The sequence below is a fragment of the Ruditapes philippinarum genome, unplaced genomic scaffold (assembly GCF_026571515.1).
Source record: "Ruditapes philippinarum isolate M1 unplaced genomic scaffold, ASM2657151v2 ctg3116_1_1_1_1, whole genome shotgun sequence".
Lineage (NCBI taxonomy): Eukaryota > Metazoa > Mollusca > Bivalvia > Venerida > Veneridae > Ruditapes > Ruditapes philippinarum.
In genome coordinates this window covers 122,506-254,000 of record NW_026866865.1, presented here as the reverse complement: position 1 = coordinate 254,000, position 131,495 = coordinate 122,506, and the positions used below count along the sequence as shown (strand labels likewise).

The 131,495-nt window shown below is 32.1% G+C and overlaps 1 protein-coding gene and 1 pseudogene across 1 annotated transcript; one reads left to right on the top strand and one right to left on the bottom strand.

Moving 5' to 3' along the window:
- Positions 1–13,309: 13,309 nt before the first annotated feature.
- LOC132734039 (cyclin-dependent kinase 14-like) lies at positions 13,310–100,726 on the bottom strand (annotated as a pseudogene).
- A 6,680-nt stretch (positions 100,727–107,406) lies between these two features.
- LOC132734040 (thyrotropin-releasing hormone receptor-like) lies at positions 107,407–109,193 on the top strand. Its single transcript, XM_060720737.1, has one exon. It carries the CDS (start codon positions 107,673–107,675, stop codon positions 108,879–108,881), a length of 1,209 nt encoding a protein of 402 aa, XP_060576720.1. The 5' UTR covers positions 107,407–107,672; the 3' UTR covers positions 108,882–109,193.
- Positions 109,194–131,495: the final 22,302 nt, after the last annotated feature.

Sequence of the window (131,495 nt, the reverse complement as noted above, 5' to 3'; positions counted from 1 at the left end):
TTTTTTTGTTTTGTTTTATTCTGATTATAAACTATTACAAATAACTGTCTTGCTCTAACTCTTGCTTTAAATTGTACATTGTACTTCTTTTTTTATCCCTGGTATCTCCTAGTAAACTTAGTAATTTGAACTAAAGTTCATATTTATAAATGTAAAACTTTTTGAAGATAACACATGTTAGGAATGTTAATTGCTTTTTCACTTAAAGGAACTCCACTGAGGTTTTAAAGGCCTAAAAACATAAAATTGTAATTTCTTACTTAGATCAGTTGTGGCACTTAAAACAGAAAGATATACAAAAGAATATTGAGAAATATTCTCAGAAATAAATTGAAAATCGTATTTTTGGTGCTATTCCAGCCAAAATTGAATTAAAAATGTTCCAGTCCTGTCATGTCAAAAAACCTCAGTGGAGTCTCTTTAATATTGTATTTTTATCAGGATATCAGTTTTGCATATTTTCATATACTTTTCAAAACAATCTATTCTCACCATAGTACAAAAATTATACTGTAAAATTCCTAATAAACACCCCTCCCCTAAAAAGGCCCCCAAGATATTTTGATATAGGAAAACAAATCTGGATTTAGAAAACACTATGTTTAAATAAAAGCCCGTCTTTTGGTACATGTTTAGCCCATTGGGTGTTTAATAGGAATTTTACGGTACTTTACAGATAAGAAGCATGAGAAAATAAATTATCTTCATTTCAAAATATCACATAATTATTATCTTTTTATTTGAAATAAAAAAAATGGTTTGATAATACATTAAAAGAGCTCCACTGCTGAGGTAAAAGCCTAAAACATAAATTTGAAATCCTCACATATATCAAATGAAGCAATTCAAATGGAAAACTTTGCAAAGGTAAATAAAGATATATACTAAGAATTAAATATTTGAAAATAGATTTATTTGAGCGGTTCTTAGCCAAATTAGATTGAAAAAATTGCTTTTCATTATTGATTCATTTTGGACAAATGAGCATTCTGGGGAAAAAAAACAGGTTAAGGGAATGATCTGAACAACTTCACACAAGTAATTGGTTCAGATATACATCAAAGGTACATAAATCTTGGAAAATTATTTCCAGTTCCGTTTTGTGAAAAAAACTCAGTGAAGTCCCTTTAATAAGCCACTAAGCTCTGTTACTTTTCAAGCCCTTAAATCAATTGCTGGATATTTGGAAAAAAAAATTAAAAATTTCCCCAACAGTGTGCATTAATAATTTTCTTCAACATGAAGAATTAAATAAAGAACATGACAGAAAAATCAGACAAATATTTTAACTCAGATCCTTGTTAAAATAGATGCTTCAGAGTAGAGCACTTTTTATTGCATATAACCTAAACCCCTATTATCCTCTTATTTGTTGAACTTTAAAAATCTCTCCTTTGAAGCATTTACCTCTATAATTTGACTTTCACAAACAAGAAAAAAGTTTTGTGAAGTCCATTTTAAAGCTGCATGCCACAAGATGAGCTGAAGTATTTAAAAAAATCAAACTTGAGAAAAATGTACGGAGATTTTAAGAAAAATTGAAAATTGAAACAATTCATAAAAAAGAAATAATTTCCATATCATTTGAGATTAATGAGCGAATTTGCAGTATTTTTCATCATAATTGTACCGTGTGTTACTAACACAGTAAGGGCTAATTTACATATTTTGAACTCCTTTTGGTAATTTTATGTGGTTGTTAGTGCTGTTTGCAATTGTGTAATTTATTTTCTTTGTTCACTTCGCAATATTTTACTTTTTTAATACATTTTTTAAAGTTTTCATGAAAATTTGAAAGAATCTGGAGGCATGCTGCTTTATAGACAATTAAATACAGGTACATACATACATTACAGACAGACAGACAGACAGACAGACAGAAAATAACTCTGTATCATAGTCAATACAATAAAGTGAATAAACCTTTAGAATAAGAAGAAAAAGACACATAAATTTATAAATGAAGCAAGAAATGTAGAAAAATGTTAAAATAAATGCACATATTATGTATATAATATAATGTATATATAACTCACTTGAGTTTTGAGTGAAATATAAAAAAATTAAAATCATGGTTTTATTTCATTAAAATGAAAAATCACAGATCTCTGACAGCAGTTAAAAGAAAGACAGATGATAAAACATTTCTTGTATTCTAACCTATAACTAAATGTATCTCAGAATGTTACATATCATCCAATATACATATTAAAGGCCCAAACATTCAGAAAGCCATTTTAACTCATAGCATAGCTATCCATTTAGCATATTTTGATGTTAAAGGCCCATTTCATGCAACTTTTTATTAATTTAATATAAATATTTATGTTTTTCTTATCTCTTTCATATAAAATTAGTGTTTTATTGAAGAATAAACTCAACTAGGTTCCATTGCAGTTAAACAATCAAGTTTTCCATCAGTGTTTTTTTTCTTTGTTTAATGTTAAGTTTTGTTTCTTTACTGTTAAAATAATGGGGCAACTGCATATTTTGAGAAAAAAATAAAAACAACACATAATTCAAAGCTGTAGTACCACAGTAGAATTATGATGAAGGTAAAAAATGTGTTACATTTTTCAAAATCTTAGCAGACCGAGAAAAATATTATATTCTTAATTTTTTTATTTTAAAAAAAATAAATAAATAACAGAATACAAATGTAATCTTCAATCTTTCTATTCTGCTGCTGTTTTGACTAAGAAGAAACAAATAGTTGAACATGGAAATTCTTTGCATAAAACATATATTAGGTTTGAACATAAACACAGAAAAATGTACATCAATAAAATCATGAATCTCAAAATATAGAAAATAAAACACATTTTAAAAAGTGATTTAAAAGAATAGTTGATTCTTTGTTCCTTTGGGTAATATCTTGAATATATTTGAGCTGCGTCACGACAAAACCAACATAGTACGTTTGCGACCAGCATGGATCCAGACCAGCCTGTGCATCCACACAGTCTGATCAGGATCCATGCAGTTGGCTAACCAACTCTATTACAAGTAGAGAAACTGATAGCGAACAGCATGGATCCTGATCAGACTGCGGGGATGTGCAGGGTAGTCTGGATCCATGCTGGTCACAAACCCATTATGTTGGTTTTGTCGTGACGCGGCTCATTTGTTACTTTAAAAAAGCTTTAAAGGAGCTCCACTGAGGTCAAAAAGCCTAAAAACATAAAATTTGAAATTCTTACATAGATAAAGTAAAGCTCTTAAAGTGAAAACAATTTAGCAAAAGTAAATAAAGAGATATAGTTTGAATTAAATTGAACATCAATTTTTGGTGTGATTTTTTCCCTGATGTTGCATAAGAAGAATGTTCATTTTGGAAAAATGGGACGAAAGAATGATCTGAAAATTTACACATAAGTTAATGGTCCAGACCAACATCAAATGGTGCACAAATATCAGAAAAACATTTCCAGTCCTGTCATGACAAAAAAAAAAATCTCAGTGGAGCCCCTTTAAGACATAAAAGTTCATATATGTATGTAAATTAACAGCAGCTGTGTCCAAGATTGTGATCCTGATTTAGTATTTAGAAAACTGACCAATCAGAGATATAGATATGTCTCTGGGCCAGTGTAGGTTCTTAAGTTTAAAAACTGTACCAGTCTGGCATCCTGATTCTAACATTATTTAAAAGCTGTGACTAAAGCCAATAAAAGCCTTATTTCTATGGGATAATTTCAAATTCAATCCCAGTATTAATCAATCAGATTTACTGAGATTTTGAAACAAGGAATAGCAGTGAAATTTACAAGGGAATAATTTCATTGGTTAGATTAAAATCTTTGTCACAGAATAAACCAATCAAATCATCGAGGATTAGTGTAACTGGTCTTTAACAGCTAATTTACATAATAATTAATTTGCAAATCATGTAACAAATCATTGGCAAGTGTTTGTTTGTTTAATTGGGTTTTAAGTCACACTGACACATTAAAAGTCTTATGGCAACCTTCCAGCTTTTCTTGTGGAGGAAGACCTCAGGTGCCCTTCTGTGCATTATTTCAGGCACGAACAGGTACCTAAGTAGAACCACCGACGTTCCGTAAGCTAGCTGAAAAGCTTCCTCACATGAAACAAGAGGGCCATGATGGCCCTGAAGTCGCTCACCTGTATATAGCCCCCCCCCCACCCCCGGGCCAATTTTTACCCAAGGGCTTTTATTTGTTTATTTGAAACACATAAGAAGATGTTTCATGCTAAACATCTAAGTTCTAGCTCATTGGGTTTTTTAAAAGAAGATTTTTAAAGTTTTTACCATACACATATAGTTAAAAAACAATGACACCCCTGGGGCAGGGCCAGTTTTGACCACCGGGCTTTTATTTGAACAAACTTTGTAGATATTTACTTAAAGATGTTTCATGCTTAATATCTAAACTCTAGCTATTTGGGTTTTTTCAAAGAAGATTTTTAAGTTTTGCTATACACATATAAGGAAAATCAATGACCCCCCCCCCCCCCCCCGGGCGGGGCCAGTTTTGACCCCAGGGCTTTTATTTGAACATATTTGTAGACACCCATTAGAACATGTTTCATGCTAAATATCTTAGCTCTAGCTCTTTTGAGTTCTTTAAAAGAAGAATTTTTAAGTTTTTACTATATGCATATAGGGAAAATCAATGACCCCCTGGGGCGGGGCCAATTTTGACCCCAGGGCTTTTATTTGAACAAACTTGGTAGACACTCATTAGAAGATAATTCATGCTAAATATCTTAGCTCTAGCTCTTTGGGTTCTTTAAAAGAAGATTTTTTAAGTTTTTACTATATGCATATTGGGAAAATCTATGACCCCCTGGGCGGGGTCAATTTTGACCCCAGGGCTTTTATTTGAACAAACTTGGTAGACACTCACTAGAAGATGTTTCATGCCAAATATCTAAGCTCTAGCTCTTTTGGTTCTTTAAAAGAAGATTTTTTAAGATTTTAGTATATGCATATAGGGAAAATCAATGACCCCCCGGGGTGGGGCCAATTTTGACCACAGGGCTTTAATTTGAACAAACTTGGTAGACACTCACTAGAAGATGTGTCATGCTTAATATCTTAGCTCTAGCTCTTTGGGTTCTTTAAAAGAAGATTTTTTAAGTTTTTACTATATGCATATAGGGAAAATCAATGACCCCCTGGGGCGGGGCCAATTTTGACCCCAGGGCTTTTATTTGAACAAACTTGGTAGACTTTCACTAGAAGATGTTTCATGCTTAATATCTAAGCTCTAGCTCTTACGGTTCTTTAAAAGAAGACTTTTAAGTTTTTACTATATGCATATAGGGAAAATCAATGACCCCCCGGGCGGGGCCAATTTTGACCCCAGGGCTTTTATTTGAACAAACTTGGTAGACACTCACTAGAAGATGGTTCATGCCAAATATCTTAGCTCTAGCTCTTTGGGTTCTTTAAAAGAAGATTTTTTAAGTTTTTACTATATGCATATAGGGAAAATCAATGACCCCCTGGGGCGGGGCCATTTTTGACCCCAGGGCTTTTATTTGAACAAACTTGGTAGACACTCACTAGAAGATGTTTCATGCCAAATATCTAAGCTCTAGCTCTTAGGGTTGTTTAAAAGAAGATATTTAAAGATTTTTCTTTTGGTTGCCATGGCAACCAGAGTTCTCCATGGAATTAAATTCTTTGAACAATTTTTAAAGGTGACCACCAAAGGAACATTCCTGTGAAGTTTGGATGAAATTGGCTCAGTGGTTTATGAGGAGATGTCATTTAAAGCAAAAGTTTACGGACGGACGGACGACGGACGGACGGACGGACGGACGCCGGACGAAAAGCGATCACAAAAGCTCACCCTGTCACTTTGTGACAGGTGAGCTAAAAATCCAAAGTCCCTGTCGAGATTTGAACCCACAGCGGTGAGGGGCAAGTGGTTTAAAGTAAACGACCTTAACCACTCGGCCACGGATGCTCCACATTGGCAAGTGTACTAAATTCCTATTAAATCAGTTATAAATAAATATTAACATTTTCATTTTGTAATAAACTTGCAGTAAAATTTGATCATAACATTAATATACAGTTTAACATAAAAACAGAGAGAGTGAAATCAAATATGGAAGCATTAACATCATATAAGTCTAAAATGAACATCTGACCATGTTCTTCACTATTCTCAGTGTCTGATAGTGAAAACAAATCAGAATTATTTTTTACTTCACACAAGGTAATAATTCAGTACAAATTCATGCTAGAGTTATAGGTATTAGTTGATACAGATACTCAGCCATGCCACCACAATTATAGTTAAAGGTCTTGGTCAGTGACTTACAGGTACAACCTTAAAGACATCAGTGAAGTTACAAATGCATATCTTCAGTGTGGTTCTGGAGACAGATTTTTTAGGCAAAATCTTTTTTTTTCCAGGAAATTTAAAGTTTACGAAGAGATATAGTTCTGTCATAAATCATACTAGTGGAGAGATCCACAATTAAGACAATATAGTTATTTTTGATGTATCAAGTATAAAACCATACCCAACATCACGGCCTAAAGAAAAAGTAAGATAGCCCAATTTTTCTTTGAATATTTAAGCTATCAAAATGCATCTCAAATAAGTTTGTAGAGAATATTTATTCCTATAATTAACTAAAACAATTATTGACTTACTTATACAGTTTCAACTGTCTTATGCCACAACAACAACAACTGGATAACGTAAGAGTAAAAGAAGTAACATAAAAATAATGAAAGCCCAAAATTCTGGTTAAAAGTCATGGCAAAAAATAGCATAGGTGATGGACAGAAAAAATAACGCAATAAAATTAAAACAAACATACATGCATAATGTCTAAATCATCCAGGTATGCCCGGAAAATTCTGATATCTCTTGTCTCAGATGTCCAAGAAATTGAAGTGAAATGGTCCTTAATGAAAGGTCTATCATACTATAAATAATCATGTTGACAGTATTTAGTATCATACATTACAATAAACCATGAAAGAATTATACATTGAAGTTGTTGGTTAAGTGTGGGATACATAATCCGATATGAAATATCTACATGATCCAATATGACATATCTACATGATCCGATATGACATATTTACATGATCCGATATGACATATCTACATTATCTGATATGACATATCTACATTATTCGATATGACATCTACATGATCTGATATGACATATCTACTTGATCCAATATGACATATCTACATGATCCAATATGACATATCTACATGATCTGATATGACATATCTACATGATCCGATATGACATATTCAAGATCCGATATGACATATCTATATATAGCAGATAATAAATTCTTAAAGATCAAATTATCATTTTTTTTAGCAATTTAAAATTAACTGTTCATACAGATTCAATTATAAATTTTTATAAACCTGTTTTTTTGTTAGGAAATTTTTATAAGAATATTGATATGATATATATCTATTGTTTTGAATCAATATTTGAAATACTTATGGAATATGAGTCAAATATGAGTAAAGTCTGAACAAATTCACTTAAAACTGAATGACTAGCATGTATGTGACAAACTGGAATATTTCGACGATAAAAACATTTAGTTACCAATGTCACATTTTGGTGCTTGAATAAACTGTCACCTAAAATATATATTTGGTGTTTGAACTGAAACATTATTGTTTGAACTGAAACATTATTACCATAAATAATTGCAAATGTCACATTTTGGTGCTTGAATAAATTGTTTTCTATAATATATATTTAATGTTTGAACTGAAACATTATTACAATAAATGATTGCCAATGTCACATTTTGATGCTGGAATATAACATTGTCTAAAATATACATTTGGTTTTTAGTGCATTATTCCCTGGTGATTAGGAAAATGGTTCAATTACACAGTAAATGCATAAAACTATAATATATATTCTTAAATAAGTAAAAACAACATTTACAACATTTTATTTATGTTGTTTTAGAGATAAAGCCCTACATTTTTTTTCAGACCAATAAGAAAAATGGTTTTGTGAAATACATAGGCAATAATAACAAGAGGGCCATGATGGCCCTGAGGTCGCTCACCTGTAGATAGGCCCCCCCCCCACCCCCGGGCCAATTTTTACCCAAGGGCTTTTATTTGTTTATTTGAACAGACTTGGTAGACACCCATAAAAAGATGTTTCATGCTAAACATCTAAGTTCTAGCTCATTGGGTTTTTTAAACGAAGATTTTTTAAGTTTTTACTATACACATATAGTTAAAAACAATGACACCCCTGGGGCAGGGCCAGTTTTGACCCCCGGGCTTTTATTTGAACAAACTTTGTAGATATTTACTTAAAAATGTTTCATGCTTAAAATATCTAAACTCTAGCTATTTGGGTTTTTTCAAAGAAGATTTTTAAGTTTTTGCTATACACATATAAGGAAAATCAATGACCCCCCCCCCCCGGGCGGGGCCAGTTTTGACCCCAGGGCTTTTATTTTGAACATACTTGGTAGACACTCATTAGAACATGTTTCATGCTAAATATCTTAGCTCTAGCTCTTTGAGTTCTTTAAAAGAAGATTTTTTAAGTTTTTACTATATGCATATAGGGAAAATCAATGACCCCTGGAGCGGGGCCAATTTTGACCCCAGGGCTTTTATTTGAACAAACTTGGTAGACACTCATTACAGGCCTCGACACTAACTTTTTTAGCAGGTGGTACGCCGGACCACTAGATTTGAAAGTTAGGTGGTCCTTCCAGAAGTCAGGTGGTCCTTCCAGAAGTCAGGTGGTCAGTAATCATTATTATGTCATTTTACTGCTAATGAAAAAAAAATGTTTAAACTTTATGACAAAGATGTATTATTAACCTTTAAAGAAAACAGATATTTTTATATATAAATTTTTCATCTAATCAGAAAAGGGAGAGCAAGTCGGTATGCATTTAATCGTAGAGTTATTTGTTTCAGTCAAAAAAATAAAACACAACAGAGCTCTTATTTATGTTAACTTTTATATTAAAAGTGATTTCTCCCTCAACGCAAGTTAGGAAATAGTGAAGCCATTTGTGTCTGTTATTTTCTTACTGTTATTCAAATATTCATTGCTGATACGTGGTACGTCTTATAATCATAATTAATAATAACATAGCATCTTTTATAGATCAACATTTTTAATGGAACTAATAAATTATCTTATCCTTGTTTTTGAAAACAAGGAAATATCTAAATTATTAAAATAATGACAGCGTACGTTATTATTTACTATAAGTTATCTTATTTTCCTCACAGATTTATAATACAGATTTTTACCTCCCTGTTCCTTGTGGGTTGATAAACATTTTTGACATTGGGTATTTTTAACCTTTTGAAATAATTTTACCTCGAGGGGAAAAAGATCTCTTATCTTTAAACAGTTACAATAAAGATAAATAGCATAGAATTACTAGATGTATGTTTTTTCAGTACCTTTAGTTTGCTGCCGTTATTCAAGCATCTGAAATTTAAGTTTATCCTATATCATATAATTACCATCATCCGATAATCACGGTTGATTAACATGTAACATAACAAAAATGTTAATGGTTCCGTGTGGTTATCAGACGATGCATAATTACTAGCACCAGTTGAATGGATTTTGTACCTAAATTCATATCACAAATTCTTAACTCTTTTAACTTGCATAAACAAAATTTTAGCGACTTAAAATGAAAGTTATTGATGACTTAGAACTTCTTGAACTAATCAGAGATTTAATGAACCATATACATCGGACATAGATTTTAAACAAAATTATATAACATGTTTTTGACCAAATCGCCATTCTCCCAAATGAGCCTTGCATCAACCAGAAAATTCAAGTGGTCCGACGGACCAGTGGGTTTTAAAATTAGGTGGTCCTTGCCAAAATCAAGTGGTCTCGGACCAACGGACCACCGCTAATGTCGAGGCCTGCATTAGAAGATGTATCATGCTAAATATCTTAGCTCTAGCTCTTTCGGTTCTTTAAAAGAAGATTTTTTAAGTTTTTACTATATGCATATAGGGAAAATCTATGACCCCCTGGGGCCGGGTCAATTTTGACCCCAGGGCTTTTATTTGAACGAACTTGGTAGACATTCACTAGAAGATGTTTCATGCCAAATATCTAAGCTCTAGCTCTAATGGTTCTTTAAAAGAAGATTTTTTAAGTTTTTACTATATGCATATAGGGAAAATCAATGACCCCCCGGGGTGGGGCCAATTTTGACCACAGGGCTTTAATTTGAACAAACTTGGTAGACACTTACTAGAAGATGTTTCATGCTTAATATCTTAGCTCTAGCTCTTTGGGTTCTTTAAAAGAAGATTTTTTAAGTTTTTACTATATGCATATAGGGAAAATCAATGACCCCCTGGGGCGGGGCCAATTTTGACCCCAGGGCTTTTATTTGAACAAACTTGGTAGACACTCACTAGAAGATGTTTCATGCCAAATATCTAAGCTCTAGCTTTTAGGGTTGTTTAAAAGAAGATATTTAAAGATTTTTCTTTCGGTTGCCATGGCAACCAGAGTTCTGCATGGAATTAAATTCTTTGAACAATAGTAAAGGTGACCACCAAAGGAACATTCCTGTGAAGTTTGGATGAAATTGGCTCAGTGGTTTATGAGGAGATGTCATTTAAAGCAAAAGTTTACGGACGGACGGACGACGGACGGACGACGGACGGACGACGGACGGACGGACGCCGGACGAAAAGCGATCACAAAAGCTCACCCTGTCACTTTGTGACAGGTGAGCTAAAAATGTGTATGCAGGTGATAAGCCAAGCTAAAACATATTCCAAACAGTGGTAGCAAAAGCAAACAAAATTCTGAACTAAATTGTTGGTTAAAACTATAATTCAAATACCTTAAACACCAGTGAATATCAAATGAAAAAAACAAAAAAAAACAAGATATTTCAATGAAAAAATAAATCCAATGGAATGGTCAGTACATATGTCTAAGTTTGACAAGAAATAGTCACATGCAATGCAAAAGTCATAACTGTGTATATAGGGGTAAAAATTATTGAAATTCTAAGACATACTGCAGAGAAAGAATATGTGATTATTAGATTCAGATTAATGAACCGCGTCATGACAAAACTAACATAGTGCGTTTCCAACCAGCATTGATCCAGATCAGCCTGCGCATCTGCGCAGTCTGATCAGGATCCATACTGTTAGCTTACAAACCCTATAACAAATAGAGAAACTGATAGCGAACAGCATGGATCCTGATCAGCCTGCGCGGATGCATTATGTTGGTTTTTTCATGACGTGGCTCATTTGTTTTTTAAAACGAACATTGTGCTTAATACTGTTTTGTATATATGACAACATATCCTGATACCATGATATGATTTGAAATCTTCAGCCATTATTATCATGATAGTAGCTACAAAAGTTAAAGGAACTCCACTGAGGTTATAAACCCTAAATAAAAAATTAAAACTTTGAAACTCTTTACATATGTGTAGTGAAGCATTTACGATGAAAAAATTCTGCACAGGATTAAAAAAGAAATATTCTTTAAATTGAATCGAACATCAATATTTGTGCAATTTTTAGACTGGTTTGTGTAAAAAGAATTGTTACGCTTTTCAATTTCGGGTCATTTTGTGCAATAAAAATAAATATTCTGAAAAACAAAAAACAGGGTGATGGCATGATCTGAACATCTGCACACCAGATATTGGTTCAGACTGACATCAAATGGTACACAAATCTCGGAAATATATTTCCAGAATAGTCACGTCAAAAAACCTCAGTGGAGTCCCTTTAAAGTTACATCAATATCTTCAGTGAAAACAATATTTTTTTAGTGTCTAAATATAAAATGAACATATGTTACACAACATACCAATGTAATGTGCTAAACTAACTAATTCAAAACAGTGCATTTCTTAAAACAGTGTTTTTTTTTCACTTGCAACTTAAAAAAACAAGTTGACCTTATTCTTTTAAATTTTCATTTTTCTCTAAAGAAAATCTTTATTAAAAAAAAGTGAAATTATGCAATTATTTAACTGCCCTATTAAATGAATACAATGTGTGATAATGTAGTAACATTTTGTAATAGTTCAGAAGCACACAACTTTTTTTTATCTACTGATAGATCCCTACTCTGACTTTTTATTTGAATTACAATAGATTTAACCACAAAAATTAACCTGTGCTCTTTTATTAACAAATATGTTGTGGTGAAATTTTAACTGTCTTAACTAATCTGATAACAAGAATTACTAAAGTTAGAATCTATGCATTCTGTTGGGTTCAAACACAAATAAACAAGTTGAATTTCTAAAAAAAATCTCTAAAGTTTCATAATGGAATGTATAAATTCCTGATCATTCCTGAATATATAAAGTGTTACATATGCTTTAACGTTTTTGGTTCATTATTTATTACAAACACGAATTCTGTTTTAACATAAAGCAACATGTAACATTTCAATATCACAATAGGAATTGAAAAAAAATCTTGACATTTTGTAAAATACAATGTTATAATGTAAAATTACAAATATATTTTAACAAGGAGATTTACAGCTTATTGGATTTGGATATATCACCTGGTTTAGATCATAGCCTTTTGATTGGTTAAAAATTTATTTTTGAATTGAAACCGACCAATGAGAATGGTTTTATTATACAAACCAAATACCATTTACTTTTGATTGGTTACATTTTTTTTTTAATTTAAACCAACCAATGAGAATGGTTTTTATATACAAACCAAATACCATTTAAACATAAAATCAGAACACACATTACATAAATTCAACACAAAATATTGAACTGATGGAGAATATTATATTTTGTAGGATTTATTTTTAAATGGATATGATCACTGAATACTTTAAGTACTCTTTAATCTTATTGATCAATCACAACTATAACATCTCCTTTACCATATTGTTTCCATTTAGCACCCCCCTCCTCTAATGAGCGCCCCCACCACATTTTGTAGAAGAAAAAAAATTTGCCGTATAGATTCATAATCCATAATGAAAGAGCAATCCAAAAAGTCCAAATATTTCATTTAAAAATAACAGTTCATAACACTCCAGTGATATAAAATCATTAAAAAAATTATTATTAGTATTACCAAATAGATCATAATAAGAATTATGAATTTAAATTGAATTTATTTTTAATACACTTTTTTTAAGAAACATTTTTAAAGTTCGATTTGCCCCGTTTTAAAAAAATGGCAACCCCGGGGATTAAAGGGAAACAATAGGTGGTTTGAACGGGAAAAAGTTAGTACAATTTTGGGACTCTCATCAAGATTTGAGACCTGATGGGACTATAAAGCAGATAACTGTATTTCATTTCAAACTGACAAAACCTTTCTTGACATAACAGAAGCCAAGAAGCCTCTCACATATGCCATATTGCTATTCTTTGCATAATCATTGATATTTATATATATAAAAACTTGGGAAAACATAAAATATTTCATTATGAAATTTGAACAACATAGCTTAATATGTCATTATTGATTTAAAATATTTTTTTTTAAATCCAGTTCCTCTTCTTTTGATTCCATCTTTGCATATATCATTTTAAAAACATACCGGTATTCCTGACAAAAAAGCAACAACATGTTTTAACATTTGTCCTCCAATTTTCAGGTGCGTTTCTCTTCACATTTAAATGGAATTCTAGCAAGAAATAATCCCCAATTGTAACAAAACTGAATTTAAAAATTTAAGATAACCAGTCTATAACTCCAATCGTTTGATTGGCTATCCCTGCCCTAATTTTGAATTTGACCAATGACATCACAGCATTCCTTGACTGGTCTTCAAATTATCAGTATGAATGGTTATATATCTTCTGAAATCTTAGGAAACTAATCTGCAGTACAATATTTCATTTTGAATCTACAAAATAACATCACAGATTTCCTTGACTGATCTTCCAGATATCGGTTTCAATCATTTCAATTTCAGTGATAATTCTATATCACTCAACATGATCAATGGTTTTTCTGTTTGGTCATATTTCTGATCTGCTGGCATAAAATTGTGCATTCATATTTTCCTCGTATTTAAACTGCTACATATATGAAACATTTGAACATTGTTGTTTATCCATTATTACACCATGGCAAGATAATTTCAAATTTCAATTCCTGTCGTAAAAAAAACTTGCTACACATGACTTCATTCAAGCACTTAAGAACACTACTATTGAATATTGTCTTTGATAAAGCCCATGTAAAATGCATCAATTATATATATATAAAACACAGTGCACTATAGTACATATATTACACTTTTAGTGTAGTTCTTATTCTGGAACGTCGTGTAGGCTTGGCAGGGGACATTGACTGGGTGATCATGTCATCCATTTCTGGGTACAAACTTAAACCAGGAATGTTAAATATAGAGGCGACTGAAATGTTAAAACAAAAAATATATATATTATAAAACTTATGTATATATGTATTTTTAAATAATAACTTTCAGTTTTTTCACCTTTTTTGTGGATTAACAAAGCCACAGTCAGTAGTATAATGACAACTTCATAAAAGTATTGGTTGATATGAACCTCAGATACTATTCTTAAGACATTATTATACATGTATTAGCAGTGACATCATTATAAATTATTGTCACTGATAATGATTGTCATTAACTTTAATTAAGGGGAGCGGTGGCCTAGTGGTTAAGGTGTCTGCCTCTCAACCAAGGGATCATGGGTTTGAGCCCTAATCGGATGACAACCATGAGATCAAAAATGATTTAAAATAGTTGCAAGAATTGTTTCCAATTTAACTTAAATAGTAGTTTAAACCAACAAATTAACACATCATAAAAAATGCCGGGACAAAAATTTGCCTATTCAATTTTTACATTAAAAAGTATGCGAAAACTATTTTAAAACAAAGAATTCTTTTTTAAAAAAAAAAGTGTCAACTGTTAAAAAATTTAAAAGCCGGAATAGAAAAAGATTAGAAATCAATCATTAAACAATCATACAGGCTTTTAACAAATCAAAAATTATTATAACAGATTTATAAATCATTAAAAGTAAGGTTATATAATATAACAGTCAATACCTTCAGGTAAATCATGAATTTTTGTCGGTAAATCACAAAAATAATCATGCCACATGGCGGCTTTAGCTGAGATTCTTTGTCTTGGATCCATCTGAAATACATTAAAACAATATTGATATTAATGATCTCACCAAAAAACATCATAGATTGGTTAAAAATAAAAGCATACTATAAGATGTTTATAATTAATTGTAATGTTTGCTAGTACTACTGCCCGACACAATATAAATGTTACACATGTCTGCCTTCAAATTTAGAATTGCAGGCTGTCCCAACTCAAGCAGTCCCAGTTGTTGTAGAACAGACTTTATCACAACCAAATCAAAAAGGTAAAGATTTAGATCTAGTATCAACTTCCGAGAGAACTTCATTTAAAAGCAGTAGTAAAAGATCAGTAGTCTCCCTTTTAAAAATTTCCAAAAAAATGTCACACTTCAAAAGAAGTTCCAAAATGTTTCATATAAATAATATATCCATATATAAATGTTGTTTAAAGTGAATGGCACAAGAACAAGGATACATGTAAAGAAGGGTCTTCCTGTAAGTAAAAACTAATGGCAGTGATCTTTCTCCTATATTTTACAGCTGAATAAAGGCCGTTTCCCCTAGCCCAAAAAGGTATATTTTCCACTTAACATGCTATATTTTCACAAAAATGCCCTGTGCACATTCTTCACCAGAACCATGACTTGACAGCAGCTGACTAATATCAACTACTTGATAAATTAAATTGACTGAAAGACAGAACACAGTCCCTATAGATAGCCTCTTGTTATGTACTATGCATATTAAATTGAACTGAAATTGGAAATTTTATAAAAAGTTTGAGTGTTGTTAAATTCCATTCTCAGTTGTCGGAATATGATTTCAGGTTTTCCCCCTTTTCTGATTTGTCGTGCTTTATTTCCCCCTAAAGAACGCCAAAGTTGGGTGGTGGTGGTGTTGGTAGTTTTCACTCTGTATCACGACAGTAGGCCACATTGAAATCACCAGAGCACAGTTCAGTCACTGCTTTGTTTCCTGGATATGCTGTCAAGTAGTTTTACCAGTACTAGTTGCCTTCACTTTTGCAAGGAACTGAAACTTCTGTGCATGCCAGAGCAGAGGTACAGTGCCAATGACCGTAGAAAGAATTTCATGATCAATCACAACCTAAGTGACCTGCGCCGTCCGGGAATCAAACCCGGGTTGCCTGATTTACAGACCAACGCTCTACCTATTGAACTAACCGGACGGCTTGCGCCAGTTTTGAAAACTGAAGATAAATAATCACTAAATGGTGATCATTCTTACCTGTAGGAAATCATTGACCAGATCTTCTGCATGTGGCAGATAGGCAAGTTTTGGAACTATTGTGGAAAGACTCTGTTTAGTATAATTGACAAATTTTCCTGAAAAAAAAAAACATATTAGCCACGCCATGACAAAACTAACATAATGGGTTTGCGACCAGCATGGATCCATACCAGCCTGCGCATCCGCACAGTCTGATCAGGATCCATGCTGTTCGCTTACAGACCCTTTAACAAGTAAAGAAACTGATAGACAACAGCATGGATCCTGATCAGACTGTGCTGATGTGCAGGCTGGTCTGGATCCATGATGGTTGCAAACCCATTATGTTGGTTTTGTCGTGACGCGGCTCATATTAGAAAATTTTTAAATGAAACACAAATAGATAACATAAATATCAAGAAAAATCATATATAAGAAAATTACTTAAACTAAGACCACTCCAGTAATAAACTAGAAATGTGTCCATAGGACACGGATGCCCCCACACACCACTGTTCTGTCAATCTTATGACTCTAGGTCAAATATTTTTTGGACTACATGTGCCACAAGTTGAAAACTTAAAATCAACAAAGGGCCATAATTCTGTTAAATTTGGTCGCAGCAAAAATTCCTTCCTTTACTGCCATCTACACATTAAGGTTGTTCATCCCTGGAAGTTTAAGCAAAATCTGCCATCCGGTTTAAGAGGAGTTGCGTTCACAAAATTTCTACATAGTATATAGTGAAAAAATCAACAAAGGGCCATAATTCTGTTAAATTTGGTCGCAGCAAAAATTCCTTCCTTTACTACCATCTACACATTAAGGTTGTTCATCCCTGGAAGTTTAAGCAAAATCTGCCATCCGGTTTAAGAGGAGTTGCGTTCACAAAATTTCTATATGTTATATAATGAAAAAATCAACAAAGGGCCATAATTCTGTTAAATTTGGTCGCAGCAAAAATTCCTTCCTTTACTGCCATTTACACATTAAGGTTGTTTATCCTTGTAAGTTTAAGCAAAATCGGCCATCCGGTTTAAGAGGAGTTTCGTTCACAAAATTTCTACATCGTATATAGTGAAAAAATCAACAAAGGGCCATAATTCTGTTAAATTTGGTTGCAGCAAAAATTCCTTCCTTTACTACCATCTACACATTAAGGTTGTTCATCCCTGTAAGTTTAAGCAAAATCTGCCATCTGGTTTAAGAGGAGTTGCGTTCACAAGATTTCGGGACGTACGGACGGACAGACGGACACTCGGACGGACGGACAAGTGCAACGCTATATGCTCCCACTTTGTGGGGGCATAAACATTAGTTAATTAGATGATAAAATTGGAATCCTATTAGCAAATTACATGTGTGATGGGGTGGCATTTAACTTATCATTTAATTGTAAGTTGTTGCCCTTTAATTAAATGCACTTTCGGCTTATTTCCCTTACTTTGTTTGTTATCTACAGTTATTTTGATTAATGCTTTCGGTTTAATTCAATCTAATATCATTGGTTGGCATGATTAAAATTCTTCAATTAGTTTAGAACTTGTTATGAGTCATTTTGACTGTAAATATTAATAAGACAAACCACTTACTGTCGTCATACTGTGGAAATTTAGAGACACCAGACCAGGTTTTCTCAGAAGGGGTTCCCAGTATCTGTAAAACAAAGTCACAAATTAAAGCAATAATCAGTACATCATCAATATATAATCTGACTGAAGTTTGTAATGTTACATACAATAAATAAGAACAAGAGCTGTCTGTAGGACTATTGTGTCCTTGCTAGTAAAAACATGAGCCTGGATAACTTAGTTTTTTTCTGAGTTCAAAAAATGCCATAATTTTGTCAAATATAGGTTAGAATTTTACCCTTTGGCCACTGAAGTAAAGTTTCAAAACATTCCCTTCAGTAGTTTTGGAGATACCAATTTGCACAAAAAAAAAACTTTATAAAAGTGTGACTCTTACATTTGGTGGAGTACAAAAGTCTGACCCCTTTTCTTTTTTATAGTCAAGCTAAGAACTCTGTTTTAAGCTCACTTACCTAACAAGACCTGTCCATAGGACAGAGTATTCATGTATTCTCAGTGCTTAATAGTAAAACAGTAAAACAAGAGCATAAGATTATGTAAGAATTCACAAAAGGGAAGATTCCTTCAGACAAGTTACTACATGTACCATTATGATCTCAAACATGTGTGAAGTTTCAGGCAAATAAATTTAGTGGTTGATGAAATACAAACACCCACATTAACATTTAGAAAAATTCTGTCATACAAAAAGTTTTCTTGTCTACTTTCAGTGCTTGATAGTAAAACATGAACAGTATTTCTATCAGCAACAATTTTTTATCATAAATTTACTACATAAACATTTTCTTCAAAATATCACCAAAGTCAGTAAACTGGACTTTCCCTAGACAGGAGAGAAGTGTATAATGACTAAATGCAAAACCTTTATCAAATCAAATAATATTAGTTAAGTAATATAAGTTTATAAAATAAAAAATATTACATATGATGACACCAAGAGTGGAGAATAGCTGTCTTTTTCATCAAATATTAAAGCGAATTCTTTCAATTTTCTATTCACAAAATCAAAATCAACTTTGGCCCAGCACAATATTCATCTTTGAACTTAAATACGACCTTTGACAGAACTGTGTTACCATACACATTGTAGAGAGTCAAAGTTATTTGACAAAAAATTCAACAGACAATCTGTTGAATTTCTTAAATAGACTCATCTACCTTCCATTTTTGAAACTATCCAATGATGTATTTAATTTGGGAAATGTCAGAATGGAAATTTTAAGTTGGTCAGTCAATAGTAAAAGAGCTTGGTTATATGTGCACAATGGCCTTAATTTATATCGGTAGCAAAGGCTAAAACTTCCAGTTCCAGTAGGATAAGAGCTAAAAAACTATACAATACAACTTTGCTACAATGTATTTTTCTACACATACTCTGAAAATCTGGTCCAGTTGATCATAGGCATCTTTCATGCCAGGGAATGTGGCCATACCCGCTAACATCTCTGTAAATATACAACCTACACCCCTGAAAATATACAAATATCTCAATAAATCATACAACATAAAAATATACAATTTTTGTGGCAAATACACAACCTACTCCCCTGAAAATATACAAATATGTGAATTAATCATACACCATAAAAATATACAAATGTTTAGGCAAATATACAACCTACATCCCTGAAAATATACAAATATCTGAATCAATCGTACACCATATAAATATACAAATATCTGAATCAATCGTACACCATATAAATATACAAATATCTGAATAAATCATACACCATATAAATATACAAATATCTGAATAAATCATAAACCATAATAGAAATATACAAATATTTTAATAAATCATAACACTACAAAAAATATACAAATGTTTGAACAAATCATACACTACAAAGAAAATAATAGGTTACTGTAAATATACAACATACTCCCTTGAAAAAATACAAATATTTGAATTATTCATACACTATAGAAAATATACATATATCTTGACAGCCGACATTGTAAAATGTTTATGATAAAACATAAATCTGCCTAAATAATAAAAAGAATGCCCTATTCTTTTCATAAATAGAATGTTACAAGTAAATTCCAATGGATATTAACAGAAATTTCCTTGAGCCATGTGAGTTATTTATCATTCATGTGAAGTAAGTTATAAAATTGAAAGGGATTTTCGAAAAATGTAAATATTATTTGACTTTCAAATGTTTACTTACTATATACCCTTGGATGAGCATAATGTCACTTATAATAAAACCTAAATAAGAGTCAAATTATGTTGAAATTTTTACAATTTCATTTTTTACATTTACTTTATATCTATGCTATTTATCACATACTCCATTAAAAACACACAGTAAAACACAATTTTAATTGTTTAGTTTGGTTGGAAACTTACCACATATCTAGGGATGTTGAATAGTTTGTAGAACCAAGGAGGACATCTGGTGGTCTATACCATAACGTGACTACTTCGTGGGAATATGTATGACTAGGAATTGATTTGGCTCGTGCTAAACCTGAAACCATGATATATCTATGAAAAGTAGTGCATGGCAAAAAGGGTAGACATGTTTTACTGGTTAAAACACAACTATCACTAAGCAGCTATTGACTTTTCATAGCAAATTGTTGTAAATTTCCATAGCAACCAGTGAATTCCATAGCAAACATTAACTTTTTACATAGCAACCAGTGAATTCCATAGCAAACATTTAATTTCCATAGTAACCAGTGACTTACAAAGCAAACATTGACTTTTTAAACTAAGCAATCAGTGAATTCCATAGCAAACATTAAATTTCCATAACAACGAGTGAATCTACCCTTGAATTTCATAGCATTCACTGATTTCCAAGGAAACCACTGATTTTGTATAGCAACCTAAATTTTTTAGTTTTCAAAGCAATATTTTTATTTGGTTGGTTGGGTTTTAAGCTGCACCAATATTTTTAAAGTCATATGGCGACTTTCAAGCTTTACTGGTGGAGGAAGACCTCAGGTGCCTCTTCATGTTATTTCTGGCTCAAACTTGCAACTGAGGTGAACAACAGACGTTCTTTAACATAGCTTGATAGCTTCCTCATAAGAAATAATTCAAAGTCTATGGCAAGATTGGAACCCATAGCAGTGAGGGGCAAGTGATTTTAAGGTCAAAGATCTTAACCACTCAGCCATGGATGCCCCTATTCACAGCAATATTTTGCATTATATTATTGCCTTATCTGTAAGAAATTTACTTAAATCTAAAATATTTGGGAAGTTTTTTATTCTTGTACTGAGTTACAAATACCCCAGGTTGAGGTTTTACAATATTTGATGTTTATTTGAAAACAAGAAAGTTTTAAACGCTACTTAATTGAACACACAGGGACGAACAAAACTGACACTTGAGATAACAAAATATGATTCTTGTTTTTTATGAAAGGTAACAAAATCTTACCAAAGTCAGCTAACTTCAGCTCGCCCGCTTCACTTATTAGAAGATTTTGGGGTTTGAGATCCCTGTAATTAAAATAATCATAAACTTTTCAAAATATTGTTTTCTTATTGAATGTTACAAGTTTTGCAAACCAATTTAAAATTCATAAGATAAATATCAAAGCAGTAGCATACAGGATTTTTTATTATTATCACAAATGGTATATATAAGTCAAACAAAACTACACTATGATACAAGTTCTCAAATCATATAAATCAATTATAAATGCCAGCAAAATCAATGTGACAAAACAGTAATTTGTAACCCACACCAATGAATGGAATTCAAACCAAAGATCTACAAGCTTATAATAACTACTTTGTCACAGTTTCTACAATAAATAAATAATCACATATATGTATATATGGCAATAAACAAGAGCTATATGTAGACCAGTGTGGTAGACAACTCCCAGTGCTTACCGTAAGAGTACAACAAAAGCCTGTATAATGTAGAAAAAGGGCCATAATTCTGTCAAAATCCAGGTGAAGAGTTATGGGCCTTGGTCAAGGAGCTCATATTATGCTCTCAAATAAGTGTGTGAAGTTTTAAACCATTCCCTTCAGTACTTTTGAAGATACCAACTTGCATGCAAAATGTTAACCAAAATGTGACACTGACGTCTGTGTGAGTACAACACCTCTCCCTATTCTTCAAACAGTCAAGCTATAATTATACTGTTACCACTGTTTATAATACAGCTGAATCACTTCATTTACATATTAAATGAACCTTATGTTATTCAAATACAAGAGTATGGTATGCAGACTTATTTACGACATAGTGAAATATGCATTGAATAATGGGAGATAACTCCAGTTGTCTGACACACTTAATAACATATTGAATCTCTTCTAAAGAGCAAAATTGACAAGTGGCAACTTATTAAGAAATGCAAAAAGTGGCAAATTACCTTTATATAGCAAAGAGTGGCAACTTTACTATGTAAAGCAAAAAGTGGCAACTTACCTATGTAAAGCAAAGTGACAACTTACCTTAGTAAAAGCAAAAATTGACAACGTACTTAAGAAATGCAAAAAGTGGCAACTTACCTATGTAAAGCAAAGTGACAACTTACCTTAGTAAAAGCAAAAAGTGGCAACTTACTTAAGAAATGCAAAAAGTGGCAACTTAAATATATAAAGCAAAAAGTGGCAACTTACCTATGTAAAGCAAAAAGTGGCAACTTACCTATGTAAAGCAAAATGTGGCAACTTACCTATGTAAAATCCTCCTGTGATGACAATATGCTAAACCTCTGAGAAGTTGAAACAAAAATAACTGAAATACAACAATAAAACATTTTTATAGAGGCTACTTCATAATTTCATACTTGGTAAATTACATATAATTTATTATCAACTTTGTTTTAAGCCCATATCTACACATGTTTTTGGCCATATCTTGACAGCAGATCCACCAAAACGATTTCCCTGTATGTGTAAGCAGTAATTACCAATTTCCCTGCAAGTGAACAAATACTAATCCTGCAATTTCTTTTAATTAGCAAAGACAGATAAATTGTCAAAGATGTAATTGCGACTTCCATAATTAATGATCATATGTAACTATATACTTTATAGTATAGAATCTTGGAATTCTAGCAGCAAAGCAGCCCAAATAGCTCAATCAGGTAGAGTGTTACACTATAATCTCCACATTGCAGGTTCAATTCCCAAAATTACTAACAGTCTTTCAGATGAGATTTCAAACCAAGGTTCCGTGTATGAGTGCTCAAACACTTGGCATGCTAAGGAACCAGGAGGAGCTTCTAGAATCGGGGCATCTTTCTGTAAATATTTTTGTTTGTTTTGATTGGGTTTAACGTCACGACGACACAGTATAGGTCATATTGCGACGTTCCAGCTTTACTGGTGGAGGAAGACCTCAGGTGCCCTTCCGTGCATTATTTCAGGCACGAACGGGCACCTGAGTAGAACCACTGACGTTCCGTAAGCTAGCTTCTGTAAATGTATCTTGGCACTACCCCAAAATCTAAAATGACGAATACTGTTCTGAAGGACTCGCCAATATAGTCAACCGGTGTTGAGTATAAATAAAATCAATAACATACATACAAAAATTTTATCAGTGATAGCCATTTGCCTATGCCTTGACCAGTATAAATCAGAATCAGTCACACAACCCTGAACAATCATGAAGAGTGATCAAACTTTATCTGCCATTTGCTCAATTTCAGATATTTGACACTGAAACCCCTTCAAATCATAATGGACTTCTCCAAATTCAAAGAAAAGCAAGTTCATAATAAAAATTTAGGGGTGAAAAGTTTAAACGAACATGCCACTAGCTGCAATTGATTAGAATTGATTTTATCATAGAACATCAACACTTGAAAATGTACCTAGGCTACAAGTTCATATTCACTGTGTCAGACAGTTTAAACAATATTCTTTCAAAACAATACCTTATGGGACTGAAACGTGTTTGAAAAGCTGATAAACTGTAAAGTATTAAGATTGCTTTCACACTAGCAGATAGCATTATGGTTAAATTGGGAAGCTGTATATGCTGTAAAAACAATGTAAATGTCTAAAATACATGCCACCTCAAAAAAAAAAAAAAAAAAAAATTCTTTATGCAAGTGCCACTTCTGCCAACAAATTAGACATTGCTTTTCTTTTGACAACATCTAAGAGACATTCCCCTTGCAAAAGCCGAGATGTATTTCCGGCAATATATATTATACATTTTCCTGACAATTTCTTAGAGACATTCTCCTGACAATATCTTAGAGACATTCTCCTGACAATATCTTAGAGACATTCCCCTGGCAAAAGCCGAGATGTATTTCAGACAATATATATTATACATTTTCCTGACAATTTCTTAGAGACATTCTCCTGACAATATCTTAGAGACATTCTCCAGACAATATCTTAGAGACATTCCCCTGACAATATCTTAGAGACATTCCCCTAGCAAAAGCCGAGATGTATTTCTGACAATATATATTATACATTTTCCTGACAATTTCTTAGAGACATTCTCCTGACAATATCTTAGAGACATTCTCCTGACAATTTCTTAGAGACATTCTCCTGACAATATCTGAGAGACATTCTCCTGAAAATATTTGAGAGACATTCTCCTAACAATATCTGAGAGACTATTTCCTGACAATATCTGAGAGACATTCTCCTGACAATATCTGAGAGACATTCTCCATACAATATCTGAGAGACATTCCGCTGACAATATCTGAGAGATATTCACCTGACAATACTTGAGAGAAATTCACCCGACAATATCAAAGAGACATTCTCCTAACAATATCTTAGAGACATTCTCCTGACAATATCTTTAAAAGATTCCACTGATAATAACTGAGAAACAATAGTACTTACTTTTACATTAAATGTATTCAAGCCTCCTGGATGTTTCTCCAAATACTGGCTTAAATCTGTATTCTGAAATAAAACAACAAACAAAAACAGTATTAATATATAATTATTCCTGTCTAGTAACAAAGCATTGTCCTTGGGATAACTGATGTAATAATTTTCATTCATACTCATACATATTGGTTTGAAATTATTCTGCTTACATCCAATAAATATATACAATTCCTAATCAGTACAAGCTTATTGTATTATATTAAAAAGCACCCTGTACTGGTTGGGGACCACCAAAACCAGACAACCACCATACCCGGACAGCCCCGAAAATGTTTAATTTAGTATTTTCTATGTTCAGTGGTTGTCAGTCACTTTTTTATCAACAATAAGTGCATGTTTCTTTTAAAATTAAGTAAATAAATTTATTTCAACCTCCGTAAATGGTAATATTTTAATGTCTTTTTAAAGAATGTTGACGTTGAAGAAAGCACTGCCTCACCTCAAATACCAGCTATAATCATTTGCAGAGTGAATAATAGAATATCCAAAACTTCAGCATTTGTTGCTGACATATTGTATATCATGTTACAAATCAAAAATCAAAACACCCAAGCTTTTATCTCAATTAAATCACATCATGTACATATCTGTTCGGACACATGGTACTGTAGTGTAGACAATTTAGGTAATTTTATACCCTCCTTGTCGTGCCTCAGATATAAGTGTCAATACAATCAGAAATAAACAAACTTGTTTGTTAGTTAGGAGAAGAACCTAGCTGAACTGTGTCAAATTTTTTGGTCTCTATGCTAAAAATTATGAAATCTGTACGGAAAAATGTTCCAAAAGTGTCCGGTTGATGGTCTCCGACCAGTACATGTTCATGCTATTATCGTAACTTCTACTTCCCTGCTTCTTTGAAAACTCTAATAGAGTACATAATGTATACTGTTATACTAGAATTGTCTACTTACTACAAATTCAAAGACAAATGTGAGGGTTTCTTTCGTGTGGATGATATCATGTAATGTTACAATGTTCGCATGTTTGAGACCTTTCAGTAGAGAGGCTGAAATACAAAAAATGTTCTATTCTAACATGTGCACAAAATTTTATAATAGGCATTTACAAATCATGCTAATCCAAAAAGATGTGGTACCAACAGTGTCTTTGCATGGGGCCAATATTCATCATCAAATCTAAAAGCATTAACCCCTGTGAAAGGACACTCATATTTAGCTTTCATAGCTTTCTGCCCAATCCCAAAATGTAAAGTGTACATATTGTTCACCATATATAATATAAATATTTACCGTATAAATATGTTTAAACCAACCCCTACCTGGTGCTGACTTTTCTTAAATGGACTTGTCCAAGAATCATTTTTGGAACTGACCAAAATGAATTTTTGGGATATCAAGATGAAAAGTTTTAAGTTGATAGGCTACAAGTAATAATAGAGCCTAGTCAGACTCCATGGATGTGCAGGCTGGCCTGGCTCTATTCTAGTGGCAAAGGCTAATCACTTACTTTTCAGCAAATTACTTAAGCTTATTGATTTTGATGATGTGTGTCACAAACTAATGTACTTCTTTGAACTTGTAATTGTCCATTGTTCATACAGTCATTTTTTTCTGTATAAAATTGCTGATATTAACTTAAAGGCCATGAATCAGTACTGTTGACACAGGCATGTCACTAGGAAAACAATGTTAAAAATTCATAGACCTTCACACAAGACCTCCAAAGCAGATGAATAAATTATGGGTCTTGCATTTTGAATTAACATGCATTGTATTGCTATAATTAATTTATGTTAAAAAGCTTAATATTAAATACAGTATCTTGTTAAAAGATTTATTATAATACTTGTATATATCTAAACAATTCTATTATTCTATAAATATTTCACAATCATAAACCATATTATCACCCCTTACTAGTTTTGTAATGTTAATTTCCCATAGGCCAATGGAAGTTATTCTTACTGTTAATTCAAGTGTACAAGGAGACTAAAAATTTGTACAGTTACATAGGTAACAATACTGCTTTACAGTGTAAATCTGAAAAATAAAAACCTATATAAACTGTGTCCCAATGAAGTATTTGTTTGGTGGAAATAAAATAATAATAACATACAGTTTTGTGTGTAACAACAAACATATCATCACTCGTCCAAACAATATTTTCCCAATGGAATGATATATCTACTGTTACTCACAAATCTATGTGTTATTTACATAACAACACTGAAATATTTTTTAACATTAAAAATAAGATAAAAATTTACAAGATCATTTTATATACGACAAAAAATCCTATCCATATCCTAAGATTCAAAGTTTTCTTACAAAATTACTGCTATTAGAACACTTTCTATCAGCACCAAAAAAATACCACATCAAAATGAGTTTATTATATACTTGATAATTTAAATTACAATTAATAAAGTATCAACTGGGCGGTAAACTGCTTGGAACTTAGAAACTTGAACATATTTCTATAATTCTGCAAGCTTTTCAGAAATAGTCACAAAAACAGAGGGTGTCCTGAATGTGGAGCTTAAAGTTTAAGTTCTTACCCAGACATAATACAGTCTATGTGCTTCTATATTTAGAATCATAATTCTACAATATTTCATTATGATTTATGAAATTTCTAAGGCAGAGAAAATTCAATAATTCATTACAGTTTTCTGAGGAATATTTCCAGCAGTCCAACACCTAAGATGGATTTACGACTTAGACTAAAAGCCAAGTTTTAATGCATTATAATCCTCCAAACATAATACCATCGTATCATCAATACTGTTTTTGAAACTTAAAGCTTACCACCCTATATATTCTACATGGACTCATCCATCTTTCAATCTGGGTAAAACCATTAATCATTTTTAGGGAAGATTTTATAATAAATACTGACTGAATACTGAAAAGTGCTGATCATGATCAGATAGCATGGATACTGTATAAGTGTTAAGTTAGCAATGCAACACAGAAATATATGTGCAAATTTCTGGAATTTTAAATTTGCTAACTTTTCGACACGGGGAAGTATCCGCTTATACAGTATGCCAGATTATCCTGAAATCCCTTATTTTTCAAATGTACTGTTCAATATTCAAAGCAGGGCCAATCCATTACCAAACATAATTTAATAGGAGTTAACCCATTACTGCATTAACATGGCAAACTGATCCTGAACAAGTGAGTCTGTACAAGTGAATGTCAAGAATGAAAATGCTTTCATTGACATTTTAAAATTTTTCTTAGATTTTTTATAATATGATCATAATGAAATAATTTCATATGAAACAGTTTCTTATATAAAGCAATTGTTACACAAATTTGACGTGTATGCACTGAATATTTTGTGGATATGCATAAAAATACATCTCATTTGAATATGTATTTGTTTTAGTTATGCTAAATACTACACATATTCCGTCACATCTGAGCACTCATTCCATCTTAGACACGCTTTCCTGGATAACTAACAAGTAAATACCAATTTCTCCGCAAGTAACCGAATAACTAAATACCACATGATTTCTGGATCAGTGATGTGGTGACTTGTGAAATAGTGCAATCTACAACTAAGCTAAATGCGAGCTTAATATAATTATGTACCTTAGAAGGTTTTTTTTATCAGGAAATAAAATTTTGAAATAAGTAAATCATGAATTACCTTCCCTGATTGCAGTAAATGGAACACCCTCTTCGGGTTGAATTCGGATTTCTTTCAATGCTACAACCTGGTCTGTTAAACTGTAAAATAACAAAATAATCTTTATGCTCTATTCATGTTTTTCTTCTTATGGAAAAATTGTTACATAAAATATCAATATCTAAATTTCTCTGCAAGTTTTGTTTGTTTGTTTCATTTTACGCCTTTTCCCAACAGTATTTAAGTCATATAGGTGGGTAGTTTCCTAAGAGTTACACCCGAATACTAGACTACCTTCCTCCGCGCTTAACTACCAAAGCATCTCCCGGGGATCAAACCCACCCCAGAGAGGTAACTGGATTAGAAGTCATCGACTTTAACCCCTCGACCACAGAATCTCTGCAAGTATTGATGTTGTACTATAGGTAATAAGGATAGACCTCAGGTCAGTCACTATATTATGCCATAATGATTTAAAGCAGCATGCCTCCAGAGTCATGCTTATTTCCATGAAAACTTGAAAATGTAATTAATGTATTTAAAAGTAAAATATTGTGAAATAAACAAACATATGAATTTACACATTGCAGATTCTGCTTATAACTCACTAAATTACAATCTCAATTATAAAATTTTCCTTCACACCTTTTTAAATTTCAGGATTTTGAAAGCAAATTTGAATTGATATCACCCAATTTTTACCGAAAAATTGTTGGGAATTCAGAATTTAGAAGTTCCGGAATTTAGAGGTATTTATTGCATAGAAAACAGAATATCAAGGACCCTGAAATATGTTCGGATTTCAGAAGTTTTCGGATTTTAGAAGTTCCAGAATTCAGAAGTTACACTGTAATAAACACTGCAAAATCAGACAATAATCGCACATATAACTTGTACATTATTACTTGAATCTTGAATTTCTACTTTACTTAACATCTTAGTACATTTTCTTTAGTTTTATTTTCTTGAAATATTTTGGCTCATCTGGAGGCATGCAGCTGTAAAGATTCGATTTATTTAGGGAATATACATATTATGATTAAGGTCAAGATAAAAATTAAATACCTCCATTGCTTATCATGAATATAAAAAAAATTCAATTATTAAATTTATAAAAGTGGACTTGATAAAAGTATGTTTATAAAATTTCAGATTGATCCTTGTTTTTGATCATTTGCAATGTTATTCCTAAATTTATCCAAAAACACGAGGGGTATGTGCAGGGGGCAGTTTCGTTCAACGCAATATTGTTGCATTTGTTGGTTTATTGTAACTTATTCTATTACTTATAAAGATTTGTGACATGTTATATGACCCCATATAATCAACTGTTTGCATAATTATTACATAATCTGAGCTGTTAGGCATGGATTATATTGCAAGCAACCATTTATTCACAGCCATATAACCTGTCATTTTTAGAATCTTTATAAAAAATTTAGGTTATAGAATCTTTTTAAGGAATTTATTATACAGAAAAATGTACTTAAGAAAAAAAGAAATATAACTTTAATGTAGACAGCAGCCATGTATATAGATTATATAAAAAGATTGTCAAATGAAAAGTGATGTAACAAAATAATACTCAGTATTATAAATCATTAAATTGGTGTTACCGGTATTGTAAGTATATACACTGAACAAGTTTCTGAGTTATTGATGTCTTAATTTAGACAAATTCTGAGCTTGGCTTTTCATGTCTTAATTATCAGAAATCTGCTGACTTAATCATATTTTATGTTTTCATATATTTTATTGTATTCATTAAGGGGACAGATTTCATACAAAATTGTCTGGTTGGCAAACATTTCCGTGTTTTTTCTCGGGGGATTTTATTTATCACAACAGACAAAACGCTAATCAATAATGCATGTAATATACTCCTTACACAAGGTTTTTGTTTTCTGATTGCGTTATTTCCTAGTCACTTATACTTTTAAACCATACTGTAAAACAAGAAATATTTAGCAGAAATACAGACTGGCTATGCTAACATGGGGGAGGGGGGGGGGGGAATAACATAATTATGGCATCAATGGAGAAACAAGAGCGATCAGTAATCACATGTGTCGCCTCATGATGGCCAATTTCATGTTGGGACAAATTTTGTGACAGACGGACAGTGCACAACTAGACTTGGTACTGATCATTCCTGTAAAGTTTGGATGAAATTGCACCAGTAGTTTATGAGGAGTAGTCCGGACAAGCTTTTGTGTATCTGGCAACACACAGAAAAAAACACCTTTTTATCAAAGGGCCAGAACTCGGAAACCGGAAAACCGGTGCAATATGCGCAAGGACTTGAGCTACAGATCAATACTGTAAAGTTTCATTGAAATTGCATTAGTGGTATAAGAGAAGTAGTCCGGACAAACTTTGAAATTAAAAATTATTAAAGGGCCATAACTCTGACAAAAATCATTAAACCGGAAAATGCTGACAATATGCACAACTAGACTTAGCACTGATCATTCCTGTAAAGTTGGATGAAATTGCACCAGTAGTTTATGAGGTGTAGTCCGGACAAGTTTTGTGACCGACGGACGGACAGACAGACAGACGACGGAGAAGTGATCCCTATATGTCGCCACTACTCCGTAGAGGCGACACAAAAATGTGTGTGATGACTGACGAGTCAGCTTAAAAAAATCAAGGTACTATTTTTTTACCCGATTACTGCGGCAGTAAGATTTGACGAATGGTGAAAAAAGGGAGTAGTGGCCTAGTGATTAAGGTGTCTACCTCAACCCTGGGGCCATGAGTTCAAGTCGTACTTAGCCTTATAAGGGTCACAACCATGTTTCTTCATATGACACCAGTACTGGTTAGCAGACTAAAAAGTGATTAATATAAGTTGCAAGAACTTGTTTTGCAATTAAGCTTAAAAAATTATATTTAAACCAAAAAAATCTTCTTTTCTAATTAACAAAAAAAATTTCTAACTTATAAACCCTAAAACCCCTTTTGCCCCCCCCCCCCCCAGCCACCCCGAAAAAAAAAAATCTCCATTCTAGCATGTTCTATACACCACTATTAAGCCAGACCACCTTGGACATCCACAATGTCCGACAAGACAGTAACCTACACTATTGGCTACTATATTTTTAGTTCTTTGATACTGACCACCATAAACCTTCTAATGAACTGTTCTAAATAAAACAAGAGGGCCATGATGGCCCTGAGGTCGCTCACCTGTATATAGCCCCCCCCCCACCCCCCCCCCAATGTTGCAGGGCCAATTTAAACCAAGGGCTTTTATTTGCACAAACTTGGTAGACACCCATAAGAACATGTTTCATGCTAAACATCTAAGCTCTAGCTCATTGGGCTTTTGAAAAGAAGATTTTTTTAAATTTTAACTATACACATATAGTTAAAAACAATGACACCCCTGGGGCGGGCCAGTTTTGACCCCAGGGCTTTTATTTGAACAAACTTTGTAGACACTTACTAGAAGATGTTTCATGCCTAATATCTAAACTCTAGCTATTTGGGTTTTTTCAAAGAAGATTTTAAGTTTTTGCTATACACATATAAAGAAAATCAATGACCCCCGGGGCAGGGCCAATTTTGACCCCAGGTCTTTTATTTGAACAAACTTTGTAGACACTCACTAAAAGATGTTTCATGCTTAATATCTTAACTTTAGCTATTTGGGGTTTTTTCAAAGAAGATTTTTTAAGTTTTTGCTATACACATATAAGGAAAATCAATGATCCCCGGGGGTGGTGCAAATTTTGACCCCATGGCTTTTATTTGAACAAACTTGGTAGACACCTATAAGAACATGTTTGATTGCTAAATATCTTAGCCATAGCTCTTTGAGTTCTTTAAAAGAAGATTTTTTTAAGTTTTTACTATATGCATATACGGTAAATCATTGACCCCCCGGGGCGGGGCCAATTTTGACCCCAGGGCTTTATTTGAACAAACTTGGTAGACACTTTTTTAGAACATGTTTCATGCTAAATATCTTAGCTCTAACTCTTTTGGTTCTTTAAAAGAAGATTTTTTAAGTTTTCACTATATGCATATAGGGAAAATCAATGACCCCCTGGGGCGGGGCCAATTTTGACCCCAGGGCTTTTATTTGAACAAACTTGGTAGACATTCACTAGAAGATGTTTCATGCTTAATATCTTAACTTTAGCTATTTGGGTTTTTTCAAAGAAGATTTTTTAAGTTTTTGCTATACACATATAAGGAAAATCAATGATCCCCGGGGTGGTGCAAATTTTGACCCCATGGCTTTTATTTGAACAAACTTGGTAGACACCTATAAGAACATGTTTGATGCTAAATATCTTAGCCATAGCTCTTTGAGTTCTTTAAAAGAAGATTTTTTAAGTTTTTACTATATGCATATACGGTAAATCATTGACCCCCCGGGGCGGGGCCAATTTTGACCCCAGGGCTTTTATTTGAACAAAATTGGTAGACACCTATTAGAACATGTTTGATGCTCAATATCTTAGCCATAGCTCTTTGAGTTCTTTAAAAGAAGATTTTTTAAGTTTTTACTATATGCATATAGGGAAAATCAATGACCCCCTGGGGCGGGGCCAATTTTGACCCCAGGGCTTTTATTTGAACAAACTTGGTAGACATTCACTAGAAGATGTTTCATGCCAAATATCTAAGCTCTAGCTCTTACGGTTCTTTAAAAGAAGATTTTTTAAGTTTTTACTATATGCATATAGGGAAAATCAATGACCCCCTGGGGCGGGGCCAATTTTGACCCCAGGGCTTTTATTTGAACAAACTTTGTAGACACTCACTCGAAGATATTTCATGTCAAATATCTTAGCTCTAGCTCTTTGGGTTCTTTAAAAGAAGATTTTTTAAGTTTTTACTATATGCATATAGTGAAAATCTATGACCCCCTGGGGCAGGGCCAATTTTGACCCCAGGGCTTTTATTTGAACAAACTTTGTAGACACTCACTAGAAGATATTTCATGTCAAATATCTTAGCTCTAGCTCTTTGGGTTCTTTAAAAGAAGGTTTTTTAAGTTTTTACTATATGCATATAGGGAAAATCAATGACCCCCTGGGGCAGGACCAATTTTGACCCTAGGGCTTTTATTTGAACAAACTTGGTAGACATTCACTAGAAGATGTTTCATGCCAAATATCTAAGCTCTAGCTTTTACAGTTCTTTAAAAGAAGATTTTTTAAGTTTTTACTATATGCATATAGGGAAAATCAATGACCCCCTGGGCCGGGGCCAATTTTGACCCCAGGGCTTTTATTTGAACAAACTTGGTAGACACTCACTAGAAGATGTTTCATGCCAAATATCTAAGCTCTAGCTCTTTGGGTTCTTTAAAAGAAGATTTTTTAAGTTTTTACTATCTGCATATAGGGAAAATCAATGACCCCCTGGGGCGGGGCCAATTTTGACCCTAGGGCTTTTATTTGAACAAACTTGGTAGACACTCATTAGAAGATGTTTCATGCCAAATATCTAAGCTCTAGCTCTTATGGTTCTTTAAAAGAAGATATTTAAAGATTTTTCTTTCGGTTGCCATGGCAACCAGAGTTCTGCATGAAATGGAATTCTTTGAACAATCTTGATAGAGCTTCATACAAAGAGTATTCCTGCCAAGTTTCATTAACATTGGCCTTGCGGTATCATAGAAGATGTCCTTAGAATATTTAAAATGTGGACGGACGACAGACGACGGACGCCATTTGGTTGGCCATCCTAAAAGCTCACCTGCACTTTGTGCAAGGTGAGCTAAAAACCAGGCATGTCAAAAATCACAAATTTGGCAGTGTTTGTTTTAATTTGTTTAACTACACATGCTAATTAAATGTAAATTAGATTGAAACTTTGAGACCATATAAGGGGAGACAATTTATGGAAGGAATTGGCAGAGCTAAAATGCAAGAGCTAATAAAACTGTAACATCTCTCCAGAGTGTTCTTGTCTTTCTAAATGTTAAAATTTCTCCTTCAGGAACTTGCAAGTTTTAAATCATGTCTGGAACATTTTGATTTTATGTCTAAAAACACTTTATGTCTACAGATTTGGTTTTTGTTTCATTGACTGTTTTAGGTTTTATTTTGACAACCATTCAGTTTTACTAGTGATAAAAAAAACCTCAGGTTCTTCCATGTGCATTATTTACAAACACTGTTTTACATGGTTCATCTTTATATCACAGTACTCAAATGTTAATTTCAGCTCATTATTATCAATAGTCGGAGCAAGAGGCCTCACTATAGGCAAGCACAAATATTTGATGAAATTATTGTCAATTTATCATGATTCATGTCAGCATTATCTCAAATTTTCTAGATATTTGATTGAATCAGAATGTCAAACTTTGTATGTTTGTTTTACTATTTACAATGATTTTAAAACAGTTTCGGAAATTTCTCAATTATGAAGTACAGTTATAGTGACTTAGTATTTTGTATGGAGTTCATACTATTTTGCATAAATTTTTTTATTTTCCTCCTTTTATGACAAATTATTTCACATTTATCAGTACTTTCTTCAGGTTACATTAGCATCTAACATTCTCAAAAACTATAATCTTAACATTATAAAATCAATGTTTCCCCTGTCTGTAAAGAAAACACCTTTTTATTTTGCCTGTAAAATGCAAGCAATAGTTTAAACATATTTATTAAAGCTCTATTGCGAAACAAGTTCTTGCAACTTATATTAATCAATGAGTCAGCTTCAAGGAACCAACCAGTACTGGTGTCATATGAAGAAACATGTGACCCGATTAGGGCTCCAACCCATGATCTCTGGGTTGAGAAGCAGACACCTAATAACAACTAGGCCACCACTCCCCTTAGCAAACAATACTGACCTGCTGATGCCCTTATATACAGTTGCATATGAACCTTCTCCAAGCTGCTCCAGCTTTTGATATGATTCTGCCCTACCAAATGGACCATTACCCTGAAATTTTAACAACATAATATAAGTTTATCCCTGAAATTCAATTACACATATAAACCGTTACCCTGAAATTTGACAGAACTTCTGTATTATATGTATTCATCACATAGCCCAGACACAGCAGGAGTGAAATATATAGAGGATATTGAATGTAAGTATAAGTTCAATACTGAATTTTAAGCACAAGTTGAATAAAATTATATAATATGCGAGCCTCTGGCGAGCATAATATTATTTTATTCAATGTGTTCAAAAAATTCAGTAATGAGCTTACATGAATTAATACTCTATATATCACATACCCAAAATAAAGACTGTTTAAAGTGAAAACAAAAGAGATATTTTTCATTGACGCGCTTAAAGAGTAGCGCTAAAATTAGCGCGACTTTACACCATGTTTTTATAACTATAATAAGTGTTGTCACGTCAAAATATATACATGGCAGTGCAAAACCATTTTGATGGAGTCGCAAAATCGGCACAGGTATGTCAGATAAACTCATTCAATAAAATCATATCACATACAGAAATAGCATTAAAACACTCTAAGTCTGTTAGCGTTACACTACAAGCGTGTGTCGCATGTCAACGAAAAATGACTCTTTTAGCTGTTAACTGTTCTTATTTTAGATTTGTGATAAATGAAATGTTATAATTTCATCTAGACTAAGAGTCAATACTGACAGTCTTCAGGTAACAAAGCATCATTTTAACATGCTCCAAAACCATTATATAAACATTATAAAATCACTTTTGCCCTTTCTAAAGATGTTAGAATTTATTTGTTTTGCTGTTGTAAAATGTGCCTTTAATGTTATAATCACACATATACAATTATTATTGAAAACAAGTTAAATGGTACCCCATAACTGGAAGCCCGCTTCTGAGCAAATGTTTGATGATATGCGTGGCCCTCGGATCTAGGTCTGCCCGATCTTTGATCATCTGTCCCATTAAACTGGGCGTCATCTAACATATCACCGGCCGAATGATGCCGCTTTACAGTAGCGTGGCTATTAGCTGAAAATAGATATGAATGTTTATTATGACTGATATATTGTTTTACATTCTAACAAAATCTAGAATATTCCGGAAATCTAATACTGCTTTAACCAACAGTCAAATGATTCAACAATAAAGGTGCTGCCAATATTATTTAACACCATAATTTCTTTGTACATGATTTGTTAACAGTCACGAATGTCAAACAATCATTCACTGAAATAAGCCTATGGACTGATTGTAAACCTGTGCGTCCAGTGTCCCGTATTCAAGTATGAAACTGATACAAACAAGTAATTGTTCAATTTGCATTCCAAATGCACATGATTGTATATGATAGAAACTGGAATGATTTTTTAACCTTCATATAATTGGTTATCTAAATACATTTTGTCTAACCTCAATAGACATATTAAATATTAAAGCGGCAGAGTGGTTAATATCGGACAAATAATGTACGAGTCTGCTAATTTTTAACCACTGATAAACGTGATGGTTCAAACTGCATACATCGGCAAAGCTGCTGTAACCTTAAGCAATGAACTTAACGTAACACAATAAATTCATTTTTTAAAGTGCAAGACTCAGACCTTAATTATGTCTTTCTTTCAAGAAAAATTATTTTCTTTAAAAAACATTGAAGACAGTATAAGAGTACAATCATGAACAGATAGAGCGATACAGCCCTAAATGCCAATATTTTATTAACATTTAAACAGAGACAATGGTAAAATCAGTTCAAGTCTACAGGGAAATCAAGTTTTGTACGTAGGAGTTATTGCCTTTAAAGAAATCCGAACAAGTCACAAAAAATGCCAGTCATCACATTTAGAACATTATCTTACTTGGTTATTTAATTAGAGCTCTAAATCAGGTAGCTCAATTAGCTTTATTTTCACACAGGAAGTACACAGTAATTCTCGAGATAAAATGTAGTTTTGTTTAAACCACATCTGTGCTCAAAGTTATAAATCTTGGAGACACTCCTCCTAAATTCTATGAAATCAGACTATAAGGATCTGATTAATAAAACTGACCAATGGCAGAGCTCCATTTCAAAACAGATCAATTTGGCTTTTTTTCTTTAGGCCTTTTACCATAATTATAATCTCAAAAATTCTTTATAAGAAATAAATATACAATACAGCACAATTCCTTTATTTTAGAAATATTCGCAACATTTGTTTTAAGTATTTGCTTAATAGAATGTGACGTTTTAAAAGCTGAAATAAAAGCTTTGTCAAAAAAAAACGGAATGTTTTAATTACAACATACATATTATTACTGTGATGATCAGTACATGCAGCAATTATACACAATGTTTTAATATACATAGAGTATAGAACAACATATGCCAAATAAAATTTCTCATAATTCTTTTTTATTATTTTTAAAAAAAATTTTATTACAAATTATAACAACAAACCTAAAAATTCTTAATTCTCATTACTGTACCAATAATGTAATTTATAGTGACTTCCAGTCAGTCATTAAATTTTGAAAATCCTAAAACACTTATAATTTAAATAAGGCATCAAATTTTCCATGAAATAAACTATAATTAATATTACTACATTATTATGTATATGCACAATAATTATGTATTATTTCCTATGAAATCTTTTTTTTAATGTAACTTTAAGTCACAAAAACTTTAATGAATTTCACACAATAACAGATTGAATATATCAATATATTCTATTATCTAAGACCTTCTATTAGAAATTTATAAAATCGTCACATTAAGTAAAATCCAAGTTTGATGTAAAAAGTTTTTTCTTTTCAATCTCACCTTTATAATATCTGTCTTCAAATGTTCAAAATCCTTTACTTTGCATTAAATAATCAGTAACTGTTGTATTTGGTGGTGACAAAATTAATTAGTACATGTAATCTACCGAGAATCTGTCATAATTCTTGCCTTCAAGTTTACACACTTTAGTATTATATAGTAATTGAAACCGGTTAAAAAATATTCCAGCTCTATTATAAATTCCTGTGCGTTGACACTTCTTAATATCTACAGACTGAAAATATTCCAGCGTGACATATTCTCTTGGAAAAAATACAATACATTTGCATAGAAAACATATTTAGAGAACAGAAATTACAAATATATATTGTGGTCACTGAATAGAGAAAAAGAAAATAAGAATTAGATAAAAACCAATAATTGTCTACTATGCTGAGATAAATATTTAAAAATATTGCATTTTGTATAACATTAAAGGAACTCCATTGGGGTTCAAAAGCCAAAAAAACATAAAGTTTGATTTTAAAACATTGATTAACTGGGGCATGTAAAATATAAAACCAGTAATTGTGTGACTCAATAATGCTGAGATAAAAATTTTACTATTGCATTCTGTAACCTTAAAGGAACCCCCCTGCATCATGAGATCAAAAAGCCTAAAAACATTAAATTTGAATTTCTATCATTGATCAACTGGGGCACTTAAAACAGAATATCAGGGTAATATATGCAAAAGATAAATAATAAATATACTGAAAAATAAATTGAAAAATCGTATTTTGTCGCTATTATTTCTTAGCCACTTAGATTTTGGCTCTGTCTTCACAATTAAAAATAATTAATTTGGAAAAAGAAAATGATCTGAAATTTGCACACAAGTTATTGGTTTAGACCAGTACTTCAAAACTGAACATAAATCCTGAAGAAATTATATCAAGTCCTGTTGGGTAAAAAAAAAAACCTCAGTGGAGTCCCTTTAACAAACAGCTAACCAGTCAAGATAAAAGCTTTCTTGTGCTCAGGATCAGCATTTGTTTTAGATACAACTGATATTGTCACATGTTTGGAAATAAAAAAATATTGGTATTATTTCCCAGTAGGATCATAATCAATTCAATGTCTGCAACTACAAGGCAAAGTTTATGCATACAAGTTGCTAAAACAATCTTTTTTATCTTTTGGGAACCAATGATATGCCGAATAATTTACATAGAAAATGTGCTGAGTAATTTACATAGAAAATGTGCTGAGTAATTCACATAGAAAATGTGCTGAGTAATTTACATAGAAAATATGCTGAGTAATTTACATAGAAAATGTGCTGAGTAATTTACATAGAAAACAGTCATGTAATCTTAATTTCTTGATTTTCTTCAAAATAATGCGGATTTCTTATCAAATAATGTACATGGAAAGTTTCTTTACAATTATGCTGTTACGACCCATGTTTGTCAATTTGAGCAAGAAATCATCAAATCAACCCTTTCTGAACAATCACCAGGACCTTTGGATGTAGAGTGCTAAAAAGGTTTTTCCTATTTGGGCTTTGTGACCTTGTTTTTGACCCTGGACTGTCACATATTCGAACTCGAGCTAGAAGTTATCTAAACAGCCTTTTTGACCAATTTCAATCATATCTGGATTGAAACTGTATTCTCTATAGTGTTAAAAAGATTTTCGCTTTTTCAAAAAGATTTTAGAAAAGTCAATGCATACTTATATTGATACATGAACACATTATTTTAATAATTCTCATAAACTACAATAACTGATCCATCCTATAAACTCTGCGACCAGTGCAGACCAAGATTTAGGCTGGCACAGATTTTGATAATTGCATGCTATCTGCACTGTAGTTATATGATTATATTTCAAAATTTTCCCCCCAAAAAATGATGAATGGTTTTGTCTATATTGTATGGAAAAGGCCATTTAAGATATATAGCATGGTATTTGGTTAAAAAATGTCATTTTAAAAACTAAATTGCTATCTGTCTTGATAAAATTGTTCAGAAAATTGCATGTCATTTTCCACACTACACTTTCAAAGATAGCATGTAACCTCCTGATGGACCATTAATTTACAATACTCCGAGGAATTCATCTAGAATTTCTGTTTTTTAATTAAATGTCACATCAAATTAACAACATGTCTTTGAATTGTTACAAACTCATTATAGGTTTTTTGAAAAAACAATTATGAAAAGCAATTGCAGCTTCTGTATTATTGAAGGAAATAATGTATTTAATGATACCTGTTTAAAAGACCAAGTTCCACTACAATCTAATGTTATTTCAAAGACCTTAAAGTAATCTTCACATGCTTTTGATTTAAAGTAACCTTTGAAAAAATTATTCTGATGATATCACTTGAGTCAAAGACCCAAGCCTCAATGTATGTTTGTTACAACCTAAGAAATGTCCTTTCACAAAATTAATGGGACTGTTTTATTAATAAAAATTATATAAAGATACATTAAAACATAAATATATTATTGTACATTATAAATAAGATATATTATGTGCTTTGTATTAGATACAGTAACTTAATTATTAAGTTTCAGAAATAAAAATAAGGATTTATTGAAGAAAAAATGCTAACAAGCAAAGAAAAGTACAATTATTACTCTTGAAGTAAAGGAATTTATTTTGCTATTTATGTACAATTTTCCAATAGTAACTTCGATATAAATGTTAATATGTAAATAATCTGCTTAATTAGCCAATAAAAGTCTTTAATTCTGTCTTAATATCTTTTTTATGTATCTTCCCTATATATAAACATGTAATTCTCAGCAATATTCAATACTGCAGAAGAAAAAAAGGCATCATTTCATTGTCATAATACAAAAATTATGTATTGATTATCATTATAAGAAATATTACGAAATCAAAATCTGTGGTAAAAAAAAAACACCCTTCCAAAATTGCTATATTGCTTCAATAAATTCCTGAAAATTGCCAATTTTTCTCTTTCATAACCATATAACCAATCATTATACCTCTATGACCTCAGCTGAAGATTTTTTCTACTCTATGTCGGACAACAGACAAATATGAAAGATATCCACTCAGTGGTATATCTGTAATAATTCTGACATAGTAAACAATAATTCTGACATAGTAAACCAGTAAACAATGTCATTATTTCCATTATTTTTTTCTCTATGTTTCCATAGGGAATTGGTTTGGGCATTTTTCTAATTCAGTAATTACCAATGATACCAAAATACAACAACACAAATGCACAATATACCATTCAGGAAAAAAGGTCATTCAACTCTGGTTGTCCTGTTTCTATAACTGTGAATGCTTTTTGGCTATTTCCCAAAGGGCTCAACATACCAACACCCCTATCATGTTAAAGGTCAGAGGCTACTATATCTTTGTCCACTACTATAGAAACAACAACAACAACAACAACAACAACAACAATATCTGATTGCATATAAATCATTAAATATACAGAAATCAATTTTGTAATAGATAGGCTTAGTTAATAGAACTGTACTCACATTAAGGTAAGATCATGATGGTTCAATTTTATCAAAGGTTATCAAATGTTTCAGTAAAGCTAATTTATTTTCTACAACAAGTATGAAACTAGGGTTTCAATTTAGCTATCTTAACTTAAAGGAAAGAAAACATGTAATCTGACAGATAGCTATAATGTATTTACAGCTTTTAAACATTTTATTTGGAGTATGTGCTCTCAGACAGGCTGCCCTGTTGACATTTATGAAGCAAATATCCTCTTAAAGTCAATGTTACATTTTTCAACCTGAATTACCTTTCATGTTTGGCTAATGTTGCCGTGCAACCTCTTTCTGCAAGATACAAATACAGAAAGATGCCCCAATTCCAGAAGCTTCTCCTGCTTCTTTAGCGTGTCATGCGTTTAGGCACTCATATACAGGACCTCGATTTAAAGTCTCATCTAAAAGACTGATGAGTAATTTTAGGTGTCCAGCCTGGGAATCGAACCCATAATGTAGAAATTACAAGTCTCCCACGCTAACCAATTGAGCTACGCGGACTGGTTCAACATAATTATAACTACATTTTAATCAAAAACTATTTTTTCAAACTCAAAGAATCCTATATAAACCCAAAGTAGTCTAAATACAACTAAGAGCAACAATACTAATTGCCATATTAACCATGTCAGGAAGTCAGTACTTGCATAAACTGACCAATATATAATTAATCACATTTCTTTTCCTTATTAATCATACTCTCACACTATTGTGTCAAAGATAATGTCAGAAGCTAATGACTTCTTAATCACCATGATCCTTCAAATGGTAATTGTATGATATAGAAAAATTTAGCACAGAATGAAATATCTGATATACAGGATGTAACATGGATGGAATCTTTACTTGGCTCGTCAATATGATTTAAGATACATGTATATACATACTGTACTTTAATCTAAGACATAACCCTTTAAAGAACAACCCAAGGTATTCCAAATTTAAGTTTAAAAGTTGCTTTTTTCGACCAATCATGAATAATCTGATTTTTACCAAAGCAAGTAGTGTGTAAATGCTGGGATTTGTTGAGTTAGTTTATTTTATTATACTGTCCCTGTGGTACAGTAGACTCATACTTAAATATTAAGTCACTTTATTCAGTTAACAATTTTTAACTTTTCAAAACATTTTCAAAATTGTCATGAAAATCTGGAGGCGTGCTGCTTTAAGTTATAAACAAAACTGTACAAACCTTTGAAACTTGACAAGAAAGTCTCTGGAATTCCACTATATGTACCCTGTCTCCCTAGCGTATGGTAGCCACCTATATGTTTGTTATACGAGTGATTTGTCGTAATATCGTCACCATTATGTGAACATCTTTGTAGGGCAAGGTCAGGCGGAGAAAGAGATCCCGTCTTCGTTGACTCGCCATTCGTTAGAAGCTCATCTGTACTCTTGAGAAAAATTGGGAAAAGAAAAGATTATAAACCTTGCCTTGTATTTGAATGAGATGAAGATAAATTTTTTTTAGATATTTAGTTCCATTATGTATGTTTAATTCTGAATATAAAAGACACAATAAAAGTAGTGCTAGTCATTTGGGGAGCTGTGTGGCAGTATCCATGACAAAATGTGGGAACAACACGAAGGGGTTTATGAAACCTGGAATTATCAAACAGACAAGAATAAGGTTATTGCACCTTTTTTTTATGCATAAACATCTGTGAAAGCTGTCAGGCTAATTATTAGAATTGCCCTGCCCTCTGGCTCATTTGCTTTAAATGGCTTCCTGCAGATGTTAATGGACAAAATAAAAAACAACAGTACATAATAACCCTCTAAAAGTTGTTACACAGTCCTGACCATTTATATATTCAATTATGTCAAGATGCTCAAAAGATGCTTTGGATAAGTGCTTAAAAGGTTAGGATAGTTGCAGCAATTTTACACAGTCTATAAGAAAGCTCTATTATAATACAGACTACATGCAACATCTTAAATCTTTTCTTGTGGTTATTATCACGAGGCTACCAACACAGCTCCTGTCTTCTACTTTAAAGCAGCCTCCAGCTTTTCTAGATATTGAATATGTTATTTTTAGATAAATATTTTTCATAATTTTAATCAAATCAAAAGAATTGAAGGTAAAAAACTGAAATTTGACAATAATGAAATACATAAACAATAAATAAACTATTCAATATCTCTAATCAGCCAGTCCGCATTCTATATCTATATTCACTGCGGTATACCGTACCCCGGATATTGCTCGATATTATGAGGACTTTCATCCCATTTCGCGACTTTGAACGAGGAAAGAAGGTATGTTTAGTGACGATATTTAGTCATTTTGAATTGGTTTGATATAAATTTTGTAGAAAAACAAATACTACGATAATTTCTCTAGTTACTGAAACCCCAAAAATGTTGAGAAATAGCTTTGAAATGTAATTAGGAGGTAAAATTCGTCTCTTTGCTCACGTGATAAATGAGCTCGGATCAATCAAATTTGATGTTTTTGTGCATATACTTCTTTAAAAGAAAAACTTGAATCGAGTGAAATGTGATAATGATGATAATGTTTATGTTGTAAATGTTCAATCAACAATAGAACCTCAGATGACAGTGCATTTTGAGAATAAATACACATGTCAGTGTACCGAGTATTGCGTTGGAGTTGCCCGCCGGTGTCACGAGTATTGCTTTTAGTGTAACGAGTATTGGTTATCAATGAAGAGTAAATGCAAGTAGTAAACACAAAGTATTTACCACATTTAATTTTAAATATTTCTTACTGTGTATACTTATTTACACTATATGTGCAGAATATGCAGAATTCGGAGGTACTTTACTGGAAACATCTGCGAATAATCCATATTTTCATTCCTGCTCGTGAAAAATCTCAGCCGAACGAACTCAGCAATTTTCTGTGTTTAAAATGTTCTCGTTGCTATCGAAGGGTCAACCTTTCCAGAATTTGTTAATAATTATTGCATATCTTACTTTAATTAAATAGTAAAAAAATGCACCCAAAGTGCATTAATACTGCCTCAAGATTGTCAATATTAGACGGTATTGAGCAAGTGTGCCAATATCTAATATCAACCGACTTTATACTATGCCAAAAATCCATATAAAGGTAACTTTCGGGCATTTTGTACCTGCACTCTAGCAACGGCAGACCGTCTGCACGTGAAATTTTGTTACGCCATTAGCAATGAGTTACCGTATGACTGCCGAGCGGGTACAGCTCAAAAAACCGAATAATAGATTTTGATAAGATTATGATAAAGGGCAGCAGATGCAATAAAAAGGTTATGTTCCTTATAACCTTTTACCTCATGAAGGCTTTACACCCCCACCCCTTTTGAGGCCTCAAATAGTGTAAAACATGCGCTATTTAGGCCCCAAACACGTTTTTTTCGTTTGAGAAATGTTATTCAAAAGAGTGATCACTTTTTCGGCGCCACCCCCATTAAAAAGGTACATCAAGGGGGTTACGTAGGCAGGGGGGGATGTGCCCCCTTCTGTTTAGGGGTTTGAAGTGGGGCAGTAGCCCCTCTAATCGCCGAGAAGACTTGGGACTTGTGGGGGGCTAAATGGCCTCAGGTCGATTTAAAGGTACCGTGTAATAAACGCCGAAAACCTAAGACTTTATATCAATCAATTGAGAAGTTGGTGCACCTTGAAATCAGTTTTGATGGGAAAAAACAACGCAAAATAGAGGTTTTTGGCAATTTTGAGACGCCCCCCACCCCGTTGCCATGATAATTGGAAATTTAAAATTGAGCATGCTATTCCACAGGCTATGGTCCAGCTAACATTTGTGCCCAGTTTGATTTTGATCAGTATTGAAGCATTTTTTATAGTTTCATAGCAGTTTGAACTTGTAACAAGAGGCTTGAAAACAGCCATTTTTCGCATTATGCTCATGCAGTAAAAGGTTAAGACGATACCGGCATGCTTGGACGGCATTAGCCCTGGGGCCAATATTTTATTAATTTCGTCGATATGTTTCTTAAGGCAAACTTGCCCTGTAAAACCTTTTATTAATGTCATCTAAATATGTTTTTTTTTATTCTTGTCCATTTCTGAGATGGGTCTCCTTGATCAAAGTGTCTTGAGACATGTATTTAAAGTTTTTTTATCGTCAATTTTGATGGTTCTACCCTGCTTCCGACCCCGCGCACACTTTATTTCATCCATAGTGTGATTTTCAACCAAATTGGAAATTAAATCTCTGTATTTGCCCGTAGGAAAAGAACTGTAATAACACTGAAAATGCACTGTTGAATCTGAAATATTTGAATAAATATCATATTAACAAGTACATTATCAGAAAAATGAAATAAAATCGATAAACAGACGTAAAAATTAATCAAAAATATCGAGTTTCCATACTAATGTGCTCATTCTGTTTTTGCAATACTCTGTACACTAAAGTTGGGCTATTTTGCAATACTCTGTACGCTTAAAATCAATACTCGGTACACTGTCTTGTATCTTTTTTGGCCTGTATCTTTTTGTACTTTCACACTTTTTGCCTGAAATTTGGACAAGGCATACTTGGATTGTGAATAAAAAAAATTGCTCGATTCAATTTTTTTTATATTGGTATTATAATAATTTCTAACGATTCTACAGTATCGCGGTCAGTATTTTCTAGTGAGCAGCGGATCGTTTAGGGGTTGTTTAATCAGTTTTACAAATAGCTGTAATATTTTTACGTCTTTTAGAGCTACAAAAATACCTCTAGATATATAAAACTCGTTTAGACAAATGAAATAGCCATTAGTTTGGAAAATATCGTCGCTGAACTTACCTTCGTTCCCCGTTCAATGTCGCGAAATGGGATGAAAGTCCTCATAATATCGAGCAATATCCGGGGTACGGTATACCGCAGTGATATTTAGAAACAAACTTTACTGATAGCATTACATTATGGCTCTCTGACGATGTTTTGAAGACCAGGCTTGCTTTACAGTGATATGATACACTTTCCCAAAATGAAATTTACTCAAATATTTCGATTTTGAAACAACACAGAATTGTTTTTTCCAACACAGAAAATAAAGGCTGAAGGCAGCTTTAAAAAGCGCGAAAAAAATTTGTGTAAATTATTATTCCAGTAGCCTCTTTTCTTTCAATAATGGCTGTCAGCAGCAATTATAATTTCCTCTTCCATCCTATAATCATTAACAATTAATTTTTCACATTCCATAGCTCTTAAGGTAGCGCTGGGGTGCTGATATTAACAAACAGGCCTGTCAGTTGGAATTTGGTAAACAATATTTTAAGAGTCAAGTAGTAGTGATTCATAATTATAAATATTTTTTTGGCAGATACATCGGGACAACTGTGATTACTGGTATAATATTGATGTAGATAATCCACAAACATCCTTTTCAACATTATTTGTAATGTGGCATGAACAATTATTAAACTAGCTACTATATAAAATAGCCAGTGAAGAATACTCTTAGCCTGTACATCCTGTTTAGATTTTCCTACACTTTAACTACTTTTTACTCTTTTACTACTCATGCTTGCAGAAACCATGATCACAAAATAGACAAATATCGGTTTTTTTTGCCAATTATTACATTTTCATTCATTATCATATATAAATTGCTGTGAAAAGACGAATAATATCGACATTTTAAAGTTCATTTTGTTGAGTAAAAAGGCAAGATTTTAGCATTTAATCATTAAAGCGCCTTTTGTGCAGTATATACCGGCATAACGGTATAAGTAATAGTAAAGAGCATCGAAGCACAAGGCTATCTGATTGGTACGAGGGGCGACTCGAGTATAAATTCAAGATTGCCGAGTGGTTTTTGATGTTCTTTCTCTTTGTATTCATAGTCAAAAATAAAAACACTTCCTGATGTGACAATATGAAACCCCAGAAAAAAGGAAACCAAATGAACAAGCAATCTGAATATGATATTTCTATCCGCCTTCCCTTTTCCCGTCGTTACAATATGTAAACCCCAGACAAAATGACCAATCAATGGACATGCTCTGCAGTGCGGGGCACTGTGCATGTATATGTATACGATTTAACTCTGACACATTTTCAACAGAAAGGTCCCCAAACTATGATACAATTAGTGTTGCGCTCCAATCTCACTCACTTAACCAGTGCATAAAGCTATATCTAATTAAATATTCTTATAAAATGTAAACAGTAAAATAATATTGTTTCCATAATTCTATGGTCGATTCTCAAAAGACTTAATTGTAACATGAAATGTCTCTGTTTATTTAAAACACATGAATATTGTATATAAACAGAATTAAACATTGCAGAATGAAATGTTACCGTTTCAACAATGGATTTCCTGCATTTTTTGTATAGTTCTCTTTTAAGGCAATATACCACCTTATTTTCTTTCATACAAGTATTATTGAATGGTTCATTTTTTAAAACTGAACATTTTTTTGCAGCAAAATATATAGTATATATAAAATTTATACACTTTAAATTTAGCTTGTGTTTTTGTTTTATTAATTTCATTACTTACCTCTTGGTCACTTTTCATGTATTGTGTCTTCTTTTGATATGGCTGAAAATAGACAAAAACAACAACAATTTAGAACTAACTTTCAGATGGCATTAAAATCTATTTTCATAGCAACCAGTGCATATCACTATGAAAAAATATATGTTCAATTAGTTATACCTTAACAGCACACAATGTAGCGTGTACATAAATACAAGACATTCATTTATAGCCATTTAATGACAAATCTTACTCTGTAATCAGACAATTATTAATGATTAATCAGAGAACCAGTCTGTCTAATAATTTTCATCATTTGGACGCAGTTTTAGACATTTTTTTTTGGGTTAGAAGACGTTAAAATTAGGGGATAGATTCCTTTTATTTCATTACTTAAGTTTGATTTTTTGATTGGGTTTACATTGTACCATCACAGAATAAGTCATATTGTGATTTTGAAGCTTTACTGGTGGAGGAAGACCTCATGTGCATTTATTTTCAAGGCACAAACGGGTTTACGCTGAGTAAAAGCCCACCAATAAGCTAAAGGCTGGATACGAACAGATTCCTAATCATAAAGACTATTTAAGATCTACAGGTTGAAAAGAAGTCCTCTGGTCTCTTACAGTGCCATTATTTTCAGACTAAAGGTGTCATAATTTAACATAATTCCACCTTAGAAAGCTGTGCCAGCTAGCTCACAGTTTTATAATTCATAGCTTGTTTGTTTAGTTTTATGGCCCACTAGCACAATTTATAATAAGGTCATAAGCTAAGGTGCTGAAACATGAAAGATGATTTTGGTTAACCTCAGGTGTTACAAACTTACAGCAACACTTAGGGGTCAAAACCACCTCACCTGCTAGAGCTAATTAAGATATGCATCTACTCCAGTAATTCAAAACCATTTAGTGGCTCCTTATGATAGGCAGGGATAACAAAACAGTGGTTGTAATTCTGATGCCCCGACCATTAAAGACAAACAGGCTAAGAATTCATATATAGCAATTAAAAGGTCATGACTGACATATTCCATGTCAGACACACATATATATTCACTGGGCAATAAATAGTAAGGCCCCCAAGAGTTGGAAAGATCTGTGTAAAGAAGAACTGTTTTCAAATTCATATTTACTGTAAAAAGAGTTTGACATCAGATAATAATGGTTATTATTATGATAACTAAATCTCCATTCCTATACATGTACAGTAATAAAAATTCCACCACTTGGCATAAATTATTCAATATTCATTACAAAATGGAAGAAGAATAACCAGGGGAGGCAACTCTAACTAGCTAATATGGCATTTCAGACAAAACTGAGCGTTACTTATTTATGCAAAATGTCAGGGGAAAATTTACTTCTTACATTATAAATTAATTATGATGACCTGTACAAAGTTGAAGTGAGTCAATAACAGTTAGCAACTAATCAGCAATACTCATCTACTAAACCAGATTAAAACAACATAATAAAATTAATTACATTTATGTAAAAAAAATACCAAAATCTCCAATCATTAAATTTATTATTATATTGCATTCTGGAAACAATTGATAATTATAAAAAATCCTATAAATTTTTACAAAAATGGCCCAAAAATTTTCCCTTCCAAACCCTTTATTTATGTTTTACACAAAATTTACTGGTGATCATAATTTGGGAGCTATCTTTATAAGTTTGCCAGCCAATAAGTTAATTGTGCTGAATCGGGCCTGGTTCTTCGTTACTGGTGGGCAAAGGATTCATTATTTTTTGGTTCCAGAAGCAATAATAATCTGGTTTTAAAACATGAGAATTCAAGTTTTTTTTTTGTTGAAAAAAATTTAACATCCCATTTTAAGAAAATTACAGAACGCATTAACGTCAGTTTAAAACTTCAAACGCCAAAAAATCAATAAAATTAAGAAGTAGGTCAGTCTATCTGGAATATTCAGGCTGCTACGCTTGTTAAATTAACAGGCGTTAAAAAAACCTATGAATTTTTTGAATTTCCAATTCAACCCTTATTACTAGTCTGATCTTATCAAATATTGACAATGGTTACTTTCAAGTTAAGACTTGCATATTTTTGGCACTTACAATAATATATTACATTTATTTCTACAAAAGTTTTGTAATTTGAATCACCAAAAAGAGCAAAATTAATATTAATGACCTTTTCTGAGTGTGTTTACTTAATTTATGCTTAAAAATAATAGATTCAAAATGTGGAATGTTGACAATTTAGGACAGACCTTTGGACCCCCAACTTTCCCATTTGTTTTGTCAGAAAATTTTTGAAAAGGAATTACTCTTTTGTTTTTTTTTTGTTTTTTTTGGTTTTACAGCGAAAACCAAACACTTTTTATGGGCTTTAAATATAGCAAAAAGTTATACTTTACAATTACACATGCCGGAGCCAAAATACCCCTAAATAATCTTAAATAAGGGCATCACTCTCCATTCTCCAAAAAATTTGTGATACATTCCAAGAAAGAAAAAAAATTCATATATGAAGTTTTTTTATTGAGTTCCAGGGCCCTTCCCAAAGGGTTTTAGTCTTTTTTTGTTTTTTTGGGGTTTTTACGTCACACCAAAAGTTGGGAATAAAATTTGGGCGACATTCCAGTTTTATGGTGGAGGAAGCCCCTCAGTGCCCTTCTGTGCATTATTAAAGGGCACAAAAGGGGCACCCGAGTAAAACCACCTATGTTCTTTAGCTAGCTGGATAGCTTCCTCACATGAAAGAATCCAAAGTCCCTGTCAGGATTAGAACCTAATGGCCGTAAGGGGCAAGTTGTTTATAAGTCAACAACCTTAACCACTCGGCCATGGATGCCCCATTTATACTTTTGTAGTGTGGCACTCACAAAATATGTGAATTATAGACAAGGGCAAATTTATAGGGAAAATTTATATGCCATCCCTTGAAGTTCTAACACGGAGCCAGCTTTCAGGTCTTACTGGAAGACAATGTGAAAGTTACTTGGGGTACGTCTCTCTCAGAATGCCATTATATTATGAGAAACAAGATGGCACAATTTAAGAGGAAGTGCCAATCTACCTTCTACAAGCTTCATAACATATCATGGTTTCAAAGAACTTATAAATTAAAGGGACTGATCGAGACTGTAGGTCAGAGAGGCAAATATCATCTTAAGTGACCCAAACCCCCCCCCCCCCCCTAGTATCTACATTTTAGTACCTTACAATTTTTTTACTGGTATCTATTTTAATTTCTATATTAATTTTCATTTAAATGAACATGCAGAAATCTGTTATTTCATATCCCTTCACATTACCTTTCTATGCATATTGATTGAAATTTCTCCTTCATTGCAATGCCAACAATACAATGTTACAAATATCATAATAACATCCGAGAATCATTACATCGTAACTGGAACCAAATTTTTTTCCAAAACGTAATTAATATGCTTGATTAAATCGTACAAATTAATAATCTCTGGCTTTCTCAACCACAATTAATCCATATGAAAACACAAGTTACGTTTAATAACCCCTCTTTTATCTCAAATAATTACTTTTTTCCGGAAAAAAAATTTCAAGAGAATTTGCCATTCTCGTATTAAATGAAATTGTTAACCATCAAGTTTAAGGTGCTCCAGTCATCATTTGTTTGTTTGTTTGCTTCATTTCACGCCTTTTTTCAACAGTATTTCAGTCATATAGGCGGGTAGTTTCCTAACCATCGTTCCTGGAGAGTTACACCAGTACTAGACTACCTTCCTCCGCGCTAAACTACCAAAGCATCTCCCGGGGATCGAACCCACGCCAGAGAGGTAACTGGATTTAAGAAGTCATCGACTCTAACCCCTTGACCACGGAGGCGGTCTCTCCAGTCATCAAGCATGCAGTGTCATAGGGGGGCTTATATTAAATTGTCACCGATCTATTTTAGCTACCTTGTCAGTGATCTAAGCTACCTTGTCAATGGTCTTTGCTTCCTTGTCAGTGATCTAAGCTACCTTGACAGTGATCTAAGCTACCTTGTCAATGGTCTTTGCTTCCTTGTCAGTGATCTAAGCTACCTTGTCAGTGATCTAAGCTACCTTGTCAATGGTCTTTGCTTCCTTGTCAGTGATCTAAGCTACCTTGTCAGTGATCTAAGCTACCTTGTCAGTGATCTAAGCTACCTTGTCAGTGATCTAAGCTACATTGTCAGTGATTTAAACAACCTTGTCAGTGTTCTTAAATTATTGTCAATGATCTAAACTTCTTCGTCAGTGAATTTAGCTCCCTGACATCAGTGATTTGTCAGTGAATTTAGCTCCCTTATGTCAGTGATTTGTCAGTCAATGAAGCTCCCTTACGACAGTGATTTGTCAGTCAATTAAGCTCCCTTACGACAGAGATTTGTCAGTCAAATTAGCTACCTAACGTCAGTGATGGTAGAAAAATTTGTTCCCCTTACGTCAATGAATTTATGTCCGTTATGTCAGTGAATTAAGCTCCCTTATGTTAGTGAATTTATGTCCCTTCCGTCAGTGAATTTAGCTCCCTTACGTCAGTAAATTTAGCTCCCTTACTTCAGTGAATTTATGTCCCTAACGTCAGTACATTATGTCCCTTACATTACTGAATTTATGTTCCTTATGTCAGTGAATTTAGCTCCCTTACATCGGTGAATTTAACTCCCTTATGTCGGTGAATTTAGGTCCATTGTGTCAGTGAATTTAGCTCCTTTATGTCAGTGAATTTAGCTCCTTTACGTCAGTGAATTTAGCTCCTTTACATCAATGAATTTAGTTCCCTTATGTCAGTGAATTTATGTCCCTTATGTCAGTGAATTTAGCTCCCTTACGTCAGTGAATTTAGCTTTTTTATTTCAGTGAATTTAGCTCCTTTATGTCGGTGAATTTAGCTCCCTTACGTCAGTGAATTTAGCTTTTTTATTTCATTGAATTTAGCTCCTTTATGTCGGTGAATTTAGCTCCCTTACGTCAGTGAATTTAGCTTTTTTATTTCAGTGGATTTTAAGCCCTCTTATGTCAGTGAATTTAGCTCCCTTATGTCGGTGAATTAAGCTCCCTTATGTCGGTGAATTAAGCTCCCTTATGTCGGTGAATTAAGCTCCCTTACGTCAGTGGATTTAGCCCTCTTATGTCGATTAATTTAGCTCCCTTATGTCAGTGAATTTAGCGCCCTTACGTCAGTGAATTTAGCCCTCTTATGTCAGTGAATTTAGCTCCCTTATGTCGGTGAATTTAGCTCCCTTATGTCAGTGAATTTAGCTCCCTTACGTCAGTGAATTTAGCTCCTTCAATATGTCAGTGAATTTAGCTCCCTTATGTCGGTGAATTTAGCTCCCTTATGTCAGTGAATTTAGCTCCCTTACGTCAGTGAATTTAGCTCCTTTATGTTGGTGAATTTAGCTCCCTTATGTCAGTGAATTTAGCGCCCTCACGTCAGTGAATTTAGCTCCTTCAATATGTCAGTGAATTTAGCTCCCTAATATGTCAGTGATCTTTGAAAATCTCAAATTATAATGGATGTATTACCTTAGCCTGTATTACTCGACAAAATTTCTCACAACAACATAATGATTTCCATTATACAAAAAAATACTTGTTTATTGCAGTGTTTAAAGCTCTCAGACAATTATATCCAGTAATAACAACAGGCTTGTGATCAACTGATAGAAGAAACTGGTTGGCAGTTTATATACAGAGCAGGGAAGACAACTTAAAACCTGACACTACATCAACAGCTGCTGTGTAGCCCTTAGAACAGGAAGAGATAACTCTAGATTTACGGTACTTATTAATATAAAATTTTATCTAATCCAATGAGATTTTGACAAAAGTTGTACTTACAAAATCCTAATAATCAAGTATCATCTGTTAATCCTTAAAGTGTTTTTATTCACTTTTCTAATGACAAAATCCTAAATTTCACAAATTCTCTTATTTTAAGCATCCTCATGGTATTCTAAATTGTAATGAGATTTCCTCATGTGAAAATAAGCTCTTATAATATTTTGAAGAGAAACATATTTATGCAGTTATGCCAGAAAATTTTCAAGTTTTTAAGGTTACCGGAAACCCTGTAAGTTATAATATATAACCTAAGAGTAAAAAAGATCAATCTATGCTATAGCACAGTTATTTGAGACACACATGAATTATGATGACAAAGTGTTTCAACATCATTTTCCAACCAATGAAATCACTAAGATTTTCAAAAAATAGCCCTTCTTAATTGTATATATAACAGGCAATTTTTTTTCTTTAAATTTTCATAAGTAAAACACTGTATTTTTTAAGAATTTTGGGGGAATACAGTTTGATTTACGGTCTTGAAATTTTTAAATTTAAAAAATATAAGCAGAATGTAAAGATCAGGGTTTTAAAAATTGTCGAAAAGGTTTTTTATAGCCTTTTCTTCCTTTCTTAGCAATTTTTTAAAATGGTTCTAGATGGGTATGAGGTTGAACACAACACGAGTTAACCAAGTGTTGTTGTGTCAATGCTCACCAACAAAAAGTTCAGTATGTGATAGCTGCTCACAATATTTTATAGAAGTGAAGGGTTGTCCCAGGCAGAGTGGTTTATGCTGTAGACTTTTAACAAATTGCCTTTCACCGATGTAGGTTTCAGCTATGCAAGCAAGAGCTAGCTTATGGGTTTAAATCAATAGTTCCATATAACCTATTACCCCACATTGTGAAAAATGGCTCATCGAAAAGCCTCCTGTTACAAGTTCAAACTGCTATGAAACTATCAAAAATGCTTCAATACTGATGAAATTTGGCACAAATGTTGACTTAACCATAGTCTCTATAACAGCTACTCAATCGTAAATTTCCTGTTATCATGGCAATGGGGGATGTCTCAAAATTGCCCAAAATCACTTATTTGCAATCCATCAAAACTCAGATTTCAAAGTGCTGCAACTTCTCAATGAATTGGGATAGAGTAAAAGGCTTTTCAGCGTCGGGTTACTAGTTACCCTAAGATTGACCTGAGGCTACTTTTAGCTTGTCACATGTCCAAAAATTTCTTGCAGATGAGGTGGACTACCCCCCCCCCCCCCCCCTGAAATAATGCACAGAGGGCCACCTGAGGTCATCCTCAGTCAGTAAAATTTGAAAGTTGCTATATGAACTACACTGTGTTGGTGCAACATAAAACCCCACCAACATTGTTTTTATACAGGTTGGCAAGCATGCATGATGTTTTTGTCTTATTCCTATATTAATTAACTCCTTGAGTGAGTGACTGTTAAACTTTTCTATCAAGGGATATCCAACTACCTTAAACCAGTGCCAAATGTTATCAACTGTCTTTCAACACTGTAGCATGTTCAAATGGAAATAAATTACGAAAACATTTGGAAACAAAGGTATGGGGTTCCCACTGGGTGGCAAGGGTACAATAAGAAGTCAACACTGACTTAATGAAGGCGAGACTCGGTTATTGATGGCAAGACACCACTATCACAAACATTTGGAATTTTTGTCAAATCAAATAAAGATTGGGCAACATCAACAGATTAGTAGGTTTTTTGACTGTGTAAACTTTATTTATCTGATATCAAGGCAAGTGCATGCAAATATTTTTATGAAAGTAAATCTTTGACTTTCAATTAGGTCTATTAAGTATGAGTCTGAAAAAGTATGCATGACTCCAAAAGCTTAATCAATCTCTCTATTCTTTTGAAGTTTAAAAGTTTTAAATTTGTCCCGTCAAAGCAGCTATTTTTAGTAACATCAATTATGTAAAACATTTAAGTTTTTTTCTGGTGGAAATGAAAGTGTAACCTTGGAAACTCAAATTGTCTTATATGATAATTAATTCCAAATGACTTTTCTGAAAACACATTTAGTGGGTAGTCAACATTTCTAAGAACAGTTTTATTGCATCATTAGTCACAGTTTATTAAACAATCAAGCATTCAGTCTGTTGCCACATTTCCAAGAACATTTTAACTGTCTCATTACTATAATATTTTAACAGTCATTTTACTCTGTCAAGTTTGTTGCCATCTGAATTTCAAAACCAAATTTACAAAATTCCACAACATTTCCAATCAAATTTATGACAAATTTACAATGTGTCCTTGACATCTTATATAAATGACAAGTGTCCTTGATGTTTCAAACTGTTGAAATTAGAATTTACTAATTTTGTATATATTCCTTCAATAATTATGGCCATGACATTTTCTATAAAATTTCTGAAATACAAATTTACTGTGCTATTGACATTTTCAATGAATGCAAAATAACTGTGTCCTTGACATTTCCCACAAATACAAATTTACTGTTTCCTTGACATTTCCAATGAATGCAAATAAACTGTGACCTTGACATTTCTAACAGATACAAATTTACTGTGTCCTTGACATTTCCCACAAATACAAATTTACTGTGTCCTTGACATTTCCAATGAATGCAAATAAACTGTGACCTTGACATTTCTAACAGATACAAATTTACTGTGTCCTTGACATTTCCCACAAATACAAATTAACCGTGTCCTTGACATTTCTAACAGATACAAATTTACTGTGTCTTTGACATTTCTAACAAAATTTATACAAATTAACTGTGTCCTTGACATTTCCAACAAAAATAATTTTACTGCACCTTGACATTTCCAACAAATACAAATTTACTGTGTCCTTGACATTTCCAGCAACTGAAAATTTACTGTGTCCTTGACATTTCCAACAACTGAAAATTTACTGTGTCCTTCACATTTCAATGAAAGCAAATTAACTGTGTCCTTGACATTTCTTACAAATATAATTTTACTGTGTCCTCATTAAATGACATTTCCAACAAATACAAATTTACTGTGTCCTTGATATTTCCAACAAACCTTCAAAAAATGATTAATTAGTTTTAACAAACTTGCAAGGTCATTTTCAAAATTTGCACAAATCAGCATTATCATCTTGTATGAATATCAAAGGCATTTTTTTGTTTCAGAACTTTATCTATATGAAAGGCAGGGTATAAATTTATATATCCAAGACCAACATTTTATTCCAAGACCAACATATAATAATATTCATACTGATCAACTTGATTAAATGTTCAGATAATACAGTCTCTTTGAGACTGCAGTATTTGCTTTTATTGACAATCAATGTTTTACATCAAAGGGGAATGGAATAAATCTTATTGAGTGTATAATAAAGGTTTTTGTTTATTATCAAGAGGTGGTCCAATATTTGGAAATTTGACAACACTTCTGGTAAAGATATTATCTAGACTATTAATCTGGTCAAACGTTCATCTTGTCTAACATCTCAATAGACATCTCAAGACAAGACACTCAATGAATAACAATAATATTTATCTGTATCAAATATACAACATATGAGCTTTAAAAAAGCCTAAGGTATCAGACCCCCAATATCATCAATTAAATCACCCCCTTCCCCACCCTGAAAGCCAACACTGACCTAACTGACCCTGGACACCTCTAACAAAAACAAAATTACATTCTTATGTAGTCTTAAATAAAAAGTCCAAGGAGCATCATCCTAATGAAATCATAAAATAGAGAAAAACAGACCCCCTAAAAACACCCAAATGACAAAATTTAAATCCCATCATGGATTATGAGCACTGGAATGCAAAAGTTACCATCTACGCCCCCTAGCACCTGCTTAAGCATAATTCATCATTTTAACATGAAAATGGTGAAATTTTTAATTTAGAAACTTCCGCAGAACTGCGATCACTGTTGGTACGGTGAGTATAATGGAACCCTCACTGTGACACTCTTGTGACATTCCATGAAAAGTGGCGTATTATGATCCCCAAGTATAAATAAGCCTATAATGAGAATTATAGCATAAAATCGGCTATTTTCCCCTCTTTTGCCCATGTTATAACGGGGCCAAAACCATGCGTTAACATAGTCACGCGCTCTTGTTATAGCCCGGTTTCACCTATGCGCAATACATACAGGGCCAAGTAAACAAACAAACAAACAAGAGCCACCGCCGGGCGGGGGCAACGCTCGACTTTTTACTTTTTCTAAACGCAAACATAGAAAGGTTTGTACATATATTAACGTTTCCTTTATATAAATTTAGTTGGTCTGTCTTGTCACATTAGTTTTCTTTATATATTTTGTATATATATGAATAGAAACATTAAGCATATTTCTAAAAATAGCAACAGTACGCAATTTCTTAAAAATAGCAACATGACGCAATTCTCAATATAGAAAAAATGACGCAATTTCTAAAAAATACAAAAAATGACATAATTTCTAAAAATAAAAAAGTGATGCAATTTCTAAAAATAGCAACAATGATGCAATTTTCAAAAAATAGAAAAATTGACACAATTTCTAAAAATAGAAAAAAGGAAGCATTTCTAAAAAAAGAAAAAAAAAATGACGCAATTTCTAAAAATACTAAAAATAGAAATTATGACGCAATATCTAAAAATAGAAATTATGACGCAATTTCTAAAAGTAGAAAAAATGACGCAAAAATTTTAAAAATAGCACCAATGACGCAATTTCTAAAAATAGAAATTATGACGCAATTTCTAAAAATAAAAATTATGACGCAATTTTCTAAAAATAGAAAAAATGACGCAATTTCTAAAAAATAGCACCAATGACGCAATTTCTAAAAATAGAAATTATGACGCAATTTCTAAAAATAGAAATTATTACGCAATTTCTAAATATAGAAAAAATGACACAATCTCTAAATTTAGAAACAATGACACATTTTCTAAAAATATAGCAACAATGATACAATTTCTAAAAATAGCACCAATGATGCAATTTCTAAAAATAGAAATTATGACGCAATTTCTAAAAATAGAAAAAATGACGCAATTTCTAAAAATAATAGAAATTATGACGCAATTTCTAAAAATAGAAAAAATAGACGCAATTTCTTATAATAGAAAAAATGACGCAATTTCTAAAAATAGAAATTATGACGCAATTTCTAAAAATGGAAATTATGACGCAATTTCTAAAAATAGAAAAAATGACACAATCTCTTAAATTAGAAACAATGACGCATTTTCTAAAAAATAGCAAACAATGACGCAAATTTCTAAAAATAGCACCAATGATGCAGTTTCTAAAAATAGAAAAAATGATGCAATCACTAAAAATACTAAAAATAGAAATTATGACGCAATTTCTAAAAATAGAAAAAATGACGCAAATATCTAAAAATAGCACCAATGACGCAATTTCTAAAAATAGAAATTATGACACAATTTCTAAAAATAGAAAAAAATGACACAATCTTTAAAATTAGAAACAATGACGCAATTTCTCTAAATAGCAACAATGACGCAATTTCTAAAAAATAGAAATTATGACACAATTTCTAAAAATAGAAAAAATGATGCAATCTCTAAAAATACTAAAAATAGAAATTATGACGCAATATCTAAAAATAGAAAAAATGATGCAATTTCTAAAAATAGAAATTATGACGCAATTTCTAAAAATAGAAAAAATGATGCAATCTCTAAAAATAGAAACAATGACGCATTTCTATAAAAGAAAACAATGACCCAATTTCTGTAAATAGAAACAATGACGCAATTCTATAAATAGAAACAATGACGCAATTCTATAAATAGAAACAATGACACAATTTTAGTTATTGTTGTTGTTGTTGTAAATATATATATATATGACACACACACACCAATAAATATTTAAATATGGTCATTTAATGCACAAATCTGAGAAAATTCAGTAATTTAACCTTCAAGGTCAAGGTCATTTAAGAGCCCAAGCAAAGTTGGGTTTGATAAACAACAAGGTCTGGTCCTTAAGAATGTTCTCTTATAATATGAAGTTGATCCCTTCAATAATAGCAAAGTTACAGTCAGTCCGCCAAAACAATGAAAATTTCAATAATTTGACCTTCAAAGACACAATGTCATTAATGTGTGAAGGTCAAGGTCTTTCAGTATATCTTTAACAGTAATCTTTGAAGATTATTATGTTCAAGTTTCAGGACAATCCATTCAAAAATAACAAACTTACAGCCAATAAAAGCCAAAAAAAATGAAAATTTCAATAATTTGACCTTCAAAGTCAAGGTCATTTATGAGTGAAGGTCAAGGTCTGGCTGGTTATTTTTAAGGGATATCCTTAAAGATTATTATGTTCAAGTTTGAAGACAATCCATTCAAAATAACAAAGTTACAGCCAATAACAGCATGAACAAGCAAAAATTGGACTTTTAACCTTGAAGGTCAAGGTCATTTATGGATGAAGGTCAAGGTTAGTGTGGTCTACTGAAAGGTCTTGTCCCAAGGGTTGTTGTGGCCAAGTATGAAGACAATACACAAAGAAATAAAAAAGTTATGATCCAGGTACAAGTTTTCGGACGGCAACGGCAACGGCAACGCCGACCTGACTGTAGCAATACCTCTATTTTTTTTTCAAAAAAAAAAGTCGAGCTAAAAATGACGATTTGGCCTCTTTGCCGAAGAGTCATGCTCTCTTGTTATATAGAAATTTAGATCTATTGATTCGAGGGCCTCAGTCGCATATTCAAGTAACTATGCCAGAAAAACGGCGTATAGACATCGGTGCTAATCTTGGTTGTCGCCCTTTCTAAGAAACGGCCAGTTGTCAATGTAAACAAATACAGTAGTGAGTAGAATCTACCTGTCATTCAGTTTAACACTCCGATTAACTTACAAAACTAGATAACACAAAATTAATATGAGAAAATATTTTTTATTTATGTTAATGATGATAAATGCTCTTTATATTTCTTTGAGAGAATAATGCTTAGTGCCTGATTTTTTTTATAAACTTGTTTGCCTGAAAAAAAAAAAACGATTCTGATGTCACTGATCTTTTTTCTTCCGTCAATCTGAAATCATTCTAAGAATTTCTGAGGGTCATGTTTTGTCTTGGGTAGAGGGTAGAGTAATGTAACGTTTTTTTCTTGAGATAATAAATCTCCAAAGGCCAAGCTTTGTTAAATCAATTAAATTCAAAATTTCGTTCGGTTCCGAGACTTTTCCAAGTTGTTGGCCCTGGAAAAATGAAACGCATACGTAAAACATAGAATTGGATAAATACCGTCCAAGCACAAGAATTTTATGTAATTGTGTTTTGTATAAACTATACATCACGAATCTGTTTGAAAATTTAATGCTATAATAGCGTCAACGCACGTTTATTTCGTGTTATAAAGTCTGCAGAGTCCCTCGGAACTGTTGGAGCCCTCGCCCTACAGGGCTCGGGCACCAACCGTTCCTCGGGACTCTGCAGACGTTATAACACGGAAAAACGTGCGTTAACCCTATATTCATCCCCCCTCATCCCCCATCTGGCAGGGTTTTAAAGAAAGAGTTGGACATATCATATAGAGGACTGCCAGACCCTAAGCTCAAAACACATTTTTCTCTTTCTTATATTACATACAAAAAATTAAAGGAGCATCAAATATTGACATTATATCCTAAATGAACCAACTTAAACTTTGCAACAGATTTTTCAAATGAGTTTATTAATAAGGAGTCTAGCCATAAAATGATAAAACAGAAAATAGAACAACATACACAAATATCTTGTCACAGACCAACTAACACTTTGTAGAAGCCTGTAAAATATATAAGACAAGAGCTGACATTGTAACTGAACAAAAAAAGGTTTATCTTGTAAATCATGATAACACATGGACAACTTAAAACATACAATTTGACCCAGGCTATTCAACAACAAAACTATTCTTTACATGATACAAACATGTGTTAGACATAATGAACCAATTAAAATCCCATTTAAGATACTTTAGAAGATAGTCATTTTCTCTTTACACAGTCTTGCCAGGCAGGGAATTTTAACACTGTTTTAAATCAGTACAAATACCATTTTGTGTTAGGTTAAACATAAAATCAGCATCTTATGCTAAAACATTTTATAGTTGGCATGCTAATTAATGTTTCACCTCTTTGTATTGCCAATTTTTTTTTACCAACCTTGTTGCATGATAATCTGCTTTATCATAGTAAAATATACTTATCTTGTTGCAACAGCTTTCCAATCTTTTTGCCTGTGTACTTTATATAAAAATCTGGAAACAAAGTGATCCCTCGGAAGCATAAATCACAACAAAATTATATAAGAATTGCAGACTCGGTTTGATTGAGTCTGTACATGTGGGATAATGAATAAGTGCAACATCCCTCAAGCCCCCTAGCACCGGCTTGAGCGGTACTCAATTCTCAACACTTAATAGTGCTGGCATCAATGATCCCGAAGGACCAGAAAAATATAACAACACTGAAGTGAAGTACAGGGCAACTTATTACAGCTGCCACACGGCACTTGACACCTGCTGTTGTGAAGTATAAAAATCTGGAAACAAAGTGATCCCTCGGAAGCATTAATCACAACAAAATTATATAAGATTGGAAACTCGGTTTGATTGAGTCTCATGTACATGAGGGATAATGAATAAGTGCAACATCCCTCACGCCCCCTAAAGGTTGCTGCCACAGCCGGTTTCTTCACCTTGTTGCCACGTACAGCATTATTTAAATAGTCATTGTCTTACCCTGAATCTTGTTGTCATAGCTTAATTCAAATCTTGTTGCCACTTCTTTGACCTCTGATAATGTTGCCTTATGCTCCATGCTCCACATATTTATTAAAGTCTTGTTGCATTTACTTTTTTAGTTTTCTTTGACCTCTGATAATGTTGCCTTATGCTCCACATATTTATTAAAGTCTTGTTGCATTTACTTTTTTAGTTTTCTTTGACCTCTGATAATGTTGCCTTATGCTCCACATATTTATTAAAGTCTTGTTGCATTTACTTTTTTAGTTTTCTGTTTGCATCTGTTTATACTTATCTTGTTGCCACAGCATGCTTATCTAGTAGCCAGTGCTTTATACTAACTTTTTTTTTATTCTGTTGCCACTTACAGCTTTATCTAAAGCTTTATTCATAACCTTCCCTACAGAAAATCAAACTGGATCCCACTGGGATCCCGGTGGGATGATCAAATCCCAGTGGGATATCATCATTTAAGCGGGATGTAAATTAATCCCGGTGGGATAATGGTACGGGGGGGGGGGGGGGGGGGGGGGGGGGGGGGGTCTGGCTGACCGGGATCCCAGTGAAAATGGCATATTAATCCCACTTAGATTTCCCAGTGGGATCCCATCCTTATTCAATTAGATTAACATCAGAAATTGATGAGCTTCTTAAGAATCACACAGGGTTCATGAATTGTCCCTCCTATAAGGTTAAAGGAAATCATTTGATTATTCTGGTCCTAAAATATGTACATGGTCCAAGAATCTCTGTCATAGTTGATAATGTCCGAAATTTTGATTATCCGGAAATAGGTGCATTTGCAAAATATTCATTGGAAATTTCTTTTATCCAGGGAGATAAGAAAATTATGCATAATATACACTTTAAAACCATATATTATTAACTTTAATGATTTTTTTTTTTGCTACTGGAGGTTGAAAAAAATTGATAACAATTGTACAGATAATGTTTAGGTGTGAAACACTAAAAGTACGAAATGAACTGGGTACGAATAATCACCCATGTGGTTATACTTGGTTATATCGTCTATCACTTATCAATATGAAAGCATGTGCACTACTGTTTTTTTTTACCTTTAAATTTGCTGATTTTTGAAGAAATTTCAGTGATATTTTGGGAATTTATCAGTCAAGAATTGGGAAATTGTCTATTTTCTGTTGGGAACGGTGCTGCTATCCAGTATCAGTCATATAATGAAATAAATGCTGATATTTTATGCTGACTACTTGCCAGACAAATTGTGGCAATGATAAAATTCTGTCATTTGAATTTTCTGTGGCGGTTGCTTTCACTTGAATACATAGGCAAAGTTAGACACATGGAACAACTTCATCCAAATCAACTAGGTGGCCAATCTTTTCTTCCAGATTCGAGCAGTCAGCTTTGAAATTTGGCTGGGCTTCGACAATCACTAAAACTGTCATAATATATATGACAGGTGATACGGGTCAGAACCCCAGGATGCATCATCAAGAGTAAATTAATGTAAGGTGACAAAAGCTTTCTCAACAATCTTACATAAATAGGTAGAAAGAGATGTTGATCCCCAAATCAGTTTTGCAGTTTATTCTTTTCTGTATATCTGTGCTTTACTTGGACATGTATCCCACTAGGATAGTGTTGGGATCCCACTGGGAAATTTGGTCAGGATCCCACTGGGATAGTGTTGGGATCCCACTGGGATGAGGGTAGGATCCCAATGGGAAATTTGGTCAGAATCCCACTGGGATAGTATTGGGATCCCACTGGGGTCCCACTGTGATAGTACTGGGATCCCACTGGGTTGAGGGTTGGATCCCACTGGGAAATTTGGTCAGATCCCACTGGGATAAGGGTGGGATCCCAATTGAAATTCCACTGGGATCCCACACTCATCCCAGTGGGATTCCCAGTCAATTTTTCAGTAGGCTTGTTCTCTCTGCTTTATATTATAATATTGCACTTATACTACTGGTATAATATTATAATTTTAACTACTGGTAATACGATTTTGCCTGTTGTGGTTTGGTTAGCTTTTGTAAGGAATCTCTGAGGACTAAATTAAATGACTCTATAAACTAAGATATTGGTGGCATTTAATTTTAAAACTCAGAACATTCTAAATAATGTTACTTTCATAATGTTTATGCTAATACATTTTGTAGTTTATTGCTTTTGCAGAATAATTGCTTCCTTATAAGTTACTACTCAGTTCAGTTGATGGCATCAAATTTCACAGGACGTAATTGTTATTGATGTTTAAATTCAGTACAAAAACAACTTCTTATAATGGCTGTAGATGTTTTAATTATAAACAGAGGTATAACACACCTCAGAATGTGTTATTCAACTTGACATTAACCTGAAAGCCTCAGGATTTTGTATGAAAATCACCTGCATGAGCTCAACGGTTACAGTCAATTTGGTATATTAACATCCATCTTCCCAGGTTTCCCTTCTTTACTGTAATTGTAAGAGCTGTCTTTAGAAATTCTCTGTGTGTATTAGAGAAAGTTTTTGAATATTCAAAATACCATCATAATTAAGTCTGATCAGTAAAAGTCTATGACAGATTCCAAGTTATAATGTACTCTTGACAAAAAATACAGATATAAATATTATGTATGACCATTGTATTATCAGTCTGGAGACCTTTCTATTGAAAAAGACTTCTAAGTGTCAGAGTTAAATATTATTGTATACCCATATGCATGCTCTAAGTGCCTTAACTGGAGTGCAGGTATTAGTTATCATTCTGTTCTTTGATTTATGATGTCAATTATTTTAACCAATTAATTCTGTTCTAATGAAACTGTAATGTTGTCAAAAATACCTAAGATGAATGAAAAATAATGTCTTCATCAAATTTGATGAAAAGTGGATATAAAACGTGATCATCATAAAAACCTTCAAAAATTTTATATTTGAAGACAACAACATCAAACTTAAATTCCAAAGTGTTCATTTATGTGTATCCTAGAAATTTATTCTCATCATTTGATTCATTTGGGATTATAATTTACGTGGATGAATAATGCATCTGGCTTAAATAAAGTAGCGTTCCAAACTTATAATAATCTAGAGAAACACACCACAGATTCTTTTGATTAATAATTTGAGCAAAAAAAACCCCACAAAATCTTGTCAATCCTTCCTTGAATCTTTAATTTAGATAACCAGTTTCTTCAAAAAACATCATTCTTCTTTTTTTGTGTTTTACCCTTCATTTAGTTCTAAGTTCTGTTTAATCTATTTGTAATGCATGCAAAGAACTTCCATTTTTTCTTGAAGATTAAATGTATAAGAAACGGTCTGACATTTATTTGTAACTAATTCAATAAGTGTAATACTTATCTTCATTGCTTTGTGTTTAACCTTGAGTTTCCTTTTCTTCGATTTTTATGAAAAGACAAGTCTTGGGAATTGACTGCATGTAAGTCAGCAGGGAAATGTGACATTTATGCCCAAATGGCTGTCATGGCTTTAAAGAGACAACACGAAGGTTTTTTTGCTTTCAGTTTCTCTACTTGTAATAGGGATTGTTGAAGCGAACAGCATGGATCCTGATCAGACTGCGTAGAATTGCGCAGGCCCAGGTCTGGATCCATGCTGGTCACAAACGCATTATGTTGGTTTTGTCATGACGCGGCTCAATTATATGTTTGTTGAGACATGATGTTATTAAACTTCAACAAGAAGTCCAAAGCATTCAGAATGTACCACGGGCGCAGCCATCTTGATTTCAGGAAGATAATACTGGTAAACAAAGTAATTAGTAGCAGATGACAAAAAAAACAACAGTTTATATATTTCACAAAAATTTATGTGTTAAGCCTTTTGGACCTTCGTGGAGTTCCTTTAATTTCTTCATGATTATAACTTATTATCATGCATCAAGTACACAAATTATGGTAACATCTGTACCAAAATTCAATCTTTGTAAAATTCGACGACTTTCTGCTCCATTTTACATTATGAGGTAAAAGTGCAAAAACAGATCGAATAACAGCAATTACTTTAAAATTTATGACATAATCCAAACTTTTGTCAACCACAAGTAAAACAAATTATGTTTTACCGAAACCGACAAAACACAACCACAAAAACTAAAAAAGTTTATTTTCAATACAACTAAATTAAGTTGAGGTTTATTCAAGATATTAGTGACATCTAAATCGACACCAAAGTACTGTAACTCTAATCAAGTATTAAGAATATTTAAGGCAGTGTTGCAATTGATAAAACAAGTTACACAAGATAATTATCTTAATGTTAAAAAGATAAAAGGAAAACTTGTCATTCAAGGCAGACTGAGTACATTGATAGAAAGTTTCGTATGACGTAAGAGTATTTAATAAGTTTCACATTAATTCTATTGATATAAATTGACACCAACTTGGTGAAGGCTATTAAATTTTGAGCAGTGGCACGACAAAACCAACAAAATGGGTTTGCGACCAGCATGGATCCAGACCATCCTGCGCATCCGCGCAGTCTGATCAGGATCCATGATGTTCGCTTACAAACTCTATAACCAGTATAGAAACTGCGCAGGCTGGTCTGGATCCATGCTGGTCGCAAACCCATTATGTTGGTTTTGTCATGACACGGCTATTTGTATCTTCTGCTGCTAAAATATGCACTTAACTTTCAAAATCAGAGGTGACTGACAATTGTTGATTCAAATTAAATGTTTGATATATTTAGTCCAGATTTGTTGATAAAAAATTTCTGACAATGTGTCAGTGACGCGCGAAAAAAATCTGTTTTGAATTTGAGGTAGTCATTTTTGGATTTATCAAATACTCACAAAGAGTGTTTACAATATTTATATTAAGACCGCCCAAAATACATTTATAATTTATGATTTTAAGACAGTTATTTTAGCCTCCTTAAATGACATCCCTGGATCAAACATTAATAATCAGACACCACATATTATTTTATATGATGAAATTGATAAAAATGAACATTTCAGTTTAAATTTAATTATTTCTTTAAGTTATGTTTTTTTTTCTTTCTCTGGTTGGGTGCAAAGTCATACCTATTTAACCTGGCATGTTGCAACTTTCCCTTTTTTTTTATTTAATTTTAAAGCTTGAATTATTATGGTAGAAGATCCAGAGTGCGCAATAATTTCAACATTATATAAAGTATAATCCGACATCCAATTAATATAAAGATTAGTAAATTATAACTTAAATTTTACATGTATGTAAAAATTTCATATTCTTATGGTATTGGATTCAAACCCACAGTATTATAAGTGAGGGAGGAGTCAACAACCTTAACAATTCAGTCATTTATTTAAGGCCACTGCCAGCATATTTATACTGTTATTGCCAAATTATAAACTGAGTATCTTTAAATTGTCTCAAAATGACTACTGTTATGAACCATGATGTCTTTAGTCTTCAGGAGCTTTCAATATAAATATCTAAAGCAGAAAAAAAAATTAAAGACAATCTTATTCATCAAGATTTAAATGATCATGACCTTCAAAATTAGCAATCCCTACTTGGCAAACACTACACAAGGAAGCAAGTGATTAAGCTAAGCATTTCCTCATAATAAATTTGTCAATTTGTTATGATAAGTAAATCAAGAAAATGCAGCTGATAGACAGCAATGCCATGGAGTTACTGCTCTTGAAGGAAGAGGTCAAAAACACTGTTAGAAATATTTAGTAGGCGAATAAAGTAGGTAAATAAAGTAGGCAAAACTTGAATTTCCTCAGACCACTTCCCAGTTCCTTGTTTACGTTTTAAGCACAGGCCAATATAAACAATAGAGTAATCAAAGCCAGTCTCATATAACAAATGGGATAATTAAATCCTACTTTCTAGTACATGTACTTCAGTATCTGGACATTATACCAGAGTTGTAAGTTGATCACAGCAACTTAAAGGCACATTATGCCTCAGAAATCAATATTTATTTAATTTTTTTTAGCAATGTCAAGCATGACTGTTTAATTGTGTTTGAATAATGGATTCAGAACATGTTAGATGTTTATAACAACTGAAGAAAGTTAGCGCTGAACATGAAGTTATGTGTCTTAAAGGTAGCAAATTCAATGTAAACAAACTAGTATTTTGATTTAAATACAAAATACTTATTCACTATTAACTTTACTAAAATTTTGCCAAAAAGCAACAAATGAAAACATGGTTTTGGTAACTTTTTGGATACTAGAAAAGTACACATTAATAATTAACAAAGCTCAATTTTAAGAAATGAAAAAAGAAGCATTTCTGATGCATAATGGGCCTTTAATGTCCACTAGAAATATACAACATATGACCATTAACAAAACAAAAGAAAGATAGAATTGAAGTGGTCTGATCTGGTCATTTCCTGTGAACACTATAGTATTATCTTTGTTGATAATATATAATAAACAATAGTGGCAATTAATTAAGGCAGCTTAAGATCTGTCGGAAATTATAATACTGTATATAATTAAATATTATAACTTACCTGAAAATTTTTATTCTCTTAAGGGGTTTACATATGTGATGGTGAAAGTTACTATTTTAACATGAAATTTTTTTCAGAATAAATATTCATTAATCACAATTCTATAAACACTGATCAATGTAATACATGATGGAAAGTTTTAATTGTTTAACCTAACCACATCATACGATTTACCTGTACTCAAAAAATTGCAAGATGAAGAAATATTACATCACTCAGAATGACATCACTCAATAACATCTCATTAAAAGCCGCAATTCTGATTTTCATACTTGTAATACAGTTAATACTGGTTTTCACTGAGTTTTTTCTGGAATAAATATAACTGTTTTGTTTTTTTTATTGACTCAATTCTATAGTGATAAAAGATTTTTGTCCATATTAAGTAAATTGGCCCTCAGAGCAATTCATCCATATGGAGTGGCCCTACAAAGTAAGCGCTTGGGTTGACGAGGATGGTGTGCTTAGGTGCGTGAGCCCTTAGCACGGTTAAACGGCTTGAATGGCAGGCCTTTTGCTGGCACCAACAGCCCTTTTCAGGGCTACCCTTTCATAACGTCACAGGTTACTGTACATTTAGGTTCTCATTGACCGCGTAGAGTGACCTACTTTTGGCTCAAAATTCATATCTTTGGCTAATACTCTGTAGAAATTGCATGAAGGTAAATTATCACCACCTTGTGCTTCAAAATTAACTCTTTAAGGGCATGACTGGTGACATGTCCGGGGTCCGTACTTGACAGCAAAAGCTGCATTTTGTGCTCTTACGGGCGGATGGACCCTTATTAAGCATAGACTACATACATACATAGTATGAATTAATAAGTCAAACAGTGTAGAGGCTTCAAGGCTTCTCCAGTGGCTTGCAGGCACATGGACTAGCAATATTAAACTAAAGGCAATAGATGTTATCTGGAACCCAGCAAAATATGGGTTTTTTCAATTAGCTTATCCCCCCACTACAAACAGGCTTATCCCCCCAGTACAAGAAACTTTTACCGTTAAAGCTTCACAGTGCACTATCGTCACAACAGATTAGTCAACCTGTTGCTCTTATTTTCAAAGCTTTAACTATAAGTTTGTTTGTATCCCTGGATGTATTCTATTCATCATAATTGTCACCCTGTTCTAATGGTCAGGTTGAGTGTCCATAAAATAAAAGTTCATTTGAAATTCTCATAATTTTAACTTACAAAGTCGTCCAAAACTGGCTGAGATTCTTCTTTTGAGTTTCTTTATTCTACTTACTGACCCCTTCTCTTTACCTGAAAATATAAACAAATAAGACACTTAAAACAATTGACTACTTGAAAGATTATCTTTCTGTTTCATTATGCAGAAATTTCTCTCAGCACCTTTTAAGAGCAGGCTTGGCACTTGGTTAATTAACTTTAAGTTACTGGCAACTCTTTTTTATTAAATTGGCAACTCTTTTAATTTATACAAGTTTAAGTAAATTCCCCAGGATTTGAGATTGTCCTTCAATAAATATTTTTGCAATAATCACAAAATTACAGGATTAATGCAATCTTCAATTGAATGATATTTTACAAAGAAGTTACTCATGAAAAAAAGTTCAATATCATGATCATAGAAATGACCAGGCAAATGTAAATAAAGTCTACAATTTCCTAGAGAGGAAACCATTCTACTGCAATAATAAATGACATATTAATTCATAATTCAAACAAGCATTGTATTTTCTTGGAGGAAAGAACCACTGTATTGATTCCCTATAGTAATTTCCATAGCAAATAGATAAAAACATAAACCGAAAAAATGCTTCAAATTACCGAATCTGCGATTTTGCATGGTGTGCTGAAAATAATCAAACAATTGTTTCCTAGAAATGTCAAGAAAAATTTTCTCAGCATCTTTCCTTATTTTAATTTCACTCTCATTTTAGACATTGACTTTTTATCTACTATTAATTATAAGATCATAATTAAACAAAGGAGAAAATATATAAGTTTCGATCTTGGTTTTGGTGGGATCTAACTTAAATTTACCAGCTGAATTTCTTGAATGGACAGTCCCTTTTACAATTTTGGGACCATCCACTATCAATTGTTGGGACAACAAGAGAAAAATTTAATGTTGGTCAGCCAAAAATATAGAGCCTGGTCAGACAGTATGTATGCCCAAGCTGGCCTGCCTCTAGTCTTATACTGGTGCATTGCAAGGTTAACCTGTTTTTGGTTCAAGCACTGGTCAAATCACATATTGGCTTTGTAAATGTCCAAAATGTATATTATGTCCATTTTCTGGTTTTACTAAAAGTATCCATATACTTCCTGGTCACCTGATAATTAATCTAACCCACATTTGGGAAAGGTAGATTTAGAGCTTCTCGTGACCTAAGGCTTAACCAAATGGCAGTAGAGAGTACAAGAGACCAACTTTTATGCATAATGGTTTTTTAAGATTAATAGACTTAAAACATCTTCATCACAGACAATTCAAATGAAATTAAATACAGTGTACTGAACTTAAATTTCAACAAAACTTCAATGCAAATTGTATTTATGTAGTATCTTAAAATAAATGAGATTGCAACACTTGAAAAGACATAATGTCTGAAGAAAAATCATGGTCATGAAAATCATGATTGAAGATACAAACAGTGTAGGGTGCATGAGTGTGAAATAGTTTCTTTCATGTTACAACTATTTTGCATGAATTTGTTTACAGGTGTGGGAGACGTGTATAGCTTCATACAGATTAGCAAGTTTAATAAACTGTTAATTTATATTCATCTAGTTAATTCTTGATTAATTATACAACATGTACATAATTATGCAGCATGAGACTGCTTCTGGGTTCAGACTGCTTCTGGGTTCAGACTGCTTCTGGGTTCAGACTGCTTCTGGGTTCAGACTGCTTCTCAGGTTCAGACTGACTGGCCAACTCAGTCTAATGTTTTTACAGTCATAACAGCCATTCATACAGGTATCCACTGTTAAACACCATGACAGAGCAGTTCAATCGGACATGTTATATAACTATAATGAAACATGTTTTTTTGAATGTCATCCTTAACATTGATGCATTTTTTTTTTCATCCAATCAGATTGCTCGATTCCACTGACATTTTACTTTTTAACATCCATTGTATGTAAGGTTAAATCATATACATTGTTGCCTTTTGTTGGTGACATTATTTCATCATGTTGTATCTTTTTTTAACCAATAAGCATATACAGTATTTAAGTGTAATATACTGTATAAGTGGTTAATTTTGTGACGAGGAAATATTTGCGATTTTTGCAAATTGAAATTATTAGCAATGTAATTAAATATTTGATCGCATAAAAATTATTTCTTTTTAGGCAAACTTTCTTCTATCATTTGAAAACATGTTTTCATACAGCATCTTACATGAATAAGTTTGACTGTTCAGGTAGTGAGATTAATTAATTAAAAAAAAAAAATTTCTCATTGCTCAATGAATGTTTAAGTTTGGTCTTAACATTTTTAATCACAAATGTTTTCAAACTAGCAATGTTAATTATAATTTTGAACAATTATATAAATAATAAACTGATATTAAACAACTGAATAGAACGATAACAATAATGGCATGATTCTTAACAATGTACTTGCTTAATTAATGATATCACAAAATCAGTTTTAAATTCTAGAAATCATATTTTCGCAAATATTTTAGTATGCAAAATTAAAAGTCCACTTTTTGACATTTGCGAAATTTTTGTAACGCATAAATATCCACTTATACAGTATATATATATATATCACTAATAAGCAATGTATATGATTGCATGTTTGATGGCTGTTAAACAAGAATGTATCATCAGTGAACTCAGACACTTTTCATCAATCAACATCAGTATAAAAACCTCATAGACTCATTACTGCATGCAGCCAGTACAATACAATCGTGAGAGGGAGATCCTGTAAAATGTAAAATATTTAATCCATGATTCAGAAAATAAGATATTTGCATTAGTTTCCACAATGTAAATTATAATTGAGTAACAATTAGTTCTAAAAATTAACTTCTTTATTTATATAATCAGGAAATTAATTCAAATTTTTTTCAACTTTCTCCATTTTTCAAGTTTTCTTAATGTTGAATTCTAAGAACAGAGCTGGATGGATGGATGGACAAGGGTAAATCTAAATCGTCCCCCACCCGCTATAGTGGGGGCACAAAAATTGTCATATGAGCAACTTGGACCTAGAAAATGCAACACTGTTTGGACCCTTGCAGACAGTATCATCATGCTGCAATCCTAATCTACTATGCTGCCAACTGATCCATATGTGGAACACAAATCACAAAATTAAATAGAGAAAAACAGAATCTATAAAGAACGCCTAAAATGACAATGCTGGAAATGTTGCAGGCTCAAATTAATTGATCCTGTTCATGGATGTACTACTGGAAAGTGCAAGTTACAGTCCACCGACCCCTAGCACCGGCTTGAGCAGAATTCAATATTTAAACACAAAAATGGTGCAATTTTGAATCAAGAAACATAAAAATCTATGCCTTATATTGAAACCATTATAATGCTGTAACATGATTTGCCGAAAAACTTATACTCCGCTAAACTTAATTTGTCTTGTCAATTAGATCTATCAAATGCCAGAGGAAAAACTCTTAGAAAATTTGTTCCCATCTTACTAAATCATTTACATTACATTACTAGCATTGAGAAACATTCTGCTATTGATTTCACTGAAAACCTCTGATTCATCAATCTGATTGAAAAGATAAATTGACCTGCATAACTAACCAGTGATATCTATAACAAGATGTACATGTTCATCAGTATGGCAGAATATTTGTAATTCTGTGATAATATCTCTTTAAGAAAAACAACAATGTTTTGTTTTTGTTTTGGGTTTTACATCACGTCGACACTGAGTATAGGTCAAATCGCGACGTTCCAGCTTTACTGGTGGAGGAACACCTCAGGTGCCCTTCCGTGCATTATTTCAGGCACGAACGCCGGCAGTCCAGACAGTCCTGAGTAGAACCACCGACATTCCGTAAGCTAGCTTGATAGTTTCCTCACATGTAAAAATCCAGAGTCCCTGTAGGGATTAGAACCCACAACGGTGAGGGGCAAGTGGTTTGAAGTCTACGACCTTAACCACTCAGCCAGTCGGACGCCCCATAAAACAACAATGTAATAGTAATACAACTATCATTGGCCAGGGTTATTCAGAGCAGAAATATTCTTATCATGAACAATCAAATGATTGTAAGAGAATTTTATACATATAATATCTCAGCCTGATGGCAGAGTAATCAGCTTCAGTGCATTAGCTATCCCTTTGTAACTTTGACTCAAGTACATTAAGAACTTCATTATATTATATGATACTCATCTTCCACATTATTTATGCTACCTTTAATTATAACGTCATTTTCAGCAACAGTGAGTTAAAGAATCATCGTCGTTAAAATAGACATTTACCTCATTATCATTAATAGCTTCACCATCATCATCATCAAAATATCAATCATCATTAACATGGATAGTATCCTCATGAATTGTTTCATCATCATCATCATCATCATAATAATAATAAAATCAATCATTATCATCAACATGGCCATCATTCTTATCCTGTTTAAATTTATCATTAAATGATATAAATTTAATGATAAGATGATGACAAGGTTGTTGATGATGATGTTGATGATGGCCATGTTGATAATATGATCATGAAATTTTCATAATCATATCATCAACATGGCCATCATTAACATCATCATCAATAACCCTGTCATCATCTTATCATTAAATTTATATCATCATCATTATCATCATCATCATCATCAAGCTAGCCATCATTTTAATTAATAAATTAATATCACCAGCCCCATCATCATCACAAACAACAACAAAAACAACACAATCATCTTCAACATCATTAAATTAACCTCATCAATCATTATCATCACCATCAGCATCAATGGTAATAATCATCATCATCAAAATCAACATGGTCATCAACCATTTCATTTAATTTATATCATCATCATCATTATCATTACATCCTCACCACAATTATCACTCTAGTCATTATCAGCATAATCAATCAATGGTCATTACAGATCATCATTATTGTATCTTTACAGTTTATTCTCATCATGAACAAATATTTTATAATGGTCATCAACACCATCTTCATCATTAACAACATTTTTATGCAATCAGAAAGCAGATTTTGTCACATTCAACAGTAATATATCATCACCATTTTATATCACTATGATTTAATTACTGACATCACCCTGGGGAATATATTATAATTTTATAATTATATTTCTCAATATCAGTGTGTATAACTATTAAATGCACCCAGTAATAATCACAAATTTATAAGAACCTTCCATTTAAGGTGTGTATGTTGCAATATAAGTGTTTTTAATTGCTATATCAAGTACACAGTGAGTGTCATGGAATCATTTAATTTACTTCAGTAAAAATTAATTAATGATAACAGTTAGTATAATGACAATTTGACAATCCACTACTTGTATTGTACCACTGATTACACCTACAGCTTCAGCGTTATTCACTTGACCCCTCCCCCCTCCCTGGACCTCATCAACATCCCTAGGGTAAATCCCTTGGGACTGTAGGTAAAACACACACACACACACATGCTGAAAAACAACAACCTAACATGTCAGTCAAGAGGTCAGTAATATTTTCCTACAGTCAGATAAACAGTAAAGCTTGTCAACAGATAGGCAAGATCATTAAATATCTAAATGTCTCACACAATCAGCTGATACAACACAATGGGTGATAAAAATAATGGCTTTCATAAAAATATTATTTACATTAGATGTTTTATTACAATGAAGTGCCCTCTATCAGCAACTTTCATCAAGGGAATCTACCAATGAAACAGTTCTGTCTGGTACCACAATGGATTTAGAACATGTAAGATGCTTATCTCTTTAATAAATAGTGCCAATGTGAAATGATTATAATTTCTTCTCACTTCCCCTCGGAGGGAGCGTGCTGGTTGCTAAGAAGGCACGGGCATCAGCAGAAGATTTGAAGACTTGGGATGACCCAAAAAGATCAGAACTTGTACTGCAGACCAGCAACCGGTGTCCTGACTAATGCCCTACAAAGTAGGCAAAGATGATGAGAATGGTGTGCTAGGGTGCGTGAGCCACGGCTTGAACGGCAGGCCTTTGCTGGCACCAACAGCTTTTTCAGTGCTTCCCCTGTGAAAGCATGTTCATCAATTCATGAATTTTCATGAACAGTTCATGAATATTCATGAACATCTTTCAATTGTTCATCATCTTGGCAGAAATGTTCATGAATAAATATTCATGAACATTCAAGTTCATGAATATGTAAGTAAGTAAGTAAGTAAGTAAGTAAAGGCTTTTTTTATCGAGGCTACACATTTGGTTTCCCAATCTTCCATGTGGGCCTCTAAAACCAAAGTCTGTTCATGATCATGTTGATGTGTTCATGAACATTTTGGCATCATTCTTGCTCTGTTCATGAACATTTTGGTATGTTCATGAACAAGCTGACAATAATCATGAACTTTAAAAACAAATTTGTCTTTACAATTTTAACCCACTATTTTTTGTGAATACTTTTTAGTGTTAGAAAAAATTTCAGTTCATGAACTCATGAACTGAAAAATTTCAGTTCATGAACTCTCGTGAGTTCATGAACTCACTGATCATCAACAAGAGTTGGCTGACCTTGGTAACACCCATAATGCAAAAGTCAACATGGCCGCCAGAAACAAAGGTCTACATGTGTTTTAACAAACTTTCGGTGCAAACTTACTTGAAAATGGAATAAATAACAATGACTTAGCAAAATGAAGAAAAAGTGATGTATTTACATAATGGACTATATAAAATCTTATGGAAAATTGTGTCAAAGAAATAAATTGAAGAGCAAACTGGCAAGTCATGAATTCTAATGACAATTCAATTTGTACATAGGGAATCAATGAGCACAGTGTTTAACAAGTTTCATTACCTGTGTAATGGGCTTTTGTGTTTTGTATTTGTACTAAAACACTGTCTATTGTGCATTTTATGGCTGGTACAAATCAGCAGTCTTAGAATTAAATGAAAATTGATTGTGATGTCACATTATTATGACCCCTGGGAGAAGTTTTTGAATTGTTCATTTGTTGTTCATGCACATTCATGAACTTGTCCATGAATATGTTCATGAACAGTTCATGAATTATTCATGGAATTCTCGCAGGGGTTCCCTTAGTTATTGTCTCTCATTTACTGAACATTTTGGTTCTCATTGGCTGCCGTACCTATGTTTGGCTCAAAATTCATATCTTTGCAGGCTAATACTCAGTGGAAATTGCATGGAGGTAAATTATCACCACTTTGTGCTTCAAACTTAAACCATAAAGGGCATGACTGGTGACAATTGTCCGGGGTTTGTACTTGACAGCAAAAGCTGCATTTTGTGCCTTACCGGACGGATGGACCCTCATTAAGCATAGACTACATTCATACATGATTAAAATGTGATAAACATTTTAGCAAAATATAAACGAACTTGTAATTTGACTTTCATACAAACTGCAAAATCATTTTAACTGTACTTCATTTAAACTGCCAAAATGCAAAAGACATAAAAGACTGTCAAGCTTGTATTATAGCCAATTGCATAAATAATGTTCTGAAAATTGTTATAGGACACTTAAACTAACAGGCTTTAGAATAATAAATAAATATTAGCACTTTTTGAGGCTGAGTCATGGGCCTTTAAGGGTTAATGAAAAACTAGAACCACATATATTGGCCATTTTCCAAGCACTCAAACAAAAAAGAACAATTTCGTTTCAGTGAACACCTAAATACATAGTTACTAATCTTGTATGAGAAATGGACTGTAGGCATTTTTTTTCTTCAATTCCGCAGTTGTCATATAATAAGGCTAATTTGTGTCAACTTTGTACAGGGGATTGTCACCGAATTACTCCCCAATTTACCATACATAGCACCCACTGGATGATTTTCTCAGACCTAAATTGATCAGCCGATTCTCAATCAATATAGGAAGCATTAATCCTGGGAAATTCTGTCCCAATGAAAATCTCCCGTTCAATTGTTTCCTTCACTGATCAACTATAATAACTCACCAATGTCATTTCCTATGTGGAAAGAAACTTTCAAATCATAACAATAACATCATTGGTTAAAAGCCTGTAAGGTAATTAAAGGCCAAGAATTGAAACCTTAAATTTGCTATGCCTTGCTTATGCTATAAATGAGAATCTTAATTGCTTATGCTATTAATATGAATCTTAATTGCTTATGCTATTAATGAGAATCTTAATTGCTTATGCTATTACTGGGAATCTTAGTTGGTTATGCTATCAATGAGAATCTTAATTGCTTATGTTATTAATGCAAATCTTAATTGCTTATGCTATTAATGAGAATCTTACTTATGCTATTAATGAGAATCTTACTTACTACCTGTACGAAAATTCTGAGCCAATTCTGTACAGACTCTGTACCAACTCTGGTTGTTATAGAGGCAGATTTTCATTTTTCTGTACAGAGTTGACACCGACACAGAATTGGACACAGGATCGGCCTAAGAAATATGTGATTTTCTGTGCAGAATAAAACAGAATCAAAAATTTTTCTGTACAGAAAAAATTTCACACAGATATTTTGCTCTTAGTTATTTTTACAAGACAGATTTTCAATACTTAGAAAAAAAATTGAGGCAGAATTTACATAGACACACAGAATTTTAACACTTAGATAAATCTTGAGACAGAATTTACTTTTCTAGCCAGAATTTCACTCTGAGTTAATCTCAGAGTAGTAGATAGATATTCTGTAATATCAGGTGTAACCCCCATGTAACCCTGTCGGTCAATTCAAATCTCTCAGACTGCACACGAGGTTTTATTACACAAAGTGTCTTCACATTGGCAAAGATTAAAACATTGGCAAGATTAATATGTTTTTGTTTAGTTTATTTTTTCTAATGATAAGTAAACAAGTTAGTTGTTGTGAAGAGCAATCATGTAGAGAACTTGAAATTCTCAGATTTAGGGGCCAAGAGGGAATTATGATGGAATTATTATCAAAACCAGAGGTAAGATTTTGCAATGTTTTCTTTGAATTTTTCTTTGAATTATTTGGTTATACCTTCCACTGTAAATAAAAGAAATTATTTATACATCTTTTAATAGTCTACTGTAAATAAAAGAAATTATTTATACATCTTTTAATAGTCTATGAATTATCTATATTAGTTAAATTTACTCTGATTTGAGACAGACCACTATGGTCTAATGAGTATAAAATTAATGCACTCAGGGGTCAAAGCTGGGCCAGTGAAATTATTAGTTCATAAATTGCTTTTTGATCAGTTGATAGCTCAAGATCTATTTTTTTTTAATTTCTTGCTCTATTATGCAATAAATAGTTTAGCTTTTGGTTTTGCTATTCTATAATTCAATTCATTTAGTTAAAATTAATCAATTCAAAACTCCCAGAAATTGTGTAGAATGTATGACCAGCAACGGTTGCTATGGTCAGTGCTTATCAGCAATTCTATTTTTAGAATATTGGCCACTTGTAAATCTCTCCTATTTTAAGTTATGTTGCAATTTACATGACTGTGTAGATTTGTAACACAAGCTTTGGTCAGGGATGATATATGTAAACAGTTTTATTAGTCAGTGACTTTGATGTTACTTGGTGCAAAAAAACTTAAGGTATATAGGTATACAATTTTAACTGTTTTATATACACATTGAAATATTTTACAAATTTTGCATATCATTTAATAATAGAATGAACATAATTCAAATTCCTTTTTTTTTACTCTAGATTATGTCAGGATGTGTGTGTGGTGCAAAGACAGAGACAAGCCAATTCCTGATGACAGCGCCCTCAACAAGGCTATTTACTCATTGGATAGACGTCTCAGGAAAGAAATGAATAAAAATTGTTAATTAAAATTAATAAATAAGAAATGTTCAAAAGGAAAATTGATTTTGTTTTTAGCCAAAAAAAAACAACGAAAATCTGTACAGAATATTTTCTGTACAGAATTTTTTCTGTGCAGAATTCCCTTTCAGATATTTCCTATGGACAGGGTTAATTCTGTACAGAATATGAAGAAGCCCAGATTTTTTTTCTGCCCAGATTTTTTTTCTGCCCATATTTTTTTTTTCTGCCCAGATTTTTTTCTGCCCAGAAAATAATCGGCTTAATTTAAATATTTCAGAAAAAATCTGTACAGATTTCGTTCTTTATCCTTATTGCTAAAATCTATTAATAGAATTCTGGTTCAACTTTGTTTCATTTGACCAGATTTTTTTCTGTACAGACTCTGTACAGAGTTTTCTAGATAAAGTCTGTACAGATTCTGTCTGCATTCTGCCCAGACTTTTTCGTACAGGTTATGCTATTAATGAGAATCTTAATTGCTTATGCTTTTAATGAGAAACTTAATTCCTTATGCTATTTATGAGAATCATAATTGCTTATGCTATTAATGAGAATCTTAATTGCTTATGCTTTTAATGAGGATATTAATTCCTTATGCTTTTAATGAGAATCTTAATTGCTTATGCTATTAATGAGAATCTTAATTGCTTATGCTATTACTGGGAATCTTAGTTGGTTATGCTATCAATGAGAATCTTAATTGCTTATGTTATTAATGCAAATCTTAATTGCTTATGCTATTAATGAGAATCTTACTTATGCTATTAATGAGAATCTTACTTACTTATGCTATTAATGAGAATCTTAATTGCTTATGCTTTTAATGAGAAACTTAATTCCTTATGCTATTTATGAGAATCATAATTGCTTATGCTATTAATGAGAATCTTAATTGCTTATGCTTTTAATGAGGATATTAATTCCTTATGCTTTTAATGAGAATCTTAATTGCTTATGCAATTAATGAGAATCTTAATTGCTTATGCTATTAATGAGAATCTTAAATGCTTATGCTATTAATGAGAATCTTAAATGCTTATGCTAAATTAATAAGAATCTTAATTGCTTATAAATGCTATTAATGACAATCTTAATTGCTAATGCTATTAGTGAGAATCTTATTTGCTTATGCTTTAAATGAGAATCTTTATCGCTAATGCTATTAATGAGAATCTTAACTGCTTATGCTATTATTGAGAATTTTAATTGCTTATGCTATTAATGAGAATCTAAATTCCTTATGCTATTAATGATAATCTTAATTGCATATGCTCTTAATGAGAATCTTAATTGCATATGCTTTTAATGAAAATCTCAATTCCTTATGCTATTAATGAGAATCTTAACTGCTTATGCTATTAATGAGAATCTTAATCGCTTATGCTTTTAATGAGAATCTTAATCGCTTATGCTTTGAATGATAATCTTAATCGCTTATGTTATTAATGAGAATCTTAATTGCTTATGCTATTGATGAGAATCTTAACTGCTTATGCTATTAATGAGAATCTTAATCACATATGCTATTTATGAGAATCTTAATTGCTTATGCTATTAATGAAAATCTTAAATGCTTATGCTATTAATGAGAATCTTAATCGCTTATGCTATTAATGAGAATTTTAATCACTTATGCTATTAATGAGAATCTTAATCGCTTATGCTATTTTAAATGAGAATCTTAGTCGCTTTTGCTATTAATGAGAATCTTAATTGCTTATGCTATTAATGAGGATCTTAATTGCTTATGCTATTCACTGATGAGAATCTTATTCGCTTATGCTATTCAAATGAGCCCAATTTTGACCAATTAGATATTTCTCAGACTTTAATTACTTATGGAGACCTGTATTTTAACTAAATTTCAATTTTTAAATTTGTGTAAATAGAACTATTTTCTGCTCACATAAAATATAATTGTGCAAATGTGTTTGCAATGGATTTCAACAACAAATTGAAGTGTAGAACATCCTTTGAAATGATGGATGTTCCCAATGCAAAATCTGAAATTTACTGTACTTTGCACATGTACATATATATTACTTAAAGATGAATTTTGTTTGTTTGTTTGGATTTTACGGCACGTCAACACATAAATGGCCATATTGTGCTGAATGCTAAAATAGGCTTAAACTATTATGTAAAGATGAAGATGGAAATGAGTGGTAGGTTAAGTACAGATTCCTATAAATTATTTCGTGCTTTAAGTTATCACTTTTCACGGTGGATATATTTCCGCAGATATTTGTGAATAATTTCCATTCTCAAAAACCGCAAATATTTCCACATCGCAAAATTTAACCACTTATACAGTAATACAGGAACCAAGAATCAGTTGGTTCTTATAATCAGCAGAGGATCTGTCTTCTGTCAAATAAAGTCTTGAAATAATCTGAATAAATCCATCAAAATATTTATAATCACTCCACATGTTGCCCTGGATACTGCGTTTGTTAGGGAATAACAAGAACATATATTTTTTCTTCTTTTTTTTTTCTAATTTTTTTTCTATTTAGTATACCGGTATCTGTTGGCCATTTAGCCTTTACCATTAAATAGATTAAAGAACATAATTTTATGAAGTAGGGACTGCAACCATCAGCTCCTTATATACTTTTTCAGAGAGCTTCAAATATACTCATAATATACTTAAATTGTACTTAATATAATATAAGTGGCTGGGCTAAGTAAAATATATTAGTTTTTTTAATGCATGTGCAGGAAATTTGCAGTAAACAGTACAATATTCTCATATATGTGAACTCTCCCACTTTTAGCGGGAGACTCCCTCTTTCTTCAGCCATATTTTCAAAGATTTCTTTTGAAATAAGGTGTATCCTCGCAAATTAAAGAAATCTCCCTATTTTTGATGTCAGAATTTCCTTCTTTGTTTATTGCAAATTCTAAAATCTCCCTCTTTTTTTAAGAAAATCTCCCACTTGATCATGAAAAAAAGTTCACATGTATGTATTCTTACCAATTATATTATTACAGATCTAAAGGTAAATTGCCGCTAATGGTTTCATCAATGTTGAAGATGGTAAAGTTATAACTTAATTACAGTATAATCATGGTAATATAATGCTATATAGCCACTTATGCCAATATCAATAATGGTCAATTAATTTAGTTTCCTGTTCAAATTGTGCACCACTTGTACACAAAAACACTTTTATAATTAATTTCCTTGCCTTTATTTTTTCTTTCTCAATAATTTAAAGAAAACACCCTTAATTACCTACTGACATTTCCTTTAAATTCTAATTTGTATGAACCTGGTTTACCGTAATCATGGGATACTGTGAATGATAGCCCAGTATTTAGCTCAAATTAGTGAATCTGGATGTACAACTGTAAGCAAACTCTTTGATGGTCAATCAGTCTACACAAACAGTAACATAAACAAATTGTCACCATAATGCAGTAATGGGTTTAACTCCTATTAAATCATATAAGGAGTTAATTAACTATTACTGCACTAAAGGTGACGAAATGTAAATTTATACATGTATCAATTAACATTTCATGCAATGATCAATCAAGAGCTCTCAATCAATGAGAATTCAAATTTGATACGAAAAAATGTTTTTGACTTTTAAAAAGAAATTTCCTTATTGGTGAGAAGTTGGAAATTGAATAATCACCCAAAAGTATCAATAATCAACCAAAAGTTGAATAATCAACCAAAAGTATCAATCAGCACAAATTTTCAGGAAACCTATATAATACATCTATGAAATATTTTGTATTCTGTAAATCATTGAGTGTCAATAATGATATTCCATTTTCTCTGAAACTGCCTGATTTATTTCTGCCGCCTTCTAAGAATGCAGTGAACTGTATTATGGCTCAAAAGGCAGCTCAAAATAAATTACCATTTCTCACAATTTTATGGATATATTTATACATTCTAGTGAAATTACAGGAAATCTAACACTGAAAATAAATTGAAATATAGATCCTTTTGAATAATGATTAACAAACAAATTTGTTTAGCTATTCTTAAAATCTGCATTGTGACGTATACCGTATGCCATGGAGTGCAATGGGGGACAGTAGTGGATTATCTTCCCTTGATAAAAACCGAGGTTGACCAAAATGTAAGTAGGTCCAAATATTTGGAATCCTTTGCTTTTATCGTTGAGTTTTATATAAGACAGGTTGATATGTCTTAATCTATTATTTACACATGCATCAACAAATATGTAAACTTTAAGGAAAAAATGTTTAATTTATGTCAACAGATTCTACATCTTATCGCAACATCTAATCTGAATATTACAAATGATCATAATTAGCCCTAATTAATTCAGTCTGCTACAAAGAAATAGGCGATAAAGTCCGAGTAATCCAATAGCTTAGGACCTATCTATTTATAGGGAGTACTCAGGGGAGGTTATTCACTACTGTCCCTCATTGGATCCAGTCATTTGTAATATTTAACCATTTTGCACCCTCCCCAACCCCAAAATCCTCCTATCCCCATCCAGGTGGAAAGTGGCAGTAGTTTCTATTTTTCATCTTTCCCCTATATTAATATTGTTGTAGTTTTAGCAAGGCACCTGGTTAAGGTTTGATTTAATGATTGAGTTTGTATGAGAATTGAGACCTCATTTGTTGCCATTATTTATTACTATAAATCTGTTGGTGCTAGACTGTGTATCAGTCTGGAAGATTTTAGTCTGGTAACTCTGTCAACGGGTACCTGCATAAATTATGGACAAGAGGTCTGCAATTGTTGTGTTTAGGGAACTCAATCATTGGTTACCATCATAAATATTCCAGGAATCAGTCTGTTTGTTTCTGGTACAGTTACTTGATCAACACTTGTCGTCATAAATATAGAAGGCTTAAATTTGTCAATTAACACTAAGGTAACCTCCAAATATGGAGAGTCAAGGTATTTCATATAAATACTGAGACAAGATTTTCTGGGGGCAGTTAAGATTCAAGTTTCTAGATTGAAGGTTGAAGAATAAGATTCAAAATGCAAGAGTGAGATTGTAAGAGCTAGAGTCGGGATAGGGATTTTTGAGAGTTAATTCTCAGTGACTTATCAACCATGTGTGAGGAAGAAAAACTCTGTAACTTTAATTATTAATTGTAGAGTAGAAATTTAGGACACTTTCAAATAAATAAACAGTGAAATGAAATTAAGAACAGTTATTGTGTATATTTTATGTGGAATTATGGAAGTAGTAGAAATTATAAATTACGAGAGAGAAGAATTTATAACACTGGTGGCAGCGAACGGGATTTTTGGACTTTAACACGTTTAGAAAAGATTTTAAAGTGATTATCTGAAGAGACATTTATTTGAACTGTACATTATAAAATTACTAAAATGGGACCAAAGAAACAAACCGGTGCAGCTTCAATTATTGTGGAAGAACAATTCGGTGATTATGTTTTATCAAAAACTCAGTTATTACATGAAAAACTGAAAATAGCAGAAGAAGAAAACAGAAAATTAGAAGTAGCTATTAGAAAAACAGAGCAAGAAGCCATGTTACAGAGAGATAAAATTGTGAATCATTATCTACAGAGGATAAATGACATAGATGGATTATTAATTATAGTTGGTCTGTGTGAATTTTTGTCAGACTTTTAAGTACACTGTTTTCATTGCACATATTCATGAAGATAGATGACTATAGGATAAGACTTTAAATGAAAAATATTTCTTAATTTATTGCTCAATTGGAATTAAATGAGGGTTAATGAAAAAAAGAAATTGTGGAGAAGGTGCCATTAAGATTTGCGAAAATTATAACACGGTCAAAGATATCAATTCAAGTAAATTCAGACATTGTTAAACCTGGTAAAGCAATAAATCTTGGAACAATTAACTCATCATTAGACATCTCCTGCTTTTCGGAAAATAAATAGCCAGCAGATAAAGTGTTTATGGGAAGTGTGCTAGTATCCCATAGAGAAGTTCGAGGCAATTCAATTCCCATTAGATTAGTTTACTTTTGATAGAAATGTAACATTGACCAAGGGGTCATTATTTGGATATTTGTATGAATTAAATCAATTAGATTTATTGGAAGAGAAAGTGAAAATTGATGACTGCAAATTAATTAGTAAAACATATGATAATATTAAATATGAGTTCACTAAATGGAGCAGTAAGTTATAAGGGTTATATCATAGATCATCAGGAAGCGGACTTTAAGTTAATGTTGTGAAGCCTTTTACATTTGCAATTAAGTCTTTTATCAAACTCAAAGACTGTACTGTGCAACTGGGAGAGAACTTTTGGATGTTGTTACTTTTATCACTCAGTAAAGACCCTATCTTTTAGAAAGAGAATTTCTTTTAAGGACATATTGTTCAAGTTTGCGATGTTAAATATTGTTCAAGTTGCCGACAGGTCAAATGGCTCGCTGTTTAGAAGTTTTGTCACAGTTAAATTTTAGGATTGAACAAAGAAGTGGGAGAAAACAAGCAAATCTTGACAGTCTCTCTAGAATGTCATGTGAACAAGAGTGTAGTTGTTATGATGGAAAAACAATTTTGGAAGAATTACCTTGCAAAGGATGTGTAACCTGTATGAAGAAACATGAGTCTTGGTCAGATTTTGCCAAATTTGATAATGTTGTTCCCTTGTTCGATGAGAACATAGGTGAAGGGAAAAGTATCAAACCTGTTGTGTTAGGAGTGAAACCTCAAAATGACTGGGCATTTTGGAGTGATGTTTTCTTGTTAATGCAGCTGCAAGTTATGAGATTATTGAGTTGTTTAAAATCACTTTTCCGTGGAATAAAAAGGGCAAGGAAGTATTTTCGATATCGCATAGGTCGACTTCGTTTCCGTGAAAGCCTACATTCGCATGGTGAAAGAAGTGGAAACAATCTCAACATGGGTGAAAATAATGAACAGGACGTAAATTCCATACTAGGTGGCGAAGTTGTTTCATCAGGAAATGAAGCTCAGGCATCTAACTTGGGTTGTCTTAAGCAGTTCAACACTATTAATTATTCACGTATTAGAATGGCAAAATTACAGAGAACAGACCTTGATTTAGGTGTTGGGACATCATGGATTACTGGAAGCAAACAAGTGGTTGACAAGGACGTAAATTCCATACTAGGTGGCGAAGTTGTTTCATCAGTAAATGAAGCTCAGGCATCTAACTTGGGTTGTCTTAAGCAGTTCAACACAACTTGTTATTCACCTGTCAGAATTGCAAAACTACAGAGAGCAGACCCAGATTTAGAAGTTGTTATAACATGGGTTATTGAAAACAAACGACCCTCCAGGGACAAGGTAGCTAGATATTCTCCAAATATAAGGAACTACTGATATAACTATGACTTGCTAGTGATGAAGGATGGAGTGCTGTTTATAAAATGTAACAGTATTCTCAACACAAGAGAGGACGCTTTGCTTCTTATTGTTCCAAAGGTTTTACAAAAAGAGATTTTGGTATCTACACATGACTCAGTTACAGGCGCTCATTTGGGAATTACAAAAACTTTGTCAAAAATAAAATGCAAGTTTTATTGGTTTAAGCTAAGACACAGTGTTGAAATTCATATAAAGCAATGCAAGAAGTGTTCATTTCTAAAACGATGTTGGTCACAAAATGGACAGGGTTAGCACTGATAACAAGGACAGATAATGGCCATGTGGAAATCATGCATCATGATAGTTTGAAACATTATCATGGAAATTAAATGACAAATTGGCAATCAAACATGGCAAGGATCAACAAGAGTAACAATAAATCACAAATCAAAGAAACTAAGACAATGCAGAAGATGACATCTGAATCAGATTTTCAACAAGTAAGAAGAGGTAAAAGGAATAGGACTCAACACATACCATACCAGCACAGAACATAAAGATCATAAAGAATCATCATGTAAAATATCTTTCATTAAGTTTTGATTTCAAAGGAGTACATGTTGGGTATATAAGGGTACTCTGAGATTTTGCAGTCATTTCGGAGTTTTCTACCATTCAGAATTGTGTAGAGAATTAATAATGGAATGATATGAAAATGTAAAGAAAAAAGTGGGAAAAAAATGAGAGGAATTTTAAACGTTGTTCTCACAAAAATATGTATTGGATATAAAACGCAATCGGAATTAATTTGTGATTCGTTCAAATTGGAATATTAATTTGTTATTCATTTCAAAATTGGAATATTAATTTGTGATTCATTCTGAATTGGAATATTAACTTGTGATTCTTTTCAATTTGGAATATTAATTTGTGATTCTTTTCAATTGGAATATTATTGTGTGATTCTGGTTCAAATTGAAATTTAAAGTGTTGTATTTTCAGTTAACAGCTACTGCCATGTTCTTATTTCAACCATGTTACATATAAATATAAAGATTTAAATTTTTGTACTTAGGACTATATGGTACAGACGACTACCAAACAATTTCTTATATATTCAGTTTGTGCCTTTTAAAAATTCTTACACATTTGTAAAAAATTATATATAAGTAAATTGGCACAAAGACATTGTGTGCAAGAAATAGACAATGTGTGAAAGATTGCATTAGGATATTGTGAAATAGAAAAAAAAGGGACAATAGAACAATTATGTTATATAATTGAGTGACAAAATATGTTTCATTTTGATAATAAAACACGGTGTTAAAAGTTGAACAACTGTTTGAGAACTTTAATTAGTTTGTTTTGAGTGTTCAATGTATAATTGTAGTCAGATAAAAAAATTGTCGTTAACAGAAGTAACATTTCTGTAGATTTAGTATTTTCTTAGAATTTCGTATTTGAATAATGCTTATTTTTGTTAATGCAGAGTATATTATGTTAATTGAGAATGTTTTATCGTTAAACTTCTCTTCACTTTGGGAGTAAGATTGGTTGAATAGTCACTGATTTTTGTTTCATTTCTATATTTTTGTTTGGTGTTATTAACTTAATTGGGACAATTAAGCTTTTTAAGGTTGGGGGAGTGTTGTAGTTTTAGCAAGGCACCTGGTTAAGGTTTGATTTAATGATTGAGTTTGTATGAGAATTGAGACCTCATTTGTTGCCATTATTTATTACTATAAATCTGTTGGTGCTAGACTGTGTATCAGTCTGGAAGATTTTAGTCTGGTAACTCTGTCAACGGGTACCTGCATAAATTATGGACAAGAGGTCTGCAATTGTTGTGTTTAGGGAACTCAATCATTGGTTACCATCATAAATATTCCAGGAATCAGTCTGTTTGTTTCTGGTACAGTTACTTGATCAACACTTGTCGTCATAAATATAGAAGGCTTAAATTTGTCAATTAACACTAAGGTAACCTCCAAATATGGAGAGTCAAGGTATTTCATATAAATACTGAGACAAGATTTTCTGGGGGCAGTTAAGATTCAAGTTTCTAGATTGAAGGTTGAAGAATAAGATTCAAAATGCAAGAGTGAGGTTGTAAGAGCTAGAGTCGGGATAGGGATTTTTGAGAGTTAATTCTCAGTGACTTATCAACCATGTGTGAGGAAGAAAAACTCTGTAACTTTAATTATTAATTGTAGAGTAGAAATTTAGAACATTTTATAACAAATAAACAGTGAAATGAAATTAAGAACAGTTATTGTGTATATTTTATGTGGAATTATGGAAGTAGTAGAAATTATAAATTACGAGAGAGAAGAATTTATAACAATATCATACTAGTACATTGTATGGACATTTAGTTAAGAAATGATTCGGATAAAATGGACAAGTTACTAATAGTCAAAATCAGATTTTGCCGACCAAGATTTTTCTACTTCCTTCTGTTAATTTCTTAAAAGTTTTGGAGTACAATTATGCTTTATTTTTTGTCATATGGTAAGGAAGGAAGAAAAACAGGACTGTACCCTTTGAGAATTATAGTTCCATATAAAATCAAAAGTCTATAGTATAATTGGGCCACCATGCAAAACATATACACACATATAAGCACAATTATTACGCTACTGTTTTATAATTTTAAACATTACATCAATGTATTATAGTTTATTACATTACGCAACTGTATTATAGTTTATTACAATATGAAACTGTATTATAGTTTATTGCAGTCATGTATATTTACATGACATGTATAATGTAAATACGATAATAACATTTCACTTTAATGACACTCAAACCAATGTCTGACTTGTTTTATACAAGTTCCAATGTTATTATATTAGGCCATCTCGACTTATTCCACTTAGTCACATTTTTAAATGTATTATTAATCATAAAGCTTATATATCTGCTTCAAAAATTATTGTTTGTATATTAAGAAAGATCCAATACTTCCCCAAAAGCTTGTATGAAATAAACATGGTAGTAAATTACCTCAAAAGCGAATGACGCACAGCTAAATCAGGATAAAACCATACTTAAAATAGCATAACAATATTTTTTTCATAAGATTATGAAACCAAAATAATGTTACTGTTCATAGATTTTATATAAATATTTCATAAGATAATTATAGCTTTATACCTTTTACTACTTTATAAATTGTATTATTTAAGACATATATTTGTGAACCGTATTAAACAGGGTTATTACAAATTTTAACGCACAAATTAAGCAATGTAATAAAGCACTATAATTAATGTTATGATTAACCTCCTGCTTGCTGGCACTACCTCTACCCATATGACCAGTGCAGACCATAAACAATTCAGTCTCTGATAAGTGCAGACTATGACCAGTGCCTGCAATAGATCAATGCCAACCATGGCCAGTGCAGAGTATGATCAGTGCCGACCATGACCAGTGCAGAGCATGATCAGTGCCGACCATGGCAGTGTAGAGCATGATCACTGCTGACCATGGCCAGTGCAGCATGGCAGTGTTAACCATGATCAGTGCCAACCATGGTAAGTGCAGAGTATGATCAGTGCCGATCATGGCCAGTGTAGAGCATGATCAGTGCCGACCATGGCCAGTGCAGAACATGATCAGTGCCGGACCATGGCCAATGTAGAGCATGATCAGTGCCGGCCATGGCCAGTGCAGAGCATGATCAGTGCCGACCATGACCAGTGCAGAGCATGATCAGTGCTGACCATGACCAGTGCAGAGCATGACCAGTGCTGACCATAACAGTGTTAACTGTGATTAGTGCCGACCATGGCCAGTGCAGAGCATGATCAGTGCCGACCATGACCAGTGCAGAGCATGATCAGTGCCGACCATGGCCAGTGCCGAGCATGATCAGTGCCGACCATGGCCAGTGCAGAGCATGATCAGTGCCGACCAATTATTGGCCAGTGCAGAGCATGATCAGTGCCGACCATGACCAGTGCAGAGCATGATCAGTGCTGACCATAACAGTGTTAACTGTGTAAGTGCCGACCATGGTAAGTGCAGAGCATGATCAGTGCCGATCATGGCCAGTGCCGAGCATGATCAGTGCCGATCTTGGCCAGTGCCGAGCATGATCAGTGCCGACCATGGCCAGTGCACCATAATCAGCCAGCCCATCATTCTATGCTATATATGATCATTGTCTGCACTGTTCTCTAACATAAAATTCAGCTCTTAAATTTCAAAACTTTCCCTAAAATGATAAATGGTTTTGTCTTGATTGAAAAGATAGACCAGTCCATTTAAGATATTTAGCATATAGTAAGGATAAGGAAATGACTGACAAAGATTATCTAGTATATTATCACCTAAGTGCAGTAACAGGTTAAAAATATATTCAATTATATAAGGAGTTAAGCTGTTAATGCGCTGAGGTGACGACACGAAAGAGCCAGGATCTGAGTGTTATTATTTATTATTACACTTAGTCTTTGCCAGAATTAATAGCACAGTGTGGCGTGTGCCAATTACTGTTTATCATAATTGTAACAATAATTACATTTTTATAGTGTATCTCTTTGTTTCTCTTCAGAAGATAATTGTGTGTTATAATTCATAGGTTATTTTGGCTACCACTGTGTCAGAACTATGCCCTAGATATTGGACATCAACCTTACAACAGATACTGATAACAGTTGTTGTCTTGTTTTTTGTTTTTGTTGTTGTTGTTTTATATATATTTTTTTTTCTTGGGGGGGGGGGGGGGGGGGGGGGGGGGGGCATCATCATAATCATCATCAGACAGTAAACCAAAAACAAAATTAGGAAAATGTATTATGTAAAATAGTTCAGTTTCCATCATTTCCATGTAATTTTAATAAAACACATTATAGTATGATGAAATTTTCTAATTTTCATACATGTTCACATCCGTGTATTTTGTCATTGTGTTAAAGCATTTTTGGGTAGTCATCCTCAGGTTTCATGTCTTTGCCTTTAAACTTTTCAATTTTCTTATTCTTACATTCACATCTTGGTCTTTGTTACTGAAAAGTTTGTATTTTCATGTTTACAAGGGTACAAAGCTTTATGTTATAAAATAATTTTGTAAAATTTGGTAACAGTAAAAGTATAATGAGCCCCATCATGACAAAACCAACGTACTGCATTTGCGACCAGCATGGATCCAGACCAGCCTGCGTCAAGTCTGATCAGGATCCATGCTATTCGCTATCAGTTTCTCTATTTGTAATAGAGTTTGTAAGCGAACAGCATGGATCCTATTCAGACTGCGCGGACCCATTACCTTGGTTTTGTCATGACGCGGCTCATATTGTTTCCATAACCTTAATAATGGTCAATTCTTGAAAGAGTTGTGATACAGAATCATCATGACTGTCTTAATTATTTAACGTACAAATGTCATAAATATTGTATGCATGCAAACAGAATATGATGATCTGGAACAAAATATTTACGCTGAGCACTACCTTAATTAAAGTAGGGTTTTAACCATTCACTCAGCAATGCTTTTGTGCAATGCACCAATTATACTAGAATATTTCTTTCATAAAAACATTTTGGAAGTTTTTCTTTTATGAAATATCTATAATCAGATACAGCTTCATAACAATGTACAATTACACTTTACAAGTGCATAAACTTCCAGGGATTTTTTTTTTTACCCACATTCGGTCATATTTCCAATTGAAAATAATATATTATTTTCCCATTAATCCACCGGAAAAAATTCTCAAGTAAAACTAAAAATATTGAATAACAAATTCTAAAATCTTTGAAAATAAGGGCTTCTTCACTGTTATGGTGCTTAAATGTTTGAAGATGCCATCCTTGACAGTGATTCTTTGCATTCATTCAATCACTGAAAAAATTTAAGTCATACGTTTTTCCCAATTTTTAACAAAACATTGCTGAAATTCCCAATTCCGTGGGTATGGGTCATGTTCCCAATTTTAATCCTGGAAAAAACCCTGACTTCAGTCATAGGCAATGCATTTTTAGCAATGGCCATATGATCCCCATATCGGAACTCGGTACCAAGTTGAGTTTTAGTTAAGGGAGTCTCTAAACTTACAAACTTAAGCAATAATTGTTAATCTAGCTTAAACAAGACTAGTTTTTTTGTATCTTATAAATATATTCAGGGGAAAAGCATAAAAATCTTGTTAATTAACGATATAATTTACAGGCCGTCATGCCAGAAAGTTATCATGACATAGGAAGATTGTACATGCTGTCAGAAACAATTGTAACATTCTAATCTTATATTTTTATCAAGCATTCAAGAGAAAAACAGCTGAAAGAGGTTAAGAACATGTTTTTAAATTAGTCCACAACAAGCAGGAAAAATTTTTCTTTATCATATAGAAATCACATAATTATAATAACCAGTATTGAAGTAACATAAGAATTCCACACTTAAAATTTTAGTATTAAAACTAAGTAATTTTCCCGTAAAACTGTGAATTCTAACAAGCCCGGGAAAATATTTACTAGATCTTTTCTATTGTTGAGCTCAGTGGATTAATTTCAATCAGAGCCAATAAAAAATAAAAAGCAACATAAGTTTTTACATAACCACAATTATAAGTTACATTCAACATATAAACTCTCTGCACACATAATATACATTTAAGGATAAAATCGTGCTAGGCACACTATACTTATAATGATGCATGACAGCCGATTCAGGCTTTAAATGTGTGCATCTGCAAAAAAGGTTAAAAAAATCTATTTGTGCATAAAAACTTATTTTTGCAAATAGGTATACGTTAAAACTTCTTATAGACTTCTTTTAACGCCTTTTTTCACCCCCCCCCCCCCTCTTGAGATCTCAAATGGTGAAAAAATGCCCTATTTAGACCCTAAACACTTGTTTTCGTTTTAGAAATGTTGTTAAAAAAAGTGATCACTTTTTCGGCGCCATCCCCTATCAAAAAGATACATCAGGGGGTGCAAGGGGATGTGCCCCCTTCTGCTTGGGGGTTTAAAGGGGGCAGCAGCCCTCATCGCCAAGAAGGGTATCAAGTAAAAATAGCTGATTGCAATGACGACCCCCTACTGATCTGTATAAATGAGAGACCTTGACACTTTCGTTGTAGAACCCTCCACCATTAAACAAAGCTGGGAATGCGTCTTTACAAAATTGATTGTAGGAATGCTGAAAATAACAATAACATGCAATACTGCCGTGTGTCTTTTCATTAGAAAACTTTAATTAACAGCCTGCAATTAAATTTACAAGTTGAAAATCATAACAAATCCAATTTTACACGCAAATATTAGATTAAAATTACAAACTAAATTTTGTTTTAAAAGACCAAAAAAATAACAGATTTTTGGAAACTTGCCACAGCAGCACTGTCACAAACAAAATTAATCTTTTACCAATAAATAAAACAGGACCTATATAAAATTAATGCCACCTGAGTACAGAGTAATTACAGCAAAAATAATCTGTGACAAAATATTAACAGACCTACATTGTACATGTATATGAACAGGAGCTAAAATTAGAATTAATAGGGGAAAAAACACAACAAATGTAAAAAAAGTAAAAAAAAATACATGTATTAAAAAGACAGTAAGAAAACATTGAGAAAAAAATTCCAAGACTCTTAGGACAATCCAGAATCTTAGAAAAATCAAGCAACTCATTCTTTTTGACATAATTTACAAAACAACTAATTAAATAATTACTTCGTCAGCCAGCATTCTACAATTAAATACTTTCACAATTATCTAAAACCCGTAATATTAGATCAAATTGATACGACGACAGGACCTTGCATTCTCGTTACTATGGAAACAAATGCAATTTCTCCATTAATTCTACTATATGCGTTTTTATAATATAAAGTCTAAGCATCAGCCATGCTCCTAGCTATCCCCACTCAGACAAACTGGAAATATTTGTAGCCATTTATTAGGGTTGACTAATCAATCAATAAAGAAACAGAAAACACTTTGGCTGAAATGTTATACATCTGTAGTAGAAGTATCGGTTAACAGTTGATATTGCTATCCATGATCAGGCATTATATAAACATAAATGGACTAAAATTCAGATAAAAAAGCCGTCCAGTAAGCTCAATAGGAAGAGTGTTGGACTGTGGATTGGGCGACCCGGGTTTGATTCCCGGATGGTGCAGGACACTTTCGTTGTAACTGATCAAGATATCCTTTCTAAGGTCATTCGCACAGTACATTTGCTCTTGCATGTACAGAAGTTATCAGTTCCTTGTAAAAGTGAAGGCAACTAGTAATGGTAAACTGCTTGACAGCCTGCCCTGGAACAATGTGGGTGCTGAACTGTGCTCTGGTAAATTCAATGTGGCTAACTGTCGTGATCAGGAGTGGAAACCAACAACACCACCACAAATTCAAATGAAAGTAACAATACAACCAGTCTAAAACATTTGTCTGGCAGAAATATTAATGTCTTATTGTTAAATAAAATATCATGTATATGTATTTTAATACTTGTTTGTTTCCATATTTGTCTCGAACGGACAATATCAATTTGAATTGTTGTAAGTCATTTTTTAAACAAGTCTTTTGGGAAGGGAAAACAAGATATTTTTTAATTTAATGCAGGTCTCAAACAAATGTTAATGCATCAATAGGAACAAACTGCTCATGGTTTATAATAAAATTATCAGACCTATACAAAATAACTGTTAAAATTAGAATTTGAAGTCACCTATGACCTCAGTCATGTGATGACAACTGAGTAATGAGCTGTGTGCCAGTGTCTACTATTACAATGAGTTTTCCTAGGAGTTTTGTTGGCTGCTATCTGTCACTGAGGTTTTTTGACAATGATGGGACTGCAAATAATTTTTTGACATAAATGTTCCATTTGATGAAGGTCAAGGTCTAGATAAGTAACTTATGTGCAAAATTAAAATTATTGGAATGATTATTCCAATTGAGAAGTGACCGAAATTTCAAATCAGACTATGAATAGCACAGTGGTCAATATGATTTCAATTTATTTTTGAGAATATTTCTTAATCATCTTTTGTATATATCTTTCTGTTTTAAGTCCCCCATTGATCTATGTTAGACATTTAAATCTGATGTTTTTAGGCTTTTGGACCCCTGAGTGGAGTTCCTTTAAATTCCATTTAAAATATTTGTGTAGGTCTAATGGGTATATAATAGCAAATACAAAATGTAACTAAGTTTTGGAGAGAGAAACAAATCTAGAATGATCAACTCATACCAAATAGAAACCCAAATTCCAGGCAACTTGAATGCAAAATTCAGTGAGACAAAATGTTCATAATATAAAAATGACAAGATAAAATGTCTAACTCATCGCTCCAATAGAAACTACTAAATTCTCTAAAATGTTAAACATGATCATTTAAAACTGAATTTAAACCACAGAACCTATACTTGAACTTCTTACTTCAATTGACAATACTTGCATCAAATAAGGAACGAAATCCTAATCATAGGACCAAGACTTAGTAGCACTCAAATTCATCATCCTTATGTTATCTTTAATCTTTAGGCCATTTCCCCATCCATATCATTCAGAAATTTAAACAAGTGTTTATGAAGTAAAGGAAATTAATGAAACAAATATCAAAATTTAAATAATTACAATATAGAAGCAAACATTAAAATAAACCAATCATGTCAATTATTTATGTACATGTATCTCCTAATCAGGAATGATCCCGTTTTCTCTTTGATAAGCCATAAATAATTTTTGGCCACTTGGTTTTTTTTAGCAGTAGCAGTACTAATCTTTATCTATATGAGTACATGCTAAGGGTGATATAACCTTTTCTTTATTCTTATAGCAAATTTTCAAAAATAAAGAATGTTAATTCTTGAAAATTACACTAACATTTCAACAACTGAATGTTTCATGCACACTACTGTATGCATTTATTGAAAGACATCTTTATGCAGTGTCTATTCTTGCCTAAAATGTAAGACATGTGACTGCTGGTATTGTGCTATTTTCCCCCGGCATCACCCCATGATGTGAATCAATGAATCAATGAAAAGTGTAAAATTTTCAGTCAGTGTATTTGTGTACATGTACATGGACACTGCTGAAAAAAAAATTATATTATATTTTTGTACTATGCTCATCTTTTGGCAAAATACATTTATTGCAGAAATTGATTATAATCTAGGAAATTTGTGAAGCTGCATTCCCTTTAACTGGTCAAATTGTTTATTGTTGCTTTCTTAAAAATCTGCCAGTTTTTTTTTAATGACACTTAGACTATGTATTAATAATGAGTGTAGGTTAAAGGTAACATTTTCTTCTCTGTGTGAACTCAAAAGATAAAGAGACTGTATAGCAATATAGCATAAATTAATATATATTTAAATATCAAACAAGAGGTTGTTGATCAGTGGTTAAGAGCCAGAATTGGCATGGGATTAATTAACCGAATCAGCCTCCAATTTAGTGATTAATTAGAATTTCTTATGATCTTTTTTTATAGGGAAGTCAAATGTTTTGACTTGCCCGGCTATAGTCACTACACCTGTATATTTAAAAGTAATACAATTTAAATAAAAAATAATATAAATCTTTACTTAAAATTTTCTTTCTTTCATATGTAATGTGTATGTTAATGTTTATTTGCCCAGATGATACAAAAACCAGTTGGCATTATATTAAAATAAGAAACACCCAGACTTCCCGAAATACGTCGGTCCGACGGACATGTCCAATAAATTTTGATTCGGTCCGTTGATTTTGTATTCAGATCGGTCCGACTGTCCAGGTTTTATCCAGGTCACATGTATACAAATGGCGTCACTAAAGATGCCAAACTTTGGAAAAAACGAAAATCTACATCAGCGGACCGAGCAGAACAGCAGTGAAAGGATGAAAAGAATAGACCTGAGACAAACTTTAATGAAAAATGGAAGCAGGACCGGGAATCGTTGGTGTACGACAGGAAGGAGAAGAAAATGCGCTGTACGGACTGTGCCAATTTTAACGGCAATAAAATTAAAACCGAAAAGTGTCTTAGAATTTCAAGCACAAGTTTTCCTTTGATATTGATTAATTTTTTCAGTCTGACAGATTTCGTTTTGGTCTGACACTTTTTTCTAACTTTCGGGAAGTCTGAACACCAGCAGGGTTCGAATTTAAGCTGGCATATTGGCAAAATGCCAGTTAAAATCTAATAATGCCAGTAAAAAAAATTTCTCTAGCTGGCATTTATTTGCAAGTGATTATTCATTTTTGCATCTAGAATTTCAAAATCATGGGGGGATTGTCCCCCACTCAACTGAAAAATGTGGGGATTTGAAAAAATGTGGGGGACATGCAATTACCTTACAATATGACATAGTGAAAAAAAAATCATTTTTGTTTAGGCAATTTTGACATGAATCGTCTGCTTAACAACAGAAATAGAAAATAAATATAGACGAACACCAGGGTTCGAATTTAAGCTGGCATACTGGCAAAATGCCAGTTAAAATCTATTAATGCCAGTAAAAATTACTCTAGCATTTATTTGCAAGTGATTGTTCATTTTGGACTTTTACATAATTGATATCTTCTGAGCTAATGATGATGCTTGGCAACTGCCCGCTGCAGAAACTGATGAAGTTTACCTTAAAAACTTAAAAATCAATTTTTGGTTGCTCTCTTTATTTTTTCAGTATATTTTGATGGACTATTTATAACAGCCAAACACTATTGGTTAGAGCATCCAAGATGTTTTATCAGGGTCCAATGTAAATGCGTAGCACTCCTCTGTAGTGTTTACTTTTAAGCTGAAATATTTATTTATTTTAAGTAGATCAGTAACTCTGAGTTTTCAGGCTGTTGGTGTAATCAAGTACAAAATATGCTAAAATTAATGACGGTCCTAAGAAATTACATAACATGAACAAGTTTATAACTGATTTCCAAAGCTGTACCAGGCTTCGCGAAACTGCTGAAAAATTTGCCTGACATTCGGTCAGACAAACTTTCAATTCTTGTCTGACCGAAAGAACTTTTGTCTGACCGAATTTTTTCCCCCAAATATATGTATATGGTAATACCTTGGTGTTTTTTTTAAAGACATAACAACTTTTAAAGATTTGCAACACAATTTTATTCCCTTAAATAAAACATTAGTTTATCCAGATTGATGGACTCACAGGCGCTAGTCACATATATTCAAATATTTTACATAACCAGTCTGTATATGTATATAAAGATATATAGTATATAGCCCATAAAAAACTTTAAAAAGTTTGTTTCAAGCACCTGTGGATGGGCTCTGTTTGGAAATCAAAACATTCATGATCAAAGCGGTCATTTTTCCATTTACCCACAAATTTTCTCGGCGGGCGCCTGGACTCGTATTCCTTTTGTTTCGCTTTTTTTTCTTCATTGGATAGTTTACGATTTTTGCCGGGCGTAGCGCCAGCGTAATAATGTAGTAACACCGACATTTTGGTTATTGACAGTCGTATGTATCGGACACTTATAATGAAACGGCGAATCAAAACTCGTTTTACATTTTTTTATTCAAGGGAGAAAACTCGGTCTTGATCGGTCTTGGATATATCCCGGTATTCGTACCGGACATAAGGTCCGGAACTCTGAAAAAAATATCGGACCGGCCTGATTTTTGCCGGACATGTCCGACGGTCCGGCAACTTTCGCGAAGCCTGCTGTACTAAAGCATGTGTAGCTCATTCGACTCAATTTAAAAGCATTACATCCTACAACAAAACTCAGAGATCACTATCTGGTTGCCACTGCTCAAAGGGTATATAATAGGCTTGTGGGTTATAAATTATAATATAAAATATATAAAATGTGCTTTACTTGGAGCTGCAGTGGTAGGCTTTGCCAGTCAAAAGGAAGGACTAGGCTTTGTCAAGGTTCATATCAAAATATAATTATTAGCAATGTTATAACAAAGGATTTATGAAAAAGACGCATTTCCGCATTTAAATCATTAAAACAACTGACACATGTATAAATGATCGGTGGTTTTCTGCTGGAGAAGCTATGTCTAATATTTTGACAATCTCTATATATTTCTGGGGAAATGTCACATGAAAAATTAAAATATATTAGCTGTCTACTATATATATGATCATTGTTTGTTGTTGTTGTGGTTTTACAATCTGCAGAGCATGACTCATTTCATTGTTGTTTTGGTTATTGATTTTTACATAAAAAAAACTTTCCGGGACATTTATAAATAAACCACCATCTTACCTTCTCTCATGACTACTTTTGAGAAAGATCGTCTGCTGTCAGTAGCCATGGTTTTTCTTTAAATATTCCAATTGATATTTCCAATGAAATATGCATATAATATATCCAATGTTATATTTTTTACTGGGGTCATTTTGCCATATTTTCACTTGTGTCAAGTGTTTAGTCAGAATTAATCAAACGCTTGAATACAACATAAAAGCGCCCTCTTGTCTCAGATGATTGTTTACTTCGAGAATCATACAAAAATATGCGGAATTTTATTATAGGTTTCGCAGTACTACAAATACAAATGAAAATTTATTCTATATAAAAATGACCACCGATCATTTACAAAAATGATAAGTGATTAACATTTGTTTTTTTTCTTGTCCATTTCAACTCCAATAAGTGTCAGGTGCAGCCAGACTATCCCCCAGTAAATTCGAGTCCCTTCCCTGACTGTGCGCAGACTTTTGCCCCCACCACCACTCTTTATTTATCGATATTGATACTTAAAGGTGTTAAACTTAAATGGGAGTTATTTATCAATAATGATACATAATTTAAAAAAAAATGTCAAAAAACAACATTTTTTCACCAAAATTCAGTGTTAGGGCACGTGTTAACATGGAAAATCTAGTTTTTGGGTAATTCCAAGGTTTTTCATCATATTTTGTTAACCTTTTCCCTCATATAAGCGTGTTTCGACGGCTTTTTGCCCCCCCCCCCCCTTTTTGATGCCTCAAACAGTGAAAAAATGCCCTATTTAGGCCCCAAACACTGGTTTTCGTTTGAGAAATGATGTTAAAAAAAGTGACCACTTTTTCGGCGCCGTCCCCCATCCAAATGTCGCTAAGAAAATTTTGGACATGTGACAGGCTAAAAATGGCCTCAGGTCGATCTTAGGGTAACTAGTAACTGACGCTGAAAAGCCTTTTACTCTATCTCAATTCATTGAGAAGTTGCAGCACTTTGAAATCAGTTTTGATGGAAAAAAACAATGCAAAATAGTGATTTTTTTCAATTTTGAGACGTCCCCCCGTTGCCATGGTAACAGGAAATTTACGATTGAGCATGCTGTTACAGAGGCTATGGTGTAGTCAACATTTGTGCCAAGTTTCATTAGTATCAGTAACAAATGAATGCATATATTTTAAAGATTACTTATAATGCGTATAAACATTTGCAGTGCATATTTAACATATTCTTGAATGTTTAGAAATTGTTTCAGAAGAGTAATTATATGCAAATATAAAATTAAACTTAAGTGCTGTTACATCCTTAATTACAACATACAGGATCTTTAACGGATAAATTATCGTGACCACGCGCTGTTGTTGAACAGTTTAACAATCAAGAAATTTGCCATAATGAACAAGATCCTAACTACCACCTCCAACTGGAAGATATATCATCCACACTGTTAGTGATATATACACAAGTGATATTATTTTATTTCACTGCTACAGTCCATGTTTCAACTGGTTGGCGTACGATAAATTGAATTAATGAAATTAATGTGTGGGTCTCATTGTCAATACTCTCAAAAGAAGACTCATATTAAACGTAAAAAAGAAAATTCGTTAATTACTGGCTTGATTTTTTTAAAATATAGTACTGACTTAAGCAAATCATTCAACATTTGTACATGAACATATTTGTGTCAAATTTGTTACTTTCCTCGACATTACTTTTTTAAATACAGTATAATAATTTTGAAATCTTAATATATAAATAAAACTTAAACAAGTTATTGTTTCTTCGACATGCAAAATGAAGATTTTTATTTGTTCATTTTAAACCTGTATATACATATACATGTATATGAAATTTCACATAAAAAGAACTTCAGTTTTTAACAATTATCCTAAAATAAAACAACTTCTAATCTACAATCCAGAACTCGTTACCCACTTAATTTGTGTGATGAAATGGCTCTTTGAATTTGCAATAATCCCTCTGAATTCTAACGGGTTTTCATTTGCAAAATACAAAAATAAGGCTACAAACACTTAAAGAGTCTGGACTGACTCTTCATCTTTTGCTGTTGGCAAAATTCAGAGCTAGTCACTTTTGGTTTCAGCAGGTTTAGCGTTACTTTTTCCGGGTGACATAACTTGAAATCACGTCATTGCGTTTTTGTCCTTCACAAAATGCGCATGCGCGAAATGCATCATCCGTTACTATGAAAAATTCGTATTGTTAAAAGGTCTATGCCTTCATTTTGTAAGTAATATATTGTTCACCACAAAATTGCTACTCTCAGAGTCGTTAGTTATGTAAATGTAATAAATATACTTATATTATTATGCAATGTAAAAGTCACTGTTTCCAATATCTTAATGTAAATAAAGATTTATATCAGATCAATATTCTTATCTGTACTTAGTAATGACAATTTTATTTATGGTCGTGAAAATAAGCCAACACGTTGAAACTTTCCCTACCAACACGTTGAAACTTTCCCCAGTAAGCCAAAATAGGATAATTTCATTGACAGTCATTCAGAATATTTTCTACATATACGATGTATCATGGTTACCTTTGTAAAGAAAATACATCAAATAAGTAAGGACATATTTTCATTTTAAATAATGAAGTAAACACATATTTTATTAATGTGTCAAATGAAAACATACAAAACAATGAACATACAATACATGAACACTAGTATACATCCAGCCCAATGGGCTAAAATGAAAATGAAAACAATAATTTGAAAACACTTAAACAATATAAAGGAAAAATGTAATAATGGTTTAATATTGTCATTCAAAAAATTAAAGTTCTCAAAGCAGTTTAACCATGAGTGTGTGTGTGTGTGTGTACCTTATGAGAAATAATATTCGTCAATGCTGATCTCATTTCAAAAATACATTACTTATGAAAATCGTGAAAACGTGTCTATAGATTTATCGAAACTGTGCCTTAAAACAGAAGAAAATAATTACATAAATATAAGATATTTACATTCATAAATAAATGATTTCTAATCAACATTTAAAATTTCAAGCAATTTCATCATAACCGCTGAAATATCTAAACTAATTATTTATAATTATTTTTTTACATTATGAATATATTCCAACAGTTGATAAAATTCTTACAACAGTTAATCAATACATGACTTTAACTGTGGTCAATAGTTATTGCAATATCCATTATACCAATAGAGTGTCACCCTTTCAGGTCATTTGGTCTGGTACACTAGAAGTGCACACCATGTGCACAAGGGCGAGACGTTTGCGTAGTTTGAACTCAACACTGTAATTGGTATATTATAAGCTAAAGGGAGGCAACCTTTATTTAATCGTGAAAACGAGTCTATAGACTTATCGAAACTGCGTATTAAAACAGAGGATACAATAACATAAATATAAGGTAATATAAATGATTTCTAATCAGCATTTGAAATTTCAAGCATCGCTCAACAAGCTGATTAGTCTGAATTATTTTTTTACATAATGAATATATTCCAACAGTTAACAAAATTCTTACAACAATTAATCAATACATGACTTTACAAGTGGTCAATTGCTATGCAATATTCATTATACCAATAAAGTGTCACATTGTCTGGTCTACCATGTGAACAAGAGTGGGGCTTTAGTTTGAACTGTTATATCACAAAGTAAAGGGAGACAACCTTTAAAAAAGAAATAGTGCACCTACACATTATTTAGTTATATTATTCAACTTAGTTATATTATTCAGCAGTTAGTTTTATCACCAGGCGTTAACCTTGACTTTGCTTGCTTGTATGGTATGTACATATATTGTTACATATATTGTTAGTGAAATTTACTCCTTATATAGGAAAAGTAAGATGCTTTCTTTAGTTGGCATTTAGTTTGACCAATTGAACATTTTGGTAATTGACACAATGTTGCATATCCTAGGTAATTTTGGGAATAAATTATACAGTGAAAATAGAATGTAAGAACGATTAAAGAAATATGGCTAACCAGCCAGTTGGAAAGTTAAAAATTAGAAAAACACATTTTTTAGGTAAATCAAAGTGGTGATAAAGATGAGATACAAAACTCATATAGATTGTGCTTGCATTACTATTCTTTCTGATTAGGTCTACTGTTATAAAAAGAAACATATCGAAAGTTAAAGGTCCATTATACTTTTATGCTAATTACTCAATTTTGAAAGAAAATGTTTTCGACTCATCTTAAAGTTTTCAAAAAGTTATTCATTGGTCAATTACACGAAGCCTCTCTTGCTTCTGTTGCTTATTTTGGCAATGCGTACAAATATAGTGATTAAGTATTTTGTATGGAAGTCAAAATTATTCTTCCTTTATTTTTTGCTGCTTTTATGGCATGTAATTTCACATTCATCTCTACTTCATTCAGGTGGAAAACATCTTGATGTATTCTTTTAAGCCATTATTAAAACGTTATATATATCACATCTGCCCTCTCTATAGAAATTAAACAATATCTCCTCTGTGCCTCTAAAAAAATATATTATACTTGTCCACACATCTTCTTCTATATACTAGTACGTGGGCAAAATATCCAGAATAAAGTTAATCATCAATCACATTGATTTATTCCCTATAAAACCGACAAAGGTATTGACTTTATTAGTCTTGTCATGACGGAAAGAAGTTTTGCATGTAAATATGACCCTGTATTACGTTACTATCGTAATTATTTTATTTCCATCACCGGAGATTGATGAAGTGAGAAAGTACGTGAAATATATATATGATAAAAAGGTTACGTTGATGTAGAAGATACTTCTGCCTTTCTCATAAAAAACGACGAATCCACACTAGTTCAATCCTATCACAAAAATCTTCTCTTCAATAGAAAATAGGTCCTACGTCAAATTAAGCAGAAGCCAGAGACTGCGTGATAGATTCATATGAAATGCACGCCTTCTCACTATCTATTCAAATTTTCCTCACATATATCCTTTTTGAGTCATGTTCAAGACAAAAATATGCATGATGAATACGAAAGGGAAATAACAATAAAATCCTGATTGGGAGAGTTAACACTCTTGTGTATGATATATACATGAAATTTCATGCTGATATCAGAAACACAAATGGGGTAGAATTAGAAAAGGAAGACAATTCATCTGATGTTCACTCTGTAAAATATATTTCGATCCTACTTGCGAAGCAAACAAATATCCTCTGTTTTAATAAACGATTCAAAGGAGTCCAGCATGGTTAATAAATACAAATAAATGAATAAATAAACTGTATTGATAGATGGATTTTGTTTGATATTTTCAAGGGGACTGGCGAAATTAAAACAAAAAATCGTTTGGGCAAAATAAGGGAAAAAATAAAAATAAGAATAGAACAATTTTGTATTTAAATCTAAGGAGTCTAGCAAAGTTAAAAATATATAAAGAGGGAATAAATGAAATACATGTATTGTTTAAACTCCAAAGAAGTCTAAGGGCTGTCTAAGGTGGATGTGGTTGGTATGGAACAAGTGCACACGACAGTAACTGTAGAAGTTATGTGTTTTCCGCAACATTGCATGGAAGGTCAGAAGTTTGTTAAAGCAAAAATAGCGTCAGAAACACAAAAATGGACAGAAATTGAAATAAATAGTATTATGAAATAGATTTCTATGAAAATCACACAAACCTGTTAAACAATACAATACCTTGATAACTGTTATAGGGTTTAGAGTGTAAACAAAGTTAAAAAGGTAAAACGTTCATGATTTACAGCTAGAGTTTCGTGCAAAAACTATTTTTTTACTTAAATAAATGTTCGGAATCTATATTTATATTTATTTTTTCCTTTGAAACCATTTTATTATTTTTTACATAGTGCGTTTCAATGAAATGGCGATACATCACGTGCACAAAATATGACAAGGTTCAAAACTCTGACAACTTACATTCAAGAACTACCTATCCATTTACATTTAAAAAGCAAATTAGCATATCTATCTATAGCCTAAGTTAAATGGGAATCCATCCGTCAGCCAAGGCACAAACAGTAGTTTTATCAATAGCGTACGGACCCCGGACATGTCAGTGGTCAAGCTCCTTTTTAAGCAAACAATAGTTATAATTTACCAACGTGTTTTAAAAAAAAGAGATTAATTTTGATCAGAAAGTAGGTAAGCCATTGTACAGCAACAGTAGTCATGGAATACCTAAAATTAAAGTCACCAGAGAAATAATTATAAGGTCATATTGTTGCCTGTGAAAGCATCTGCCTTTCAAGCCGCCATTGCCTACTAGACACCCATGCATCCTATTTCTTATTCCTTGTTGTTTCTTCCTATCCTGGAGGGCCACTTCCCCCGGCTTCAGTCAGGACATCAGCAGCTGCTCTACAGAATACAAATTTCGTTTTTCCCACTCCCAATTTCTATTAAAAATCTTCTGCCATTAGTGCCTCTCAATGACGTACATGTATCGAGGGAAAAAGCGCGCGAGAGCGTTTATCTTAAAATAAGTTAAATCAACTATGAAAACTCTTGCCGACGTTTTTTTTTTAACATATGTCACAGTGTTTGAACAGATACAAGTTTGACACATGTATGTCACTTATAACTTTGACACTATTTGTTGCGACATGTTGCGTTTAAAACAGTCGGTATTACGCTGTAATTAGCAGTGTTACTTTAAGAGCAGCATTTAGGCCTCGAACGATTACCAATGCCAATACGATTATTTAGATACACCGAGGGGGGATTAAATATTCTCGGAGAAGTGATGTCAACCATGTTTACATGCTTAGCATACATGGTATTTTTGTTCATGCCTTTATGTGAGAAAAAAATATCGCACTACTTTTCTTATCATGAATGTCACAGATTGTATCAATATGTTTTTTATCCGTCAGAGAAATGCAAATGTAATCAATACAAGGTAGTTGCTATTCAAAGATGTACTTTCTTCGGATATTGAAGTAATTATATGTTATAAATAAAGTAACGCAGAGGCAGTAGTTTTAGTGAAAGAGCGTTAACGGTCATGTCTAGACTCCATCAGTGTTTATTGAAGCAATCTGTTCGCACCATGACATCGTAAATAATTGCGAAATTGTGAGAAGAGAATTAATGTGCAGCAAATAAAAAAAGCAACACATGGTCGTTTATTCCATTGCATTTATTGAATGGAGATACGAATGCAGCACAGAGGTGATATCGGTGATGATTGTTCATAGTGATCTTTAAATATGGAATTTAATGCATTTAATCATGAGAACAATAGTGATAATTATAGTTACAACGGACAAAATATATCCGACAATGATCAATCTTCATGGATTAATGCGGCTCAAATTACGAGAAATGTTTTGATTCCCGTTATATCAATTGTTGGACTTGTAGGAAATACGCTGTCTCTTTTAGTGTTCATGTCGAAACGAATGCGGAAATCACCTTGCTCAGTATTCCAGGCATCTCTGGCAGTTGTTGACAACACTTTCTTAGTTGGATTATTAGTAACGTGGATCGATGGCGAGTGCCAAGCATTCCTTACAATTGACTTTGCATGCCAACTACTTATATTTATCACATATGTGACAAGTTTTCTCAGTGTTTGGTTTATAGTGGGATTTACATGCGAACGTTTCTTTGCCATTTATTTCCCACTTCGTCGTCAATTGATGTGTAATGCCCGTCGCCAGAAAATAATTGTGGCCGTTTTAACGTGTATTGGCTCTGTTTTGTACCAATTTAGTTTCTGGACACTTGAAATGCAGCAATGGGATGATTCTTTGAAATGCTTATTTAAGCCTGAACATTATAGGTTTTTGAACATTGTGGTTTGGATTGACACGTTCGTTACAATGGTTATTCCATTTATTGTCATTACAATTCTTAACACGTTAATAGTGCGTGCTGTTTTTAATTGCCAACCTAGGCGTAAGGAACAAGTGCCTTTAGTTTCGGTTTCTCGAACAGACACACATACAAGTATAAATAGGAGAAAAGATGATGCTAATGAGGGCGGAAGTGGTCATGATGAACATAGAGATTCACAACGGCCCATTATCCAAGGGTTGAAAAGAAACGGCTTAAAACATTCGAGACGAGGATTGAACTTACGTGTGACTAAACGGTTATTGCTAGTCTCTTCAATGTTTTTGTTACTGAACCTCCCGTCACATATAATACGACTACATAATCTGATAGTGTCTGCAACATCAAACCATGACACTGTTACCCCTCGGTTTTTCTTTCTCCAAGAACTAACATTACTGTGGTATTATACGACGTTTAGTTGTAATTTCTTTCTGTATATTGCAATGGGGAACAACTTTAAAGAAACTCTGCTGCATTTACTTCATTGTAGGAAAAGCACTTACAGCTCAAGAAGGGAAATGTTACTAAAGTTGAGATCTACAAGAGGGAGTCAGTCGAGTCGCACAACATTACTGTAGAGTCAATCATCTCCAGTACTATATAAATCGTAAAACTTCGATAACTATTGTGTTTTATTATGCGATTCCTTTTAGTCAATACACATCGTACCAAAGTAATTTTAATTTATTGCTAACTACGACTACGAAACTTCGATCGGATAGTAAACAAAATAAGGAAATGAAACATTCTATCATGAGAAATGACTTCACTTAATCTAAACATGACAGTGTAATTCAAGCACACTTAGGAGTTTTCGTTATAATTCCTTTAATTCTTCAATTGCCTTATCTCCTTCCAGGATGTAACACTTTAAAAGCTTGAAAAAATGTGAATGTCGCGATATGCATTTATATACATATATACATTTGAAAAAATGGCACCTTATGTTATCTTTTATGATGTTCGTAAATTAAATATTTATCTCATTTGCTCGGTTTATAAAAAGAAACTAAAAATATTTTTTTCTGAGATTGTTTATCAATAAATAATATTTTTTGAAAACACAATTTTAATATTGGTAAGCATATTTTCCTTTACACATGCGCTGATATTTACAAAACACGACGTGGCACAAGGGTTATTAGTGACACATGGGGTATTCGTGGAACACACGGATGTTCGGATAAAACTGCTGTCGGATCAACAGGATTCCTTAGCATGTTAAGTTAAAACCATACAAAAGGATGAATTCATTGGAAATGTACAGCCAATCATAAGATAACTTTTGAAGATATTTTTCTCAAAGTTAGAACTGAAACGTAAGTGTTTTTTTCATCTGTATGTAACAATTATTGTAGTTTTTGCAGACGACATTCTACAGATGAAATTACAAGCTATAACAGTTTATAATTGTATCTAAATTTTAAATGAAACACATTGAAATTATCATAAGTTTTATAGGGTAGTTATTTTGAAAACACCACTTAAAATATAATCAATTTTCATAGACGTCAATGTATATTTATATCTATTTATCGTTTGATACTAAACAACTAATTAATTCAGAAACAAGAAAAACAACAACAACAAACAACACTATAAACAACGATATCTTTTATAATATATGTAATAAACGTCCAGATAGTAATCTATTTCAAAACACAAGAACTTCAAAGCTTGAAACCATAAGAAGTAAAATAATTAATTGATAAAATACGGGTTGTTTTTACATGTAATTTAGTGTATGTATTTATATTATTAACTGATCTGTAAGAGTTCGACTTTTTATTTGAATTTTGCTGAGCAACTTCACATTTTATGCTTTAAAAACACTTTACTTTTTTAAACCAACCCGTTTATATTCTAGGAACGAGCATTTGTTATGTATAATTTTCCAAAATACATTTAAATGGTTCTATAGCATACATTTCATTTTCTTGAGTATCATTCAATCTTCAGACACTTTCAAAAATTTTTTTTTTGGTTATAAAAATTGTCACGTGAAAATTACAGTGATAATGTTGCTGTACATTTATTCATGAAGTTATTTTTGTAACAGATGTTCCTTTTTAGTGATCTATACAGAATTGAATATTTCTATTTTATTAATTCATGCAAAAAACAAAACGTTAGATGTTCTCATTGACTACTTTCTTGTAAGCAATAAGTGTATGTATTTTTTAGGATTATATATATTAAATGGTTCTTAAACATGTTTTATTTTCAATTTTCATACATTCGGTGTTATTCTCCTAAACATTTTGAGACAAGTTCTGTTTATAGTTTGTCTAGGAACACATTTCTTGTTTCAACATTTGTCTGCGTTGAGCTTTTAAAAAGAAAATCGTATTTCGTGTATCAAATTTTCATGTTAAATTTACTGTCTGAATTAAAGAAATAAGTAATAAATTTTGAAGCCTTTTATTTTTCCAATAAATATATTTGTGACAGATGCTCTTTATAAAGATATTTTATACAATTGGTTATTTCTACCAATACAAGAAAATAAAGCAAAAAAAAAAAAAAAAAAAAAATAATTAATAAATAAAAAAACAAAAATAAACCCCAACAGAACATTAAATGATAAATGGCTGAAAACAGAACTGTAGAAATTACCATATTTAATTGATGTACTAAATTCTTAAAACTTTGAGCATTCATATATAGTCAGTAATTTTGATGGTATCTATAATGAATAAAGACTTAAAAGTTATATCATTCAGGGAAATTTTACTCGGACGGATGGGAGTTGTTGGAGAAATACCGTCAACTAATGAATCACATAGCTCATTGCTTCCATAAAGGCTATTTCTGTCATTAGCCATTATTTCCATGTTCCATAATTTTTCCTGGAACATAAAAATTAAAAATACAGCTATGAGGCATTTGTCTTGTTGGCAAATTTAATGTCCTTTGTTTGAACATTATTACATACAACTTATTCAAAACAAAAGCATGTGCTTCATTCTTTTTGTTATGCACGAATATTTTTCAACATCCAAATGTATTACTTAATATAAATTTATTTTCAATTATTGGTAGTATTTTGAACTGAAAATGTCCGTTTATCATTAACATAAATTTGGTGAAAGTTTAACAGAAATCAGTGTTTATCGTAAATGTTTGACATGGGATAACCTATGTATTTATTTAAAAATGCATGCAATTTGACCTCATTTATAGATTTTTAGTGACATGATTATAGTTTCATTGAGCAATTGAGCTGAATTGACTATTTATTTCAAAAGATTGATTTTTATAATGATGATTGACTATTTAACATTGGCAAATGTTACGAAAGATATAAATATGCCTAACATAAAAAGTTTCCCACGCTTTTTATAAATTGTACGTTACAGGTAAATTCTGATGGATATATACAGACATTTCCAAAGTCAACGTAAATTGTATCAGTCATGCGGAAGTAAATTATAATATTAAAAGGAATTATTTTGACTTTCACCTGTCAACTATACAATACAGTTAGATAAATATATATCTGTCATATTGGATCGGAATATCTGTCCCAAGTGGATTCGCCCATTGGGCGCATACGAGTTACCACCCGTATTAACACATATGTAGATGATTCTAAATGCAAAATTGTACCGGTAAAAAACTGCATAAGCCGGTGCTACGAGGCGTGGACAGTATCTAGCAATTTCCATTTTGTCCAGGAATAGGATCAATCAAACCTAGCCTGCACTATTTTAATTTTGCAGTTTTAGACTTTCTTAAGGGATTCCATTTTTCTCTATTTTACAAAAGGGTATGGTTTTTCAACTTCATTTAAAATTGTGAAATGACATCATCATAGGCACTCAATTTCAGTTTTGAATACGCCCCAATGACGTCTTTTAACACGACTCTTACACAAAAAGCGCTAAAACGACGCTTTTGTATAGCATGCCACTCATCTGGTACCCCCATGTAAAATTATTCATTAAAATATGTAATCTAGCAGTAACAGTAAAATGCATTAGTACACATGTATTTCATAACCGATATTTCAACTGCATGTATACAACGTCTAAACTATAAATACAATTCGGCTAAGATTTTCTGTATACAAACATAACGAAAATGACAATAATAGTTGTACTAAACCGTGATACAACAAAGCAATGTTAAAGAGGTTTCAATGATAGGAATAAACATCACACAGTAATTTATTGATATTATGTTATTTCATCCTGGACATTGTTAATAAGTGTAAAATGAACACAAATTTTATAGAAATTAATAAAATTATATATCAATACATTAACTCGACAGAGGAATTTGAAAATGATCCTGCATATAAATGGTTTGCAAGTATTTCTATAGTGAATTAACCTTTTTTAAATTGTTAAAATGTTTAATGCTAGAGGTAATTGCTGCTCTGTGTAACCAGGCATGGTATATCACCCGATTCCTATATAAAAGTATCTATTACAGCAATAAGCTAAGGAAGCAAGACATGTCGCTCTTGCATCTGCATTTGAGAAGTAATTTTAAATTTTACCGTACATTTGTGAATGAAACAATTTATTTTCCCAATACATGTATTTGTGACAGATGTTCCTTTTCAAAGATATTTTATATTATAATTGATTATTTCAACAAATTAAGATAAAAACCCCAACAAAGCATTAAATGATTAATGGCTGAAAACTGTGCAAATGGCCTTATCAAATTGATGTACGAGTTCCGTTAACCTTTGAGTAATCATATATATTCTTAAACTTTGATGTTATCTATAATGAATAAAGACTTTAAAGTTATATCATTCAGGGAAATCTAACACCGACAGATGGGATTTGTTGGAAAAATACGACGATCAGTGTATCGCCATTCTACCCATGAACCATAATTTTGTCGTATTACAGTAACAAAAAGTACAGCTGTGAAGTATGGGTTATGTTGTCAAATACCATTCACATTAATTACCTTATTCAAATTTTATCAGTGCTACAATTATTTAGCCTGGAAAAGGCATTGTTTATGTTTTGAAAGGCATACAACTCCACTGCAGATATAGATTAATAATGAATTAATACTATCTGTCATATCAGATCAAAATATCCGGCGCGAGGTGATTATGGTATGAACTAACAACTCCATTCATAACTGTTTAATTACATCATCATATGCATGCAGTTTTATTCCTAAATACACCGAAATGACGTCATTTAAACGGGATTCATTCATAAAACGGCTAAAATGACGCCTTTGTATTCACGCAACTTACCTGACACCCAATGGTAGATGAAATTTCCGATATAGGTAAAACTAACGAAAACATCATGCAAGAAAATTTATTGTGTTTTTGTATACGCAAATGTGATTAATAGCAATGAGTATCAATGCATTAGATTAACTATTTCTTGCATATCAGACTGGCGTTTCCGTTAGTTTTACCCATGTCGGAAATTCCATCTGGCATGGGGGCTCCAGATGAGTCACGTGCTGTACAATGGCACGATAAAGATGACGTCATTTACCGTTATGAATGATTTTGTAATTCATACGCTGATACGGTTACGGTTGTAATGGTATAAATTTTCATTGAAAATAAAGATAAAGAATTTTAAATATAATGCAATATGGTAGAATATGCAAGAAAAAATATCTGACATATGTTTGCAGTTCGGATCGGAATATCCGTCCCTCGGTCACCCGCCGGGACGGATATTCCGATCCGAACCGCAAAATATGACAAATATTTTTAATCTGTGTTTTGTAACTGGGATTTCAACTACATGTATAAAACGTCTAAAAAACAAATATACTTAGAGGAATGCAATGTAAAATATTATCAAGACTATAATACGTTTACACACTTTGTTGTCGTCCTTAGATTTGTGAAGAAAAAATAATTCCGGGAGTGATGAAAAGGTATTTACATACGAACCATAATAGACGTAGACAAACAGTTTGACCAAACACTGTATTTCTTTATGTGAATGGGCAATAAAACATTTAATTTTCGTAGCAAGCAATATCTAGGGCCATGGCAACGGCCAACAATTATAACAGCTATGTAGTAATATGTTTTCAACATGCGTACAGAAAACAATAACAATTTTCTGTGAAATGGTGATAGGTAATCTGGAATTCAAATTTTTCTATGTGTAAATATTATTCAACCCTATTATTATCAAATATTGTAAAGATGAATTGAAATGCGTAAGCTGTGAGCTGAATAAAACCTGATGAATCTACTATCTATTAATAATCTTATCACTGTCAATTCAAATAACTGTCGTAATGGTTACCAGACAAGAATTTTTAAACTGTCAAAAGAGAGGTAATTTTGTATTTTCGACACAGCATATAAAGATATTGTCTTATGTAAATCTGATAACCAACAAGTACAAATGTTGCTGCAATGCAGCAATTGAAAAGCACTGCGCAAAAATGCGCTCATTACAGATACCGTACCAAATCATTTCTGCGCACAAATCATTTTCGACTAGTCATTATTCCGGATGTTTTGTAAATCATTTAAATTTGCATAATTATACTTATCGTAGAAAAAGTTGAGCATTATACAATTGTTATAGTCATGCCGATTTATCGTATACACTGTCCATGACAAAGGGGCCAGATATTAAAGGTAAGAAAATGTTCTCACCAGTACTGATGCCTACCTAGTAAGGAAAGTAATTCCAATACAAACAAGACTATGTAATGTGACATGACAGTAGTGCAACATTGTTCTGTTTCAGTCACTACTTAAGTCAGTAATATTAGATGATAAAATATCAAAACATGTACCTTTTCTTTTTTCCTATAATGCTACTCACTTTCTTGAAATATCAACAACTAATTATTGTAGGAAATATTAAAATCCACATGTAAATAAGCCAAATCGACTTTATTTTCAAAATGTCCGTTACATGTTTTGCGCCAAATGGTATATCGTGTTAAACAGAAAGGCATTGATGAAAAGCATCAAATGACGTCCAAACAAGAAATGCAGCAAGTTACGATGAACTAGTAGGCATCTGATGACCAGATATTATTTTAAACTTTTCAATGGTTAATTGGATTTTACCAGAATTGTACATGTATATCATAGATGAATGGGTGGACGAAAGACATAATTCTTTATGAAATTGGGTCGGCTTGCTAAAAATTAAAATATTAAATGTATTTTCTTTGAAACATACAAAACAGTACTCAAATTAAACAAGGTCTGTTTTTTATTTTTATTATAATTATAACAAATATACAAACAGCATATAAAAATAAAAACGAAAGAGACTAATATTGTAATATAACTTACAGGCTTTTCTTCTATCAAATAAAGAAAAATTGTTTCTTTTGATGCCTTGGACTTACGAAACACTAGCTATATTTTAAGTCTCAAGAAGAACACTCTCTTGAATGAAAAATTTGAAATGAATTTCTAAAAGACCAAATTCAAGATTTGTTTGTTACACGCGTCAACAAAAATAATAGTACATTTAAAATCATTAATAAATTTGCATGGCATGTTGATATTTTGAATCATTATTTATCAATGGAAGACTGTTATCTGTATTTGAGACAGATATCATAGGATATGAGGAAGTTTACTAACATCATGTTCATGCGAGTCAAAGACATAAAAAGCTACTTGACATAGGTTATAAATAAAGAGCAATTATTAATTGATTTATAGGGAGATGAATCTACTATTTTGTTGAATTGTTTCAAAATCCTTGTCTGACCACCAGTGTGTTTACATTCCTATCAGTAAACCAAGAACACCTCGATTAAAGTTTCTGTTGATAAAATACATGCAAATCAACATTCCACTCGAACCACCATAAAACCGATTCAAACAAAATGGTAGCAAAAATTCGGGTTAAATAATCAGGGGAGCTACTAATTTAATTTAATTTTTTTACGATAAGTTATAAAGGGTGCAATTTATTGATGGGTATGTTTGCATTTCATTCTGCAAAACTCTCCAGTTCGGTTTATAAATAGATTTTCGGACTTTCTCAATGTTAAGGTTATATCTATTTATAGCTTTGTTCTCGTTTTCATTTATTAATATGACATGCTGCGAATCTCCGAAAGGGAGACAACTTTATGACTTTACTCAATAAAGAAATCGATATCTGAGCAATAAAGAGATTTCAGAAGAGCTGCTGATAATACGGTACTGCATTAAGCACGTTTTCCCGTCACATATAATTCGACTACATGATCAGTCTCTGCAACATCAAACCATGACACTTTAACGACTTGGTTTTTCTTTCTCCAAGAACTAACATTACTGTGGTATTATACGACGTTTAGTTGTAATTTCTTTCTGTACATTGCAATGGGTTATACCTTTAATGAATCTTTTGTGCATTTGCTTCATTGCAGAAAAAGCACTTACATCTCAAGAAGGGAAATGTTACTAAAGTTGAGATCTACAAGAGGGAGTCAGACGAGTCGCACAACATGACTGTAGAGTCAATCATCTCCAGTACTTTATGAATCGTAAAACTTTGATAGTTGTCGTGTTTTATTATGCAATTACTTTTAATCAATAAACATCGTACCAAAGTTATTTTGATTTATTGCTAACTACGACTTCGAAGCATCGATCGGATAGTAAACAAAGCAAGGAAAAAACATTCTATCATGAGAAATGACTTCACTTAATCTAAACATGACAGAGTATTTCAAGCACACTTAGGATTTTTCGTTATATTTCCTTTAATTGCCTTATGTCCAGGGTATAACACTTTAAAAGCTTGGAAAATGTGAATGCCGCAATATGTATACATGTGAAAAATGACACCTAATGTTATCTTTTATGATGTTCATAAACTAAATATTTATCGAATTGCTTGTTATATATAAAGAAACTAAAATAATTTTTTTCTGAGACTTTTTATCAATAAATGATATTTGTTTTCTTTAAAATAAATGTCTTTAATTTATTTCAAATCATTACCATTTGAAAGTTTTGATAAAGTATTGGTAAAGAGGAAAAGTAAGTACATTTTCCTAGACACATGCGCTTGACACGAAGTGGCACAAGGGTTATTCGTGACACATGGGTAATTCGTGGATCAAACATGTGTCGGACCAACATGTTACCATAGCAATCATGTGTTTTATTAAAACCTTACAAAAGGATGACTTTATTGGAAATTTACTGCCAAACACTTCAAATAAAATTTTAAGACAACTTTTGAAAATATTTTCTCAACAGTTAGAACTGAAACGTAAATGTTTCTTCATCTATATGTAAGTAATTGTATTTTTGCAGACAACAATCCACAAATGAAATTACAAGCTATAACATTTTAAAATTGTTACAAAAGATTGAAAGGAACCCATTGAAATTATCGTAAATTTTGTAGGGTAGTTTTTTTTGAAAACGCCACTAATTAATATAATAAATTTTCATAGATGTCAATGAATATTTATATCTATTTATGGTTTGATACTTAATAACTAATGAATTCATTAAAAGAACAAGAAAAACAACAATAGCAACAACAATAGCAACAACAACATCAACAACAACAAGAACAACAATAAGATCATTATAAAATACAATACAACGTCTGGCTAGTCATATATTTCAAAACACAAGAAATTTATAACAACAACAAACAACAACAACAAAATCAACAAGATCATTTTAAAATACAATACAAAGTCAGGCTTGTAATTCTTTTCAAAACACTAGACATTCACAGCTTGAAACCATAAGTAGTAAAATAATTAATTGATGAAATACGTGTTGTTTTATATATGATATACAATATATCGTATTAGTATTATTAAATGATCTGTAAGAATTCGGCCTTTGTACGATTTTGCTTACCAAATTCACTTTTGATACTTTGAAAATACTTTACTTTTTAAATCACATTGTTGTCATTTCCTACATTCTAGGAACGAGCAATTTGTATGTATACTTTTAAATGGTTCTTAAGCATGTATTTCATTTTCTTGAGTATTATTCAATATTCAATCATTTTGAAATAAATGTTTTTTGTTATCAAAATTCTCATGTGAGTATTATTGTGAAAGGCAAAAAATAAATGTTACTGTACATTTATAAATAAAGTTTTGTTTGTAACAGACGTTCCTTTTTAGTGATTTATTAAAGAATTTAATATTTCTATTATTTTAATCAATGCACCCCCCCCTTGCACCCCCCCAAAAAAAACAACAACAAAAAAACCCAACAAAAAACCCACAAAAACAACAACAACAACAACAACAAAAAAACATTTAATGATTTCATTGACATCTTTCTGGTAAGAAATTGTTATTATATACATATTATACATATTAAACATATTAAATGGTTATTAAAAATGCCTTTCAATATTTAGGCATTCGGTTCTATTCTACTAATAATTTTGACACAAGTTATGTTTATAGTTGTTCTGGGAACACACTTGCTTGTTCTCCGTTCAAGTCATAAAAAGAAATTTAAATTGAAATTTAATGTCTGCATTTGAGAAATGATTAATGAGTTTTCCCGTACATTTATGAATGAAGCCATTTATTTTTCCAATACATTTCTGTTGTGACAGATGTTCTTTTTAAAAATATTTAATAGAAACCAATAAAGGAACAAAAATAGAAGAAGAAAAAAAAGAAAAAAGAAAGAAAAGAAAGCTCCAACAAAACTTTAAATGATAAATGGCTGAAAACTGTAAAAATTGCTTTATCTTATGTACAAGTTCCGTTAACCTTTTGAGTATTGATATATATATTATGTATCTTTGATGGTATCTATAATGAATAAAGACTTACAAGTTATATCATTCAGGGGAATATAACACCGACAGATGTGAGTTTTTGAAGATATACCGTAGATCAATAAGTCACAAAGCTCATTGCTTACATAAATTAATTACTGCATAATAGCAGTAACAGTAACAATGCATTAGTACACATGTATTTCATAACCAAGATTTCAACTACATTTATAAAACTTCAAAACTACAAATATAATTCGGCGAAGATTTTCTGTATATAAACATAACCAAAATAATAATAAATGTACTAATCCTTGATACAAAAAACACTGATTATAGATGTTTCAATGGTAGGACCTGTATCAAAGAATAAAGATCACACATCTAAGATGATTTATTGATGATATGTTATTTCATCCCTGACACTATTAATAACTTTAAAATAAACACAAATTAACACAAATAGGTTGAAATTATATACATATCGTTAATCAATACATAACATGACAGAGGACTTTAAAGATGAGACTTTGTGGATTAAATTTTAAATTGTTAAAATATTTTATATTCGAGGTTTTGGCTGCTCTGACTTACCAGACAAGGTTTATCACCCGATTCCTATTTACAAGTATTTATAACATCAACATACCAAAGAAACCAGACATGTCGCGCTAGTATATGATTTATGAAATGAGGCAATATTTGTAACAGATGTTCCTTTTCAAAGATGAATAATAGCTTGACTATTTTTATTATTTATATTTGATTAGTGCAAAAACAAAAGATTAATTATTTTCTTTGTCTACTTACTTGTAATGAGCAATTAATATATTTGTTTTTCTAAGACACATGCACATATTAAATGGTTTCCTGTGTATTCAATATTCAGACATGTAATACATTTGATTATGTACCACAAGGTCTCCGAAACACAATTGCTTGCTTCAGCATTTGTCTGCTTTGAGCTCATAAAAAGATAATCATATTTTGTGTATCAAATTTGCATGTGAATTTTACTGTCTGCATTTGAGAAGTTATAATAAATTTTACCGTACATTTGTGAATGAAACAATTTATTTTCCCAATACATGTATTTGTGACAGATGTTCCTTTTCAAAGATATTTTATAGAATTGATTATTTCTACAAATTAAGGTAAAAAAACCAACAAAACATTAAATGATTAATGGCCGAAAACTGTACAAATGGCCTTATCTAATTGATGTACGAGTTCCGTTAACCTTTGAGTAATCATATATATTCTTCAACTTTGTTGGTATGTATAATGAATAAGGACTTAAAAGTTATATCATTCAGGGAAATATAACACCGACAGATGGGATTTGTTGAGAAAAAAGAAAACGACGATCAATGTATCGCCATTCTTGCATTGAGCCATAATTTTGTCATGTTACAGTTATAAAAATACAGCTGTGAAGTATTGGTAATGTTGTAAAATACCATTCGTTTAAATATTATTACATTAAACAGCTTATTCAAATTTTATCAGTGCTATAATTATTTATCCTGGAAAAGGCATTGGACATGCAACTCCACTGCAGATTTATTTTAATAATAGATTAATACTTTTTGTCATATCAGATAGGAATATCCGTCGCGAGATGATTTTGAGGCTTAAAAAAGGGTATGAACTAACAACTCCATTCGTAACTGTGTAATTACGTCATCATATGCATGCAGAATCATTCCCAAATACACCGAAATGACGTCATTTAAACGGGACTCATTCATAAAACGGCTAAAATGACGCCTTTGTATTCACGTAACATACCTGACACACCATGCTAGATGAAATTTCCGGCATTGGCACAGCTAGCGAACACATCAGTCTGATATGCAAGAAATTTTATTATGCATTTGTATACGCAAATGTGATTAATAGCAATGAGTATCAATGCATTAGATTTACTATACATGTGTTTTGTAACTGGGATTTCAACAACATGTATAAAACGTCTAAAATACAAATGTACTGACAGGAATGCAATGGAAAATATAAACAAGACTATTAAACGTATGCTAACACACTTTATGGTCGTCCTTAGATTTTAGAAGAAAATATAATTCTGAGAGTGAAGAAAAGTATTCACATACAAAACATTATAGGCGTAGAAAACAAGCGTATACAACAAATATGTCCAAACACCATATTTCGTTATGTAAATGGGCAATAAAAGATATAATTTTCGCAACAATAACGAAGCAAGCAATATGCAAGGCCATGGCAAATGCACACAATCATAAAAGCTATGTATGTATATGTTTTCAGTATGTGTACAGAAAACAATAACACATTCCTGTGAAATGGTGAAAGGAAGTCTGGAATTCCAAATTTTCCTATTTGCAAATATTTAAAACCCCATTATTATCAAATATTTTAAAGATGAAATGAAATGCGTACGATGTGAGCTGAATAATACGTGATTAATCTACTATCTATTAATAATCTTATCACTGCCAATTCAAAGAACTGTCGTAATGGTTACCAGACAGGAATATTTTTTAAATGTCAAAAGTGATGTAATTTTGTATTATCGATACAGCATGTAAAGCTTTTAGTCTAATGTAAAATTTGATAACCAATAAAGAGATTTCAGTAGAGCTGCAGATAACATGTAACTTCATTAAACACGTTTTCCGTTTTCAGTATGCCTATGAACATGAAGTATTATATGTTATAAAGGACAGTTACTGTCGTCCTTGAGATCTGTTCAACAACAACCCCCACAAAAAAGAAAACACAAACAAAACAACAACAAAAAGGCAATGTAAAGTTTTGACATTTTGACAGATTTTTCATCATTTGTTCGTTCACTAACATATCACTTAACTTTTGGTTTTGGTGGCTTAATTCAGAGTCAGTTGATTTTAACCAATCACAATTCGGCTAGGATTTTCTGATTTCCTTTTTTTAGTAGGTAATGGCAATTCTGAGTAATCAGGCAAGGTATCTTGCCTGATTCCTAAATATGAATATGTACCCATAACAGCAAAAACTATAGCTAAAATAATAAACAATTATGAAAAAAATAACACAAAAATAACCACACAAAATAACCCCATTCAATGTGCCCTTCAACAGTTCCCTACGGTTAACTGTACTATTGTAATAATCTAAAGAAACAATTATAATTATATCTTATTATATTTTTATATTCTTTCTTGAAAATGAATGAATTATTTTTAATTAAAGTGATTTTTTTATAACAATTAGCAAAGGACGACCTTATGTGGAAAAAATGTCAATTTCGTAAGTTTCACTCATGATGAATAATAAAGATATTTCACAAATAAATCATCTAGCAATTTTTGTCTTGGAAATTAAAATAATTTCACCGTATTTTGCAAACATATTCTTGAAATTAGTTCAGTTTTATACCAAATATCTATCAATTTTGTTTGTGCAATATAGCCTCTAAGCGTATTTCGGGTTGGTGAATAATGTAAATGCAAACAGTTTTTGCCAAAGATATTTCGGCAAAATAAAACGATAAAAAATATGTATACTTTACTTACAGGCAGGTTAACAAAATCATCAGGAAATAACTTGGCATTCCCGTAATGTCTACTAAGCCGACATAATTATGATTATTAGCGGACGGAAAATATGATATCCCGCATGCACAACATTTAACCCGGGAATCTAATTAACTATTAGAATGCGTTTTTTTTATCTATTTGCGGTTTAGCATGTCATCTTACGTCATAACCGTTAGGGTTCACGTCCAAATTCCATTATCAAAAGATGCAAAACACAAATAGCCATAGATGGTGAAAGAGGCAAATAAGTAAATGTAGTGTTTATAAGTACTACATTTTTTGATTTAATGCCCTTCGAAAAAGACAAAATACAAATTAGAGGCTTAAAGGGAAATATCCTACGTTATAAGCTCGAATATGAAATTTTGCAAACTTTTTTTTTAATTAATTTTAGTGAAAAACATGTCAAAATGACCTTCTGACTGATAGTTATACAACAGATAATTAGGTTTTCATTAATCAATACAAATACAAGTAAAGTACATGTTATGCGGAAAACAAAATGCCATGTAACTAAAACTCATATTTAAACCAAGGAAATATAATAATTTTTATTCAAATAGTAGTAGTCTCCCAATAAGCAAATGTTATTAATTATGTAGAAGACTTATCCATTAATATCTAGTTCAAGCCTTTAAGTAGCATCACATAAACTAAGTCTGAAAAAGTTGTCACAGATTTCTAGTTACATCAACGCAAGTTTACTTCCAGAATTTGGATAGACTAAGTTAAAACATGTTAGACAGTTTGACCTAAAAGATGAAGTATGGCCTTTGGCAACACTATACATACCCCTGCTCTCGATATTTGTCATTGTCAAAATATGATAAAGGTAATAACTAGCAGTGTATCATTCACATAAACATATTAACTTTTTAAACTTGACATTTCTTTTATTTCTATATTTGTGATATTCTCCTAGTCCATCAGGATCATTGATGCCGGCAATGTAGAAAAATGAAAACCGCTCAAGTCGGTGCTGCGGGGAAGGGTTGAGGGGGTTGCACTTTTGTCATTATCTATCGTGTACAGATTTAATCAGACCAAGTCTACAAATTTCAATAATACTTTTTCCAAATATTTGTTTGTTGAAGGTATTGTAGGTATTTTTTTATACATCCTGCTCTAGATAGTTGTCATTTGTCAAAATAAGATGAAAGTATTAGTGAATCATCTAGCTGTGTAATATTCACTTGTACGTTGCTATTTATTGGAATTTTGACATTTTCTTTTACCCTATGCTTCTTTGTTCAAGCAATTGTTACAGTAGGCAATTTATATACATCTTGTTCTAGATATTGGTCATGTGTCAAAATAGAATGAAAGTTATCTTGCTATTTATTAAAATTGATCACTTTTGACATTTTCTTTCACCCTTAGCTTATTTGTTGAAGCAATTTTAGGCGGGATAAAACTGCATTGCTTTTCGAAGCCATTTTTCAATTTTAATCATAGAAATTAATAATACAAAATATGCTCCTTTTCAAAACTCATCAAAATATATTTAATGTTAATAACATGTTTGAACAATAATCGGTAATCAATTTAAAATAAATTCAATAATATTAAACCAGGAATAATGTATTTGTTTTTGAATAATATACTATACTTGTACTTCAAGTTTACCAGTAATATAAAAGATAATCACAATATGATTTACAGTAAATTAAATGAAATGACAATATTTATAGTTTATTGAAGTTGAAAACCAGTTATATATAGTTTACGTAATCCGTAGTAAAGAATAGCTACACTTACTGCCAATATGTGTGGTCATATATCTCTAATGCAAATACTTGAGAAATTCCAGCTTAATTCTTAAAATGATTAAACCCCACCTATAAGTGTTAAACAATGCCAATAAACATGCCAATGTAACATTTACAGAATAAACACCACAGCAAAAAAACACATTTTAATATTTCAGTTGTCGATATGATTTGTAATTTTCACAAGGCTTCTTATTCTATTTTTGCCGTTACAGCCGTTTTGCTGTTGCACATAGATAACATGATGGTGCAATTTCCTGCCTTTGTCCTGTGCATTGCTGGGTTCCGTGTCGGTGGTTCGGTGTTTTCTGGATTTGTTAAAGCTGCTTTCAGTGAATGCGGCCATTTCTTTGAGGATCAGTGTTCCCATATTTTACCTAATTGGTTACATGCTTGTGTATTGCTTCAAACACCTCATTTTAACGTAAAATGTAAAGCTTTTCTTATTCATACGGTAATACGAATGCATAAAAAATACTAACATAAACTGTAGAATCGGTATTATTTCAAGTTTAATTCTTTAATTTATTAAAATTTGAATTTTAGTTTATGTTTTTTCCGCTGTTAAATTCTTTTCAAAATCGTCTATGGAGTTATCTACCAGCACATATTTTATCTCTCAAAGTTATGTTGTGGATCATAATCTAACATAAAAATGCTTAATGTTGACAGTTTTAGCTTCATTCAAAGTTATAACATATATCATTCCCTTTTTTGTACATCTTCAGCAAGACTGTATTGCTAGTAATGTAATACCGAGCGAACGTATTAAGTTGTTAGAGTGAAAGTACTTATGTTTGCTTTAGTACATGCCATATTGAAATGATGTCATCGTGATTTTTTTTTGCAATTGCTAGTAGAATATTGATGTAACAGAAACATCCGATGTAAAGAAAATCTACATGGAAGAAAAGAATCGCTCTCGCACTTCATTTAAGTACAGCTTTATTTATGTAAGTATATAATGAGATGGAAGAAGGCCAGAAAGAGTGGCTTAGTGGCAAATTGCGTGCTTTACACTTGTCTCCTCTAGGAAATTTATCGAGCAAATAAAAGGCTCTGCAAATATGAAGTAAGCTTTCACCTTCCAATTACTGAAGCTAATGATAATTTGATATTGGACAGCCATAAAACAAACATAATGGTATATATGTTCTTCGGATTATTATGCTTACATCAATAAGAAAAACATCACATCATTTAGTACTCAAGGACAACTATACTGATTTTCTCTGTATAATTGACAAAACCCTTTCATTATCATATCAAATGAAATATTCACAACAATCTGAAAAGGCGACACAGAAAAACATTTTACAAATATATCCTAAATGATAACAGTTTTATCAATGTTTGACCGGTTTTTTGTCGCTTTATTAAAATGACATCATTTTCTATACAAACGACGTAGATGTGTTTATTGTCAAACAAGGGTTGAGTGTCAAACCGAGTATAACACAGTTTCTGTTTTTTGCTCATCTCCTCCTCAGTCAAGAAGTCTGTAGAGTCAATTTTCTTTCACAGTGTTTTATAAAGTAAAAAATCGATACCATCATGTTTCATTATTCCATCATGTTAGTCAATAAAAATCGAAGGAAAGTAATTTTGATTTATGAAAGTTCGATTGGTACATAAAACAAAACAAGGAAATGAAGCTTTTTTTCACCAAAATTTATACATGAAAACATGTTTCAACACACTTGGAACAGATCGTCATATTATCTTTAATTGACTTATATTAAGTTGAAAACATGTGACTTTTTCATAATCTTCATAGGATATTCATGTAAGTATTTATGAGTAAAGGAAAATATTAACGGTATCTCAAGTTTAAATGAAGTACATTGAAATTATCCAATATATGGTATGACAGCAATTTTAAAGCGTGACTGATATAATGATAAATTATATAATTACTATTAGTAAGCAACGTTATTCGTGATATGGTTATAACTATGAATATATTTTAACCATTTATTTATTTAACTACCATAAATGTTGCAACAACTACATCATCATCATTATCGTCATCAATAACAACAACAGAAAGTAAAACAACTATTTATTCTGGTAAATGACTTCTTTTTAAATCCACGTTTCTGTATAAGTCATTCACCAAACTTTAAAACAGAAGAAATATATTTATTAAAACTATAAGAAGTAAAGTGAAACAATTATTAAGAAAACAAGTTGTTTATTTTATATGATACTTAATGAATGATTGAATGATCTCTAAGAATACGACCTTTTGCTATTTTGTATGATTATAATTTGCTTAACGACATGATTAGGATTATATTATAAAAAAATATTTTCAGTTTTTAAATTATTATTTTTTTAATTTATTACATTTTTATAAATAGGAATTGGTTTAAATTTATATTTTATACATGCCTTTGACTTTGCTATATTCAGATATTTGTAATATTTGATATAATTATGAATATTTTGACGAATAAATATCCTGGGAGCACACTAATATGTGCCATCATTTGTCTACGATAAGCTCATACAAATCATATTTACATTTTTTACGAAATTTACTGTCTGCATTTGAGAAGCAAATAATAAATTTTGCTGTACATTTATGATTGTTCAATATATGTGACAGATGTTCTTATACAATGATATATAGAACAGATGAGTTTTACCAATTAATCCAAAAAGAAGAAGAAGAAGAAGAACAACAACAACAACAACAAATAAAAAGATAAATATAATAAAAAACAACATAAAATGAGAATTGCTGACCCCTGTGCAGCTATCTTATTGATATACGAGTTCCGTTGACATACTCGTATTCATTTATATTCATGGTGACTACAATAAACACATTAACACCAAAAAGACGTTATTAAAAACAAACCGCGAATTTATATTCTTCAGGCAAGTATAACTCCACTCCTGTAGAAGGTAGTAGTATATCCTACATATATTATAAGTACGTTGCTTACATAAGGACATTTCTTTCATGAATGTGATTTGCCTTGAACTTTATTCATTTAACCCACGAATAATAATAATAATAATAATAATAATAATAATAATAATAATAATAATAATAATAATAATAATAATAATAATAATAATAATAATAATAATAATGATATATGTTATAACAGAGAAACTTCATGAAGAATATTACCGAGATTATTATATATGCCGATGTACTTTCTGGTTCGTCATTAGATTTGTGAAGAACAAATCCTGGGAATAAAAGAGTTTTAACATATGAAATGCAGACGTAGACAACAAACATGTCCAAAGTTATGGACAATAAAACATATCATTATCATATTTGTAACGTAGAGAGCAATGTGTAAAATTCTATCACAACGAAAACCAATCCGAAGAACTATTTATTACTAGTATATTATAGCCTTGTTAAGTACTTTCAATAACGTTATTTCAGGAGAGTGTCTTTTTTTCAGAATCAAAATCACACCACTTAATTGATTCATTGATACTATGGAATTACATCCCGGATATTATTTATAATTGTACAAATTGTCAACAGAAATAATTATACTATTCTCATATCGCTGGCGCACAAACTCTTTAATGTGAGTGAGAAATACCTCATTACCTCGACACAGAACCTGCAGTTTGCAAACATGTTTTCTGTTATGGTTTATTTTCGGGTAGCGAGGACGGAGAGGGTACTTTTTAACATTTTTATGCTAATTATACGGTTAGATTGAAGAATTCAATATCAAATTTATGATTAAGTTATGTAGCATATAATATTATATTTAAGCCTGTTATTGTCTTGTTTCGATGGCAGTTAGAGAAATAATGCCCTAACCTTCCAGATAAGGCACTCTAGTGCATTGAAAATTATGTTTATGCTATAGGCTATAAGTGACGTGAGGTCCACTTCAAGTGTAAGAGGATTCTTAAAATGACTATCATGCTGATAATTTTATGGAAAATATTCATAATCTTTTTCATCATCTCATATATTTTATCCATACAAGGCATGTTAATTCGAGTAACTAAATGCCACGTTACTAAAACTTTTATTCAAATTAAGGTCATACAGGAAAAGTTTATTCAAACATTTATTTTGCTAGATGAGACTTACTGCATATGAGACTTATCCTGTTTTAAAAAGTCTAAATTCATAGCTAAAGGTTCCGTTATCTGGCATTGATCCCTTTATATTTCTAGTTGTATCAGTTTAATTTTGTTTCCATTTGGAAAATACAAAACATGTCGTAGACTGTTTGACCTTTAAGTGGTTACCCTTTGGTAACATTGAATATACATCTTGCTCTAGCTTTTTGTCATTTGTCAAAATGGGATAAAGGTAATTAATAGCAGATGAGTAATTAATTCACTTGGACATTACTATTTATTGGAATCGATCAGGCCTGACATTTCATTTATTTCTATGAGTGTTTTTGAAGTTATTTGCAACAAGGATAATATTACAAGGACATTTGAAGCCACTTCAAGTTTAACCATTGAAATACACATCAGCATAAAAATATAACCCATCAAAGCACATCATTAATCAAAACTTAATGTTAAATATAAATTTAAAAATATTTCGTAATCAAAATAGGTTTTTTAATATCTGAACTGAATTCACGAATGCCGAAGGGGATTAATATGATTCGTATGGTAAAAGACAGGATGCTATTGATTTAAGGACTTGTACGACAAATGAGCCATTTCTAACATTTTGACAGTCAATTGTACTGATTGTTTGAACATATCTCCTTCTTACATAGAATTAAATCTAAATTTAGGCACAAACATGTTTCCGCAACATATGTTTCTAAATATAGGAAATGTCTTGTAGCGAAAAAAAAAGATATCAAGAAACTGATATGTTAGCTGTATAATGCAGTCAATTAAAAGAATTGAACATTGTTTTAGCAAGAAGCATTACATGTGTTTGCAGGATTAGAACTACCGGTTTATTCAATAATATTCAAAGCTTTGTTTCTTACTTATAATATATATACAACGGATCCATATTGTGATTTAGAATAAATTAATCAATGACACATATTATCAACTATTAATTAAAGTTGATAAAAGTTAAAAACAGTTTGATCATATACAAAAATCACAATGACTGTCAATAGTTTTGATATTTCTCTAAAACAAAAAACTAAAGACTTAAAATTCCAGCATGACTTTATTTGATAATTTAACGCCACATAAGAGTATTTCTTAATTGTTTTCTATCGTTCATTAATTTTAGAATCCTTATTTTAATGGACTCTCTTTATATGCTTGCCTTATTAAAGCCAACTTGTTTTGTGTATTTTTTGCTGTCCTGGCTTACGTGGCTTGTATTTTACATTTTTCTTTTTCGTTTAAAGTAAAGTACTTTTACTGATATTAACATATTAATTCTTAGTCATATCAATGAACGTTTTCCGATATGATTTGTAATTTGCATACGTTTCCTATTCCGGTTTTGCCGACACGTGTAATTCGTATAGTGTTGAAAGACATGATTCTACCCTCTTTTGCGTTTATTCGCTGCTTACCTGGGTTCTGTGTCGGTGGTTCGCTGTTGTCGGGGTTTGTGGGGACTGCGATCATTGTATTTGGTATTTTCTTGTTGATCTGTGTTCTCATTTTTTTATAAGATTGGTTTTCATTTCATGTTGCTTGAATCGTGTAGTGTTTCATACATGTCATTTTAATATGATATGAAGCTTTTCTGATTCATACGGGTAAAGAAAAGCATTGAAACTATTAACTTACTATGAGGGTGACAATAGTTTGTCGCTTGATATATATTTTTGTTTAATCTCTGTAAGAATTACAGACCGTCTCGACATGTGAAGTAAAAGATATTCTTGACATAGTAAAATATTTGATATTCGAGAATAAAATGACGTGGTTGTTAAAAGGATCGAATCATTATTGCGTGTCTACATGGTGTTCTTTTCAAAAAATTATAAATCTTCTTTTACATTTTCATATTCTAGTCGTTGATAGTTTGTTAGCGATAACAGGATTTGATGTTCAAGATATATGGTTAAATATGTAATGGAATCATAGGTTTTAAAAATATGGCATATATATTTTCTCTTGCGTTAAAAGACACAATACCCATTGTCCATACAACAACATTGGCTAGAGCATAAAGTCAGCGTGTACTTTCGGTGCTTCAGGCATATATATAGGGTCATCCTGTTTATATTATATGACATTTATCTAAAAAATATCCATACATCATGTTTGACATGTGGCAACTGTAAACAAGGTTTCCTAGCATTTCACTGCAGTATGATATACTGTCTTGTTTATTTCTGGAAATGAATTACTTATCACTAATGTGCGATTGTACACGAGTGATTTTGCATTATCCCATAACAACAGAAGAGACTCAATTAATAATAACTATGTTTCTTTGTTGATACCAATGCCTTCAAGAGATGAGATTTCCTTAATTTATAATATGTAGTGTTGATTTAAATTATGGAGTACTCTTGCATGTAATTTGTTTTTGTTATTCTCTTAATGTTGTAGCTCATATATCAATTTTGAATGCTTAATGTTGATATACTTAGATGTACTCAAAATTACAGTATAGCATGCCATTTCATTTATCTACAATGAGATTGTATTGCTAATAGCTAAATTGCAAGCAATACCGAGTGAACACATGAAGGGACTGAAGTGGTAGTATTTTCTGTTTGCTATCAGACATTTTGCGTGTTTGTTTGGTTGGGGATTTTATGTAGCACTGACACAGTACAGGTCAAATAGCGACGTTCCAGCTTTAATGGTGAAGGTAGACCTCGGGATCATTTCCGTGCATTATTTCAGGCACGGGCACCTGAATAGAACAACCGACGTTCCGTAAGCTATCTGGATAGCTTCCTCACATGTAAGGATACAAAGTCAGGATTCGAACCTACAGTGCTAAAGGGCGAGGGGTTTTGGACATGCCATATTGAAAAGATGTCATTGTGTTTTTTATGCAATTGCCAATAGAATATTCACAATTCAAAGGATGTAGCAGAAACTTACGCATCACTAAAAATCTGCAAGAAAAAACAACAATTGCTCTCATATGTTATTGAAGTACGGGCTTAATGATATACCATATATGGAGTTGGAAGACGATCAGAATTAGTGGCTTAGTGGAACAGCGTGTGCGTCACCTTGCGTCTCCTCAATTCTAGGAAATACATCAA

What these genes read in the sequence shown, in the direction of transcription:
- LOC132734040 (XM_060720737.1), top strand. Translation starts at nt 107,673, where the DNA reads ATGGAATTTAATGCATTTAATCATGAGAACAATAGTGATAATTATAGT.